The sequence below is a fragment of the Mercenaria mercenaria genome, chromosome 9 (genome assembly GCF_021730395.1).
Source record: "Mercenaria mercenaria strain notata chromosome 9, MADL_Memer_1, whole genome shotgun sequence".
In the NCBI taxonomy this organism is placed as follows: domain Eukaryota; kingdom Metazoa; phylum Mollusca; class Bivalvia; order Venerida; family Veneridae; genus Mercenaria; species Mercenaria mercenaria.
This window is the reverse complement of record NC_069369.1, coordinates 28063742-28204927: the sequence shown is the minus strand read 5'-3', so window position 1 is coordinate 28204927 and position 141186 is coordinate 28063742. Positions and strand designations below refer to the sequence as shown.

Sequence of the window (141186 nt, the reverse complement as noted above, 5' to 3'; positions counted from 1 at the left end):
TATTAAGTGAGACTTTTCGGAAATTAGTTTAATGTCATAAAATGAATACAAATAAGGGGGATGTGCCTTTAGAGCATCAGCAATTTGATTTTTAACATCAATGGCCATGTTTAAAGCATAAAAAATGCAGTTTTGCAATCTTTTGTTAAAACGTTGAAAAAAAATATTCTCTAAGGCCATATAAAATTTAGGATCGGGCCAAACATTTAGTATATGTCGGGATACCGGAAACAAACAATATTTTTTACGCCTTAGCAATGCAGGTTTTTCCCTGTTTAAAACGTTGGTGTTTAACTCAGGGGATGTTTTCAGTATTTCGGCGGGCCCTTAGTATACTCAATGCAATGTTTTGCTTCCAACACAAAATAATCGTCTCAACAATACAAGTAATTATCTGTCTATTTTTCTCAATTATTTCATGATACTGCGACGAAAGAGTATTTTCAATGTCCTTTCTGTCCCCACTCATAACAGCCAAAAAGTTATCATCAGGCTGCAGCACTTGATTACTGAACATGGTAAGGATTTGACAGGTTTTCTAGAGAGCTTCTTATTGCATGGGTTATGCTCACCAAATAAAAAGCAGTTAACGCAGTAGACTCCTTTAGACTTAAAGGCGTACGCTAGAATTCCCTGTATATGAGATGGGCGAAAATTTTCCCAATAACAGAATTTCTTTAAACTTTGGATATTGAAGGACAATCATCTAAGAAACAAAAAAATGCAATAAAAATCATAGGTCACCGGATTCGAAAAAGAGTTAGCTTCCCTTGAAAACGTCATTTTTGGGGGAAATGCCGTTTTCAAGGGCAGATAACTCTTTTTCGATACCGGTGACCTATGATTTTTATTGCATTTTTTTGTTTCTTAGATGATTGTCCTTCAATATCCAAAGTTTGAAGAAATTCTGTTATTGGGAAAATTTTCGCACCAAATTCTAGCATACGTCCTTAACCGAATATCGCAACAACTTGTAATCCACAAACCACAAAGCTTGTGCCTTTCGCATTTTGTCATTATTATAAAAAGAAAAAAAATGAGAACTGATAAAACATGTCTCGCTGGATTCGAACCTAGAACCCATAGATTCGACAGCGAGTGCTCTACCAAAAGACCTTTGGCGACTATACGATTGCGCAATATATATTACTGTAGTATTTAACCAGTTGCTGTATCCACCGTAACAGTTTGCCGCTTCTTGGAAGTTCAATTTCTAATGTTTACATGTTAATTAACACATTATTGACATACATATAATTAAATAAATGCACTTGTAGCAATTCAAAATTATGGCAGATGTTCAATTAATTTACTATGATGATGTGGAATATAATTATATAGATCTAGAACTAACCAGAAGAGATTCTACATCATTCTAAGTCAACTTACTTATATGGGAAATCAAAAACATGGGCTTGCTTCCATTTGTGAGTGAGTAATGCCACGTTTTCATCTTTATTACAAGACCTCGGGTTATCTGTGCTTTCAAAAACGTCAGCGTAAGGCGGCGAAGTGCCACAGTCAGCCATTTCAAACATTCACGGCTTGTTTACATGTTACATTTGGAATATACCGATATACAACGATAAAGCGATACAATCAAGGGTTATAAACAGTGACACAAGATTGGTCTGCGGTCGGCTTTTTGTGAGGGACTTTTCTCATTTTGAGATAAAGAACTCAAGAATCCAGCTGTGATCGATAGGAATTTAATGCCTAACCCCCCTTAGGCATCAATTTTTAATGCAGATTTTGCCTTTTGAGACTTTTTATTTTTTAAAATGCGATTTGAAAATGACGCACGTGCGTATTTGCGTATGCCTAGTTACGCGCCTGACACTGATCTGTCTTTGTGAATACAGATAGTGTTAAACGCGTGGAAGAGTCTACACAGATGTTAAACGCGACGTACGGTGATGGTGTCGCGTGTAAGAAGTAGGTGAACTTGTGCTTTGCTCAATATGACGCAATCTCAAATGTTCTCTAAAAAGCAAAATGCTATTCGATACAAATGTGACAAAATATCATGGAAGTGGCTTTTCTTACGGTCATATGTGTTTAAATTGTTTATATTGTCATTTGATTAGAATATAGTTTGAATAAAATTATTCAAACATATTAATTAAGCTGTTTAAAATAGAGAACTTTCATACTAAAGTGAGAATTAGAAAATTTAAGAAGCAGGCTGTTTCTTTTGAGACTATATATAGCCTATGTAAATTTTACTTATTTATAAAAACATGCTTTGTGACAATTTTCATTTACGCTTATACTTTTAAACATGTATACTTTTCGTCAAAGTACTAGCTTATTTTTGAAAAGATATACCGGATCAAAATTTTAACGCTTTTTCCCCTCAAAACATAATGAAATTTGTAACTTATTCCTAAATAAGTTTTTTTTATTACTTTATTATGTTTGATCAACAAATATTTTCCTTTTCATAAAAATGCCAAAATAGGTATAACTTTTAAAGTTATCACATATTAATTTTATTAACTAAAATACACTGTTCCCCTTCCCACTAACTGATACACTTGTAAGGCAGACTGACTTTCCAATAAACAATGACCCTTGTCTGACCGAATATCGATTTTCACCAGGTAGTGTGGTCTTGTCTAAGGGAAACAATCCAGATATGCACGAATTGCCAGATAATCAAGGGAGGCTACAATGTAAAATTGGCTATGAAAGTTGGCAATGAAAACGTTTGTTAACTGTAGAAATTAGTAGGCCTAAAAACCACTGCACATTCCAGAACAGTGAAATGTGTTGATATCTTGTGTAATACTCGCCCCCCGCCACCCACCCAACGTGGTACCCCACCTCCCTACGCCCAGCACACATACATAAAAACATTTTTCTTACATAACCATCTACCGACACTATTCAAGCTAGTTGTGTAACTCAGGTGAGCGATCCAGGGCTTTAATGGTCCTGTTGTGATTATTTTGCAAGTAAAGTAGCATAGAGACTCTCGTGAAATCAAAGTCCTGAAAGGATCAATAGCCAGTGCTTATTGGGTGATATTTCAACCGATACAACCGAAGGATCAACATTTCATTGTGCATATCAGGGTCTTTCAAAAATGAATCATTTTGAGTGACCCTGTACATATATAGACTGGTCATGATTTGAATAATGTTGGTAGAGGTCCACTAGCCAATGCTACATGCCAAATATTTAAGCTCTGAGCATTGTGGTTCAAGATAAGAAGATTTTTAAAGATTTTTCCTGTACAACTCCATGTAAAACTTAGTTTGCCCCAGGGTGGGACCAATTTCAATCCTAACCCAAACCCTAGAGCAGAGTGATTCCGAATACTTCGAATGTGAATATAAAGTTCATAATTATTCTAGAATCTGTTGCTGCTTGTTTTTGTTGTTTAAAACAGTAGTCCCCAGTTGCTCATACACTCACACAATACCAAGATTATAAAAATAAATATGGGACTAAATTTCTACACGTCCAGAATATGTGTGTGATGCGGTCACATAGAAATAGAAGGAAAACTCAGAAACTTGATAGTTGATTTAGAGCTATAACCAGTTGTCAATGCACTAGCTAATAAATCCATGAGATATTTGGTGAATATAAATTTCCTTTCCATCAAAATGAGTTTCCTAATGATGTAACAGAAACATAAGTCATGGCAAAATAGTTTGTTTATAATTTGCAATAAATATAATGTAGCTACTTGATATGTTGAAATGTCCTGTCGGCAGAGGAGGAAAACGAAATAGGGGTATCACACAAATGCCCTGTTCCTCTGTAGTATGGGAAGAAAAAACGCGGATTATGTTTATTATAGTTTGCCCTTGTGGTTGTTAAGTCAGTCTCAGTCCTTTCAACAAAGTTACAGATTTGAAAACGTTGAAAACTGAAAGACTGTTGAAAATTTACCTTTAGAAATGACCAGGACACAATCCAACAGGAGTAGCCGTATTCAAAGAAGGCAGCCACCGATATAGCCTGGTTACCATGGCTATTGTTTTGTTTTTTTCCCTGAATTTCTACTTTAAAAAATTCTCAAAAATTCTCTCCTGCAGCTCTCTTTCTTATCAGGTAATATGTCGCCGAAATGGCGTTTAAGCTGACTCGGTAAAGTGTGTCATAATGTGAAAACCAGTGGTTAGGTTGGTTTAAACAGTATTTATTAGATATATCATGTACATAAATATATACAGTAACATTTACAATCAAAATGATGTAAAGGATCTGAAAACAAGTTTTCAGCGAAAACTTGTATTAATTCATTTCCTCGACAGTAAAACATGTTGTAAGGATAGAGTGTAAAAGATTATGGGGTTTGTCTATTTATTTGTTAGTTTAAACTCTTTTTATCGTTTTTTAGTTAGTAAAGTATGAACATTGTGAAAATAGTTGAGAAATGCTGCTTAGTATTAAGAATGTGCTGCATGCGGCCAGTCCACGCCAATGGTCAGCCGCACGCACCGGTGCGCCGGTCACGTGGAGAATCGCTTGGAGGCAACGATGTATTGTTGCACTTTAGTAAAGACCGATATATTTTGAGTCGTTGTTAAGTGTTCGCTACCAAACAGTAAGTTATCAATAGTGGGTGCACAAGGTAATTCATTTAGGAGCAATTGTCTTTGTGGTATATAAATCGGGCATGATAAAAGGTAGTGATTTGTTGTTTCTGGTTCACCGCATATACAATAAGGACTATTTGAAATTGATTTACGAAAAAGGTCATAATTTAGGGAACTGTAGCCTAGACGGAGACGAGTATGTAGTACTTGACCAATCCTACTTCCTGAAAGGTAATGCGGCGGGGGTTTGGTTACGTTGCTGTTTCAGCGTCTCTTAAATATTTCTAACGAAGGACTTGCTTTGATTTCTTCGGTCAACGCGTTCCATTCACGAATCACGGATGGAATAAATGAATCTTTGTATAATTGTGTACGACAACTTAATAAGGGAATATTCGTGTTATTTCTTAATTGATATCTATTCTGTGTAGAAGGAGGGATAAGGTCACATAAGTAGCTTGGGGAAATGTCATTTTTCATATGACAAAAGTGGTTAGGTTACAACAGATAGTCAGCATTATACTCAGCATTTCTAGGAAATTCAGATTTATTGGAGCTTATTTCCTGCTAATTTAAACATGAATCGTCAGCGCGATTCAATGCTTTGCCGATCCCATTTTGTCGTTCATTTCGCAAGAACTCCGAAAAACAAAATTCATTTCTTATTAAACATAAATCATTTTTAAGTTAATGAGAAAAGTGATGAAAAAAAACACATGTATTGTACTTTACCATTACGAAAAACAAAATTCATTTCTTATTAAACATAAATCATTTTTAAGTTAATGAGAAAAGTGATGAAAAAAAAAAACACATGTATTGTACTTTACCATTATATAAGGGAAATAATTTCATATTCATGTACCTACAAAAAAGGAAGTTAACTTGGGTGCCTGTGACCTTGACCTTTGCATATGTCGGATTGTCTTGTAATTGTGAGTGTTTGTGCCAAGTTATTTGGATATGCATCCATGTATAAAAATACTAGTTTATACTAATTTATTTTAGGTCGATTGTGAAGCAAGTTCTACAACTTATATTAAATAATCTCGACACCTCATTCCTGATGGAATCCATCACCACGAGGGTATGAGAAAAGAGGCCAGTTTCCCTTTTGATGTTGAGCGCCAAGTAAGGGAGCTACTGGTACCATTTTTTACGTATGACGCAGCCGGAGATCAAACCCACGACCTCCCGCACTCGAAGTGGACGCTCTACCACTAGGCTATCGAGGCGGTTTAAAAAAGTTACTGACCATTCAAAAATTACAAACAATGTTTAATCTCCAAATGTAGACTAGCTCCTAGACTATGAGATATATATTTTTACAATTTTGTTTTAGAAATTGTGAATGTAGCCAGTCTATATCCTATGTCCAGTATTGATTATATTACAATCAATTCTTTGAGAAAATTTCTAAAATAGACGGACATTAAATTTTCTCACTATTACATAGAATAAAAGAAAAAGTTCAAAAGTTTTTGTTTTTTTTGACAAATTCTCTATTATCAGCCTTGTGGCTTGTCTACTCCAAATGTGACATTGACCTTGAGCTAGAGATCTTGTTCTTACATATGACAAATCAACTTTTATGTTGACTGTATGTGCCAAGTTACTGGAATAGCCAGTCAGGCAATATAAAGTTATTGACAAGACAAAAATTACCTATAATCTTTGACCTCTAAGTGTGACCTAGATCTTTGAGACAACGCCCTTGATCTTGCTCACGTCGTCTCATGATAATAATTATGTCAAGTGATTTTGAAACCCCTTTATGAATGGTTGTGTTATGGACTGGACATGAAACTGATGCTCTGGAGTGGCTTGACCTCAAAGCTTGTGCATTGCATGTCGTCTTGTAATGGGGAACATTTGTGCCAAGTAATTTCAATATCCCTTGATGAATGACATAGTTACGGACCGGACACGAAACAGACCCTTTAAACATTTTACCTCTTACTGTGACCTTGGCTTTGGAGCTAGGGGTATGGGTCTTGCCCATGGCGCACCTCATCATTATGGGGAACATTTGTGCCAAGTAATTTCAAAATCCCTTAATAAACGGCAGAGTTAAGGACCGGGCACGAAACAGACTCTGTTAACCTTTGGCCTCTAAGTATGACATTGACATTATAGCTTGAGGTCTTGGTCTTGGTAAGGGAAAATCCGTGCTACATTCATGGATGACAGAGGTATGGACCAGCCACAAAATGTGGCAGACAGATGGACGCAGATAAATTTCCATCTCATGTTAACATTCTGGCTCATTTTTCTGTTTTTGATATGATTTAAAATATATCGCGTGCAGAAATCAACAACCTTCCATTAAAATAATAATAAAATAATGATTAAAATAAATCATGGTCTAACAACAGATAAAGAATGTGAGTGTAGAACACCAACACTACCGAACCCACTGCTTATTTTCATCTCTCTCTCTCTCTCTCTCTCTCTCTCTCTCTCTCTCTCTGTGTGTGTGTTTGCGTACGCGCGCACGCATAAACGTGTCTGTGGCTGTGTGTTAGAAGTTTTTTTTAGTAAACAGCCCCAGCACACTGACTGGCCAATATTTGAAAAAACACTTGCTTATGCATGTTGTAATTTAGCTAAAAGAAAAGTGCCAATCTGCGTGACACGAGCACTTGAAAACACAGAGCAGGATGTACTTAGTCATAATCATTTCATTTGTTCGAAAATACGGTGAATTTCAAGGTCTTCGATTAACCCATGCTTTGAGTTCAGCTAAAATGCAATGGAACGATTAATATAAGAAAATAAACAAGTTAATTTCTATATCAAAATAGAGAAAAGTGGAAGCTTCACAGGTCGCCCAACACGACAAAAACGAAAATGTTGCAGGCTCGGTTTGATTGAGCCTGTTCAAAACAATGTTAATCTGTGTTTATTTATTACTTTTATGGCCTATCGAAGGACCCTTTGTCCTTACCAGGCATAGGTTGTGGGGTATCATCCTGGAGAAAATTTTGCTTGGAAAGAATTCGGCGCAAAGGGTGAGGCGGGGCGAGGCGGTTTTGGTCTTATAATTATACATCGTCAAACCGGCCGAGTCCCAAACTTACAGGGGTGTGATAGAAAAGACTGTGACCAGTTGCTGTAATATTCAGATATTGTGCATGCGACCTTCGACTGCGTGTCGCTACCGGAGACAAGTCACCGCCAGCACAGGTCAAAGATATCGCCATATTACATACAGCAACTGCATCCGGTACGCAACTCCTGGTCAAAGTCTATCAATCATGATATTTGTATTAGCATTTGTATGAACTTTCTCCACAAATGATGTAACAGTAACATGAAAAAAAAAAACAACAAAAACAACAACTTGGTCATTTAGGAAGGTACAAATTGATACACAGAACAGATGTAGGGTGCAATGACCCGCTTACTCTAACCTTTAACCTGCTGGCGGCAAGTGATTCTGCCTTTGCGACCAGTGCAGACCAAGATCAGCCTGCACAGATCATGGTCTGCACTGGTCGCTATTCAGTTAGTACAATTTCAGTGAAAACCCCTTCAAATAATAAATGGTATTGCCCAAATTGAATGATGGACCAGTCCATTTTAGAAGTTTAGCAGGGTAAATGAACTTGAACAAAACATGTTTGACATAATGGTAATCCTTCACAATTCACTCACCCTTTGTGAATTAATCAACACGTTATACCCGGGGCGCTGTTTATGCTCAGTTCACTTAGCTCGTGAATTTCATGACTACATGTTGTTATGTTAGAGTTAGCGTGGGTTTTAGAGGGACACATCAAAAATGGTATGTTTTTTTTCTTACTATGCTTTCTTTTCTATTTTCTTTCTATTTCTGTCGTTCTTTTCTTTTCATTTTACCTGTGATCATCATTCAAATTGTTGTATTTTTAGCAGGCTGGTAACATTGCCCGATCGGGCTTTCCAAATAAAAACTAATATTTCTTGAAAAATAATGAAGATATTTCTTTCAAACTTGGTACATTTATTAAGCATAACATATGATGCTTATTAAGATAGAAATAATTTTGTTGCCTTCAGTTTTGTTAGAATTACTTCCCTTTTTCAGATTTTTATGATGCATAATTTTTGAAGTCCAAAACATTATGTTTTAATGCAATGTTTAAAACAGAAAATGGTTCAGTGGCTTTCTATTGCTCCAAACTTGTGCGCCAATACCTTTGTTCTATATATTTAGGGTCAATACTTTGTTTCTAGTGCAGATTTATGAACATTATTTTTAGAACTAACATTTCTCTATAATGTTGTAAGTGAAAGCACAGTAAAATGTATACATTCATGTACTAGCGCAATAATTTAGAGCATTAGAAAGCCATTGAACCCTTTTTTGTTTTAAACTTAGCATTAGAACATATTTTTTTTGGACTTCAAAGATTATGCGTCATAAAAATCTGGAAAGGGGAAATAATTCTACCAAAACTGAAGGCAACCAAGTTATTTTTATTCTAATTTGTATCATTTGTTATGCTTAATAAATGGACCAAATTCGAAAGAAATATCTTCATTATTTTTCAAGAAATATTACTTTTTATGTCGTAAGCCCGATCGGGCAATGTTACCAGCCTGTTTAGAGAAACAGCTTATGCAACTTTATTCTTTGGATTGATAATAAAGAATAATACCAAAGAATATTCACAGCTATAATATATTTACTGGAAGTGAAAAGCCAGTCTGTTCTGGAGATTTTTATACATACATTCATTTCGTGGGACCTATGCCACGATTATGCTCGAAATGGATAGATATGACATAATTTTGCTATTGTCTGAAATGAACGGTTGCTATGAAAACAATAAAATTATGTAATTATTGTGTAAGGTTTTGTTTTCAATGAGAAAATATAATGTCTCAGTTACTTGACCGTGCCAACAGCCTGACATCCATGAAAAAATGTGCGAAGGGGGACGCATAGTATGGCTTATAGACATCCGGACTACTATCAAAAGACAAGATTAATCTGAAAATGAGCCGCATCATCAGAAAACCAACACAGTGTATTTGCGACCAGAATGGATCCAGCCCAGCCTGCGCGGTCACGATCCATTCTGTTCGCCAACGGTTTCTCTAATTACAAGAGACCTTGAAGCAAACAGCATGGATCCTGACCAGACTGCGTTGATGCTCAGGCTGGTCTGGAGCCATGCTGGTCGTAAATGCACTATGCTGGTTTTCTCATGGCGCGGTTAAAATATTGACTAAAAAATCAAGTTTGATTTTGTTACTCTTATCCCTTTACGCCAGATGTTGTCAAGCAATGATAGGCAAGTGAACCTTACTCGATTTATTTTAGTGTCATCTATTAAGGTTACACTTAGGCTTATCCTGGAAAGGAAAACGGGCAGGCTCGAAAATCTTTGTTGAAAGTATCGTAACCACGAAAATAAATGTTTTATAATTGCCTTGATATCTTTGACTGCAAGTGAGACATTTACGTTTAACAAAACCATGTTTCATTTTTTTGCATTTTTTTTCAGGTTGCCATAGTGATGTAGATGGAAGACCATAAATACAGAATATTGACGGAGGTGTTTTCAGATTTTGAGCACACAGGGCGTGTATGTTTTCTTTTTCTTTTTGTCTGAAATGTCTAAAGGCAACACAACGATATATATTAATTTCTGTTTTATAAATATCTTTCTGTACTTTATACACTTTACACGATGACCAAGAAGTGTAGATCGATAGAAATGGCAGCATCACTTGTATGAGACAAATGTCTCGAAATCAATAAAGGGTCACTATTGATTTTGAGTCATTTGTCTCATACGTAATGCTGCCATGGAAATTGCTTCTGATGCTTTGACGGCTTTAATGACTTACGTTTATCAAAATCATGATTTGTTTTTATTTCTTGCATTTTACATGTAGGTTGTGTGTTAGTGGCAATGATAAAAACCATACAATGATATTTATATATACATTCATTTTGTTGCGTGCCTACTTTGTAATGCATGTCTCTATGGCTGTGTTTGGGGTGTTCTTTGCTCCCGGGAAATCTACCCTTGACTAATATTTCATATAGATCGTGGATAGACTTGTTTTCAACTTTGGAGCATATCGGGTGTAAATGCGCTCTTTTCCTTTTTTTATAGACATACTAGTATTAACATATGTTTGTGCCATTATGCTTGCCTGTATGTATTCAAAGAACAGTGAGAGCTTTTCTACTCATCTTGGCGTCGGCGTCATACCTTGGTCATACCTTTGTGTGCAAGGCCATATCTCAATAACCATTGCATGTATTGGCTTGAAACTTTACACACCACTTTCTAGTCATGAAGTCTACCAAGTTAGATAACTCTTTGTTGAACTTTGTACAAGTAACAAGGCCTTTTTCTCTACTTAGAATTTCGATGCAATTAACTATTAAGCTGTATCTCAGTAACAACTGAATGTATTAGATTGAAGCTTCACACAATGATATTAAATTATGACCCTTTTTTACTTAGAACATTTCGTGTATCAAGTTGTATCTCAGTTACGATTAAAACAGCACACAAGACATCCTTCTCATCAAAATAAATAGACAGTTATTTCCCTTATTTCACTTGGAAATTTTGATTGAAGTTTTTAGCTCGACTATACGAAGTATAAGGAGAGCTATCCTACTCGCCCCGGCGTCGGCGTCGGCGTCGGCGTCTTTCCGCGTCCCCACCTTGGTTAAAGTTTTGGTGTACTTTCTCTTTTTTCAACATATCTCTGTAATTACTTGATGGATTTGATTCAAACTTGAAATACTTATTCCTCATCATCATCCACATCATCTGACATAAGGGTCATAACTCTGGCACCAATATTTCACGAATTATCCCCCCTTTTCACTTAGATGTTCAGGTTAAAGTTTTGATGCACTTTCTCTCTATCTCTGTTATTACTGAATGGATTTGATTCAAACTTAAAATAGTTGTTCAACATCATCACCCACATCATATGACACAAGGTGCATAACTCTGGCACCATTTTTTCATTAATTATTCCCCCTTTTTACTTAGAATTTCAGGTTTAAGTTTTGGTACACTTTCATTCTACCTCTGTTATTACTGAATGGATTTGATTCAAACTTAAAATAGTTGTTCAGCATCATCACCCACATCATATGACACAAGATGCATAACTCTGGCACCATTTTTTCATGAATTATTCCCCTTTTTACTTAGAATTTCAGGTTAAAGTTTTGGTACACTTTCACTCTACCTCTGTTATTACTGAATGGATTTGATTCAAACTTAAAATAGTTGTTCAACATCATCACCCACATCATATGACACAAGATGCATAACTCTGGCACAATTTTTCATGAATTATTCCCCTTTTTACTTAGAATTTCAGGTTAAAGTTTTATGCACTTTCACTCTATCTCTGTTATTACTGAATGGATCTGATTCAAACTTAAACAATTGTTCAACATCATTACCCTTATCATATGATGCAAGGTGCATAACTCTGGGACCAATTTTTCATGAATTATTTCCCCTTTTTACTTAGAATTTTTGGTTAAAGTTTTGATGCACTTTCACTCTGTCTCTGTTATTACTGAATGGATTTGATTCATACTTAAAATAGTTGTTCAACATCATCACCCACACCATATGACGCAAGGTGCATAACTCTGGCACCAATTTTTTTTATTAATTATTCCCCCTTTTTACTTAGAATTTTAGGTTAAAGTTTTGATGCACTTTCAATCTGTCTCTGTTATTACTGAATGGATTTGATTCAAACTTAAAATAGTTGTTCAACATCATCACCCACACTATATGACACAAGCTGCACAACTCTGGCACCAATATTTAATGAATTATGTCCCTTTTTGCTTAGGTTATACTTATATAGTGTTTTGATACATTTTATCTTTACCACTCTTATTACTTTAAGTTGATATTTTTGACACAGACTGAGCATCTATTGTGCAATATCTTCTTCCACAATTGGAGTCATTAAACACTCCAGTGACAGCTCTAGTTTCCTCAGATGTGCCCAGTTTCACTATCCAGCATCGAAATAGTCGAGCACGCTGTCTCCTGTGACAGCTCTTGTTTTTATGCTATTTGCTGCCATGATAACACTTTAGTTTGTTTTACATTATAATGAAATGACTCAGTTATGAAAATCTTGCTAAATTATTGCTCTTGCTCGACTTTAGTTGTCGAATGGTCGAACATGCTGTCACATTGACAGCTCTTGTCTATACTCAATTTGATTACCATGGAAACGTAGATCTTCATCTTCTGGGCGGATAACCGACGTTCAGTAGCTTGGCTGTAATTGTTCATGGATCGCCGTCACTGATTTTGAGTCATTTGTCTCATGCAAGTGATGTTACAATGAATCTTTTTTCATGCATTTCAGGTTGTGCTTTAATAGTGTTATATCAGGTTGTGCTTTAATAGTGTTATATCAGGTTGTGCTTTAATAGTGTTATGTGGCAAAGATAAAGAACATACATACATATCATGGACAAAGGTGATGCCAGATCTGGAGCAAAAATGGTGAGTACGTACATGTTTTCATATTTTCTAAGGTACCACTAGAATTGATACTTGTTTCTGTTCTTACAAATGCCTTCCTATTTCTTAAACGCTCAACAGGGGTACGATGGAAGCATACATCAACATCTAGGCAATGAAATAGGCTGACAGTCAGATGTACATAGTGATACTGCAGAGTTTTGATGCAGGATGGCCAACTTTGACACAAACAGTCGTACGACAGATTTTTGAGCATATGGGGTGTGTATGTTGCCTTTTCCTTTCTTGTGTAAGTTTTACACTATGATATGTTTTCTCTCTGTTTTTACGCATCTTTACACTCAACCTTTACAGGGTTACCATGGAAACAAACCTTACATCTGGGCAATGGTATAAACATATGACCGGCGTTCAGACAGATTTTAGAGCATACCGGTCGGGTATGTATGTTTACTTTTTCTTTCTTGTAATACCACAGATACATTTTGTTTGTTTGTTTCTATACACATGCATCTCTGTATCTATACACAGGTTACCATGGAAATTTACATTTACATGCAGGCAATGGTATAAATGGATGACCGACGTCCACGTCCACATGCAGTTAGATAAATCCTGCAACCGATCACGTGGACAACGCTTAGCTTTAAATAGTCTAAGCCTTGCAAAGACCTGTGAAAGAATTCAGGCAAAACTTGAATTTAAAGAAAAATCTGGATAACAGGTGCACTTATGAAGAACTCAATCTACCGTGTATGTTTTTTTTGTTTCGTGATAATGTGTGTTCGGTGTTTGTTGTTTTGTCAGGGATTTGTTTTCAGTGGGTACTTGGTTGTGTTTGTGGTGGTGTTTGTGTTTTTGTTTTGGTGTTTATGGCTGTGCTTTAGTGTTTGTAGTTGTTTTCGTGGTGCCTTCGATATTTTCTTCTCGATTGTAAGTGATGTGGTTTGTGCTGTTTTGTCAAAATGGGTTTTTGTTGGTGCGAATTGTTTGTCGAATTGGGTTCTGCGTCTTTCGTTTCGTTACAATGTTCGTTTTACTATTTATTGTAATAGCAATATTTAATTACAAGATTTATTCCTCTACACAGTTATAATTAAGAATAAGTTAAACATTGCGGTGTAATTTAATAATTTTACTTGTCCATCAAATTTAGATAGTACAGAGACGGTCCATGAAATATGCAGTCGACAGACACATGGTGCAGACGACATCTGGGTAATTTTTATAAGCGCGCGCAACTGTTCTATTTTATGTCTGCTTTTATTCTTTTTTGTTTTGAATTGATATTTTTTCCTCTAGAATGTTTGGGTACTTGAAAAATAAAGCTGTAGACAGATATGGAGATGCAGATCAAACAAAATCTTTATCATGTCCAGGTGTGTATATTGCTTCTTCGGTTATCGTATGTTGCATGTATTTCTCTGCAGATTTTTCCAAAATGGTGGCTTGAATACAAGCCCATGTGAACATATCATGTAGATATCGCAATGGTTAATTCGACGGTGCAGCTATGGTAACTGATGTTGACTATACAAACGCGTGCAATTAAGGTCCTCATGTTGTAGATTTTACAATGGTTTAGTGGACGGTGCAGTCTGACCTTTTTTTTCTCGGGCGCAATGAGGTATGTAATTTGTCTGTTCAATTAGTTTATTTCTTAGGCTATCTTTGTATTACGAATACAGTTTTCAACCAAGTTATCCATATTCATTTTCATTAAAAGAATTCTACAAGTTTGTTATTTTCTGGTTATTATGAAGGTCCACAGTGTTTCAGTTTTTGTATTCAGTCAGCAGTGCATAAATTTAAACTTTAAAAAATTAGAATAAAATAAAGGAAAATGTGTTTAAGTGAACTATTAACGATATACATGTATTTCGATACCACACTGAAAACAAACAATATCCTCTATATAATTCATAACATACTTTGACTACAAGATGTGCGTGAAATTAGCCAGAGCAGCCAGAGTAGCCAGAGTAGCCAGAGTTCAGCCAGAGTTCGGCCAGAATTCAGCCAGAGTAGCCAGAGTTCAGCCAGAGTTCGGCCAGAGTTCAGCCAGAGTAGCCAGAGTTCAGCCAGAGTTTAGCCAGAGTAGCCAGAGAAGTCAAAACTCTGGTTACTCTGGCTAGCCAGAGTAGCCAGAGTTCAGCCAGAGAAGTCATAACTGTGGTTACTCTGGCTGGCCAGAGTAGCCAGAGTTCAGCCAGAGTAGCCAGAACTCTAGTTACTCTGGCTGGCCAGAGTAGCCAGAGTTCAGCCAGAGTAGCCAGAGCTCTAGTTACCCTGGCTGGCCAGAGTAGCCAGAGTTCAGCAAGAAAAGCCAGAGTTTGTAGGATGTTAAAATGTTCTGGCTACTCTGGTCAGCCATAGTATCCAGAATAGCCCGAGTCACCTGGATTTTATTTGCTTTGGTTAGTCTGGCCAGAGTAGCCAGAGTTTCTATGATTTAAAGAGCAGGCAGAGTAAGCTGGTTCACAAAACATTTTCCGTCTTAGCTGAATTTGATTATGAAACTTGATATGTAATTTCTATCTAAATAGCATGTTTAAACTGAATTTCAAGTTAATTACTATTTTTAAGTGGCTATTTAGAGTAGCCAGAGTAGCTAGAAATCTGTTAATCTAGAGTAGCAGAGTAGCCAGAACCCTTGTTACTCAGGCTGGCCAGAGTAGCCAGAGTTCAGCCAGAGTAGCCAGAGTTCAGCAAAGTTCAGCCATAGTAGGAAGAGTTTCTAGGATTTTAACATGTTCTGACTACTCTGGTCAGCCAGAGTATCCAGAGTAGCCCGAGTCACAGGATTCCTTTGCTCTGGTTACTTTGGCTGGCCAGAGAAGTCAGAGTTTGTAAGATTTTAACATGTTTTTGCAATCTGGTCAGCCAGAGTAGCCAGAGTAACCAGGTCCATGTTCACAAAGTTTTTCAGTCTTAGTTGGATTTGATTATGAAATTTAATAATGAGCCGTGCCATAAGAAACAACATAGTGGCTTTGGGACCAGCATGGATCCAGACCAGGCTGCGCATACGTGCAGTTTTGTCAGCTTCCATGTTGTTTGCTTTTAAAGCGTATTGGACTTGAGAAACTGTTAGCGAACAGTATGGACCCTAACGCTCAGGCGTGGTCTGGATCCATTATGGTCTCAAACCCACTATGTTGGTTTTCTCATGGCACGACTCTATGTCATTTCTATCTAAATAGCATGTCAGAACTGAATTTTAAGTTAATAACTATCTTCATGTAGCTATTTAGAGTGCCAGAGTAGCCAGGACTCTGGTCCTATAGCTGGCCAGAGTTCAGCCAGAGTTTAGCCAGAGTAGCCAGAGTTCAGCCAGAGTAGCCAGAAACCTGGTTGCTTGGCTGGCCAGAGTGGCCGAGTAACCAGGATGTCAATTGCTCTGGCTACTTTGGTTAGGCAGAACAGCCAGAATTTCCGAATGTCCATTGGTTCTAGCTACCTAGGCTAGCCCGAATAGCCAGAGAAAATACTGTAATACCTATTGCGAAATGACCCTTTTGGTTCTCTCAGGTTTGATTTTGAGTGTTTTATATATATCAAGTGATTCATAAAACGGACTTCAAAGAATTGTCTTATCTTTTAGACTGCAGCCAGAGTAGCCAGACGTTCTAGGATTTTAATATGTTCTAGCTAGTCTGGTCAGCCAGAGTAGTCAGAGTGACCATGATTTCATTTGGTCTGGCTACTCTGGCTAGCCAGAACAGCCAGAATTTTCGAGATGGCCATTGGTACAAGCTACCCTGCTATCAGAAATAGCCAAAGAAAATACAGTAAAACATGTTGCAGAGTAGCCAGATTAATCAGAACTCTGGTTACTGTTGCTGACCAGGACAGTCTGTTAATAATTTTCACATAGTCTGGCTACTCTGGCTGGCCAGTTAACCAGGAATAACTGAAATGCGCACGGGTTCTGGTTACTCTGGCTGGCCAGAAAAGCCACGAGAAAATACAGACAAACATGTAAACTAGAGCCATTTTTAAATGTATGACCCTTTTTCATAAAATATCATATTACATGATTAGGCTGCACTAACTGTTGTATATAATTATAATGTAAATAAAACGTTAGACCTGTTGCGTTTTGTGTGTGTGGTATATGAAGGCTGAAATTCACAAAGATTAAAGCGGACAGGTCTATATATTTATGGTAGATTGAAAGTCTTTAAAACACGCCTAAAAATATAAAATAACAACAACAACAACAACAAATAACTGTAAGACGGCATGATTTTCGAACAAAGTTAAGAGTAACACGAAACAGAAAATGACACTTTCCAAAAAAAAAAAAAAAAGTAACAGGGTATATGCAAAGGCTGTTTGTTTATATATATCAGCGTCACTGAAAGTTACCACCATAATGACCCTTATATTTTAAAATCGCACTGGACTGTGTTAAAGGTATAACACGACTACATTTTTGACGCAGCTGAGACGTCACTGGTGTAAAGATTTGTCAAATTCGATTAACTCCATTTGAGGCACGGGCTGCACTTGCAAAATGACTTTTTCCAGCAATGTTGACATGTACGAATTTTCTATCGCAAATCATTCATCGCACTTAAAAGTTAGTCGACAGACTAAAAGGAATACGTCAAAAAACCCAGAAATCCTTGCTAAGAATGCCACGTTTAAGGCACGATCAACGCTATCAGGCCATTGGCATGGTTGACGCCGAACTTTCATGTCGCGAAATTGCACGTCGTATATGCTGTTCTCACCTGACAGTCATGAAATGGGTTAGGAGACATGATCAGACAGGGTCTATGAGTAATAAACCGCGCACAGGCCATGAAAAAGTGACGTCGATATTGGTAGGCGTCCAGGATTTTGGACGTTTTCAATCCACTACTTTTGAAAATATTTTAACAAAATATTAAATAGACTACTAAGATACAAAAACAAAATTTTGATATTCCTTCAATTTCTTCAAAAATGACTTTAGTTTCAACGTACCTCAAATCGGGTTGTACAGTTTTCTATAAGCTTATACAATGCATTTCCAAATTCATTGTTCTCAGGACTCTTAATGTAAAACTAAGAAGTCGTAAAAACATTGCGAGTCCGGATATTCAAGGCTATACTATACTAGTAATATGCCTGTATCATGTCAAAAGGTATTTTTCGATACAAGTTCTTAGAATATCCTTTAACAGTTTATACAGGTCCTGGCAACTTATTTATTACACACGATGTCAACCATCACACGTAGCTACATTTTCGGTTGCCTGGCTAAAACCAGATTACTAATTGATATATTGCAAATACCATTTTGTATGATGTTGCACCTTTTTGAGAAACCTTGTTTAAATAATTCCGCCTCCATAGCTCAGTGACTAGAGCGTCTGTCATCTAATCCGACCGTCGCGAGTTTGAGCCCTGGCGGAAACGGACATATATGTGCCTGCCATGTTGGGGTCAAAATTACATCATGGCGAATAAAGGCTAAGCCCGGCACGGCACGACGATTAATGGAGCACAATTTTTTAAAAAATTTTGTCAATGTCCAGTTTTGAGCATGCCTTGAAAATAGCGTTGTCATACAAACAGTACAGATATTTCCCATAAGTACGATGTTCCGTTTGGACAGTCATGACTTTTTATCTAATACTAAATCGTGATGCACAATGTACAATGACGAAACGCGATGGCACGATGATGAAACAACGGTTGTTATGATGGTGAAAACACTGGCGCGATGGTGAAATGTCGATGTAATATCGCGTTTTCACCGTCGTGTTTTCGTCATCGTACCATCGTGTTTTCATCATCGTACCATCGCATTGTCACCATCCGGAGGTCATGCGCAGTGGTACAATACATGTTTCAGTAAAATACAGGCTTGATACAATTCATTTTCACATTGCAATTTTACCGTTTTATTGAACAGAGCACTGAACATTTTGGAAAACAACAGAATCTAAATGGTAAATTTTTCTCTCAAATACATTTAGATACATTCATCTATTGTTGACAAAAAATAATGTGTACGGGACTACGCATTTCTAACTGGAGGCTATGGTACGATGGTGAAACCACGATGGTACGATGATGATAACGCGATGGCACGATGGTGAAACCACGATGGTACGGTGATGATAACGCGATGGCACGATGGTGAAAACGCGATGATATGATGGTGAAAACGCGATGGTTACGATGTGTGAAAACGCGATGGTACGATGATTGAACGCGTTATTACATCGACATCGCAAAATCGCGATTGCAGCATCGTACCATCGCGTTTTTACAATCGTACCATCGTTGTTTCATCAATCGTGTCATCGCGCCATCGCGTTTTCGTCAATCGTACCATCGTGCATTGCGGTTTAGTTTTAAATAAAAAGTCACGATTGTCCAAACGGAACGCCGTACGTAACAGTGTGAAAATGGTGAAAGTCCATTTACATTACTGAACAAAATTAATAGGTAAGACTAAGTCAAGATTAAATGATATTTAATGTTACCATTATATATGAGTGACCCTCATACACTATACTTAAATTTTTTAGCTCTTGTCACTGTGTGAGGTTTTAAGATCAACTTTTGGTCTTGTCTATCAGATTGAGTCAGGCTCTTTGACTGAACTCGGTACTTATTCCATTTTGTATTGTGAAACCTTAAAAATCTTCTCAAGTATCGCAAGACCCAGAGCTTAGGTATTTTGCAAGAAGCATTGGCAAGTACATCTCTTTCAAAATTGTTCAAATCATGGACTTCGGGGTCATATTGGATCTGCCTTGGGGCTATAAGTTTCATATGAGTAATATATTAAATCCTATAAAAATAGTCTTATTTTCCTTTAGGTCCAGACTATATTATTTTGTATGTAGCATAGCCATAGTGAATGCCTCTTAAATTGAGCAAATCATGTCCCCTGATATCAAAATTGCCCCGCTTGTGCTAATGAGCTTGCAAAGTCTTTCAGGAAAATCTTTTTAAAATCTTCTCATAAGAATTGCAATGACAAGAGTAAAGATATTTTACAATGTTCAAACCAATACCCCAGAGTCAAATGGATCCTACATAAGTTTTACATAGAAAAAAAACAGGATATACTTACATAGCAAAACATCTTTCAGAGCCACAAGGGTACTAGTAAGAGCTGAAATAGTTTGCATGTAAATTAGCAAAATTTATAATGGAGTTCTTTCAAACTTGATTGATCACCACCCCCGGGGCAATTTAAGTCTCTCTCTGTGGATTATCAAGTATACTTTTAATCTTATACAATATAAGTTTAAATTTCCAGAATACCCAGAATTTAGAGTTGACAATTACAAATTGTGAATTTTTACTATGACTGTCATATCCAACAAAGTACAGGTAAGCGATTCAGGACCACAAATGTCCTGTAGTTTATACTGATATCATAAACAATTTCAGTGAATTTCATATAACTTTGAGTGTAAAAATAAAGAATATTTATTTGAAGGCTTCTTGTTTTGTATTTATTTAACTTCAGTATTTGCCTTGAATTTGTACCAAATAAATTAACTTGAAGACATAACGATAATATAAAGAAATTGAAGAATAAATTTTTCATACATGTTGACAACAACCAATTCCTGAAATTTGCATATTAAAGTTGTGGAAGTTGACGAAATGTTGACATGTGAACACATACACTTAAAGCGGCTTAATAACGGTATTTCATCTAAACCCTTGGAAAAAGGTAGGTACCTGTGGCATGAAATCAAAACGCAAAATGCCATTCAAAAATTGATTGTGGTCACCTTATGCCATCAGACAATCAACATTTCATGTTGTATTAACTCGGTATCACTTGTGTATGTGTATGAAACGATACTCACTGTGTTCGGAATTAAACAGTTATAGGACTGCTAAATGATAAGCTATTCTTTGAAGTCCGTTTGATGAAACACTTGATACATGAAACACTGAAAACCCGAGGGTACAAAAAGGGTCATTTCGCAACATGTTAAAGCCTTAGAAACTCTGGCTACTCTGGCAGAAGTCCGTTTTATGAATCACTTGACACATAAAACACAAAAAAAAAACCAACCCTGAGAGAACCAAATAGTCAACAATCTTCTCACACCTTTCCAATATAGCTTCGTTCCAAACATAGCTGTGAGGCTCACCTATTATCCTTTAAAGAAGGACTTTTGACAATATCCAATCTGGAAACAAACAGGTCTCATTGTAATGGATTTCTAGAAAACTTTCGACAAGATTCTCTATAAAATCGTGAAATTTTGTGTCGATAGAATCTCTCTATCCTGGATTCAATTTCCTTAGTAACCGTTCTCAATCTGTTGTAATTGAAGGCTCACACACTTTACCAGTTCTTTCAGGGGATTCCTCAAGGTTCAGTGTTGGGTCCTTGTCTCTTTCTTTATTTTATCAATGACCTTCCTGACTCTGTTAAAGGCAGAATACGCTTATTTGCTGATGACACTTTCATATACCTCAACATAGACTCGTTATAGACTCTTACAAGTTCAAGATGATTTGACAAAATTAGATAATGGGAACGTTATGGTCTATGGAATTCAATCCTGATAAATGCGAAGTATAGGAATCTCAAAAAAAAAATATCATCTTACCATATATATTACTTAATCAAGACCTAAAACTACAGAAAATGCTTCATATCTTAGTGAGTTGTCTTAACTTTGAAACACTTACTGAATATTACATCTTCAAAAGCTAGTAACACTCTCAGATTTATACAAAATGTGTACAATTTTATAACAATATATTAAAGAAACTGCCTAAAACATACGTTCGCCCACAATTAGAATACTGTAACACCATATTGCATCCATTGCAGAAAAAACTTAGTATATGAGATTATTATCATTATATTATTTATTTATTATTTTATTATTATTAATCCAAATTTGTTGAGCGCCCATTATATAAAATATACGTTCAAGGGCGCTTAACAATTAAACATGTGACATATCACAGATACGTAGGTAAATCATAAAACATGGCATATGCAATATTAAAACTGAAAGTGAATGATTTGATTATGGTTATTTGTATAACATTAATCGGGATGCATGTATTCTTCTATGTTCTAGTGTCTGCCTTAAGTTTCAAACATTGATGTTACGCTGCTTTGGTATGAGTAGCCATGACATGTTAAAATCCTAATAAAGTCGTGTTACTCTGGCTGAACTCTGGTTACTCTGGCCAGCCAGAGTAATCAGACTTCGGCTACTTCTGGCTGAACTTGCCTACTCTTGCCGCCAGAGTGTAACCAGAGTTCTGGCTTCTCTGGCTACTATAAATAGCTAAAATGAAAATATTATTAACTTGAAATTCAGTTTTAAACATGCTATTTAGAAAGAATAAATACTAAGTTTCAGATCGAATTCAGCTAAGACTGAAAATGTTTTGCGAACACGGGACCTGATTACTCTGGCTACTCTTGCTGACCAGAGTAGCCAGAACATGTTAATAACCCTAGAACTCTGGCTAGCCTGAGTAACCAGAGCTACTTTAATTAACCACTTGAAAATAGTTATTAACTTGAAATTCAGTTTTAAATACGCTATTTAGATAGAAATGACATATTAAGTTTCATAATTAAACTTAGCTAAGACTGAAAATACATGGTACCTGGTTACTCTGGCTACACTGGCTAGTCTGGCTGATCAGAGTAGCCAGAACATGTTAAATCCTATGAACTCTAGCTTCTCTGGCTGAACTCTGGCTACTCTGTTAGAAACAGCCAGAGTGACCAGAGCAAATGATATCCTGGTGACTCGGGCTTATGTTGCTACTTTGGCTGAACAGAGTAGCCAGAACATGTTTAAAAATCTAGAAACTCTGCCTACTCTGGTTGAATTATGGCTACTCTGGCCAGCCAGAGTAACCAGAGTTCTGGATACTGGATGAACTCTTGCTTAACTCTGGCTACTCTGGCCAGCCAGAGTAACTAACCAGAGTTCTGGCTACTCCAGCTGAACTCTGGCTACTCTGGCTAGCCAGACTAACCAGAATTATGGCTACTCTGACTGAACTCTGACTACTCTGGCCAGCCAGAGTAACCTGAGTTATGACTTCTCTGGCTGAACTCTGGCTGAACTCTGGCTACTCTGGCCAGCCAGAGTAACCAGAGTTATGACTTCTCTGGCTGAACTCTGGCTACTCTGGCCAGCCAGAGTAACCAGAGTTTTGACTTCTCTGGCTGAACTCTGGCTAAACTCTGGCTGAACTCTGGCTACTCTGGCTGAACTCTGGCTGAACTCTGGCTACTCTGGCTACTCTGGCTGCTCTGGCTAATTTCACGCACATGACTACAAGTCGGTAAAACTATGACGTGTCAGAGGTTTTCATTAGATCTAATAGTGTAATTTTACGCCAAGAAAGTTTTATGCCTATTGGGCTCACTGCAGTGCCGTGATCTAAGTAAGGCAAGCGTTTGCTACCATATCAGCCTGAGATGTGGTTCGAATCCGCTAACATCGGAGTGTTAGTTTGAGACCTTTCTTTTCAAACCGTAAGATTTTAGTACGAACTTTCATTTTCTGTCAGTAAAAAGTAAACAGTGTCTTTACATATTTATAGAAGGTTGAAATTCTCAGCTTTGGTATAAGTAAGTATTGTTAGAAACCCAGGAAAAAACAATGACACTTTATTTTATTGCATTAATAGGAAGAAACTTTTAGTTGATGGAACTACATTTGCCACAGGACTGGCTTGCTGGTACCATAAAAATGTGCACTGGTATCCAATCTATGCCGGCCGCCAGACAACATTATCATAGAAGTCTACTGTTTTCAACAAGGTAGGCGACTGAATTACTTAAGAATTCAGCTATGTACACGGCGCGAATTCGAGCAAGAATTTGTATTACACTTATGGTTTATAACTTAGCTGTGTGCTTACTGATGGTTGTTGAAGAGCTAAATAACTGAATTCGGTTATCTTGAACTTATTGATTTATCTGAAGCAAAGTAAACAGGCACACCGGAGACTGCTGTTTATATAGGCTGGCATCTGGTTCTGTGACGTCACTTTCTTTTTGGGAGATTTGTCAAGATACCTAACACTGACTGGTAGTTCTTTAAATTTATAAAATAAATCGGTAACTAAACTTAAGGATAATATATATATATATATATATCTAGCAGACGACATCAGTGACACCAGTGACACCAGTGGAGGAAATCCCTTCCAATATAAAACTTTGATAAAATATTTGAATTAAATTCTTGTCATTATGAACACTGATACAGGCTTGTATATTCGGATTCCAAAAGCGATGCAAATTTATAAGGCGTTTGTTTCGAACATATATGTAATTTAAAACTGAGTATGTAATAAATAAATTTTCAGCACTGTTCGATGGGCAAGACAGAGTGGTTTTAGTGGAATTTAATCCTTGATGGACGTATCGTCTGTATTTGACCAGTACAGTATGGTAGAGAGCTCTTCCATACCTTGTGTCTTTGAAAGCCGGACAGACCAAGATTTCATTCAGGTAAAGAGAAATACTAGTACTACTCTGTTAGTTTGAAAGTTATTTAACCTGCTTTACATGCAGATGTAAAAATAAAATTTCATAATCATTGTAGAAGTTATTGCGGCAAACAATATTTTTGAAAAGTATGTATTATATAAATCATCTTGCCACATAAATTCCTAACACAATTGGCAGTGTGCGACATTAACGGTAGCCCGATCGCCAATGGCTACGAAAAATCGGCTCGGGCGGACCGTAGCCCGTCGGGCTATGAAAAATTTCTGTGGAATAAATTTACCAAAAAGATCATTGCAAACGAGGGAGCAAATTAAAAAGCTGCTTTGAAGCTTCAAACTTCGTTCAAATCCAATCTCAAAGCGAATTCAAGTCGCCCGAATTTTTTTTGGATGCGTACTCGCTAATCTTTTGACAATTTGCACCATGTCATAATGTGCGTCGAATACACATACACACTCACCGATAGCATGATTTAAGCTCCGCCTACTTTCAGGTACTTGTGAGATTTTCGCGAGAAGTGTGAAAGCAAATCAAATTATCGGTTTCACCAGAGGAAATTGTAATAGGCCAATCAGCGCCGCGGTTACGTCTTTGACACTTATCATTTAATTGTCAACACGTGCGAGTCGTTTTCTAAAGAAATTGTCCGATTAATTGGAATAATAGACACAATTATTTGGTATCCATGGTAAAAGAACGGCATGTAAAGTATTAACTTGGTAAAACTAACTTTGATGGATGAATTGATTTGAATACCGGTATGTATTTCAAGGTTTGACACAGTTTACTTTCAGTTTTATTCGAATGAAAAACTGTTCACACAAGAGGTGACTCGGTATAAATGATAAACCCCTTTTCATCCTGCATTCATATATTACACGATATAGCAACAAAAAAATCGGCGTGTTAGATACAGCACTGACTTGAGCAGAAAACATTTTTTTCTTAGAATTTTGTATTGAAACAATAATCACTGTGTATGGTAAAATTGATGTAACCAAGAAAATGAATGGTCATTGAATCAATTCACAGCGTCGAGGTAGAAATATAAAAATTAATGGAGTCTTCCAACTTCTCCCTAAAGTCTCTCGACTTCTCCTTAAATCAGTTGGAGGGAGAATTGACTTCTCCCAAAACAATAACACACCCTATTACCTGATGTCCACCACGCCGAGGGATGCGGTTGCCACAGAGGTCAGAAATCAATAACGGCGAATAGTGGTGTTAGTCTTTTGAGCTGTATTTTTTCATTTCGTCTTTCCATGAAAATATTCTGGTGCAAGCATACGTGTAAATGCCTTAACATATTATAGAATTAATCCTGGTCGCCAACTTTGCGAAATAAAGAAAAATTCAGCTGTTTAAATTGGACGTTTATTAAAATTGATGCGAAAACCATATTCAACGGCCCAATTCGAAGTGTTTACAAAATATTTTGATCAAATTTACCTCACAAGTCAAACGACCAATCATCTGGGGATAATCCTGGCAAGTTTCAAATCTGTCCGTACGTCTACACCGACGTTATGACCCTCCAAAGGGACCCGGGTATAGTCACGTATGATAAACTTTACCGCGGAGGGCATTTTTAAATGATGCCCATCCCACCGAGGAGTCAAAATATAGGATACCGTTAACGTCAGAGGGGAATTTGGTGTAAAAACGTCTATTTTGGCTGTTTGTTTCGCTTTTAAGTCTTGGGAGGTCATGGAATCATTTGCAGTATGCATTGTTTATATACTTACGTTTAATAATGCCATTGGGCGATTAATGGCGAACACCGCTGTAACACAGTGTTAATCAGTCTAGATTGTATTTCTATCTCCGATATTGCATACTTAACTATCTGCTACATGTATAGATTGATTCTGCTGCTGTAAATGTTCATTTTGTAAATCCATTTTTGTTTCAATTTCTTTTATGATGAAATATACAGAAATAATGATATCTTAAGTCCTGATACTTGCGATTTTGCAGGATTCTGTGTTGAAGTTACGGTTAATATTAGGTATTAAATCGTTAAATGCATTTATTATATACTGCTTTCATTTAAATACACATCAGATCATATAGTTTAACACAGTTTGTCGAGTAGTATATTTTAGCATATATATTTGAAATGCATGAGAATTGTTTAAAAAAGCTAAGACACTGATTTGCAGCTTACGCTAGAGTGATTGACCATTTAAGTACATGGAACTGGATTAAGATGAAAACATTTGGAATGCTGGATATAGGACAGAAAACATATACCGACGTGATTCCAAATGAAGGTGAAATATTCATTTCTAGTGACCAACGTGTGGGCATGTATCGAAGTTAAGGGCAAAATATCAAAATTGAATACATCTTTAAAGTTTTCAAGAGAGATCGATCAGAATGAAATCTTCATTTCAGATAGTAACTCGGTAATAACAGATGGTTTAGTTATTTCCATTGCATTTTGATAGATCTCTCTTGACATGACAATTAACTAAATGGTCAATAACTCCAGTGTTAACTTCAAAATCATTGTTACAGTAATAACACGTGTATGCCTTCATCTTTGGTTCTGAAATTGAATACAAAATAAATTGTTTAGAACATTTCTGTAAACGATTAATGAATAACAGCTTTATTTAGAACCGATCACTTGACTTATGCCACTGACCAGAAATATATTTAAATTTTCTAGCCTAACGGATCTTTTATGTAGAACTATGTTACTATTAGTAGCCTCTTAGTATGAAAGCTTGATAATGCAAAATAATTTGATATTTTATATTAACCTATATTCAACACTGAATCCAGCAAGAACGCAAGTACCAGGACTTCAGAATTTCATTGCTGGCAGCAAATGTCTGTAAATTATGATAAAAAGGAAACAAAAATGATTTTACAAAACAAAGACTTTCAGTGGCAAAAGAACACTATACATGTACAGTATCAGATTGTATACAATGTAGGATATATATCTATACTGATTGCAAAACGATTTATCATTTAATATAAACCGTAAATTCAACACTGAATCCAGCAAGAACGCAAGTACCGATACCATCAGGACTTACGATATCGTTATTTCTGTATATTTCATGATAAAAGAAATTGAAACAAAATTGAGTTTACAAAACGAAGACTTATAGTAGCAAAACAACGTCGGAGATAGATAGAAGTTCAATCTAGACTGATTACCACCGTGTTACAGCGGTGTTCGCCGTTGAAAATCGCCCATTATTAAACACAAGTATAAACAATGCATACTGCAAATAATTCCATGACCTCCCAGGTCTCAAAAGCAAAACAAACAGCCAAAATAGATATTTTTACACAAAATTTCCCTCTGTCGTAAACGATATCCTATATTTTGATTCCTCGGCGGGATGGGCATCATTTAAAAATGCCCTCTGCGGTAAAGTTTATCATACGTGACTGTACCCGGGTCCCTTTGGAGGGTCATAACGTCGGTGTAGACGTACGGACAGACTTCAAACTTGCCAGGATTATCCCCAGATGATTGGTCGTTTGACGTGTGAGGTAAACCCGATCAAATCATTTTGTAAACACTTCGAATTGGGCCGTTGAATATGATTTTCGCATTAATTTTAATAAACGTCCAATTTAAACAGCTAAATACTTCTTTATTTCGCAAAGTTGGCGACCAGGATTAATCATATAATATGTTTAGGCATTTACACACATGCTTGCACCAGAATATTTTCATGGAAAGACGAAATGAAAAAATACAGCTCCAAAAACTAACACCACTATTCGCCGTTATTGATTTCTGACCTCTGTGGCAGCCGCATCCCTCGGCGTGGTGGACATCAGGTAATAGGGTGTGAATAATGGGGCTAGCAAGACCCCTGGTCAGTCTACTGCCAAGCTTTGTCTACAAAGCTGTTTAGATCTCTTTTCATGACTCGGTGTCTTTGACTTTCTGCACATCTATGTGAACACAGTTTCGAAATCAATTCTGAAAAAACTCTACAAATTTCTGAAATATATCAATATTCACCAACCTACAGCAGTATATTGAAAGAAATTAAATATTGCTTAAAATGAAAGTCTTGTTCATTCTTGAGCAAAAAATTAGGGGGGCTACAAAAAATTCTGTCGGGCTACAAAAAATTGGAAGTCCGTAGCCCCATTGGCTACGGTGTTAAAAAGTTAATGTCGCACACTGAATTGGTCATCGAGACTGGCAACGTGGCTGTAATGGTAGATCATTAAAAGTAGTTCCTTGTTTGGTGTCGCCTATTCGAATCCCGATGAGAGAAGACTGTGACCTCGGTATCGGATGAGATGCAGGTACTGGTTAGGAACCAGCTCTTAAAACTATGAAAATAAACATCATTTCAATAACATTTCTATGAATGTAGGCCTATGTAAATGACTTCTGTTTTAATTAAGCGTACTTAGAAATTAGCGAACTGGGCACTCTGAAATTCAGACCGTACTGGTACTAGCTCGACTTTTCGAAGAAAAAGTAGAGCTACTGCACTCGCCCCGGCGTCGGCGTCGGCGTCGCCGTTGGTTAAAGTTTTTTTATAAAGTCAAATATCTCTGTTACTATCAAAGCTTTTGATTTGAAACTTAAAATACTTATTTACTATCAAACTCTACACCAGGAGAACCAATCCCCATAACTCTGATTTGAATTTTGACAGAATTATGCACCTTTTTAACTTAGAATTTTGGTTAAAATTTTTGATAAAGTCAAATATATCTGTCACTATTAAAGCTTTTGACTTGAAACTTAAAATACTTATTTACCATCAAAGTCTACACCAGGAGAAACAATTCCCATAACTTTGATTTAAAATTTGACAGAATTATGCCCCTTTTTAACTTAGAATTTTTTGTTAAAATTTTTGGTGAAGTAAAATATCTCTTGTTATTATTAAAGCTTTTGACTTGAAACTCAAAATAGTTATTTACTATCAAAGTCTACACCAGCAGACAAAATTCCCATAATTCTGGTTTGAATTTTTGAGTTATGTCCCTTTTTAACTTGGATTTTTTTACTGGCAAAGCTCTAATTCAGAGTCAAGCACTGAGAAAAGTCGAGCGCGCTGTCTTACGGACAGCTCTTGTTTGTATTTATGTCACCGACAGGCTGTTAGATGTATTTTGTACCCACGGTCTCAGAGACCCATGAGGCATATAGTGTTTGAACTATCCGTCCGTCCGTCAGTCACATTTTATTTTACTCAACTGCTCTTACAGTTAATATATAATTTAAATGAAATTTGGTGTACAACATTAACATTTAATTGATTGTTGAAGTTTCCATGTCATATTCTTTTGGAGTAATATTTCTTTTTAGGACTTTGAAATATTACAACTACATCAAAACATTTTGTACTCAGCTTTTTCATAATAGTTTCTGCCCAATTACAATGAAAGATAAAGTTGATAGATATAATGTCGAAACTCACAAGTCTATTTTTTCTCGATATACAGCCCTTTCGCAGACGTCAAAATATTAAAATGACATTAGAACATTGTGTATTTAAGTCCAACAATTTAAATGAAACTTGGTGAACATTATCAGCTTGAAGCAGACATGTTTTTTTTTTTATAGAGATCGGTGTCCAGTGTTTTTGGAAATTTTCCTCTTTTTAATCTTGAGTATTATTCTGTCGAACATTTACAGTGGTCAAATGTAGTACGATGTTGACATGAACTTTGTCCTTTCGACAATTACTAATGACTGTAATTTTACCTTTGCATATTTACACAGTTCCATTATTTGGTTTGTTTACCTGGTTTTAAAGACATTGATTCAGTTGGTCTTGAGAAATACTTCATTTGTAATTTTATATCTTTTTCTCCATGCTTAGAGATAAAGCGCATTTTTTTTTGCGTAAGGCATGGTTTGACTCTTATTTTTAATATGACCGAAACATTGCGAAATGGTATTTATTTCAGTCGGGTTATTGCTACAGTTTACTCGGACTTTATCACAGCTCCCTGCTAAAAACCGCAACCTTTATTTTGGAACGGTATTGTATTCACTGAAATGAAATATTAAAGCGTATTCTCTGGGACATAGGAATTTAAAAACTGATTTTGATTTCTAAATTAATACTGCGAGTCACTACATGAGCCGCGCCATGAGAAAACCAACATAGCGACCAGCATGAATCCAGACCAGCCTGCGCATCCGCGCAGCCTGGTCAGGATCCATGCTGTTCGCTAACGGTTTCTTTAATTGTAATAGACTATGAAAGCGAACAGCATGGATACTGACCAGACTGCTGGTCTGGATCCATGCTGGTCGCAAAGCCACTATGTTGGTTTTCTCATGGCGCGGCTACCATGGTCATTGTATTAACGCCTCATTTAACTCGTGTGGAAATTGACAGTATTTGAAAATGCACCTCTCTGATTTGTCAGTTTGAAATCCTAGCCTGTGAATACTATTAAACCATTCCAAAGTAAGCAATTCAATTTGTATAAACAATGTTATAACCATTAAATTCCATCAAGTCATTAAGTTTGAATATTGGCCACCAACCTTCAGCAAAACGTCAAAGTAAAAGAGTTCAGCCACGTTCGAACACACAGCAGGGTTATGCGAATGATTCGATGTCAAAGACCTTTACAACATATGTTATAGTTAAGAGTTGTCTAGAGAATTACTGTAAAAGGACATGCCTGAAAATCGATCGCCAATCAGCATATTATCACTGAAGTTCATGGATTTCACAGGTTATAGTAGCATCAGGTCTATAAAGTATGATTTACTTCAGGTTTAGAAAGGCAAGAAGACATCATTGAAAGACATAGAAAAAGAATCGATTGCAGAGAGCAAATATCTTCATGCTGCCTTGCCCTAAAATTGCTGTTTCTGACAGCTGACAGTCCGATGTATGCCAGGTAATACCTTTCAAAATTTTTGTTTGATATTGACTTTATCTGTGTAAACAATTTATGATTAGTTTTGTGTCATTTATTCGTCAAACGTTTGTTTTAAACACCATTAAAAGAATTATATAGAGAGCTATCCTACTCACCATTGCGCTGGCGTTCGTATCTGGTGCTATTCTAAATTCTTGGCTAAAGTGTTTATACACTTTCATTTTATTTATGTTGTTACTCGAACCTAAAATACTTATTCATCATCACGATCCACGTCATATGGCATAAGGTCCGTCATGGATACCGTCCAATTTTACTTCAATTCTTATACCCCAGGTCTCGAAGAAAAAGGAGGTACGTATATCTGTAATTCTATCCGTTGGTCACACTTTCTTGTGTTTTCAAGAGTTCTCTTCAAATTCAAATGAAACTAATTGGACTTAACAATATGACAACTTCGTCTGTACCTTGTGTACCAACTAATGAAGCCCTTTATAAATCACCAACTTGAAGAAGTATCAAACTGTCCGTCCGTGTGTGTGTGTGTGCGTCCGTCCGTCCATGCGAACATGTAAATTCCTGTCCGGGCTGTAACTCTGCCATCCATAAAGGGATTTTAAAATAACTTGGCATAAATGTTCACAATACTGATACGACATGTCATGTGCAAGACACAGAGCTCTAGCTTCAAGGTCAATGTCACACTTAGAGGTCAAAGGTTAACAGGGTCTATTTCGTGTCCGGTCCATAAATCTGCCATCCATAAAGGAATTTTGAAATAACTTGACATAACTATTCACCATAATGCGACATGTTATGCACACAAGACACAGACCACTAGCTTCAAGGTCAAGGTCACACTTAGAAGTCAATGGTTTTAACTGGGTCTGTTTCGTATCCAGTTCATAACTATGCCATCTATCAAGGGATTCTGAAATAACTTAGTATAAATGTTCCCTGTAATGAGGCGACGTGTGGTGCGAAAGATCCAGACCCCTATCTTTAAGGTCAAGCTCACACTTAGAGGTTAAATGTTAACAGGGTATGTTTCTTGTTCGGTCCATAACTCTGCCATCGATATTACTTGGCATAAATGTGTTCCCTATAATGAGATGACGTGTCATGCGCAAGACCCAGACCAAGACTCCTAGATCCAAGGTCAAGGTCACACTTAGAAGTCAAAGGTTAACATGGTGTATTTCTTGTCTGGTCCATAACTCTACCTTTTATCAAGGGATTTGATAATAATTTGACACAAATGTTAACCATATTGAGAAGGTGTCTCGCGCTTATGACCCGGGTCTCTCAAGGCAAGGTCAAGGTCACAAAAGTATTCATACCTAAATCATTCTGGCATATTTTGCGCAGACAACTGTATCATTCTTGGGCATGTTAAATTTTTTCGAAAGCTTCGTTTATAGACATATCTTTGGTACTTTAAAAGAAAATGACTTGAAATTAAAAAATGTTTCGTTATAATCATCATCTGCATGTGTGGCTACAATTTGCATAACTCTAATTGTATTTTTGACATAATTATGCCCTTTTATATCTAAAGTATTTTGACAGTCTTCGCTCTCTGGATATAACTTTTGTACAATATAAGATATTGACTTGAAACTTAAAATGTATCTTTATCATCATCTTCTGCTATAATGATAAATAAAATAAATAAATAAATAAAATAAAATAAAGATAAATAAAAAATGAATAGAAATATAATTTGAGTTTAGCAAAGTCTTTGTACTTTATGTGCATGTAGTTTCTTGGACTGTTTTTTCTGATATAATTTAATTCCATCAAAATAAAGAATGTCAGTACCTTTTCCATACTTGACCTTTAACCCCTCTGAGTAGTAGGGTCTTCCTTTTAAAGTAGAGGTCTCTTATTGAAACATAAAATCATTTTACTGTCAGATCGCCGAATAGAGGAGCGTGCTGTCTTACGGACAGCTCTTGTTCTATCAAGCATTTTCAAGCGCTTACGGACAGCTCTTGTTCTATCAAGCATTTTCAAGCGCTTACGGACAGCTCTTGTTCTATCAAACATTTTCAAGGGGCATGTACATCATTCCTGTTACTCACTGGATTTGATTCAGCCCGCCTGCTTAGCTCTGTAGGTAGAGCGTTGGTCTACGGTTCGCGGGATCGTGAGTTCGACCTCTGGGCGGGGCGTGTGTTCTCCGTGACTATTTGATAAACGACATTGTGTCTGAAATCATTAGTCCTCCACCTCTGATTCATGTGGGGAAGTTGGCAATTATTTGCGGAGAACAGGTTTGTACTGGTACAGAATCCAGGAACACTGATTAGGTTAACTGCCCCGCCGTTACATGACTGAAATACTGTTAAACCCAAAACAAACAAACAATCATCATTGTTATCAACAGCATAAAATATAACTCTGACACCGATCGTTCATTTATCATTTATTTTCCATTCGTAAACCTATATTGTAGACACATTATTCATGATTCTTAACAAGCTGATACCTCTGTTCTTACTCATCTATCGAAATTAAAATGAAACTTTATACATCCCTTCCCTATGATAGTAACAAGTTAATGAACTAGGTTTCATAAGTCTTACTGTCATGTTGATAAAATTATATCTAATGTTTACTTACTCATTTTTTTTCAAGAACATTTTAATATCGATTGTAGGCTAGTTTGTTTTCTGAATATCTACAACTGAATAAAATAGCTTCCATAACTCTTACTATCATTTTGATCATTTGGCCTTTTGTTTAGCTCCAGGTAGGGCTATTGCACCCAAGTTGGTTTTTGTTTTGTAAGTTTTTGCATGTAAGCTGGTATCTCAGTACCCACGAAGAGGCATGGATTGGAACTTCACTCAATTGTTCATTGTAATGATCTGACATGCCATGTAGAGGTTCCACTTTCCATTTTTACAAAATTATGCCCCTTTTTCGACACCATATTACGCCTTCCCTCATATTAATACTTTTTGAGTTGTCCGTCTATTCGCATCTTTGGCGTTTCGTTTATAGCTTCTACAGTTCTAATCGATTCGATTTTGTTCAAATATGGTTTGAATCATTGAAATCTAGTCTAGTCTTTCACATTCTTTGGATGTTTTGGTCAATTGATTTTCAGCGGATTATTATACTTGAAATGTTTTTTGTCCCTACCGGTGTTTCACTGGAGGAGAATTACGATTTACACCCTCGTCCTCAGTCCGGCCGTCAGAACAAATGTGAATCATGCAGTTACTTCAATAGTTCTTGATATTTTCCCATGAAAGATCTTACATATTGATAGATTGACATGTAGAGAACATATATATCCTTTTATTTTTTGCTATAACAAAAAAAAAAAAAAATAAAAAAAATAAAAAAAAAAAAATAAAAAAATGTTGCTTTGGTACCAGTTGGTTAAAAAGTTGAGAAATAATTATATCCTGTGATGAACTTTAAATGGTTTTTTAAAAATGTACACAATTGTTGCCATCATAAGGTGTAACGTAGACCAAGAACCATAACTCTCGCATGCATTTTGTCATAATTATGCCGCATTATGTACTTAGAATTTGGAATTTCGTAGTTAAATTTTGTGTTTAGGTAAACTATAACAGCTAAAGCTTTGAACCTTGTTAATTATTATGTCTCCCACCACACAGTGGTGTGGGAGACATATTGATTTACTCCAGTCTGTCTGTCTGTCTGTCTGTGTGTTTGTCTGTCTGTCACAAAGCTTGTCAGCACTCCAAGTCGAACATTTCTCATCCGATCTACACCAAACTTTCAACAAAATGTGTCTGCCTATAAGTGCTCGGCCAGGTTTGATAACTAGCCAAATTGGCCTAGGCACTTCGGAATTATGGCCCTTGAATTACCAAAACCACTCAGATTTCTTGTGCAGTTTTGCCCCCAAACCGGCGCCTATACTTCTTTTTTCTCAAAAGCATCTCTAGTTTATTATTCAATTAGAGAGTTTGTCTAGAATCATATTTTTTTTCTTGCATTTTGTGGGATTTATGGCCCGTTTTAACTTAGAAATTGATATTTCTTGGTTATTTTTGTTAAAGTCCACTTTTTTTGAAAACTATAGATTTGAAACTTCATACATTTTTATAAGCTCGTTTTGAAAAAAATGGACATTTTATGTGATGGCGCGTGTGTCTGTCTGTCCGTCCGTCTGTCTATTATATTGCGTGTCCGGAGCATAACTTAATATCCATTCACACTTTGCATAAAGGTTGATGGCGATAAGACGATGTGCAGAGCGCATTAACCAGGTCTGTAGGTTAAACGTCACGGTCACAAATAGAGCTCAGAGTTCAAATTTGTCCTTCGTAATTTGTGTCCTAAGCATAACATAATAACAATACAAGTTTTTACTTCAGTCTTGGCATATAGGTAGATGGAGAAGAGACAATGTGCAAAGCGCACGGAACAGGCCTGTAGGTCAAAGGTTAAGGTCACAGCAAGGTTAAATCTCTAGTTTCTTGTTGTTTATAATTATGCTGCCTTTTGTGAAATATTTCCGTTCCTTCTGTTTCGCCTGCGAACGAAAGGGAGAGATCTATTATTACTGATAATTCTGAAAGCAAAACAAGCATGGAAGATTCACACTTTAATCTGATTTGACCTTACATCTTGAAGAATGTTGTGTCTTAATGATTTATTATCATTTTCAGATTGGTTTAGAGTATTGAAGTGAGAAATATCTGCAGAAGGAAGAACCAAGTATGATGAATACACGACAGACCTAGAACAATCTTATAAGCATGACACCACAACAGTCGCCCTGACATAAGCATAGCTAAACAAATTAGACATATGCTTACATGTATATAATTATAACCCCAAGTACAAAGTATATGGGGCTATAAAGGAGTCACACATGTCCGTCCGTCCGTTCGTCCATCCGTCCATCGTGTCCGCTAGGAAGATCATCAATAATTAACCTCATCATGACGATGTGCAGAGCGCACAATCCGAGTCACTAAGCCTAAAGTGAAAATAACTCTTGGAGGTCAAAGGTCAAATAGCTTAACCACATGTCCGCTACATATGTCTAAACAGCATGGAATATATTTAGCTCGACTAATCGAAAAATAAGGGGATGGGGTGGTATCATACTTGCACTGGCGTCGACGTCAGTTTCACCTTTATATTCAAAAATACATTTCTTACACAATCTGGTATCTCCTATTCACCTCATCTCCGCTGCCCACCTGTCTTCATCTACCTCCACCAGGCTCATTTTACCACCTCTCGCCCAAAACAAAAAAGATTTAGTTAACTTTTTCTTTACAGTTAAATAGATTGTATTTCTCGTATCTCATATGTTTATGTTATGTTTAAATATTTCTTATTCCCACACTTCTACGCCCACCCCAACCAACTTCCACTTGTTCACCATCAGAAGCTAACTGTACAACAAGAAACATAACTCCATCCTACTTTTTGCAAGAATTATGGCCCCTTTTGCACTTGGAAAATCAGATTTCTTGGTTACGTTTTATGTTTAGGTCAGCTTTTTTCCTAAACTATCAAAGCTATTGCTTTAAAACTCGCAACACTTGTTCACCATCAATAGCTGACTCTGTACAGCAAGAAACATAACTACATCCTGCTTTTTGCAAGAATTATGGGCCCTTTTGGACTTAGAAAATATCAGATTTCTTGTTTAAATGTTGCGTTTAGGTCAACTTTTCTCCTTAACGGTCAAAGCTATTGCTTTAAAACTTGGAGCAGTTATTTGCCATTAAAAGTTGACTCTGCACAGCAAGTGTCGTAACTCTATATTGCTTTTTGCTAGAATTATGGCCCTTTTTGGACTTAGAAAATCAGATTTCTTGCTTAAGTTTTGTGTTTAGGTCAGCTTTTCTCCTTAATTATCAAAGCTATTGCTTTAAAACTTGCAACACTTGTTACCATCAAAATCTGACTCTGTACAGGACGAAACATAACTCCATCCTGCTTTTTGCAAGAATTATGGCCCCTTTTGAACTTAAAAGATATCATAAAAACACACGGGTAGGACAATATTTCTATTATACAGAGACAGAATAATCAGATGAGCGTCTGCACCCGCAAGGCGATGCTCTTGTTTTATATACAAATGTAGTTTTACATCTCTGACATATCACAACTCATCACCCATTCCTTTACTGCAGATACACCCTTGCTTTCTTTTATATTTCTTTTACAACTTTCTCACATACTTGTATTGTATATGGAATCTTAGTTTCCCTCATAACCCACCTCCCACACACTGCTTTTTCTTACATTTCTCACATCTTATTTCTTAGATTCCCTCATCCCCCGCACCTACACCCCTACCTTCCCTCCTCCCTCAAAAAAAACAACACAAGAACAAAAATCGTTTTTCATTTCTCAAGCTTACTAATACCTAATAATAATAATGATGACAATATCTTTATAAACTTTTAGAATAGTAGAGCGGGCACAACTCAGATCACTAGGTCTAAGGTCAAGGTCACACTTGAAGGTCAAAAGGTCATGATGACAACATTTTACTTTCCCTTTATTATGCCCCCCTTCGAAGAAGGAGGGGTATATTGTTTTGCAGATGTCGGTCGGTCGGATGTCGGTCGGTCGGTTGGTCGGAATTTAGACCAATCCGTTTCCGGATGATAACTCAAGAACGCTTGGGCCTAGGATCATGAAAGTTGATAGGGAGGTTGGTCATCACCAGCAGATGACCTCTATTGATTTTGAGGTCTGTATGTCAAAGGTCAAGGTCAAAGTGACCCTGAATAGTAAAACGGTTTCCAGATGATAACTCAAGAACACTTGGGCCAAGGATCATGAAAGTTGATAGGTAGGTTGGTAATGACCAGCAGATGACCCCTATTGATTTTGAGGTCAGTATGTTTAAGGTCAAGGTCACAGTGACCCTGAATAGTAAAACGGTTTCCGCATGATAACTCAAGAACGCTTGGGCCTAGGATCATGAAAGTTGATAGGGAGGTTGGTAATGACCAGCATATGACCCCTATTGATTTTGAGGTCAGTATGTTTAAGGTCAAGGTCACAGTGACCCTGAATAGTAAAACGGTGTCCGCATGATAACTCAAGAACGCTTGGGCCTAGGATCATGAAAGTTGATAGGAAGGTTGTCATACCGACAGATGACCCTATCGATTTTGAGGTCATATGTTTAAAGGTCAAGGTCACAGCGACCCTGAACAGTAAACAGTTCCGGATGATAACTCAAGAACGCATAGGCCTAGGGTCACAAAGTTGATAGGGAGGTTGGTCATGACGAGCAGATGACCCCTATGATTTTGAGGTCAGTATGTTAAAGGTCAAGGTCACAGTGACCCGGAACAGTTAAACGTTTCCGGTGCAGTAACTCAAAACGCTTGGCTAGGTTCAGAAAATTGATAGTAGGTTGGTCATGACAGCAGATGACCCCTATTGATTTTGAAGTCATTAGGTTAAAGGTCAAGGTCACATTGGCCAGGAACAGTTAAAGCAGTTCGATTTCGTCTTAAAACCACAGAGCCTAGGGCTTTGAAATTAGTTTGAATTATCATCTAGTGGTCCTCTACCAAGATGATTCAAAATATTGCCCTGGGATCTAATATGGCCCCGCCCCGGGGGTCACATGGTTTATATAGACTTATATAGGGAAAAGCTTTTAAAATCTTCTTGTCAATAACCTACAACATTTAAATTTTGACCATATGTATGGTTTTGAGTGGCAAGATGAACCTTGACATGAGTTGCCCTTGACCTAGTGACCTACTTTCACATTTCTGTAGCTACAGCCTTCAAATTTGGACCACATGAATAGTATTGTGCACCGAAAATTGTTTTTTGACATTGACCTAGTGACCTACTTTCACATTTTTGAAGGTACAGGCTTCAAATTTGGACCACATGCATAGTTTTGTGTTCCGAAATGAAATTTGACCTTGATTTTGGCCTAGTGACCTACTTTTACATTTCTGATTGTACAGACTTCAGATTTGGACTGCATGCATATTATTGTGTTCTGAATTGAAATTTGACATTGATTTTTACCTACTTTCACATTTCTCAAGCTACAGCCTCCAAGTTTTGAAGCACTTGCATATTTCTGTCAACCGAAATGAACTTTGACTTTGATATTGATCTAGTGACCTACTTTAACATTTCTCAAGCCACAGTTTTCAAATTTGGACCACATACACATTATATTGTACCGAAATGAAATTTGACCTTGATTTTGACCTTGAGCTAGTCTTGAAATTTGGAACCTTCAAAAATGGCTCAGTGGATGGCACCAATATCACTTTGTAATCTCTTGTTAGGTTAAAGGTCAAAGTCAGATTAAAACAGAATGGTAGAACTTTAATTTACAGTGAGCATATAATTTCTGTTCCTTGTGCAATTACTAAATGCATCAAGGGGGGCATTTCGTGTTCGACGAGCTCTTGTTAAGGTGGCGTCTGGGGGTATTAATCATCTTCAGTGACTTAGAGCTCTAGCTGGTCATGTTTAAGCGGCTTTATGTGTAACATCAGCTAAATTGTACCAATTATTTGACAAGTGTTTGCTAAATTTTGAGATAATTATTTTCAGTAAAATTGAGCAAATTATTTATTTGAATCACTGATACAGTGGAACTATTTTTAGACGAAACAAATATTTCTAGCTTGGTTTGTTATTGGTCATGAAATTATACATCGTTACTTTTATCGGGTTATTAGGAAAAATAATTATGAACACAAAATGCACATTTGACTTTGATAAATAAAATATCAGGGGCTGCCAATATTTGCTAGAAGTCACTTAGAATACTGAGTTGACTAATTATTTCAAGAGGATCTCAAAATTTTACTCCTTTATATTAATTATTTTTCAACTGGGCAGGGATAGTTTTCAAAAATAAATATGCTTTGGTACAAAAAAAAAATCAAAAAAAAAAAAAAAATCAAAAATGATAAATTTTAGGACGGGAGATTAACTCTGACATTTGTTTGTTTCAGTGTAAGATCGAAATATCGAATCATTCTACACGCAGCTCGTGAAAATATAAACTCTAGTGCTCACGCATGAAAATAATTCAATTTTACATATATATCAAAGAAATTTTATTTTTTTGCACATCATTTTGTGTCATCACATGCAATGCTTACTCTTCTGGCAATGTATATGTTGGAAAAAGTAATTTGTAAGTAATTAGGATTTCCAACTTCTAAAACAGTGAGTTTATCAGGGTATAATATATCGTTATGTTTCAGTAATATTCTGAAAGCTTAACATGAAATTCCATACTCTGGTAACTGCAAAATGTTCAGATAAAATCATAGCTCTTATATTCAAACACCCATACAATCATTTTTAAATGTAGCTTTTTAAAGTCATTTTTGCCTCATTTCTTGTACACTGAATTTTACACTGTTTGAAATAACTGTTAACCGACACCTAACTCTGAGCACTAACATTAACCCTTGGGGACTGAATTGACTTTAAAAGCTACTGTATCCTTTATAGGAATAATGTGTTTAAACTTTAGACTGGTATATTTTTAAATGATGGGTTAAAAGATGCACTGATCTAATGTTTAGCAGAATTTGTGTGTGTTCACTTTAAGGTTTTAAGTCCACGCTTTTAAAAGATTACTGGAATATTACGTTAGATTGTAACATGATAAACTCATTGTTTCAAACTGAGAGAAATAGAAATATGATTTTCACTAGTCCGGAACTACACTTGAATTCGAAAGGATATGAATTGTAAGGACTGGAAATGTGCTCCAAAAAGACAAAGAAGTATAGTAATGCTTATAAAAACACTAAAATACACACCAAACGATTAAAATGTGAAAGAAGCATATACATCTCGTAGACCTTTTTTACTTTTTTCAGCAAAAGCATTGTGACGTCATGAAATAAAGCGTGACGTTAAGCATGACGCATGTCTCTGCGCGGTTGAGTTAGATAAGGTAATATTAGATAAATCTGTTTTAACCAGAAAGATATAAAGCTGTGGACCGATAAAAGTAAGAATTAAAAAGGAAGTGTAATAAGGAGTTTATCTTTCACCCGGTTACTCAGTGAAAGATATTCAATCTTATACTGAAACAAACAAATGTCCCTTTCCTATTTCGTTTCACAGCAGAAGTAGATCTAGGTAACAGGCATCAATATTTTGAGGAAAAACGGCTAAAAATAAGGTGAATCAACACAGGACAGAAATCAGTATAATTTTTGTTAGATATTTTTGTTTTATTATCCCAAGAAGAACGCCTTTTCACATTTAAAAATTTACTATTTTTAAATGACAGTCAAAATATCAGTATCTGTATAACTGTTGTTAGATTTCTTTTGGTTTTTAATCCTAAGAAGAGTGAAAATTAACTGTTTCCCTCTCTTATCAGTCGACCAAGTCTGTCATAATGTACATTTTATCTTTTGTATTAAAGTAATGCATACTTTTTCTTCTATATGTCAGAAAGCATAGTTCAATTTAATGAATTTTGTTCATGTATTAAATTTCAGAATTTTTACACCATCATTGTATTTTACAATGTCATTTGCGTCTAATTATGCTATTTATTGTAGCTCGTAAAATGAATAAAACGCCTTACACTTGTGTTGTTTACTTTTTTGAAAATATAAGTTTAAGAAATCTTGCCGACATTAAATGTGACTTTCCTATCCAAAGTTACTTCCCCTACCTCCCTCGACGCCATTTACAAAATTAAGGGGATTATACTCTAACCAACCTCTTTTTTCTCCCCATCTCCCTTAATGCCATTTGCAAAATAAAGGGCACTGGCTCTAATCAATATTTTTCGATCCAAAGTTACTTCCCCTACTTCGCTTGACTCCACTCGCAAAATATAGGGGAGGTTACTCATACCGACTAATTTTTTCCATACAAAGTTACTCCTCCTTTCTCGACACCATTTGCAAAACAAACGAGAGGTCACTAACCGACCTTTTTTTTCCATTCAAAGTTACTTCCCCTACATCCCTCGACGCCATTTGCAAAATAAAGGGTCACTAACCGACTTTTTTTTCTTCCATCCAATGTTACTTCCCCTTCCTCCCTCGACGCCATTTGCAAAATAAAGGGAGGTCACTACAACCGACTATTTTTCTCCCATTCAAAGTTACTTCCCCTTCCTTCCTCGACGCCATTTGCAAAATAAGGGGAGGTCACTCTAACCGTTTCTTCCATCCAAAGTTACTTCCCCTTTATCCCTCGACACCATTTACAGAAGAAATGGATGTCACTCTAACCGACCTTTTTTTCATCCAAAGTAACTTCCCCTTCCTTTTTGAACGCCATTTGCAAGATAAAGGGGAGGTTACTCTAACCGACTTCTTTTTATCAAAAGCTACTTCCCCTTTCTCCCTCGACGCCATTTGCAAAATAAAGGGGAGGTCATTCTAAACGACTCTTTTCTTCAATGCAAAGTTTACCCTACCCCCACCTTCCTCCCTCGACGCCATTTGCAAAATAAAGGGGAGGTCACTCTTACCGACTTCTTTTTATCAAGTTACTTCCCCTTGCTCCATCGACGCCATTTGCAAAATAAAGGGGAGGTCACTCTAACCGACTTTTTTTGCCATCCAAAGTTGCTTCCCCTTCCTCCGTCGACTCCATTTGCAAAATAAAGGGGAGGTCACTCTAACAGAATCATTTCTTCCATCGAAAGTTACTTCCCTTCCTACCTCAAAGCCATTTGCAAAATAAAGGGAAGGTCACTCTTACCGACTTCTTTTTTATTCAAAATTACTCTCCCTTCCTCCCTCGACGCCATTTGCAAGAAAAAGGGGAGGTCATTCAAACCGACATTTTCTACAATACAAAGTTACCTCCCCTCCTCTCTCTCGAGGCCATTTGCAAAATAACGGGGAGGTCACTCTAACCGACTTCTTTCTTTTTTATCAAAAATTACCTCCCCTTCCTCCATCGACGCCATTTGCAAAATAAAGGGGAGGTCACTATAGCAGAATCTTTTCTTCCATCCAAAGTTACTTCCCCTTCCTCAACTCCATTTGCAAAATAAAGGGGAGGTAACACCGACTTATTTTCTTCCATCTAAAGTTACTTCCCCTTCCTCCCTCAACGCCAATTGCAAAATAAAGGGGAGGTCACTCTAACAGAATCTTTTCTTCCGTCCGAAGTTACCTCCCCTTCCTCCCTCTACGCCATTTGCAAAATAAAGGGGAGGTTAATTTCTAACCGACATTTTAATTTCTACCAAAGTTACTTCCCCTACCTCCCTCGATGCCATTTGCAAAATAAAGTGGAGGTCACTCTTACCGAGTTTTTTTTATCAAAAGTTACTTCCCCTTCCTCCATCCACGCCATTTGCAAAATAAAGGGGAGGTCACTCTAACAGACTTTTCTTCCATCCAAAGTTACTTCCCCTTCCTACCTCAACGCCATCTGCAAAGTAAAGGGGAGGTCACTCTTACCGACTTATTTTCTTTCATCCTAAGTTACTTCCCCTTCCTACCTCGACGCCATTTGCAAAATAAAGGGGAGGTCACTCTCACACTTACCGACTTCTTTTCTAACAAAAGTTACTTCCCCTTCCAACCCTGACGCCATTTGCAAAATAAAGGGGAGGTCACTCTAACCGACATCTTTCTCTCATCCAAAGTTAGTTCCCCTCCCCCCTCCCTCCCTCGACGCCATTTGCAAAATAAAGGGGAGGTCACTCTAACCGACTTCTTTTTTTTCATCCAAAGTTACTTCCCCTTCCTCCCTCGACGCCATTTGCAAAATAAAGGGGAGGTCACTCTTACCGGCTTTTTTATCAAATGTTACTTCCCCTTCCTCCGTCGACGCCATTTGCAAAATAAAGGGGAGGTCACTCTAACAGACTCTTTTCTTCCATCCAAAGTTATTTCCCCTTCCTCCCTCAACGCCATTTGCAAAATAAAGGGTAGGTCACTTTTACGGAATTATTTTCTTCCATCCAAAATTACTTCCCCTTCCTCCCTCGACGCCATTTGCAAAAAAAAGGCGAGATTACTCCAACCGACTTTTGTTTCCATTCATAGTTGCTTCCCCTACCTCCCTAGACGCCATTTGCAAAATAAAGGGAGGTCACTCTAAACGTCTTCTTTTCTTCCATCCAATGTTACTTCCCCTTTCTCCCTCGACGCCATTTGCAAAATATAGGGAGGCCTCTCTAGCCGATTTATTTTCTTCCATCAAAAGTTACTTCCCCTACATCCCTCGACGCCATTTGCAAAATAAAGAGAGGCCACTCTAACCGATTTATTTTCCTCCATTAAAAGTTACTTCCCCTTCTTCCCTCGACGCCATTTACAAAATAAAGGGAGGCCACTCTAACCGACATATTTTCTTCAATCAAAGTTACTTCCCCTTCCTCCCTCGACGCCATTTGCAAAATAATGGGAGGCCACTCTGACCGACTTATTTTCTTCAATTAAAAGTTACTTTCCCTTCCTCCCTCGACGCCATTTGCAAAATAAAGGGGAGGTCACTCTAACCGACATTTCTGTTTCCATTCATACTTGCTTCCCCTACCTCCCTCGACGCCATTTGCAAAATAAAGGGAGGTCACTCTAACTGACTTCTTTTCTTCCATCCAAAGTTACTTCCCCTTCCTCCCTCGACGCCATTTGCAAAATAAAGGGAGGTCACTCTAACCGACTTCTTTTCTACCAACAAAAGTTACTTCCCCTTCCTCCCTGGACGCTATTTGCAAAAATAAAGGGAGGCCACTCTAACCGTCTTATTTTCTTCCAAAGTTAATTCCACTTTATCCTTCGACGCCATTTGCAAAATAAAGTGAGGTTACTCTAACCGACTACTTTTCTTCCATCCAAAGTTACTTCCCCTTCCTCCCTCGACGCCATTTGCAAAGTAAAGGGGGGCCACTCTAACCGTCTTATTTTCTTCCAAAGTTACTTCCACTTTGTCCTTCGACGCCATTTGCAATGTAAAGGGGAGGCCACTGTAACCGACATTTCTGTTTCCATTCATAGTTGCTTCTCCTACCTCCCTCGACGCCATTTGCCAAATGAAGGGAGGTCACTCTAACCGACTACTTTTCTTCCATCCAAAGTTACTTCCCCTCCCTCCGTCCCTCCACGCCATTTGCAAAGTAAAGGGGAGGTCACTCTAACCGACTACTTTTGTTCCATCCAAAGTTCCTTCCCCTTCCTCCCTCGACGCCTTTTGCAAAATAAATGGAGGCCACTCTAATTGACTTATTTTCTTCCAAAGTTACTTCCCCTTCCTCCTTCGACGCCATTTGCAAAATAAAGGGAGGTCACTCTAACCGACTTTCTCCGTTTCCTTTCTTCCCATTCCATAACCGACTTTTTTTCATTCAAAGTTACTTCCCCTTCCTCCGTCGACGCTATTTGCAAAATAAAGGGGAGGTCACTCTTACCGACTTATTTTCTTCAATTCAAAGTTACTTCCCCTTGCTCCATCGACGCCATTTGCAAAATAAAGGGGAGGTCACTCTAACCGACTTTTTTTTCATCCAAAGTTACTTCCCCTTCCTCCCGCGACGCCATTTGCAAAATAAAGGGGAGGTCACTCTAACCGACTTCTTTTTTTCATCCAAAGTTACTTCCCCTTCCTCCCGCGACGCCATTTGCAAAATAAAAGGGAGGTCACGCTTACTGTCTTCTTTTTTTTTCATCCGAACGTGATAATACACTAGTGTAATAAAGCTTTCATGTCGTTAACAGTATATGAGACGTTGGTCAAACTGACTTGTTTATGATAGTAAAATAAAGTACGGTTGTTTATGTTTCGACAGGAAAAGCTAACATGTGATAAAAAGAATGTTACATTTGTGATTTTCCGCATTGAATTTATTAACTTGTTGAATTAAATTGATAAAATGCTAGGCAAAGCCTCGCATTTTATTATTATATTCAACTTGTTTAATAAATTTAATATAAAAAGACACTCATGTAATATTCTCTGTTTATATCACTAGAGCGAAACTTCGCCCTTGGAACATCGGTTTCCGTTGATTTTATTGAGAATAGTTTTTCAGAAGCTTCCATCGTGTTTTTTATACAACTGAAATTGTGTGTATCACGTGGTACACATAATATGTATTGAAGACATTACTAGCGATTGCAATAAGTTATTTGGTTTCTAAAACTTGCTGTAAATATGCCATGTTCATGCGCTTTGTTATGGCTGCACTTATTTATCAGAGGATGAAGAATCTGGAGGATGAAATTTGCCATTTTGCACTAACAAGTGCAGTGAGTTTCATTTTCCCGTCTCTAATTCCATTGGAGGCGGAGCAAAGCACCGACCCAAAAATCTTGTTAACGCATTTATGACATGAACGCAGTAATCAAAAGGAATTACGCACAAACTGGACGAATCATCCACAAAAGTTCAACAGTACTGGCAATACGTATATGGTGCAAGTTTATGTTTCGAATAGGAACACTTGTTTGAGAAAAAATAAAGGTCGCTACTGGTACAATTAAGGACATGTATTGCATCCTTTACTTGTAGAGAAAGGTTGGTATATGTTGGAAAACAGACTGTATACACTTTGCATACTCATTTGATTGGGTACTATTAAGATTTAAAAACTTTTTTCAGTGTTCATGCGAAATTAACGGCAGAATAGGATCGGCAGAGCCATGAATCGCGCTAACGATTTGTGTTTAATTTGCCGATTATATCCTGTCATTCATTTCAGATGAACACCGAAAAATATATTTCATTTCTTATATTTACATTATATTTCCTTTCCATTTGTAAACAAGATTATATTATAATCTGCATACATTTTGTTGCATTTAATATCAAAATCAGCTTCCCGGCCATCCTGTTCACCAAACGCAGCAACTGCGACGTCATCTAAGGAACGTTTTCACTGACTATACGCGGACGTCGTCAAAACAGCGGCCCGTTATCACTAAGCAGCGTTGACGTAACGTTCGCGTCTTTCCTTTTGCTGTTCATACGAAATGAACGTCATAATTTTCAATGGAAAGGAACTAAGGGCGAATGTAAATATTATATGTTGCATATCAATATTATGTTTGTTACTGATTATGCACAAGTCACACTTACTCATTAACTAGTATTCGTATATACTTGTAATTGTATATAGCTTTGTTTTCCTGTGCTGCTAGTCGGTAAACAATGGCATTTCTGTTGATAGATCTACATGTACATTGTTATAAATGAATATGTAGAGTTGTGAAACAGTGTTAAGGTAGGATGTCATTTTAGTGAATTTCCCTGTAGTTGAGTGTTAGTAAATGATTTCATCAAGAACAATGCTATAAACATTATATACTGCATAAATCTCTTGAGCATATCCGTCTACTTCGACGGTGAGTTAGTGTTTACGTCTGCCTAGCGACCTAGCGTCCTAGCGGCATAGCGTCCTAGCGACCTAGCGACCTAGCGTCCTAGCGACCTAGCGTTCAAGCGACCTAGCGACTATTATATACTTTACTAAGGCTTACTATAGGTAGTATCAAAATTACACAGGGCAAATTCATGTAACCCGACCAGGACCAAGAACCGGTAGCGGGAAAATGATCAGGTTTTTTTTTTACATCGCCAGGGATGTGTGACATTGTTCGTTAATGTCAAAACTTTATATGATTAACTAATGCAGAAAATCGAATACTCGTTGTTGTAATTGGGTACATATATACAACACATAACCTATTAAACGGCAATGACGTTCCTAAAAAGGGTAAATAGAAAACATAAGCCCAGATTGGTACTCGATCTACGCTATCGTACAATAATAGTCTATAAAGTGCTAATACCCACTTCAAGCCCGCCAGTGCCGTAGGGTAAGTGTATAATAGTTACCACATCAGTGTGACATCAAATTCAAACCATCATTCATAACGCCTTGTATAGACAACATAATTTACTGTAATATCAGAATATTAGAATATCTAAATACAAAATGTATTATATGTTTTTCTCTGTTCATTCTCAGGGTTCTACACACAACCAGAACATACGGTATCATGTCTCCTTTGATATTCAAATGTAGATAACTTCGCAGTACTTCTGAACACATTTGTTTGCATTTTTTTTATTACAAAACTCTATGAAGACAAGGTAGTCTGTGTACATGCCATTGGCAGTTTTGCTAAAAGCAGGCATAAAGCTTACACTAACAAGGCATAAAAGCTATTTCTAAAAGATTTCTTACCATTATGACATGACAAAAATACGTAATCTTCAATTTTAGTTTCATAACATATAGTCTGATATATATTTACAATTATTACATGCTCGTTTCTTTTCTCCGTTGATTTACAATTTTACCGGAAACGTTAATATTTTTCCATTCACTGACGCCTGAATTTCATATCGGGTGCGTGACGTAATTCAACGTGTCGTTGTATTAATTCTTTATTTAGTCTTATTCCACTTGTTGAACAAAATTATAAAATTTACATTACATTTATACGTGTAGATGCGTATGTAATAAAAATGTTATTATCTTAGCATCATGAAATTTGCACTCGTTCTTTAGCGGTAGAATATTGCGCTCCTGAAGTCGCGCAATATTACCGCTGCAGAACTCCTGCATATTTCACGATACAAAGCTAATAACCTATAAATATGGTCTGAAACGCTTCTGTGACATACTGGATAGTCGGCATAAGCAAATTCATTTACACTCAAAGCCAGCAAGATAACGAAGACAATTACCAACAACAAAACATGTTTTCATCCGCACTGGAGCATTTTGACCATTACACAGAGGCAGAAGTAGAAAGTAAATGTATCCAAACACAAGAAAAACAGTGCAACTATGTAATGATGTAAATATATGGATGACATAAATTAGATGTTGAATATTGTCATTTGTCATGATTGATTAAACACGTTATTTCCAAACTTTAATACGATGAAATCACACGTGAATGATAGCAAAACAATAATGAAATTATACAGGAACCGATCCAGAGTAACGTGTCTATTCTTTTAATAATTTCATTCAGCGACCTACCACATTGAATATTGTACAGAATATATCTTCCGCTCCGCGCAAGAAAATTTTACATTTGCCGTTTAGCTACCTTAAATGCAAATATATGAAACGTCAGCTAGGGCATATCAGTGCAAGCTGGTGCACTGATATGGCATATGCCAAAAGATAATACATACAGAACGTCGACATCTAATCTGCCCTTAGCCTGTCTAATAAAAGTACAAAACAGTACAAATAAACATTGATTATCAGAGATTGAAAAATTAAGATGCCATAATATTTATAAAATATGGCGCTTATTAACTTTTTTGTTGCACACACGTTATGAACGTTTATACAGCTCAAGGGAGACACAAAGGAAGCGAATATTAAATCCCAGACACAACAAAATGCTTCTCAATGTTAGGCAATCATTAAAAATATGGTACAATTATAAAAGGTGTGTTAAACATGGCGTCTCGTCTTTATTCTGATTAATATGTGAATACACGTCGACTTTATTATACAAATTTACTGACATAAGATTTCTACAAGGTTAGCAGACCGAGTACGTAACCAAATATTTTCTGAGGTCATCATTATCTTAGGACCAGTTAGCCTTTCCTTAAGCATTATTTATCATATGATACGTTCGACTTTATCAAATGTCTATAAGAAAATGTGATGTATTCAAAAATACCTACTACTGTATCATACGTTTCAGATGATCATGTACTGTAAAATCATTTAATTTCGTGGGCACGAAATTTCGTGGTTTTGGTCAAAACGGCAGTTTCATGGGGATATAAATTCGTGGATTTCAACTTTTGAACATAACACGAATGGGAAGTTTACTTGTTCGTTGGGATTAAATTTCGTGGATTGACTCAACCACGAAATCCACGAAAATTAGTCCCCCACGAATATTAATGATTTCACAGTATTTTAGCACCACGCATGCAAAACATATCTATTTATCAACTTCGGTATTAACTTTCTAGAATATAAGGTATTATAGAACTAATGTCTACAACGCAGATTTCTTAAATATACACAGTTCTGGATAAAATAATGCATCAAAGTTTTTACAAAACAACAACTACTTGATGTAGCAATCTTTGTTTATACATGCCAATGCATTAAACATCGATATCTGTAATTTTGCTGGAGCCTTCTTTGTGCAATGCCAGGACAAGCTTATCAAACGACGAAGGAGGGGCTGTCATTCTGTTTGGTTCTGCCGTTATTTCAGAGTCTACTGGTTTGTCGTGGACGGCAGTTTGTGCATTCGTTTTCGCAGAGATGCTATTCATAGACTTGAAGCTTCGGTGATGTGGCGGAAGCAGTTGCGATGCATTTCTAGTTAGCGTAGAGAGAGAAGAATCAAGTCTAACGCTTTCTGGTCTAAACCAATTTGGATTGCTCCACATGTTTGTTGTTTCCGCTAAAGTAGAGGGAGGTGGGGCACTTCCTGATGCAGGTTCAAGTAGTATAGATCCACTGGATAATGGCCGTTCATGAGGGTCGCTATCTGCCATGTACGTCTTTTTTATTTTCTCTTCCATAAGTGATACACTGTAAAAAGAAAACAAAGTGGTTACGATCAATGCATTACCGTGCATAACCTGATTTTTAGTGGAGAAGCAAGGCCTGTTTGTAAAACTCATATGAACCAACTGAAACAATAAATCGGAAGTCGTTACAAAATTCTAATATAATTTTGAGGATCGCAGCCCTATTTACTATACGGTTATTTATCCACAAATATTATTCGAATAAAAGTATTCATGGCGGTGGCACCAAAATCAAATGTGTAACACACAGACATGAGAAAATCAAATAAATCAAATACATTTAAATTTATCCAAGTTAGGGGCCTCCGTGGTCGAATGGTCAATACATCTACCCGCCTTAATAAATCAGGAATTGTATTTTATTATTCATAGGTTATTGAAGAATTTTAAAGCTAACGGTCATTTTTACATTGATATTTGAACTGCTCAATAACAAAACATACATACAATCAACCGTAACAGTTTCCTATGTATAGACCTAAGCCTATCTAAGACCGTTTCCAAACTAATGATCAATATGGCATTGAATTACTGTTCCAAAACGGAGGTTCTTCTGCCTACCAAATACATTCCTTAAGACGTTTCATGTTTGTAGATCCAAGCATTCCCAAGTTATTGAACGGAAACCATTCTTAAGGTGTCAGTATGACATTGACTTAAAGACCAAATATCAACAGAACACATTTTTTGGACAGTGGCCAACAACCCATGATGTTTGGTGATCGTAGACTCGAGCTTGGATTTCCAGCCACTGGTCAGATAAACGTCACTTTAACCCAATATCTATAGGTTTTACTAACTGGTCACATGAAAATGTCCTATGAAGTTTAATTTTCTTACGACCGAACTGTTTCAAGTTACTGTTCGGAAACCATACATGTAAATCACGCGAGCTAATTAAAGGGGGAATGGCGTTTGATATGAAGTCAATAATTCTCTCTTTTACAATAAAAAGTGATATAATTAGAGATAAATAAGAACTTGTACCACGAGCACATTTAAATTTCTATGGAAAAGCGTAGGGTATATTATGCTTATACGGACCACTTAATATTACATCAGATGGCTATAGGAAATAATAGCTTCATGGTCTGAAGATAAATACTTTTGCCAAGACACTATAAAACACTGTCATATGAAAGCTGTGATAGAAAATTAAACAAGTAAGGCTGCTTTAATTAAGTATTATTGACTAGTTTGATGTTCGTTTATAAAATCATAACGGAAATGACCACACAGTTGCCATTCTGAAACCATCCAATGTTTACACTTAACCTTAGTATGAGTAAGTCTTAAATGCAGTTTATTTGTTAGAGTGACTACTTGACTGCCTACTAGCTTCAACAAAAAGGTTCTTACTTGCTTTGGCCTACTTTGTTTACTCTGTATCTGTTGACGAGTTTTACCCCAAGAAATACTGCACCGCCTACAGCAATTATAGAGCATATCAGAATGGCCATTAGTTTTGGAATATTTATATTACATTTGTAATTGTTAATCATGTCCTCACAGTCGAACATCAATGCGCACGGTTCCCCTGCACATTCATTTATTTCAGTTTGGCACCATTGTCCTTTGTAGCCTAGATCACATGCACAGACAAAGCCGGAAAACGATTTTGCACGAGCAATGTCGTCACATCCAGTTTCTCCAAGGATAACATGACTGCAGTGACCATAGACACACGGGTTTGCTAAAACAAACACGTCGATTGTCAATGCTGGTGTGTACGATTTATCATCATTTTGGGCTATAAAATCAAAAGTCATGTTGCCATGGACTTTTGGTGTAAACTCAAACTCTATGTCATACGCCTTTAATGTTCTGTATGTCACCGTGGTGTAATTTTCAATTGGTATTTCTGCAGCATCCACGTGCTTTAGTTTGTAGGTTGAATTTGCGAGACTTCTCATTCTAGGAAATTCTGTGAATATTTCTCCGCCATCAACATCTGCTAATAAAATCTTCCCACCAGATACTGTTGATGATCTGTTTGCTTCAACTTTTATTATGTGTTTCATGGAAGGACGTTTGTCCGCATGGAAGCTGCCATTATCATCAATGTAGAATCTGTCGGTTTTGTCTGGCATACCAAGGACAGTTATTCTGATAGTTTTCTCATTGAACAAACGTTCTTCATAAGTAGGAAAATTCGGATCACTTTCAGTGACTCTTATTTTCATACTGCTTGTACCATAGTAATTTTCATCAAATGAGCAATTTAGAGTTCCGGACTCGCTTACGCTGCAATTTAAATTTTCAGGCTGCTGTAGAATTTCATATAGTAACGTATCATTTTCCTGGTCTGTTGCATCGAGGTTGACTTTGACAAAAGCGTCTTCTATCAAAGTTACAGAGCTGGTAACGATACTTGGCCTTGAATTATGGAAAGATCGACTGATTCTAACAACTTCAAATGCCCTTGGTCTATCCAGTGAGGATGAAACATCTCGTTTTGTCACATTACTATCACTGGCATCTCCGCAAACCTTTTTAAAGAATAAGAAACATCTATTATAACCCTTACCCTGCTAAATTTCTAAAATGAACTTGTCCATCTTTCAATTTGGACAGAACCATTAACTGTTAACAGGGGTGCTTACCAAAAAGATACGGACCGAATGGCGAACAGTGCAGATCTTGATCAGACTGCATGATCATGATCTACACTGGCCGTAAAGGCATAATCAGTCGTGTTCAGCATGATAAGGGCTATGCTAGTTATATTTGTTAAATCAGGGATTAAGTTTTAACGAAGTGAAGTTATTCGTGATGTCAAAGCAATTATATCTTTTAAAAAGATAATTCAGAGAGGTTATATTACATTTATATTGCATTGCTGAGAGGCTTGTATGAAAAAATGTTCCCTTCTAGAAATATGAATATGATATTTATATTTTCAATCATGAATATTTTATATCACCCTCTCAGAAATGCGATACGTTTCAAATAGAATGTTAAAACAAATACAATTTAGACATATGGGTCCTCTGTGTCCGGTAAAGACTGGGATGGTGTGTATGGGGGGAGGGGGGTCATCTTCGATTCGAAATTGTGGCAAATTTGTTGCAAGACCCATTTCTATTTATTTTGTCTGTCAACAGAAAAATGCTTTACAAGTAAATATTAATAAGCGCCTAGTCAACTTTGATCATTGCAGTCTCAGTGTGAAAGCAGAATGACCACATGCGCAGAAAACCAAATTAGCGTATGAGATAGGATAAAGAATTAAAGTTGAACAAATGGGGAATTTACATTGAGCATTATACTGATATGATAATACAAAATGTCAACAAAAAAAAAACAAAAACAAAAAACACTTGCTGTAAAATTTCAACACAAGTTCTATCAAGGTAAGTGACATTTTACTTAAAACTTACTAAGTATTTCTAAAGAAAAATGTTTACCTGCGAAACATATGTGCCATTCATCATTACTGCAGTAAGGTATTCACGACAACCTTCGTCAATATGTTTCCAGTTCTCGTGGTCTGAAATATACACATAGTGTCTCCTTAGAAATAAAATTCGAAATAACGTAACAATGAAAATTCTGCTTTTTGCTATCCTTGCTCTTTCGTAACCATTCTCCGTAAAAAGATAACAATTATTTGAAAAACAAATAATGCTGTTATTATTTATTTGGGACAAATTTTATAAGCAAGCAATTTATCACAGCTGAGGAACCAAATTAGGTTTCTGCTCAATTAATTGCAGATTTAAATTACAGACCCGTTCCCAATCAGTATTGTAAACTGCAAAATGAATTTCATTTCACCGCTCATATGCAACTAACGAAAAATGTTTTAATATGTTAAATGCTTATGATATTTTTTCTTGAAGACAAATGCTTTCACGTTTTGTTGAAGTATAACATTTTGCTAGTCTTTAAATAAACTGTTCAGATTAGATTTTAATGAGAAAAATATCTCTCAATCAATTTCATACGAACAATGAAATAAAAATAACCAACGTGTGCAATTCTTTTGCAATATTTCTGGGCAATAATATTGATTGAACGGAGATGTATATATACCATTATCCCAATAAACCAGTGCCGGCTGAAACTCGTCATCTTTGTTGCATGGAGTAGTCGGCTTTACTGTAATATTTATTTGCGTGTATGTAACTTTCGGCGATGGCGCAAGATAAAATGACAAGTTGCAAGATCTCTGAATTCTGCAAAAGATACAAACTTCATGCTTGCTAACACAATTCAAGAAAACGAGGGCTGTTTTAATGTCTCTGATAAACGTTATCACCCACAAATAATACTCATTTTTGATCGTGTAACTCTTGTTATTACTAATCATACCTTCCTCACAGAAAGCTGAACTTTACAGATCTGAGAAAGAGTTGACTGGTTCCCTACTAATAGTCTAACAGAACAGTTTAACTCATTGCAAAGACTCTAATTGGTCTGTTACTTTATAGGTTGGAGTAATTACATGTGTATCAGGGTGACAGTCTTCTCCAGCAAAGAGCGTTCAGCTGAACTCAGACGTCAGAATATTTACATTATTAATTGTGGTAAACGTCTCTAAAAAGATAAAAGTTTTAAAAATCCCCCATCTATTCCTAGCGTATTGTGTCATTTTTATGAAAAGGTTCTCCGATATCGGCATTAGTCGTTTGTCATACATTGGGAGTACGGTACAGCATTTAATAGAATCTTTTTAGGCTGTCGTAAATTCGAGTCAAGATTAATTCATAACTATGGTTTAGTTTATTACACACTATTTCATAATTATAAAGTTATAAAAGTGCACCAAATGGTATTCTTAGCTTATTTGGCAATTTATGTTTTAAACTTTTTCCAAACAAAATTATAAAGAAAATAATAAGGTACTGATGATATCAACTGCTGATACTGTCGTTAAGAGAAAAAAATTCTAATATTATACCTTACTTTTACAGAAAAATAATGATTTCTTAAATTAAAAGATATCTACTTCCTAACTTTGTAGTGTAAATATCCAAACACACAATAAGGACGATAAAACCTACCTATTTCGCAACGCTCTGGAAGTCCTATCAAGTGTAGTGTCAGGATTGGATATGAACGGTCTATAATCTGCAGAAGCAGCACTTCCATATATGCTACTTTTGTCATCGTCAGTTAAAGTACCCAAAGATATACCACCAGCTTCCACTGCAAAAATACCGGGCTTTAAGGCGTATATCGACAGTTCTAAAGCTTGATGTTCATAAATTAAAACATGAATATGACCATTATTTTCCAGTCATCAGTTACAGTAACTGACGCTCACGAATGATTATCAATTGTATTGAGTATGTCATTTTCTTGCGTTACAATTTCTGTATACGATTTAGATAAATAAAATTTACGTCCGGTTCTATTTAACAAAAAAGATAATGATGTGTAGACAACTGAGCAGATTCATTTGCAATTTACCCTTCCACCTTCGTTATATTTCAAATAGTTATGCCCTCAATGATATTTCACTTGATATCATACATTATTGCATACTTACGCAATGCGTCGACGACTATGTCTGATGATTTCAACATTTTTTTCGACCAGCTATTGGTGTATTTACTTTTCGAAGCAATTACTCTTCGGGTAGTTTCATTTAAGAAAATATCGTGCTTTCCTGTAATTTTTGTAAGAAGAGTACACTAAATTGTGATAGCAATTTGTCCATCTGTAATAAAACTGCATGCCTACTTTAAGATAACACATGAGTGGCGTTTTTACATATTCTGTGAGTCTGTGGACAAAACCAGCCTTCTCACAATCATTTTAAGGAAAACCAGGAAGATACATATTGACAGAATTAATAAAGTCGCATATAACATAATAGCCCGACTATAAGATGTCATTTATTTGATTCTTTGTAAAATGTTAAACTTCATATATTTCAAAAGAATACAATCAAATGATAGTTATTCGATATGTTGAAACTGATATGGAAAATACAACTGGTTTGAACAAACTTGATCGATTTTCCAGAAGCTAGGCATTAGAATTTTAGCACAAAATAAATGCTATATAATATACAGAAAGATACGGATTATTTGATATTTGTTTAGAACAAGATGTTTCTTAAAAGGTTTTACTTTTAATACAAACTGTCCTTTGCTGCATCTTGCTCTTCAAATGAGAGTAACCAATAGCATAGAGTGATTGGTGAAAGCATCTGCCAGGCTCCAATTGGAAAAACGTCTTCTCTTTCTCGTTAAGATTTGTCAGATTCTGAATTTCTTCAATACTCATATTTGTTTTATCTTTATACTCTATTACAGTTCTGTTGACAAGCTTGCTGTTGAACACAAGTTTTCCATTAACTATAGCTGATGATCCGGTTGAATTGACACCGCTCATTGACGGCGGAAGAACATCTGTCTTTCCGATCGAAGTTCCAACTGACCATTCTGTATCAATACAAAAAGCATATATTTACTGAAGTCCATTATGTTATCCGTTACACTAAATCATTACACTACAGTTCTGTGCAAAGATATACTAACACAGAAAGCTAAATGATGTGATGATTATTTTTACTGACCATACCATTTTTTTTAAAAACAAAACAAAGTTATCGAGTTTCAATCAATATTTTGGTAATGGTTTCGGTATGCAGCCGGGGTCGTTTGTTTTCCGAGACTATTTGATAACAAAATGCTTTGTAAATAAAAAACAATCCACGATTACAACCATCAAATTAGGCCAGTATAATGACTTTGACTGTGTGGAATATATACTGTTTGCATTTGTCTCCTGGCAAATTGAAACTACACTTAAATCAACAAAACGTAAGATTTTAGTATGCATTAGTTTTGCTGTTGACGCTTCTGTGTTATTAGTATTGATTCAATGTTTTATAAAACCTATTTTACAGTATTCATCGTAAGTAACAAGATTAATAGTTACTAATTTCATTAGCATAACAAAACACGCAACCAAACTAATAGAAGACTCGACTGAATCGAGTCTGTTTATGAGGAGAGGTATTTCAGCACCAGCTTGAGTAAAACAACACTGAATGGACTCAATGATCCAAAAAGACAAGAAATAATAACGAAACTGAGCCAAAGTAAGGGGCGACAGCATACTTAGCACTACACAATACTTTAATACTGCTTTATTTGTGGAGGATAATCTATAAGCAGATTCTGTGGAAGCAAAAAATTCAACCAATACAATTAATAGAAGTTTGGTCGAGTCTGTCTGTAAAAGGTTATGAAATGTGCATCACATTTTTTGCCTGCCTTGCACCAGCTTAAGCAGAACTCTATTTTAAAACAATTAGAATTAAGTTGAATGAAACACATGATACCAAGAGGCTAAAAATACTTACAACATTTAGTCCAAAACCAAGACGACCTACCACGACCGCCAATCAGCATTTAAAGACTACTGTTTTGAAGCTTAATAAAATCTCTGAGTCAAAATTTATCAAAACTTTAACATTCATGAAATATTCAATACATTCGTATTAATACAACAGCAGCGTTAGTAATGGTGTTAAGTATTGCAATATACAAAACAACATTTACTACAGTATTATTCACAGAACTTATTATTTCACTATGACAGAAATCATTCGATAATGTTTACCGTAAAACTCTGTATCAGCAGATCCGCCATGCCACTGTATTCCCATACTAGTTTGAGAGGAAGTCCAGTATATATTACCTTCATCGCTTTCATCTGACACTGCTTCGGTATAAAGTGGTTTTGTGGATGATCCGGATACATCCGGAGGATGCAAGTTAACATGAACCGAACATGTTTCATTTACAGTTAGACCAGCACTATTAATTGCAGTTACTTCAACCGTATAGTCCTTGTTGTCTTCAAATGTTCCATTTGCTAAGTTGAACCATTGTTTCGACTTTCTACCTGCATCTTTACTTTTCATAACAATTTCACCAGTTTTAGTTAAAAAGACGCGAACTTTGTAACTCTCAATTCGGCTTACATCTTCAGAGCAATTCCAGTATGCACCGATAGAAGAACTTGAACCCAAATGTTCTGTCGGTTCATCTTTGCTATAATCAGGATCCAAACATTTTACATAATCACACTCTGGGGCAGTGCTATCAACTTGAACTGCATTAGAATATGCTACAGTTTCCTGACCGGCGAAGTCAACAATTTTCACATTTAGGTAATATGCAGAGCTGTTACACGTTGTCTCACTAGCCTCATTCAGACAAATGTTGTTTATACGGGCTGCCTTCAAATTTAGTGCAGATTTTGTGAGTGGAATCAAATCAAAACCACCCGAAAGTCGTGTTTTATTACACGGCTGATTACATAGATGTTCACAGGGTTTTCTGCATGGATAACAAAATGATTTGTACATTGAAACTGGGACTATATTTCCTTGTATATTTTTGCTGTCGGAAACACCGAGCCAAATATCTTTTATACCACTTTCTTCATCATAAAATCCCCGTCCATGGCGACAAGGTTTGTCACGTGTATCTGGTATATCAATATATTTGACAACGGCTTCTGCGTAAAATGGATGATATATATCGTTTACAGGTGGTTTGTATCCATCTTCGTTCCAGTTCAAAGCGGCTATTCTCATATTGTCATTAAACTGGAAACCAGCAATATTGGCAATTTCTTCATCATCAATTATAAGTGCAAGATCCAGTATACTGTCGTCAAATTCAGCTCTTTTGTCAACTAGTATACTGTATTTATGAATTTGTACTGTAGGGTCAAATGGGAGTTGAAACCACCTTTGAATACTGGTAAATTTATTTCTTGCCCAGAACACATGATACCAATGGCGATTATTGGTTATTTTATATCCTAATAGATTTATTCCAAAGCCATATTCGTTTTCTTCAATATACTGCCACTGATCTCCAGTGCTCACAACTGATCCATTTGCAAGAACAGAAATGTCATAATCGGACTGCAATGTTGAGTTTTTTAGCGCATCAGGTTCACTATTATTTGATTCTTTAAAACCAGTAATATTTTCAAATATGCTATCATCAAATTCATTTTCTACTGGTTTATTTTTTATTTTAAATGGCATCGCTACGTAATTAGTCATGAACGCAAATGTCGTAATAATATTGTCTCCTTTAGCAGCTCTAGATGCGAAGGTGTAATTTCCTCTCTGCACCTGCATAGGAGTGGATACGATACTTGATTTTATAACTTCCGACAAATCCGCATTATATCCTATACCCAAGAATGCTCCTGTGCGATTTATAGTAAGAAAGTCGGTACTGAAATTTTTTGAAAAAGACGTCCAATCGATGAAAGAATTTGAAGGAAAGAACCTGGTTTGTGTTGGGCACGTATATTCATCAGAGCTGCTGGCAATGGCTAACAGTCCCTTTAATGTGGTCTTTGAAGACTGGAATGATTTCATAGAATACCAGTCCTTTGTAATCTTTACAAGTCCGGACAACGGACTACTTGTATCGACAAGAATATTTACACTTTTCACATTAGTAACTAACTGTGCCCCATTCATAATTTCAAGAGCGACAACATATATATTTTGTGTGTCAAGTTGTAAATCATAAAATGAAGTTATGTTGTCATTTTGAACAACATGGTCAGCTACAACGAAACAGCCAGCGTTATTAATATCTGTTGTGTTACAGGAGAGACATTCGTATAACACGACCTTTATTTGGAGTATTCCGGACTCTAAGTCTTCAACATCGAACCATTTAATATGCATTTCGGAATCAGAATTTGCATAAAGGACAGTGTCACTCTGAATTCCATTTATGACAATGGTTCCTTTAGTTGCTGGTGTCGTATCTACAAGAATTCCGCTACTGGTAACCGCCGTACACATCCCCGCTTCATTCTTTGCAAGTACATGCACATACACCGTTTGACCGTGAACGAGATTAAGATTGCCTACCTTAACATACTCATTTAAACCAATACCTTGCAAATTTTTCACGTCAAAAGTAGATGAATTTATGTAAAATAATTCACACCTTAAAGTATCATTAGATAAGAAGTCACCATGGTTACTGATGCCAATTTCATACTTGATGATGTCAATATCCGAATCAAAACCTGTCCACGAGGCCTCTACGAAATTGACTGACGATTGGAAACTTTTCACAGCCACTGTACCAGGAATTATCTCATCATTAAAACCGACACGTATGCCGTTTGAATAGCCCTCTGTGTATCCCCCGGCAATGCTGTAGGAACGGACAGTTATATAATACTTCACTAATTTTGCGGTCAAATTTAAATTATAGAAAGTGTATGATTTATTTAGACCAACATTTACGAAGAAATGTATATTGGATCTTGTTTTGGAATATCGCCTGTCATTCCCTATAGCTACTTCGTAATGATCTATAGACTGCGTTGGATCATTTGAATCGTCGCCAAAACTGTCCCAATTTGCTGATAATTCTGTAAAACTAAACTGGTAGTTCAAATTTCCATGGAGCCCATCTCTGACATTCCCGCTTAAAGGCGGTTGGATTCGTACTGTGACCCCATCTGACCTTGCTATCCTAACACGATCAAGAAAATCTAATGTCTTTACTATTATGACATATTTCATTCCGTTTTCTAAAGAAACTTCGTCGTTGTAAAGTTTTTGACCTGCGGATGGTATTGGTTGGAAATCAAAGATAACTTTTCCTGAGAAATCATGGACGGACCAAGCTGCTTCCTTTATAGGACATAAATCTGAATACTTCCAGTAACCTTGTATAATGTTTGGGACTGATTGATAATCTATATCGCTTTCCAGGCCGCCGTCAGTAACTTCTAATATTGGAGATTGGCTTACTACAACGATATCTGATGTCACTTCCGTCTTCAGACCTGCTTTGTTGTAGACCCTTAAAGTGGCATAGAAAACTTCTCCTTCGTATAAACTGAATCCATCCAGAAAAAGAATTCCTTGGTTGTCTGGTCTCACTGCAGTATAGTGCAGAATATCAGTACCGTATGGTCGATGCCCTACACTGGCTTCCAACCTGTGAATGAAAGAGCAACGTATTCAGGAAGTTTTAAAGTTACACAATGATTTTAACTTTACAGCATAATAATTGTGTCTTTTATTCCTGTCTATACTAAAAAGTACAATAATTTTAAAAGAAACTTTTTAAATGTAAACGTGAAAAAAAGAAAGCTATGGTATAATCTGAAGTTCTTTTTAAACGCTTCTCGTATATCTCACGTTTTAAAAAACAAGGTAAAGGTGTGTTACGTTACACAACATAGGACAAAGTATTTCAATGAATCCACTTGGATTTTGTCGTTTTTATACCTTTAAAAGATGGAAACAAATTAACACTAGTATCTATCTAATCGCAGGCGAAATTTGGTTTGTACATGCCTACCCGTTAGTGGAATAAGTAGCTGAAACTTTCGTAAAAGGACAAATTTATATACAATCATATATTTTGTTTAGATATCAGGTAGATGTAGACACAAATACAACCTACAAAGAGATTTACCTTTCAAAATCAATATCTGATTCCAGATCGCTTACTCCATGCATCCTGAGTTCGAGATAAGCCCTTGGTATTTGACATTTTTGATGATCTGTGATGTTTCTTGTCCCTATTCTTGTCACAACATCAAGTCCTTCTGTAGCTGGAACGGTTCTATCGACAATTATTTGCCTGCCATACGTCTTTTGATACCCAACAACGTTAGTAACAACTATACTTACAAGAACGGATGACTTTGTCGGTACTGTGTTATTTAAATAGTTAAACAAGTCACGATTAAATTGACTGAACCCTTTCGGTATAACATAATTTTCAAGAATATCATATGATGTACCATTTGAACTGAGGGAAACGTGTATTTTATCTATTCGACTTTCTATCTCATTAACAGATTTCCATGTACAGCGCAACATACTCTGGCGAACAGAAAGATATTCGGAACATACTAAATCAATTAACGATGGTGCGGTCTTATCCGGTATTACTGGAAATGAGGAAGATATATTGACATTGCCAGCCTTGTCAGATGCGTTTGTTGTAATGTATGTTGTGTGTCCAGGAAGCAGAGCAATAGCGCTAGTTAAAGACGTAAAATCATCTGTAAATGCATGTTGATCATAGAACAACGGTAATGACCCAAGTGCCCATTTCACCGACGAAAGCTGATTGCTGTCAGATGCATTTGATATTATTGGTAGCGTGTCAACAGTATCCTGATAAAGCACTTCTTGCTCTAGTACCACTAAGGTATCATTATTCAATTGATCTTTCGTGTATAATATTTCAGGGGGATTTCTGTCTAAAGTAATACCATCGGATGATGAAAGAATAAACTGGTCCCTGCATCCAGTCACAGCTTTCACGGTAATATAGTAGGTTGTGTCTTCAAACAATTCAATATGAATTTGACATTGGCCATAAGTATTATTGTTCATCACAAGACCGTAATTAGTATATGAGAGAATATCTGTCCCATAAGCTGAGGTACCAATCGCCCACTCATAGCTCGTAATGTCACAACTTTCACTTTCAAAGCCATAGAAGGATGCTGCGATTGATGTGTAGTCAGTTGTGTACATTTCATCTTCGTACAAATTTCTACCATCGAAAACAATTCCAGGAACGCTTGCCTTCTGTACGTATATACGTTTGGATTTGTTTTGGGAAAGTCCAGCCATGTTTACTGCTTTCACTGTGACAACATACAACGTTTTATTTTCGAGATAGCTATTCAAGTGTATATGTTGTATAAAACCAGTGTTTTCTTGTCTAAAGTCAATATATGATTGTACAGATTCCAGATCGTCTTCTGTGCCGACGGCTACGAAAACCTTGTTTATCCCGCTTTCCGAATCTCTGGCTAACCAGCTAACACGAATGGCATTTTGGTCGTCGTGATATACTGTATTGCTATCATAGTACTCTTCCTGATCGTTCGGTAATCCTATCTTAACCTAATTCAACAATTAAAAGGTATGAGATTAAAGCTGGCGAAAAGATTATAATTTAAAATGTTTTTAGAATATCACTCTACAATTGTTTAATATTTAGGATTGTCTTATTTTCGCTAATATTCGCAAACAGCTCGTCTCGCGAATTTAAAACTGAAATGTAAAGTAACCAGCATTATGTCTTACAGCATAACCAGTCGTGAAGTATTATCAACTGACTCGTAATCTGCTTATGTCAGTGCAAATATTACTAGTAAATTGTTAAATATTAACACGAATGTGACAGGTAAGGTGTAAAATTTTAGCGACTGTACAAATACCCGTCTAAACTATCAACGTTTCTTTAAAGGTGGATAATCAAACTGATTGAGCTATGCACTATTATACCAGTAAATACAATTAATTAAAACATACAAACACTTTCAATAAAACCCATTTTCTGAAAATATATATAATATCACATACATGTGACAAACCTTTCTCTCAAAACCTTTAGCATTAAAAGACTTTAAAATAACATTTCTATATTTATTCTACATAAGTTACTTTAATATGATTTTTTTATCTGTTTGTCTTTTAAGCCTGTACTTGCCTTTAAAATATTTGGTGGTGTTGTATCAACAAGAACTCCGCGTGATTCATGTGACGACGCGAGAAGTGCATGGTTTAGGGTTACAACATGTAATGAATATTTTGCACCATTAACTAATGTTAGCTGCCCGAGTGTCATAGACATTCTAGTAGACGATATGGATAATGGAACTGATTTATTGTACTCTCTATCAGAAGGCCATATTTTCCTCTTCACGCCATACCTCGTCTCAAATATTACTGTCTGATATTCTTTTATACCAGATTCTTCATCTTTATAGTCCCAAGCTAGATGCATCTGCTGGTTGTTACTTTGAAATGAGTTTCCGTCTTGAGAGTCAGATAGTTCTTTTAAAATTGGCGGTGTTAAATCAACTGTGAATCCATCACTTTCAGATGTACTTTCCAAGCTCGCTCCATTGACCCCATGGACTTGAAAATAAACTCTGTCATTATGCTCCATTGATATAGTTTCGTCTTCGAATTCTGTCTCTTTTCCGACATCAAAAGTAGCTTTATATTCGTTATTTATTCTAACATCTACCCTATACTTATCAATGCTGCTTTCCGGATCGAGAAACCCATTCCAATTAGCAGATTTTGATACTGTCTCCGAACTGTACTTCAAATCATTTTTATCATCACGCCCATCCTGAACATGACCCGCGATCGGAAACGTGGTGTCAATAAGCACTAGAAAATGTTAAAAGTAATTATAAGGATAAATACCCACAAAAGTTGTTTCATAAATCAAACACATCATTACTAAATAGAGAACACAATAATAAAAGACCAATAACAATTAAACTACTGTATGTGGAAGTTCATCGAAGAGTAAAATAGTTGCACCCAAATACCAACAAAACTTTAAAAATTAATCTTACAATCTTAAATGAGCGGACACCGAGTAGAACCGCCCTTTCGCAAGCCAGTCTGATGCTTTCTTCAAATAACTGCACAAACAAGGTTCGAACCGAAAAGGTTAAGTGCAAAATATTCGAATACACCCACCGCAACCAACTGGCAACGGAGGCCCCTGAAAAATAGGTTTCTTACCTCCGTCTGATGTTGCATTCGCTGCCTTTGAATTCAAAGCGTTGTTGTAAGCAAACACTGTGGAGAAATAGCTATGGTTGTGTTGCAATTTGACTGATGAACATCCGGACTTGTCATATCTTGTAAGATTATGAAAGTTGACGACATCATCCTTTCCAGGCGCTGTACCAGCTCCCCAAAGAAATCTAGTAATCCGGATATGAATGAATAAATTTCACGAAGAAAAACAACCGTTTAAAACAGACCATTTCGTGTAAAGGCTAAGCAAAAAAGAAATATAATCATATCCTTAGAGTCGTATGTGACAGTTTTATTCGAATTAGCTATAATAAACTGAAATTCATTCAGTTATGCTGCAAATATCAGTATTACTCCAGTGTTATCACATCTAACATTTTCTACAGTTTTTGCACAGTTTTGTAATGAGTGTTTGGCGTTCTGAGACTGTTGCCAGTATTACCAGATGTAGTATGTAAGGGTATGTATATATATTTCCTATATAATATAAGAGAATTATAAACCTATCTATTCCCGACTCCTGATCGTAAAAATCAACCCACTGTGCACACAATTCATTGTCTTTAGCCTGGTATGCCCTGTCCACCCTCATGAATTTTCCATCTAAAACTCGACCCGGCACTGGTGGCGATTTGTCAATTAATATTGGTTCATCTCCATGTCCGGCAGTAAAGAGACCAACTAAATAATACAAAGTAGATAGTATTTTACTCATATCGCATACACTATGCAAGTGATTATACATGTATAAGATTATGTGACATCATTGTTGTCGGGTTTGGATAAAGCAATGAATTCCCGTAGATACATACTGACCCGTGCAACTGTTACCCGTGTGGAATGTCATCTACGAAAACAATTATCTATTTTTCTAAGTAGTCTTATAATGTAAACGATTAAATACATTTTTAGATTTCATTTTTAGGACAGGAATATATTCAGAAAAAGTCTTGAATAGCATTGAATGTCTAGACTACAACCCGATAACAAAACAGAGACATTATTTTAACCTTACAGATAATAAACTCAATTTATCTGACAATGACGTAATTTGCCATAAAACTTTTACTTTAAAAAATTGAACAAAGAACGCAAAGATATCTCAATACTACTTTTCAACGCAAGAACTCTTGACTGGTATGCATTGTGTTTTCATCCTGCACATATACAAAATCCGTATGCATGGACATTATACATTTAATTTGGCATATATTGATATATTGCATTATATGTTGAAGAAAGAATTGTTACCAGGACTGTATTGCCGCTGCAAAATTTAAAGCTCGGTTCAATCTTTGTTAACAAAACATTTATCATATTCCATATGAAGGCATACCGTTATTGGTAACCCGTACACGTAGCCAGGCAGGAATTCCTTCCTTTAAACCAAGCTCTTCCACAGAAACAAACGGATCATCTCTTTCCATAGCAGCATGTTGACTATATGATTTAAGTTGTACATCATACTTTGTTTTCCCTAAACCAAACTCCGCACCGGCAATTTTTGAAAGTGAATCAGTCGCATTGTAGTAGACAGCTATCAGATCAAAGTCTTCGTCATATATGATATCTGCGACGCCATTAAATACGGGCGGGGTGGTGTCAACAATGAATGGTGAAGAATGACAAACCGTCGTCACCAGAGATCCCCCGAGTTCAGCACCATTAAGAGCTTGTACTGTTACGTAATACGCGCCATCAGGTAAATGAATGCCCTTATGGAAAGCAGAATCTGTCCAAAACTTCTTATCGGTGAGATGTGCATATGGGTTTTCGAACGGAACTACATCTGTACCACAGACATGTCTACCGACCGACCAGGTATAGCCCCATATTCCACTTTCGTCATCATGAAACCCGTCCCAATTCGCTGCAATATTAAAACATTTAGAGTATTTGAATGGTCAATGGTCATTGAACAAAAACTTTACTAAACTCGAAATTAATCTAAATATTAAGAACTTTGTGTAAACAGCTGTAAATGTAGATATATCAGCGGATAAAGATTATAGGGTTTCAAGTGCACGACCACATAACTAATCATTTTTTACATTACATATATGTCATACGTTGCTTAAAACCAAAAAGGTTGAAAAGGTGGCTGGTATCCAAAAACGATCTGCCAAGTCCGTCACATTCGAACTAATTCGACGAGAAAAGAATCATCGCAGGAAAAACACTTTTCAATTTAAGGTGTTTTTCAACCAGGATCATTGCCCAGTCCCAGTACCAGTGATAAAAAAGGAAAAGTGGAACTTACAAGAACTATGACATAAGGCACTTTGCCCACTTGTTTTCAAAACGACCTTGAAAATTTAAATATAATTATGTTATGGATATGTTCCTTAGCATGTACAGGGCAATTACAGCCACTCAATCTTTTTGGAAAAGACAAGTTAAAGATGACCTTAAAGTAGGAATTTCAAAAAAGGTATTCCGACGAACTATTGAAACAGTTAGCAAGCGGTTGTTCTGTTGATGTTATTAAAGTTAATTTAAGACTGAGTATGTTAAAGCCACTCCGTACTAAATGCTTAACTTTTCATTTACCTGAAATGTAATGGTTTGTCAAGGTATACAACTCATCATATAAAGGTTCATGACCATTAAAAACTGTTCTAGACCCTGGTCCATCTGTTATCAGCCTAGAGAAAAAGTGCTTTTATTGTTACATGTTCAAAATAGAAATAAATAAGATGTGTGTAGTCAATTAACAAACACGGTATCTTAAGCCTGATTATAATAAAAAGGTGAAAAGTGAATCAGAAGGTCATAAAAAATCAGCTGTTTTAGCTGTTAGACTTAATAATGTGGTAATTAAGTTATTTTGTACAAATTATTATTTGATGATTTTGATCTAACATTGCAAAATGATCGCTGTTTAATAGTCTCTAATAAAAGAGGACAAAATTATCAAGCTCAAGTTTAAAATCCTAAGGCCTCTCGTTCGAAGCTTCTACAATGCACTTGTCTCCTGTCAATAATTGTTAAAATTTTAATATAGAAAATGATAAATATACACAATGCATACCTATGATTTTCTTTCCAGGTAACATCTACGCACCGTTGAGTTATTGCTGCCGTACAGTTATCTGCTTGTAATAGGTCATTAAGTGGCATATTTATATGACCCGGTTCGGGTGGTGTGAAATCAATCATTGTGCCTTCGCCAGTCAAATATGCCGTATAACCAAGAATGTTCGTTACTTTTGTATTGACGAAATATACTGTCCCATGCTTCAGTGGCAGTCCCTGATATTCAATTGATGTGTGAAATCCGCTGCCAAGGCGTTCGAAATGACTATATGTGCCACTTATACGGAGATATGCATTTGCTCCTTCGACGACGTCATGTAGGTCGCATGTTTCTGAGTGGTGCTCATAATCAAATGAAACACAGTTAGTGCCATAATCTATGCATTTTTGTGCACATATATCAGATGAACTAGTTTTCTCAGAATACAAAATCCAGGCGACTAGTTTACCATCACACGGTACTGTAAAATGCTTAAGAGGTCCAGAAACGTCAGGTCTAACGGAAGAATGATCCAGGTAAAGTTCCTGCCAGTCAACAAACTGAGATCCAAACTGCCCGGGGCTATAGCCTACAGCCTTGTAGTGTGTTTCAACAAGTAGACTATCTTCGAATGCAATAACCGAAGCAACAAGTTTATTTGGGTGACTAGAAAATGTGTATGCATGTTCAACACGTCCGTCTGGTAAAGTGTTGTCAAAAGTATCAAGAAAGCACTGTGAAACAGCTTCAAGACCTTGGCTGTTTCTTGCTTTGACTGTCCAATAGAGTGGCACTCCGCCTGGTAACTTCGTAGGTACCAGCAGTGAAGATCCGCCCATTCCTGTCCAGTCAACAACGTTTGTTCCACCAGCATGTGTGCCCACAGTATAAAAAAGCTTTACCATACTCTTTTCATCTTGCGCATACAGTTCAAGGCGAAAGGCTGTGTCATAATAAGGCCTTCCAGGAATTTGTTCCACGATGCAACCTCGTACCCCTTCTCGTCGTTCACGCTTATTTATGGTGCTTGGCATCAGCTCAGGTTTAGACTTATCTTCTTCTTGCTTACGTTTGTCGAAAATGTTAAACGAAATGCTTGGAGTTTTATAACGCCATATGTTGGCCTCGAAAACAGTTGCCCATTTTAATATGAGAAAAACCTCCGCCTTTGCTTTTAGTTTTAATTCCAATGGAGTTAACTCAAGATCCATTTTTGCTCTAGATAAGAAATAATCATTTAATGAATGCATTTAAAACAAAGAGGATTTTATATATTTTGGCCTCAAGACATAAGTGCACGCGAATGAATGAATGTGTTGCAATTATTGCTGCAGCATTAGTATTTATAAATAATACTTTTGCCCATTAATAACAAATTAACAGAAAGAAGGAAATATTATATGGAATATAAATGAATATAACGATTATATCTTTTCATCAAATTTTACTATGTTTTATACTACTACTATAGACCCTCAATGTTTGAATACTGTAAAATCATTAATATTGGAAGGTGATAATTTTCCCAGGTTTCGTGGATTCGACAAGCCGTGAAATAAATCCCAGCGAACAATTTAAATTCCATCTTTTTATTTTCAATTTGTCTCTAGAAAATAAATGTTTGGGCCGAAACCTTGAAACGCTATGCCCATGAATTTAAATGATTTCACAGTATACGGTCCGTATACGGTCCATCTTAGATAATATAACTCAGTAAAATATGCAACTTAATATGTTACTATGAAACGGTTCTTACTTAACCAGAGCTGCAATCCTATTCAAAATTATAGTTCTTAGAAACTCTACAATCACATACCCTATTTCCAGCGGGAATTTCGAAAATCCCAGTTCGGATTGTAACGGAAACTTTGTCTTCATTAGATATCCAACAAGCTCAAGACCACCTTTAGCGAATCCGATATTAACCATAATTTTACCCCATACCTTAGCGGCGACCCAAGGTGTTAGTTGCAGCTATTGGGAAAAATCGGCTAATATTTATATACCTAATATATTGCAAATAAAATCTAAAAGTAGATCATTTACAATCATGAAATGCAACTAAGCAACATAATAGCAGACTCAGTTTGATTTAGTTGTTCATCAGAGATAATAGAATGTGCAACACCTCTCATTCTCCCTAGCACCGGTTTAAACGGAATTATGATACATAAATGTTGAATGGACTCCAGAGAGGATATCGCATCTATATAATAATGTTTGCTATCATATAATGAAAAGCTGGTCCCATATAAAGACAGAACGGTTCCATTTATTACATTTTGAATGCATATAAATGGAAATCGAATCTATATAATCATATTTTGCTATCATATAATGAAAACTTAGTTTCATATAAAGATGAAACGGTTCCATATATTGCACTTTCTAAATTATATGAGCAATGTGTTTTCTTTGGTCAGAAATGAGAGAACTAAGCCCATATCAAATCTTAAGATCGATTTTTCTTCAAATATTAAAAATGGTAGATACAGCTTATTCCATTCAGTTGGCGATGTATATGTTATATAGCTCTAATGAACAAACTCCTATAAACCGAGTGTGCTATCAATATGCTTAGGTGCATTCTATGCTTCCAAAGAAATTTGTTTTCAGATTTAATTACTATGGTAAGTAGTTGCATGATAACAACCAAGCTACTGGCATTACATATTATCATAATTACTGTAATAAACTATTCCATATTTATAGTTCAAATTCATCGTGACTTCAACATAGTTCGAATGCGCTTAGTATAATATCATATTCCAATGTTTCAAATGGGAAAGCTACAAAACGTATTTTCTTTTTGAAGCAATTACCTGAGTCTTCATACTCATTATGCAAAGACCAACTTTCACTTTAAGGCCAATGGCCCCGGATGCACCAAACTCTAAAACAAATATAATCAGTATATGATAAAATCTAGTAATCCGGTCAGTTGAAAATAAAAATTGATAAAATTAAGGGCTTAAGACAAATTTCACGTTTTAAAATTAAGATATTTAATATTTAGTCTAACATTTCATTTTCAATTAATGCACCACACGCAGAAACATATATAATTGATATATCGTCACCTTGGAGCAAAAAGTCACGTAACTAACATTTTTTGGGAAAATCACTTTTTGGCATTTTTAGGTTATAAATATTAATTTTCATTATCCATAAAAGTTTGGAAGCTGTATTTTGATGAAAACTGTCTTTATTGGCAAAAAAAATTAAACACGTAACTGCACTTCAAAATTTGTTGGCGCAATAACTATGATAAGTGCACTTAGTAGAGTTTTTGCACCACAGATCTTCAAATTAACGGTAAATGATTTGATGAAAAAAGTATTGTAACTGCACTTACCATACTTTTTGCATCAATTTTTTTTTGAAAAATGATATTATTTAATAACAAAAGCTTTATGTCAGAAGCTTACACTGTCAGAATCTGATTATTTAAATGTATGTTCTTTTTTTTTAATCCTTCATTTCATTTAAATACTCATTGATGATGCACTGATGACATCAAAACCACAATTTACACATTTCTATCATAACATTTTTCTACAGAATTTTTTTCTTTCTTCATTATATAAATGGCTTACATCATACACAACGGAACTAAAACCTAAAAATCATAGGTATCAATACCTTTCTGTGCGTTATTTAGATAAAGTACTCAGATTTAGACTGACCTTTACAAAAAATACCACATTCTACATAAGATATTTTAATATTTTTTCTTTTGCTTCTTTCTGTTAAATATGACTTCCTACAAATATCTACAAAATAAATATAAACTGTCAGTATACACAGGCGCAGCCGTGAGTGAAAATATAATTATGGCATTCACAAGTGAAATATATTTCTACCTTACAAGTAAAACAACAAATTTTCTTTTTATTTTATGATTTAATGCCATGTGAATTGCACCATAATGTCCGTTGCTGTGATTTGTCATGACATCATTCTATGTTGAAAAACTGTCAAATATTGACAGAATTCTTTTGCATTTTATTATAATGGTGGAGTGTATCTTGATGTTCGTGCTTCAATATCTTTTACTGAAATATATTTGCAAAGAATTTCCAATTATTTATAATTAACGCTTAGCCTGCTGCAGGCGAATTTAACAGCCTTTGCAAACAGCTTGGAACCAGATCAGACGCCGATTAAATCAGGTTCCAAGCTGTTTGCTACTCTGACAATATTTCTTCCATTTTTGGAGCAAATTGAATGAACTTTACAATTTTAGCAGACGACATTTCCAGCAGAGGACAATTTATCTAGCATGCTAAAAGTTAATATCATTTTGTATTCAAGTATAGTTCCATCCTTGTGAAAAATGAAAATGATATGTTCACTGTTTGAAACAGTGAATATCAATTTTATTTCACTGCTATATTCCAGTATTTGACAAAGAAGCATAAAATAAAACATGAATATACACCTTGAAAATGTAGACGGTAACAACACATACTGCATTTTCATTACTCTTCAGTCTTCTTACTACTGTAAACAGACGTTTTTCATTGCAGTTGCCTTTCCGTTACATATAAACCAACATTTTAAATTTTTACATGCTGAAACATTTTTATAAAATTAACTATAATTGTCCAAAACTATTCAACTTCATTTCAACTAAAAAAAGAGTAAATAACAGATCGCCAACTGCGCTAAAGGTTGTGCAGTAACAACTTAAGGAAATGATTGTCATTAGAGGTCAGTGTGATATATGTTTTGCAAACAAGAACATACCTGAAAACAAAGAAAATGACCAGAACAGCGAAAATTTTGATAGCCTAGTGGCAGAGGGTCCGCTTCGAGTGCGGGAGGTCGTGGGTTCGATCCCTGGCCGTGTCATACCAAAGGCGTTAAAAATGGTACCAGTGGCTCCCTAAAAATGCTTGATGCTCAGCATTAAAAAGGAAAATAAAAAGGAAACGGGCTGCTCTTCTCTCATACCCTCGTGGTGATGGATTCCATCTGGAATGAGGTGTCAGGAGCGATTAATATAAGTTGTAAAACTTGCTTCACAATTGACCTAAAATAAATTATGTATAACCTAAATTTTGAGCAACAGATTACAACTAAAAATTTTGCCAGAGAACAAAAAGTGGCTGGAGTGAAAAAACTGCAACCAGGGAGTCCAATGAAATTTCATCATGTGTTTTTCACATCCGCATAAATTTTTTTAGAACGGGTTCTTACCCAAAATGAAAATGATTTGTTTTATTCTTGTATCGATCGCGCATGTAAAAACATCTCAATTTACACAACCTCACAGTTTGCATTTGCAACAATTGTAAAAATAGCATGTTGTACAAAACAATATCATGTCACAGAAATGACTTTGGATATTTTTTTTTACTTTAAGCTAATGGAATCAAACATCAAAAACCTTGATATTCATACTAATGGGCTTATAGATAGGTGGAGAATAATAATAAAAAAATTCAATTCATTATTGAGGACCCTGATTAAGTATGACTTTGATGGAGCAGTACACCTGGTAAGGTTAAAACCAAACTTGAGAGAAAGATCACAACTGCCCAAACTTTACCCCCTTTTTGGAGAATGATGCAAATCAGTCAAAATTATCTAGAGACAAATGTAATTTGGTTGGTCTTTGCAGAAAGAATATAATTCCATCTGCCTACCATAACTGATTATGAGAACTTGTCTCTTGTGTAAAAGACCTTTCACTGCCATTGTTGTTACTGCCATTCTGATTTCAATAATTATTTTGTGGTTTAAAAATATAGTATGCGTTTGCTTAAAATTGAGACAGAGTTGAAAAGTGCAATAAGTTTACTTTATGAATATGTTTTGCAAACAGTGCCGATGTTGCAAAATATGGTCATTTAACTGTATTTAAATCGTCACTCTAGTTTAGTACAAACTGCTTGCTATTCAAAATAAACTGTAAAAACAAAGCAGATTATTTTTTCTTCAACTTATATTTTTTTTATGTATCAAATTAACCATGAACACAATGTTTTTGGCCTTATTTATGATATCACAGCATTTTCAAAATGTATGTGAAATGCTGTAACTTGGCTTCTTCACATCAAAAATTAGTGCAAAAAGTCTGGTAACTGCACTTACATGACTTTTTGCGTGTAAGAAATTTAGCGCAAAGAATCATGTAAGTGGAAAAGAATATCTAATTACTTTTTATGGTCTAATGAATGATTATAATGTTTAAAAGAAGTTAAATTGGCCTGATAATTACTAACTTCACACTATGGTATGGTATTAAAAAGGTTTACTGGAAATAAGCAAAACAGTTTTTTGTGTCTCCTGTAAAATTTTTAAAAAGCCAGTTACAGTACTTTTTGCGCCAAGGTGACGATATGATAAAAATCTAACAATCAGGTCAGTTAAAATAAAGGTATTGAGATAAAATCAAAAGTTTAAGATCAATTTCACATTTCAGTACAGTTATACTTCAAATATTTAGTCTAACGGTAATATACCAAACGCTGAAACAAATATTTTAATATACGATAAAAATCAGTTTAAATCAAAGTATTGATAAAATGAAAAATTTAAAATCCTTACACATTTCAAAATAGTGATACGTTTTAAATTATTTTCAATATTATAAGCAGCATAGCGTTACAATTAAATGTTCTTTGTTTGACATAAAAAATGGAAACATCTTACCCAGTGTAAGAGGAACAGGTCCAACCATAAACGGATACGAAACCTCAGGAATTATTTTAATATTCTTATGTGGAACAGGTATGTTTGCACTCACACAGAAGTCAACCTTATCTTTAAATTCCTGGATGACTTCACCTATTCCTTCTACAGTATCTTTGAGGAGCTGAAATATTTATTGCTTTTACAGACATTCTTACTTGGTTTGCTCAGTAGGTAGAACATAAAACTACGAATTATGATACCGTGAGTTCAATCCCAAGGCGCGATGTATGTTCTATGTGATGATTTGTTTTTGTTTGTTTTAAACGCCATTTTTCAGAGTATTTCTATTAAGCTACATCAGACAGTTAATCTAACCAGTGTTCTTTGATTTTGTACCAGTACTAACCTGTTCCCCACAAGTAACTGCCAACTTCTCCACAATATTTAGCGGTGGAGGACGAACTGACTTTAGACGAAATGTCGAGATCGAACTCACGACTAAACACCCACATCGGCATGACTCTATCGCCTAGCAACAACACATCTGTCCACCTATTATATTACCGCAACACCCACAAAAAGTCTGGTGCAAATAACAATGCTTAACAACGAATCAATTATGAGTGTTAATTCTTCGTCAAAAGTTATTGCAAAATTGTTATAAACAGGCATAAAAAAGTAATAAAGTGAAATAAATTTGAGTAACAGGGTTTGCACTAGAACTGGTTCAATACTCGCTGATTTTTTTCACATGAAGATGTCATGATCGACATTTATACGCAGTATTAGCTGCAATGAAACTTGTTATGATGTTGACAAAACAGTATGTTTTATCGACGGCAGTGAATAGCTGGCTGTAAATGTTAATGACAAAAATGTTTCAAGCGTTATTGTCTTGCAAAGAATGTCCAGAATTACACTCATATTTAATGCATACTGAAATTACCTCCTTCACGACTGATCCTCTTACGTGGTTAATGATGCCTGTCACATTTTTATTCAAAAGGCCGTACTCTCCTAGATACTGGATAAGCTTCGGTAATTTTAGTTGGTGAATGACAGATATGACGTTTGTTTCATTTGCTAAAGAAAGAAAATTGCAAATATATACTGCGAATTTATCGACAATAGTGTCATTGTGACAAATACATAATGGCAGTGAGGTCCTTCAGCTTAGCACAATATGGAGAGCGCAGTTCTACAGATCACAGGATCATAAGTTCGATCCCCGAGCAATGCATATGTTTTCCGTCACGATTTGATAAAAGACATTGTTTCTAATATCATTTGTCTTCCATCGCAGTTCATATGGGGAAATTGACAGTTACTTGCGGAGAACAGGTCTGCACTGACACAGAATCCAGGTAAAAATACTGAAACACAATTAAAAAACGGCGCTTACTCCAAAACATAATGGCATTAATTGCCATTAGACAACAAAATGTGAAAGAAAACGATTGTAATGGATGAAAAAGATATCATCTTCTAAAGTTACAGCACAGATTTGTATCTATTTTATTAAATGTAAACTGATAATGGTATTTACAGCTATCTGTCAATTCCGCTGTCATATTGCCAGTGTTTGGTAACTTGAACCGTATTCCATTAAATATTTCTATCGGTGGTAGGCACGTGGAAAATGCAGGTATGCACAGTTTCGCCTCAACAGTCAAATGGAAAGAGCCGTGTTTTATTTCACTGTGTGTACCCAGATAAAGTTTCATGCCAAAAAGTTTAATTTTCAGATCCACTTCAGCTTCTAACCCTACAAAGGAACAATTGCTAAATGTTCTCACAAAATGATAAAAAAAACAGCATTCTTGCATAAAAACTACTTTTTTCACTGGATCCGCCCATGTATTAACGGGAGAAAAATCGTGTGCAAACATGGCAATTCACGTGCTGTTAATACCCGATTTTTATTTTTGAAATGCTTTGCCAGGGATATATGTATGTATTTTTACGCACACTGATATTTGACATCTGCGTCTTGTTTCTTCCTTAACAACCTCATCTTGTAGCATTATAAATACAATGTAATCCGTAGTATGTTTAGCTGTATCTGTTTCCAACCCCAAACGTACTGCCCCCATCAATGTACGCCCTAGATTCTCTTAGAGTTCACTCCCTTTACAAAGCGTCTGTTCAGTTATTGTAAATAACTGTGAATAAATAAGTATCGCGTGTAACTTGTGCTATTGTTCGTTTTTAGGTATTATATTTATGATTTTGGTAAGTATCAGTCGGTATGTTTTTATCTAATTTCTCGAAGAATTTATATAAACAGCTTGGAAACTTGACACTACGTTCGTACTTATCCGTACTCCAACTGCGTGTCCGTACTCAATATAACTCGAATGCAAAGTTATTATTCTTGAAATTGTGATCGAGTCCACCAAATTGTGAAATGATATGAACAATAATTGGTAATTTTATGTTTGTAATAATGAGAGATAAAAAATCGCTTAAAAACCTTCAGGAGGTGCTTTTGATAGCGCTGTTTATTTCCGGGCCCTGGATACGGATATTTAAAACATGTTTACCGTTTCTAAGAACAACTGGAATGGTAAATAAAAAATGTACCCGAATCGTCAAGTCATCACGTATGAAAACAATACATAAATCGTCGTGAAATATTTTTATGCAAGAATAGCGACTACACGGTTTTCGATTACACCAAAATCCCGCGGGTTTGACAGAGACGTTAATACACAAAAAAACGTATATTATCCCTACATTATTACATACTCGTTTAAAAACTCAGTTAAGTTTCAATGGAACCTAAAACGTCTATATTTTTCCATATTGACGTTCAAATTTCATATCGGGTGTATGACGTCATTTGTGACGTCAGTTTCATGTACGTCGTCGCGTTTAAAAGTTCTTTAACGACATAATTTCCATTTTCACTCAGGCTAAGTAACAAATTTGCATCATTTATATGATAATTTTAAGTGTAGATGCGTATGTAATAAAAAGATTATTAGATTTGCATCAAGAAATATGCACTCGTTCTTTCGCGGAATAATATTGCGCTCCTAAAGTCGCGCAATATTTCCGCTGCAGAACTCATGCATCTTTCTCGATACAAATCTAATAACCTATAATTATTTGTGAACAGTCATTATACTAAAACATACTAAGTAATGTCACAATTTAATATTAAAACCAATTCAAATCAATTTCTTTTAACTCGAAAATTGGATTATTTTATGAAATCCTTGTCCCGCAAACTATCTTGGATTATGCAATAATGTATATGCGTTACTTTCACAAAATGTAGTTGAATGTGTTATGTACGCATCTTGTAAATAACAAATCAAGTTATCAAAAGAATATTACCGTCTGGTTTAATCGTCAAGTTTTGATTGTTCACCATTAAGTCTATTCTTTTCTCCGACGGTTTAACCCACACCCCGAGTTTTATATGTCGCTTCTTTGAACCAGATCGTAGTGCAACGCTGCACGATATTCCCAAACAGTTATCTTCTACATTACACACATGACCAAAACCTATTGCTATCGCGCCTTTAAAAATAGGACAAACTGAAAAATATAAACAAGTTATATTCATATACATGTAATACTATGTGGCTTAAACCCAATATGAATGACACAAATAATTTATGCCAATATTGTAGAAGTTACAGATTTCTTAATATACTAAAATGCTGTTTAGTTTGAAGTATAAGTGTACGTAGAAAATGAATATGTTACTAGGTAGGTTTTATTTCCAATATATACAACAATTACATATCACAATTACATATCACAGGAATTCCCTGCTCACTCATCTATTTGGTTCGAATTTCAATTATTCACCTAAACTATTAACATACGGATATACGTATTCCGATTAATGGTGCCTGTGAAAACGTAACAAAGAAAATTCTTAATGTTATAATTTGATAAAAATTGCTTATTAAAGAAAAGTTTAATGTACAACGAACTTGACAACTGAAATATAACGTTATCAGATAGATCTAACATTGCAAACCCCAATATAGTAATTTAATAAAAGCACAGTGGCGTGCGACTAACTAAAACATAATTATGTAATACAAAAACTAAGTGCTGGAAATAAATAGTTTTACGTTGCTCAGCTATTGTCAAAAGTTTGTCCTTGGTCTGACTGACACTGCTACTTCCTACAGATATTCCGTGGTTTCCTAGAGTTCCAGAAATATGGTGTAATGACATTGTTTCGGGGTCTCCATCGGGCGCTTCTTTCATTTTAGCGCCTAAAAGTGTGATCACATCGTTGAATTCAGTATACACCCTCGATTGGTTGTCTAAATGATCCACTAACCAGTCAACGGGCTTCGAATTCAAATTAATAATGGCCATGATATTTGGTACAACAGGTCTGAAAAGAAATGTCTGCATGTTTCAAAAACTGTATTTTATCAATATATGTTGACATAAAACTCATGCGCCTGAAGTCAATTTTCAGATTAGCTTGTTTTTTTTATCTGATTTCATCTATATAAAGTATCCGATAATTCGTTGATAGAGTAGAGGACTTGAGGATTTAATCAGGACTAAACAAAATCTATGTCACTCGTGTATGGACAATGTCTTTACTCCTTCAGACTATTATCGCATGATAAGAATGCTGAGTAATGATCTTGAGGACAGTTGTCACCTTTAATAGTCATTTTCCGATTAAACTGAATATTGAGTAGTACTTAAATGTTATTTTAAACTGATTTAGTAAAACTTCTGATTATACTTACAGATCTTAGTTACCACTCGCTATCTTTTATTATTAAATCTAACTACTTCTCAATGTTTGATGTATATAAAAAGACAAGAGCATTCATTTTACGAAGTGACTATAAATGACTGACAAGATTGTTCAAGATTTAGTTCACATTATCTGCACCATAGGATAAAAATACACGACCCGAGCGAACAACCTGTATCAAAATAAATTTCAAACATCTTAAGGAATATGCGACATGTCTACTTTTTACTACAGGCAAGATTTTATATTGAAAAGAAATCCGATTTAGGAATGCATACAAAATGTTCAGAGAACCTTTCAACATGCTGTAATAACTTAACACGGTAAACAAAAAGGATGTTTTGTGTGCAGAACAGATTTGTTCCGACGAATAATTTTATTTCCCTGCAGTCTTCCACAGGCAGAAATGCAAGATATCTAATATCTTACCCGTCTTTTCCAAATAAAGCCGTTTTAAAAAATGCTGTAAATTTTTTTGTTTGCTCCTTCAAACTTTCCTTTAAACTGTCTTTAAATGAAGTTTTGTCTTCTAAATCTTCACCCGGTTCAAAAGGACCTATGGGATCAAAAATGCCATCAGTGCCGTTTGAAAGCCCGTCTTTCAAATAACGTTTAACGGCTTCTTTAACCTCGTCTGGATCCAGCTTTTGTGTAGACTCTCCCGAGTCGAATGTTTGTTCCAAATACCTGATTAAATGCCAAATAATCTCAAATAGAAATATGTTTGAAGTACTGGTTCGTAGTTCAAAGTTTAAATATTTAAGATTAGAATCAACGGAAATCTGAAAAGATGATGGCACAAAACATATGATAGCCCATTTAATATTATACGGATTTCAGGTCTTACAGGTTACTATGTGCATAAGGTGATATTAGTATTAATTAAGCATAAATGTCACTCACATATCTCTTTCATCTTTACATGTTGATATAATTACCCCAACAGCTTTATTTTCAATTGAAAAAAAAAAAAAACGTATTTAAATCTACAAAAGCAGTTAAGATTTCAAAAATATTTTGCAGCTTTTAATGACACACAAAAATGCTTCAAAATGGAAAGAAAAAAAGTTGGGGTCACCGCCCATCTAAGAGATTTATTTAGAAGGAAACGTATAAAATCTAATGAACTTTGATTTTTTTTAGTTCCTTTTGTTTTAATATATATTTCCCAGGTAATAAAAGTGTTGAAAAAATTCATTTTACCTGTAGCTTATCTTTATAAATATCAGACAGAAAAATATCAGAACCAAGCCTAATCTACTTCAATAGATATTTGAAATTACCGACCTCTACCCTATTGTACATCTTATATCAATTTTAGGAAACTGCCATTAAGGGTGAAGAATTTTTTTCGCAACAAGTAGAATCTGTTTGGTTAAAAGGTACATTATTAGCCATATTTTAATTATTTAGCATTAATGTTTGGAGAAAAAAGAAAGAAATAGTCGCAGAATCATTTTGCAAAATGTCCGATATCCTAAAGAAACGCCCTACATCCATAAATATAAAGAATGAATGTTTATATCATTAAAAACAGAACAACCTCTAACTTAAAGGTAAATACAATAAAAACTTACCGAAATTCATGGTCATTGCATTCTTTAAACCATTTTGGATAGGGAATGAGTCTATCCAGGAATGGTGATGGATCCACATACTCATAGTCTGCGTCGTCAACTACATCTGTATCATTTCTTTTCTTACGAACAGATACATGGATAAAGTTAGGTTTACACTTCGGAGCTTTTGATGCTCTCCCGATCTTCTTTCCCGATTTGATATATTGGTCAAACACGTACACAAATGGATTAATATTTTCGATGATTATTTCAAACTGTTGAAATTCGGGATCAACTGGTTGTATGAGTACTTTCTGCGGTCCAAAATCCTTGACAATGCCATTTACAGGGTTGACAATCTGCACATACATTTGAAAACGACCATTTACATTTATATCAAACTTACGGTCCCATAATAATGAACACCCAATGCAAACACTGGTTCGTAAATAAATGATCTCCCTTTCATTAAATGAATTAAACCAAAGTCCCACCGAGTCTAAATCATTAACATGATTTTAAACCAAATTCTATATGGATATATAGACAAAAGCTTTACGTTTCAAGGAAATAAAGGCATAATGAATTCCAAAGAACGATAAAAAGCTATCAACTTTAACTAAAAGAAAACTAAATTCAAAATTACTGATTGGCCAACTCCATGTATGATGTCTACACCAGTTGTGTCATAAAAGTTATCCGTAGTTGTTGGGTAAACTCCTGCACTGCAGTTGTTTTTTGTGTCGTTGTATCTTCTGTCCACCGGGAATTTCTTATCAAACTTTGGTCCAAACACACGTTGAATTCTTGCTTTGCCGTCTACAATTCTGGAAGTCATAAACGTGTAAAATGCATGTTGACAGATTTTGATAGCGCACTATGGTTTGACTTATACAAAAACATCAATCCAAATACTAAAGTTACGGAATTATAATTGTTTTAAAATGTATTAATTAATATACTTTTATTTATTGATACATAATATTATTTACTTTTATTTATCTTTTACATTATCACACTTATAATCTGTTTCACTGTAAGATCTCTATTTCTTCAAACCTGAACCTAGGTCATTTTAAGAAAATACACTGTACCAAATAGCAAATGATCAAGATTTAAATCCAGAGTTCTACATTCTTCCACGAGATTAAATATTAATTAACACTTCATTATTTCTTACACTGTTTTCACTTCAGTATACGCCGTTTTAACTCCTTTAATCAAGTCCATTATTGACTTAAATACGTCATAGAATGGCTGCACGATATCTAACAATGGCTGTAATCGTTTGTATATTGCATCCCATTTGGCTTTCAAATCGTTTATAAGGTCCTTGGCTGAAGATTTCTGTGAAACAGAATATCAGAAACAAACACAAATTGTTGCGAAGAAAAAATCGCTGATATTTTCAGAAATCGCAATGTGCTTACTAAGCAAAAGTTAATGATGAATACCAGAGGACAAGAAGAAAAGAAAAACATCTAAAGTATACTTGTTTAACTTCGCAATAATCTCTAGTATATCTTATACTTGAGTAGAGTAATGTTTTACCCAAAGAGATAACAAGTGCAAAAGTGTTGTCAGTTTAATTTACAAATTTTATAAAAAAAAATCTCTTAGCAATATCGCAGTATTCACGAGGTCTACTTTTGAATCTGGTATGTCTGACAGACGCAGTTATAATTCGAATACACATTATGTTTTTCAATTCAACATTATTCCTGCGTTTTTACGGTTACATATATGTTTAGAATTTAACCTAACCAGGTAAAGTCTTCCCTCAAATAAAGTTTTTTTTTAAAGGAACTGTTAAACACGAATTACTTTGTATGCATGGTCCATATGCACTTCGAAGAAAAATATTAGTGAAAGTACATTTGTATATTTTACAAACCATTTTGTCAACTCCATTACTAAATGCTGAGTCCATATCATCAACAAGATCTCTTCGATTTCTTACGGAATCAAGTAATTTAGTAAAGGAATCCTTTAAACGTCGGAAAAAATCAGGTAACTTCTTTGCTGTATCAACCCAGTACATGACTCGACCTGGTAAGAAAAATTCACTGAATTCATATGAAACTATGTTTGCTATAAGATAATGAGTGTCAAAACAGCAGCTCGTCTAAATCTCGAACGAATTTAATCGAGATATAAATTAGCATATGATTTGCATGACTAAAATCAGAGGAATGAATGTGAATCATCTTATGTTCTTCATATTTATATATCGAATATTCATTAACATTTTGTAATATCAATACTGAAAAACATATCACAGAGATAATTCTAAGAAATGTTAAACATGATGGTAATGATGATTACGGATCTCCTGCTGTTTGATACCACATTCAATAAACGTTTCACACAGGAACGTAATTATTGTGTTAATATATCTAACTTGTTCTTTCAATTAAATGGAAACTATTTTAAATAGATTTTGGTAACCAACTTTTCTTTACATTACCTTTGAGAAACATACATGCTTCCACAACTCGTGTCTTCACATCAACAAACATTGTCACAGCCATTTTAACACTGAAAGAATCGCAAGATGATGTATCAAAACCTATGTAAAAAAGCTATACATCATTGTTTTAATACTGCACACAGGAGTTTTAATTCAAAATTCGTTTAATCAATATTTAACATTGAACATTGTATATATATAATATATATAATGAAAGAAGTGGATGAAAATGTTAATTAATAAAATATATTAAAGGATAAGATGTATCATTTCAAATCTGTTACTTTGTAATCGCTCTGGCAACAGTGGTTATTGCTTGCATTGGGTTATTAAACAATTGCTTCATCGCCTCCACTATAAGTTCGAACGATTGTTTGATCTTATTTGCTATAAAAGGGAATCCCATGGTTACTGCATCTACGATCTCCTGCAAATATTAGATAAAACGTAAATAACCAAACTGGGTGTTTTCAAATGAGCTCAATACATATCAAATTGAAGTAATTTATTAAAACGACACGTATTAAGTTCGCATTATACAATAGTTAGATGATTCAAATATATAACGAATTACATGTACTTAACTATAAACTTTCGATTAAAATTTACAAATGATATTTTTTTTTGTAATTATCAACATGTAAACGACAACATTAGGATTATTCCAACTCTTTAGAATGTAAACAAGATACTTACGTTATAGAAATGTAGTAAAGATGTTTTTATGTCATCAAAGAAGTGTCGTACTTCATTTATTATGAGCTTCACCTCTTCCATAACAGTATTGATAGCAATGTTATATACGTCTTTGACAAACTCTTCAATTCGTTTGGTGATATCGCCTAGTATATTCGGAAGGTCTTTGATAACGTTAATAAATTTTCCAACAAGTTCCATCATCGTTCCATCTTTGAACAGTGTTATTAAATGTATAAAACGCTGAACAGCAGTTTTTATGGGTTCGACTATGTTTTCAATCACTCGATCGTAAATTTTTACAACATCCTGTACGCTGTCTATACCAAACTCCTTAAAAGTAAAACATTAAAAAGGGATAGTGCCATATGTTTTATAAGTTAAGCCATGGGAAATTCGTTTGCACAAATGAAATTAAGTAGAAATGACAAGTCTCAAAACTCAAGCATCTCTCTGTTCTTTTTTAAACACAATTTTGAAATAGACCAATGGCAATGCAGCATTCTCATGCTCTTGCAAACATAATTTGATTTATGATCTTAAGCCTGGTTTTATTTGATTCCATTATTATTTTAAATAAAACATAATAAAGACACATTATTTCTTTACTTAAAACATGTTTGATATGGAATTCAGTAAAATATTTTGAGCATTAACTGACGTACTTTCAGAACATTAAGATTATATCGAACATGCCCTTTGAAGCAGACACGAGCCCTGACAATATTAACATGCAGGTTCAACAGTCCAACATGTGCTGTAGCATATGCTTCATCATGAAGATCTAATGCAAAATGACCCTCCAAAATACCTGAAAATATCACAAGTTCCTGTTATTTCACAAACGTCACACGTTTCTGTTTCATTCTTACGTTTAGTATTGCAGTTGACATAACATGTACTGTTTATATTTACACAAAACAAATTATAAATAAAAATAAAGCGCCTTCTTAAAAAAGTGACTAATACACATAGCAAAATACACGGACAGACACAGACAATGCAACACACGAAGACAACACGAACAAATACAGAAACACAGCAGGAAACCCCCTTAGAACGGTCAGAGGCAATTTTTCTTCAACAATGTCACAAGGAATAAAGTTAAGACTGAATATTTTACAATTGAGACAAAAGATATTTCGGCAACCTATAACAATTAAAAAAGAAACAATTTCGAGTAACATTATTATCTCAACGATACAAAACATGTCAAGCAATATAACACGACCTTATCATCCGTACAGATTAACTTATTACCAATGGGCCACAGCTGACCGCGGCTAATTGGCCGCATGACCTCAGTATAGAGGTGTCCTCATAAAACGCCTGGATGCAAGCGAATCGTTCATTGGATCCATATAGTCATCGTTGACCAATTAATGGAGTCCTAACAGCTTCCGTCTTGTTTGCATTTGGTTTCCCAGCTTTTCCTATTACACTTGACTTAATTCGGGGATGTTAAATAATGGCTTGGAGCCATAGCTCCAATCCAAATATAAGAACTCAGTTTAGACTTAACAGTAAAATATTTTAGATATACCAAAACATTAAAAAGTCATTGTTCGCGTAACAGATCAGTAAGTAACTTACCAAGTCGAAGATCGAGAACGTTTCTGATATGAAGACCGAAACTTGCTCCAATATCCTTAGTACCTATTGTTTTATCCCAGTCTATACCTGGGGGTTCTACATGGAAATAAATCCCCTGTTCAAGTTCCTGTAATGTCTGAAGAGCCCCTCGTTTCACTCGTACAACCACTGGATAAGTGTAGCTTTTACTGGAATTATATTGAGCAGAAAATATTGACATACGCTTGCAAGTCGGCTACTATTGTTATTGACAATTTATCAAAATGTGTATGTGTACATTCAATGTACCAGTCATCTAATTGTGTCTGACGAAAAATCGCCGGTGGTTACCTTGAATTTGGTCAACTTCAAGACTGATCCATGCAATCAGATGCAGGATCTTTTTACACTTAAAACAAATCTCCGTTTTATGACCTCGTAGTCGGGTAGTTAATTGTTATGTGTTTTTATGAGTTGTTTACTGCAAACAAAAATCAGACTAACATCTACCTCAATACTGTTTGTTCTTGCTCAGCCGTGAATTTTGTCCCTTGTGGATGCTTCTCTAGCACTTGCCTTGCTGTTTTCCGTACCATAAAGTCATTATCATAAGTAGCACTAGTGACCAGTAAATCTGCACTCTAAACGAAAAGAAGAAAATTCTTGTTGAAATGATCAGATGTTTTTGTTAGCTTATGTTCATATCAACACCCTGAAAATTTGTTTATCGTCCACATGTTAGAGGATCATAAATCCTGTTTTATAATGTGCCTGCCACACGTTTTCATATGAATACGAAATATGTCAATTACTAGATAAAAACCATTCTTGCTTTTTTCTCATACATGTATGTTTGAATATTGATGCAAACAGTAGAAAAGTTTGTTGAATCAAATATGTTTTATAATTTCCCTTTACATATTATACAAGATTATTTAGCATCCTTTTCATGATGGACACGATCAAAGGCGCTTTATGTATCATAAAGTTAGCCACTCAGTGCTCCAAATCCATCCTCTACTAGTACAGACACAGAACGATCTGACCAGGAGGACAGAGTGAGGCAAAGCCCCAGAACAGAGAGCGAGAAATTATTTTAGATACAGACCTGTCCGGCTCTGGGCGAATAGACAGTTTGGATGTTTAACGTGTCCGGTGTATAGTACAGACACAGAGAAGAACCAGTCAGGCCTCTTAGTTAGGCTGGAAACGCTCAAGATCATTTTATGTATGGCTCTAACTTGAGAGGATCATGTGCAATAATGAAAATGGTGCTTTTTCTAAAAATGTAATTATGCATAATATCTATCTGGACAGCTGCTTGATCTATTTTTAACAAAAACATTTTTTAATATAAAGGTTTATGAAGCTTTAATATCGAACAGTTTACACGTTTCACTTAAAGTTCTATAAGGCTTTCATTTTTATGTTAAAAATCAGATGATACAACTGTCCAAATAGATGTTATGCATGATTATATAGTTCAAATAACACATTACAGCACATGAACGTGTTCCATTAGAACCATAAAGGGAGGTAATACAAAACAATGAGTTCAATAAAACTTCCTACTGTGTAAATTAATATTAAAACCTTTAACATATCGGACAGACCAATCATCAAAAACAGGATGTAACAAGAAATCAATTTACATTGTATTTTATATTCATAACAAAACATGTGACAGCCACATTAATAAACAAAGGCATTTTGAGCCTTTAAATAATGATTTTTCATCGTAGTTTCTAAATTATGGATTACCTTTTGGCATTTAAAATGTCTAAGGCTGTTAATAGCCGCTCTCCTCCACGCCGTTACTCCAACGTTTGGTTCCATATATGACATGATGTGACGCAATGATCGCTGTTTACCGGCATTACCGAGACTCTGTATTAGCACTGTTTTTGTTTCAATGTGATAATGTGCTGGTTCGTCAGTTTCGACTACATATCTTTTCATTCTTGGTTTGATAATTTTGCTTGCCTTTTCTGAAAATTATGCAACGACGACTGAAAATTATGCAACGCCGAATGAAAATTATTCAACGACGAAATGAAAATTATGCAACGACCACTGAAAATTATTCAACGACGAATGGAAAAGTAGTACACCTGATATACTAGTAAACATGTTGTGTAACAATTAAAAAGTATGAATACTTTTGTATTCTCTCTGTGTCTATTACTTTTGAATGATAAAACTGGATATTTGTTATCACCTATCTGGCATGACGCTTATCATAACATGTAGTCAACATGCAAATTATAAATTTCTGTTTCAGTTTCAAATAAATGACTTATTCCTTACTTTCATTGTGTATATTCAACCATGTTTCGATCCTGCCGACTATTCTGTCAGATTCTGTAACATTTTTGTTATGCAGAGATTTTGCTATGGCTCCGAGCGAAAGACATGCTCTTTTCCTTGTAGCTGATAGTGTTGGCGTTTCTGTTAAGTGAAAGTTCGGTATTCAGTAAATTCTCAAATAAAACCGTTATTACTGTGTTGGATATAAAAACACAACTGACTCACAAGATAGACATTAGCTCCGATGATAAAATTCTAATTTGCTACTAAAGAGGGCAGTTCATGTAAACGGTCATTTTGCCTGTATAGCAGGCGACAAATTGTTTTGAAAAGCATTGAATAGTGAAAGTATTATACAGTTTAACCACTTGATTTTTTATTTGATTAAACCATTAATATGTCATAATTTATAATTGTTTCATTAAAAAATGAAAACATAAGTACTCTTAAGTCTTGCGATTATATTAAATCTATTGTATTTTTTGATCCTCAGCTCACTGTAAACGTCATCATTATATATCATATCATTGTGCAAGATATAGCTTTATCCCGAACAATCACTTTAAAGATATCGAGCATCTTTCACTAAAAACTCTCAGTAAACGAATTTAACTTTTCTAAATGAATAAAGTAACTGTATTTATAGATATTTTGTTCAAAATTAAAATTGCATGTATAACAAGTATTTGTTTCAAAAAAGCGCCCGGTTCATATTTTGCACAGCTATACATTTAGAAGTGTACTATTTCAAACTTAACTTATAAAACTGTTTATTTACACAAATATGTTAACTTTATGTTTTCACAGATGTTAGGAAGTAATTGTTTATATTTTCAGAAGTGAATATGTTTATTGAAAGATAAATATAAGTACATTCTTACTGAAATGTATTCACCATTCGTACCGATTTAATATTGTGACAGGTAGCTAATTTCTTGAGGCGTTTTATATCAAACTAAGATATAAACGGGTAAAATATCTGACAAAAATCTTTTTTTAATTTTCAATTAAACAGTGTTCAAGTTTTATTGATATACATATATTTTGTTTGATATAAATAACGTGTGTTGTTAATTACACTGACATACGTAGGTGTGTATATTACGTAAACAGATTGCCTTAAGAAAATCACTCTACACCTATTACATCCCCTGTGAGCCTAGGCCTTTAAACATACCTCCTGGACGACTGTCATCAGAAATGCAAAGATCTTCAACGAACGCAACAAGTTCCTGTTAATATACACAAATTAGTAAATATTGACAACCTTCAAAATTGGTTTCGGTGAGAAATATAATACGGTACAATCAGTGCTGAAAACAAACGTTTATATATACATTATTATGCCTCTTATGTCTAGCGTTAAATTGGCGAGTTTCAAATTACTTGCCCCTCACGTAAGTGAATCCGAGTGTCAGCTTCGAGGTCGGGAGGCCGTGAGTTCGACCCCCGGCCGCGTCATACCAAAGACGTGAAAACTGGTATCAGTAGCTCTCTTGTTTGCGCTCAACATTAAAAGGGAAACTGGCTTCTCTTCTCTCATACCCTCGTGGCGATGGTTTTAATTAGGAATGAGATCTCGAGAGTGAAGTTAGTCGTAAAACTTGCTTCACAATCGACCTAAAATGTATTAGTATAAACTAACTAGACAGAGCCACGCTCGGGTGGCAAATGTGAAGAACCCATCCAGCTAGCTTATGAAAGGTCTGTGGTTGTACATAGTCTCCATCAATGTCTGAATATTTCCTAGAAAGGTACCATATGTAAGGTCTTTCTTCATCATTTAAGCTGAAAAACGCTATTTTCCCTGAACTGTGTTGATGTGACTAACCACGCAACAAACAAACAAGGAGTTTAGATATTAATTCTTACGATTCTTTATTTGAATACAAAACATAGTGGACTGTGTGATGCCAGGACGTAAGTGATCTGATTTTGCAAACTATTGTAAGCATGATTAATATCGGCGAACATCATTTAGCATCAGAAGCATTTTCGAAATAACTTAAGATTAAGCCGGACCAAACGAATCATTCTTTGTCTGACCACATCTTAGTTGTCCTACATTTCCGTCGGTCAGATACCTTTTCTGCATAACCCCTATCGGCGTTTTGTTCTCTGAGACACCTGACATATACCAGTTTTCATAACACTTGATTATATCATGACAGTTTGGAGGAAAGGATGTAATACTTTCATACACAATTTACCGGTATTGGATCAGTAATTGGTATAGTGTGAAAGAGACAGCGCCTCATTTCCTCTTCTGTTACGTTCGGCCTCTTCATTATAAGGTCTAGAACAATTTTCTGTGCGCCTTTACTGCCTTCTTGTGCAATGATGTCAAGCAACAAATAACGTTCCTCGACGCAGAGAATGTCTTCCGTATCACAAGTATGAGTGAATACGTTCTTGCCAAGCTCGAGGAAATCTTCCGATCTCAAAGATTCTACTAAGTTTCGCAATTCATGTACCTTCTCTGTTCTCTTTGTGTCAACTGCAAAATAAATCACACATTTTAACACGGCACATCTGTTTTTACATTTTAAAAAGGGTGGAAGTATGATGTTTTATGCATCCAAATCACTGTTTGTACGTGATAGTAAATGACCTTAATGTGCTAACTCAATAGCGGCATGTCAAAAATGAATACGATACTAAGCTGGCATAATTGTGGTCGATGATGTCAATGGTGTAAATAGTTAGTCTTGACATCGTGTTAAAATCAAAATAATGTACTACAAGCAGTTATGTTATCATAAATAAAACCAATATGTGGTCGATGATGTCACTGGTATAAAGAGTAAGCATTGACATCGTGATAAAATCAAAATAATGTACCACAAACAGTGATTTTTTCATAAATAAAACCATTGTTTGTCGTTCGGATGCATTTGGATACTCCAAACAATAATTGTATTGACGACAAAATCACAGTTTTGGATATCATTATTTCTTAAATAAGTTTAATTTGTAGGTGTATGCAGTCAAACAATAACATATAATTAATCATAGTTTATATCTATTCTGCACTTAACTGACTACAGAGTCATCACTTAAACATTTCGATACCACTAGCGAAATGCTGTAACACTAACTCTTTACACATAAATTCGAAACTTAAAAACAAGTAGAATGTTGATTTACGGTCCAAAACAAACCATGTCTTTCGCTAATGCGATTGTAAGAGCTTAATAATTTACGTATACATACACTTATCACTTATGTTATGAACTGCTGATATAAGAGACTGTATCTGCCCTTCCACTTGGTTTAGCTTCAGTTTTTTTGTGACTGGTTTCTGTAAAATATAGACTATCTTAAATACATAGTGTTATGAGAGGATGCACGTATTCAAATTATGGAATTTCACATTATAGAAATCAAGTTATCGAATGTATCCATATCTCAGTTGTATCTGTTTGTAATTCATTGTTTTCGTGACATATAAGTCCATTATGTTCGGTGTCCTTTATATTGTCTTTTACGCATATATATTACACACTACAGTAATACACAATTTTGTTCTTATTTCTAACTTACTTTACACTTTATTATTTGATTTGAAAGTTTAGAATTCCCTTTTTATGTTCTCCATGAGTACATACACTTGTGCTTTTAGTAACTTAGAAAATATGTATGTAAACATTACACATGCTGTCATGTACATTTATTTGTTATATGATAAAACGAGCAAAATCACCTTCTTTACGCTGATAGTGTCAGTTTCAAAGCTTGGTAAACGTCCATGTCCGTTCTCAGAGTGCTTTCTGTAATACAATATAAATATCCATTTTCAACTCCATTCAGTCATATTTAAAAAAGATCTGATAAATGATTATTAGGAACACTCACATTAATATACCATTTATTAATATTTTTTTGTTTACCACATTACATTAACGATATATATGTCATAATGAGTAAAAGTGTTTATATATAGTACAGACTGAAAATTATTTATAGGAAGTATGTGCTGCATATTTTTGGCATATAAATAATATTGTCACTTTTGTGTCTTATTACTTGTCATTGGTATCACAATACATAGCCTCTCAAGTAGATCTAACTTTAAAGTCATTCAAAACTTGAAAACATGATTGTTTTTAGATGGAAAACTATGAAATGTATTCATTTGTGTAACTGAAACATACTATAACATAATTAATGTGAGGGTTTTATGGACAATCTAGAAAATTTCGTTAATTTCATCATACCTTTTCAATGTGAGTTTCATCTTATTTCGTGAGACAGAAGATATCGTCGGAAATTCTAAATACAAAACAAAGAGGGCTAAGATTTGCTGATCTGACTGTGACCATAAACAGGGCACACGCATTTGAAAACGAATTTTAGTGTAAGTAATGCAGATAACAATAAATAGATCAACGAAATATGACAACAAGTGAGATTATTTGAATTCTATTTTCGGACAATTATCTATTCTACAAATAATAATAACGTTTGAACATCGTTCCTTTAAATATTTCGCTCCGGATATCAGACATACTTCTAATTTATAATATCAAAAATAAGTATCACACCTCCGTCCTGACTGTCTTTAATGTCATTGATTGTAGCATCAATATTTCTGAGAAAAAAGAGAATAATGCATATCAATATCGTGTAAAAAGTGATTGCCGTGTATTGCAAATAATGAAAATATACTTTTGCACAGACAATTGCTTGTAAACGTCTGTAAAGCCCCAACATGAATCCCATATGGGCAACTCCTTCTGAAGACTTCTAATAATTCTAGATGGCAGACAGTTACAGAAGACGCTTCAATACCAGCGTCTAGTCTGGTTCTTTAGCGTGCTAGATGTAATGCACCCAAATAGGACCTCTGATAATTCATGTGGGGAAGTTGGCAGTTACTTGCGGAGAACAAGTTTGTACTAGTACAGAATCCAGGAACACTGGTTAGGTTAACTGCCCGCCCTTACATGACTGAAATAGTGTTGAAAAACGGCGATAAACCCAAAACAAACAAACAGAAACAAACATGGGGCTCTTATCCCAATGTAATTTTTGTTGGTGGAGCGGAGGCTCGAACTCATGACCCCTGGTTTCGTAGTCAGTGTTACCACTGGACCTCTGCATCCGCTTGATGCAGTTTTAGTGTCTACTTATAGTTTTCGCTTTTTTAAAGGCAGTTAAACAGTTAGACTATCGGATAATGAAACTATTCTGAATAAAGATAACAATACGTTTTTATGGTTGATGGTGTGTGCCTAAGCGTTACATTGTCCAAACTTTCGATATGTAAAGGCGTTCCTTTCAAGTCGTAATGCAGCGTCTGAAAAAGTGATGAACATTTAATTTCCAAATTGAAAACAGAGAGCGAAACTGTCTCGACAATAACAAATACTGAAAGTTTGCTCTTATATTCATGATGGCATGTTTTTGTCATGTTTTAGACATGGCAAACCATACTATTCCTATAATACTAGTACATTTATTAAGAGTTAAGCCATGTTACTTTGATAACTGAAAGCAAAAGTTAATATCATAACGCCAAAAATTCTCTTTTTAAAAAAAGTCTAGAAGTATGCATACTTTATTGTGATGTCTGTGAACATCTGTCAGACTAGTATGGCTTCTGATGAGTCTGATACCATCACTGTGCCTCTCTCCGCGATACTCACGGTGAAATGTGCCTTAAACAATTAGATTGTTAGAATGATTACTTCTGGGAAAACGTTATGTATATGAACACTTTTTATATCATTATAACCATGGTCCGCTTTTTAGATGAAGGAACTTCATTAACTTACCTTTTCGTGGGAAGCAATATTAATTACACACAAAATGGCAAAGCAGAAATTGCAATTTGTCTCAAGATTTTCTCTGTTCAGCTCATGTGAAAAATGCAAAAGTTTTAAGTTTGTTGGCAAGTTCGCGCATTAAATTGTTTTTCACCAACAGCTGTTCGGAATATGATTAAGCGTTTCTGGTTGAAAAGAGATTCGTCATTTTTCAAAGATATTCTTATTGAATTCTCGCGTTTAATAATATGGATATTCAGGAATGGACAAACATGGATGGAGACCATTGATCTGGCAACAACAAAATAAACAAAACATGTTAAACAGGCTATTGTGGTCGGATATATATGTATATAGTTTCATTATAATAAAAAATATGTAAAGTGTAAAGAGTTTGCTTATTACAGTTTCGTCCCTACTGAAAGGGCAGCCAAGTTGGCTTATGGGACACCTGGCTATATTGGACTGCATAACTTCTCGCTCATATTTTTTTTTTAATTTCAGGCACTAGGCAGCAAGGAAATTGGTATCCATTATCCGTTATCTTGCTGGCGGCTCACAAACCAGTCTCTCTTTAGTACAAAAAACCGCCAGGCGCCTTAGACATTAGGCCGATGTGACAGACAGAAACCAAGTGAGGTAGTTATCTACAATGTTTTATTTTTAAAAAATCAAAACAACTATACAGAGACATGTAGTAACCTGCATGATCCTCTTCCAAAGAACTCAAAGACCACGTATTTCCATTCCCTATCTGAAATAAATCACAAAATAGATAGAAAAGAATAATATATCAAAATGATTTGTCTACATGTACATATATTTATAACAGATACGACAAGAAGAGTGAGAAAAAACAATTCAGAGGAGTCAAGTTGAGATAAGTTAGAATAATGATGGAATAATAAACAAAATAAAGACGTACCGCCACTCTTGCAGACAATGTACTTGCTAAAACTTTCTTCAAAGTTACGAGTTCTTCGATTTCATCAGGATGAAAATGAACAAACGTCACCAATCCAGCATGCAAGGACGTAAATAGAAACCTATTTAAATACACACACAACGTATGAAACTGTGTTTGAGGTACGCTCCGTTACATTAAATACTAATATATCATTTCGTTGTAGGAAGGACTGTTCGATGTATTTGTTTAGAGATTCGCGTATATCCAAAAAAAAATTGTAGGAACCAGTGTTTGCTTTCTTCTGTACACGTATACACTCCCTTTAAATATTACAAATTCATGTTGGAATGTTTTACTTTGAACATTAAGTTCTGCTGATATTACGATATCGAAGGAATTATAAGAAATATAGCTATTAGCTGTATATGCATCATTGAATATCATTCTTATACATGTAAACCTTACTGTAAAGTAACAAAAACAAAAACGCTCTTTAAAACGGTAATTATACCAACCAATGGCACAGTGTGTCTTATAGTGTTATTGCGCACCATAATCATAATGGCTCAGGGTAACAAGAACGTCTGTGCGTTCTGACGCCTACGTCACATGGCAACGTCAATATGGCCAACGAGAGGGTGCTGAAGTCTTTGTCTTATAGATTATTTTTATCTGGATAGCATCATGAATGAAAGATACATTGTAATTGAAATATATCAGTTAACAGAAAATGTAAATAGGTAACTAAATGGCTGAGGTTTGTCTTGTGGCAATAATGGCACACAACTGTAGTCTATAAAACCTTCAGGTTAATATCATACTAGGTGTTAAATTATGACCACAAAGCACACCTCAGCCGTATATTAACCTCATAGTATATCAAGACAGAAAATGTAGTTTAAACTTACGTGCGTGAAAGGTCCCATTTCAAAGGATTATCGGCAACTGAAAAATATATTTACTTTGTTTTTAAAATGCCTTATTCCCATCGATTCTCGGTTCCTACTGATTTCATGGTTGTAAGAAACTTCGCACGTGTCATATTGCTGCGTATCCAAAGTCTGTGCAAGTTTGTAAGTTTGCACAAAGTAATTACAAGTGTAAACATGCGAAAAAATATTACTTATTACTTAATGCATGTAAATCTGCCGTCTATTTTCTCTTAAATACAATGAAAGACAAGACAAAACAGCTTGTACTTAAAATTAGGTCATGTGAATCCTACACAATATCCATGCTGTGATGTCATGGAAAGTTAAAAAAAATACAATGAGCTTGCAGTTGGTTCACCCTGACTTTGTGCATAGTTGTGCATGTTGTTAGTGGGCACATCACTTTTCTATGGCCTCACTGTGTATAATAAAATGTCAAGAACTAACAGTTCTATAATGTAAATATGTCGGTTTATTGTAAATATACTAATATATGTTATAATGCCATTGCTCATATAATTTATTATTTGATCTGATACTGTTTATGTATTAGTTTCAATACTCTTACAAATCTGTATTTGTTAGACAAACGCGATAGAAAATTCTTTGGATGATCTATATAGTTCCATATTGCTTTTATTTCACGTCAAAAACAACAGACGAAGCAACCGTCCATGTAGAGAACATGTGTGATAACACGGTCCAATATTGCGCTCAATTTGATTCAATCAGAGCCATAAAGGGAGGTAATCAAGAATAATGGGTCTATTTTGTAATTTAAATATTCAAACTTATGAGATAACATTTACAGAAAATGAGGGGGAAAACAAGAAGTATCTTTGAAAAAAGATACACGGCCGCATAAGTCAATTCACACTTTAAAGGTGGAAATCAGATTTTAGTCAATAAATGGATTTGTTCAAAACTTAACCAATTGATTATTTATACTTATTTAACTGTATTTAACGAGGTCTTAATACACATAAGATTTTTAGAAGTATCTTTTAAAATTTGATTTTCTTGTCCTGATTGCCTGGTAGCATAAATATAAAATGAATGTACATATTTTGCCTAAGGACTGATATGAGTATAAGCACTACTGTATTAAAATTGTCAAAGTTTTAATACATTGACAAGTACATATTTTGCAAAATTAAATAAAAATGCAAGTTTATAAAATCATTTTACCTCCCTTTGCATATCTCGGTTGCGCAACCAAGATATCAAAATAGGTGAATTCTGAAGCTACAGGCTGTTATAAAACTTCTTTTATTTCAGATAGTTCAACTATCCATATATTTATCAAATTGTAGAACTATAAATTATATTGATATCACCTTTTATATATTTTTGTATTAAAAGGAGGTAATAATAAATTGCAAAAAAATGTGTTAAAATATGACCTTCCAAAAGGGATCTAACTCTTTGTAATGTGCCCTTTTGTTCCTTAAATAAATCTATAACAGAATATTAAATGAAAACTGAAAAATGTCATAAAATGTTGCTCAAATATGATTGACTACCTTTAAGCTACGAAACGTGCATGCACTGTGCACCTTTACATACGATCGTGTTTTTATAAAGCAAAACAAAATATAGTTCTTAAAGTGAAATGTTCATATTTTTATGTAGAACATATTTTACAGAACACACATTTTACATCATGATTATATTAATCATAATCTAGAAAACTTTGACAAAAAAGACTAAAACGGAGGGGCCGAAGTGTAAGGGGGTGGGGGAACGACAATTTTTGAAGTCGTCAAGGGATACGAAATGACCAAAAAGGGTACGAGTTGACTAGGGGACGAGTGAACTGTGCATCGTTTACGGGAGATCACTCCGTATCAGAGTGGCAGAGTCGAACTATTTCCACAGCAGCCTTGCAACGATTTCTACTGTCTAATAATACACCTCAGAGCACCTGCACACCCCTTAAAGAAATATTATCTATTCCATTCCGAAACCTATGGAATTTTTCATCCACCAATCAAAATGTACAGTTTTAATCAGCTGTTAAATGACCTTCATCCCAGATATAAACTGGAAGTAAAGATGAAATCTATACCTACCTACCTGCCTGCGGCCGGAAAAACAAGTAATTAATCTATTTATGCTCATAAACAAAGGTCATTGTGACCCAACTTCAAATACAATTTTATCACCTTCATACTTCTGTTATGTCAATGCGTTATCTACGTATTTATATTATTATTATAAGGTAAGTTTTCAATCAAAACAGATAGGATTAGCTGTTCAAATAATGACTTGATAAATAAATGAACATTAATCTTAAGACATGTTTTAAGACTGTTAAAACTTATCTGAATAGATAAGTCATGTTTAATCTGTTTCACAAATACCTACATTTAGACACATTTTCGAACGCACTTCAAAGGTATTCTGTGTGGTAGATTACTGCAACACTAAACGGTCTCCGTGAAGAAAGTTTTTTTTTACTCATAGCATTATATTTTATTTTGACAACCAGTAAGTCAAGCTTGATAAACGAAATAAATTGTACTTCCTGATTTGGTGCATACCTTACCATAGTAGGCTCATTCACATATAAATTGATAACTTTCAATATACTAATTATAACATGTCTTAAGTAGCGAAAGAGAAAAGGAAATGCATAAATATGTTTAAATATTACACGTCGTGCAAAATGTTGATTTTCCTCATAATTCTAAAGTATTACAGAATTAGTAGCTTTTCGTTACCTGATTTTGGAATTTCAGGAAAATTTGAACAAAAATATCTTAAGACTTCTTTAATGAAAAACATTAGGCAAAAAAAAATATTGAACCCCCCTCCCCCCCCCCCCGCCCCCCCCCCAAAAAAAAATGAGCATACATTAGACTGCCTTTGAATCAAATTACCTGAAATTTAGTTGCAGAATCTACAAAATTGGCAATGCTAAAATATATTCTAAACTTTGTGTAACAAAAATAATAAATCACGAATTCAGCAAGCTAGCTATTTTTTATTCGGATGAGTGATCACTTTTTATCTTAAATAAAAATACCAGTCTTATCACAATTAAAACAAACACACATATTAAGTTTAAGCAGCTTCTTACAATTTCGTAGCAAAATGTTAACAGAAACTCATAGATGAGATTCCATCACTTATTTTAAAGTTAACTTACCATATCCCTTTTCAGAATGCTGTACAAAACTATCTATGAATAGCTGGTATAGTGAACCTTCTTCGGAAGTGTTGACCGCTCGAACACGAACCTAAAAATGAAGCAGAATGATACTGAATTCTTTAAGAAAATGCATCAACATCGCGGAAGTTTCATAAAGTCAAGTACGGTATTAAAAGACAAGGAAAGCCTGACGATATGTGAATTTCATATGAAATCAATCCTCAAGTCTTTCATAACGCAGAAAGAATTTTTAAAATCGGACCACTATTGAAAAAAGATATGGCTTTTAAGAAAATTGCAGATAATGAAGGCAGTCATTTTGTGTGTTTATGACGTCATTTACACACTGCTGAATTATTTATTTGGTAAATCACTTTTTAAATAGATTAATTTCACATAGTGTAAGAACTTCTGAGTTAAACATGGTAAATTCTATCATTATAGCTGCAAAAACAGAGTCATTATTTTACAGAAATTCAAATATGTGTCTAGAAATTTGATAAACCCGCCATTTTGTTTTTGTTGCCATGGAAACAAAATGGCCGCCATTTTTATCAAATATTTAAAAGCTCATAACTTTCTCATTTTTAAGTCGATTTTGAAAACTCTTTCACTTCTGTAAATGATTAAAGAAATCCCAGCAGATGGAATTAAAATCAAAACAACATTTTCTTTCCCTTTAAGTTACTGAATAAGAGCCAGCACCTGCTCCTGCGATGATATGATGGAGATAACATGAAGCAATCACGATGAAGCACGGACTTGACAGGATGACAGTGACAATGTCCATTTAATGTTCCATTTTGCGATCGTAACTTCGCCCTTTCCTATATACCAGATACTATAAAAACGTTGAGCATTTACTCAAAATACTATGAACATGGTTGCTACCTAAATGAATTATTCTTGATTGCTTAAATCCTGCATTTCAGTAACTCTGTTTTATTAGTCTTGAGCTAAAAAAATATTTTAGTGAAACAATATTTTTGATTTGTTTAGATTTGAACTAGAGGAAATTAACATTTACTTGATGTGCGCACAGGAGCATATTATTTTAAACTTTAGTCGTATTACATATACGTTTTGCATTTTCAAACTATTAAAATTATTTTTGGAAGCCTCACAAAAGAAATAAGAACATCGTACACATATATCGGATATTACAAAAGTTCCTTCTTATTACGCTCCAATCTAATTCTAGAAAAGCTATACCATTCCAATTTTGATAGTTATCTTAATGAGGGCTAATCATAGTCTGCAACTTTATAAAAACATATTTTGAGAGTTGTTACATTCACAACGTATTATATTTCAATTTTGTAACTAACGTACCCAACTGCAAAGACAAAATGACATTTATCAGCATATATATGGTGGCACATAAATATGCCAATGCTTCTGCTTTTACCAATAAAGAATACTCCATTAAATGCAATTTTATATTAGCATGTTAGCATTACTAGGGACATAAAGGAAGAAAAGGCAATTATAAGTAAAATCAAAGCACATTAAGGTTACTATATGTGACACCTCTTACTTAAGGCCTCCATTTCATTTCAGATCATGAGAAGTTGAAACACTACCAAACTTACAAACTATATTCAGTTATTTTACATGAATTCTATCTCTATCCGCTAAAGATATGCTTCTTTTAATAATTAGGGGCGGTAGTAATATTTTAGTCTGCAACAGAAGTAGAATTTTTAAGTCTTATTTCAGTGTAGACACTACAATAAATGACACAGTTAGGAATCAGCTGATTATTTCTAACCCATTTACGAAAACGTGCATTCAAACTGTTACTACTGTTTAACTCGTGTTTTCGTAAATGGCATATAAGCCGTGCCATGAGAAAACCAACACAGTGACTTTGCGACCAGCATGGATCCAGACCAGCCTGCGCATCCGCGCAGTCTGGTCAGGATCCATGCTGTTCGCTTTCAAAGCCTATTGCTATTAGAGAAACTGTTAGCGAACAGCATGGATCCTGACCAGACTACGCGGATGCGCAGGCTGGTCTTGATCCATGCTGGTCGCAATGCCACTATGTTGGTTTTCTCATGGCACGGCTCAATATATTATATCTATGCATGCATTCTCATATATGGAACTTTGATGTACCAACGTAATAAATTTCCTCTTTCTCCATAAAGGTATTTACGTGATATTTGGAAAGTCCCGCTGAAACTGAGCTGTTTATTTATGTTAAAACTTTGTGTACAAATTTTTGTAAACCCTGTATATTAAACCTAAAATTAATCGGCAGAATTAAAAAAGTGATGACATTTAACGTACCTTAATTATTGTTGTAATGTTATGCATTCCAAGAATGTCCGACCTTGACGAATAAGTATAATGGTGATCGTAGCCATCCTCCAAATAAAATGTGTGCACTCCACGTACAAGAGCAATAAGGAGTAAAAACCCTAAATGCATAATTATAATGCTGAACTAACTACTCTACATACTTGAAACGAAATATTTTAGCAGCAGTTCTAGTCGGCGCACAAAGACAAATGATGTGATAGGCAAAATCCTGTCAAATATATTTTTACATTTCAGAGAGTTTTGATAACAAGAACAAACAAATCGACAAACTGATAAACTTTAAACGACCCGAAATCGATTATAAAGTTTGCTATAAAATACTTCCTAGATGAGTGTGGCAGAGTAACAGTTTCCAAGTTTATACTTCTCATGAGACTTTGATAGCAAGATACGTGGATATTCTACGACAACAACTTTTTTTTCAAACCATTTTAAGGTATTAAGGTTGCGTTTAATTGGGTGTTTTATGATTAAGTAACAAAACGAATAATTTCTAATCAGAAAGTGTCCTTGATATCGATTGTGCTCTGTGCAAACCTAACCTTGGTCTCAGTATATGCTACATATAGCTTATATCTATTTTGATTCGTTTTATCCTAACAAGAAAACTGAGCTTAAACAGTATTTTTTTCTATTTTTACTAACAGTGACATACAATTCACCCCACTTACCTCATGGCTAATACCAATCTTTTTATTGATAAGTTTTATGTAATAACTGTGTGCAGTCCCAGTCTTGTTATTGATCTTCACTTCTTATGTTTTTCTGTGAAATGTTTGTTAGGAGAATACTGACGACTTACTTGTTAAGAAACGACAACGACCCTGCTCATGACCACATCCGTCCCATGCATACAATCCCATTACAAACTCTCTATTAGCTACCCATAGGCCATGTTTCACTCCAATACTATACGTCAATCCAAGCATCAGTTATTCAATGAAAACTGTTTTTAAGTAACAGTTGCATTGTCCCCACTGTCCTCATTTGCAATTCCAGCCTTTGTCTGACTGTAAGCTACCCATGTACCAAGATTCAGTTTAATATACAAACCCTTACTAAAGCTGTTTAGTCTGAAACGTTTATCTCTATTTAACATTGACACTACTTGCTCCCTATATAATCAAAACCTTTGTATTGATATAAGCATTTCATTCGATTCATTTCACCCTTATTATGACTAATGGAAACTTTTTTGCTAAGTTTAATATTAGTGGCATTGAACCCATATGGAATACCACTGGCACCAGAACAGAAAGAAAATGCCTCTGTACATGTTATACCTTACCCCTAGGTATTCTATAAGAACCATGGTCATGAAGGGGAAAATATACTGACCCGTTTCAATCGTACATTTCTCAACTTAAAGGTGCAGTTCGGTGAATGGGTACCTAGTATAATGAACAAGCGATAATCTATCTTCCATCGTGCACCAGTCACATTGTTTCAATATTCCATATTGCTGAGATTATCAACATATTTTATGCTTTTGACAACGTTACAGAAAAATCTTGCTTGACCTTCCCTAATGAACATCCGATCTAGAGGTCACGGCAGTGTGCACATGTTTGGCGATATGTAAATAAACAAAATCAGAATTTAAAAAAAATCACAATTTTACACTTAAACTCGAAATGATGAATGAAATTCATCGTGTATATGATCTTTAATTTGAAAACGTACATTGGTCTGCACCTGTTCTGTTTATTTTATTCATTTTACACATTTATGCTGCATTTTCACATTTTAGCAAACACGTGTAGCAAAATGACGATTGACATACATTTTCACAACAGCCAATCAGAATGGTTTTGTAATCCAGACCGGAACTTCACCAGGGAAGTTCAAGCAAGTTTTTTGTGTAACGTTGAAATAACTATAAACTACGCGTTGTTTTTCTAAGATAAGGTGTATTGAAGAAATGTGACCGGTACACAATGGAAGATAAATTACAACTTGTTTGATACCCAAAGTACACATTTACCGAACTGCGTGTTTTAGGTATGAAATGCGCGATTGAAACGGGTTAGTATATTTTCCCCTTCATGACCATGGTTCTTATAGAATACCTAGGGGTAAGGTATAACATGTACAAAGGCATTTCCTTTCTGTTCTGGTGCCAGTGTGGAATACAAACATTGGGCCCGCCAAAAGCTGCATACAAACAAAGTTTCAGTGCAATATATCAATCAAAACTCAAGGGTATCGAGCGGACATGTTAAAGCCTCTTGTTATTGACCGTTTATAATATCGAGTTCACTTTGACCTTGACATTTGACATTCCGATAAAATGAACATAGTAGAGATCATCAACTAACCACAGGCTATCAAAAGATTAAAAGTCGTATAACCAATGATTCTCCGGGCTTTGACCGAAAACCAATTTCATTCACTACTGGATACATATACCATTAAACATGCTTTAAAACCCTGTCAAATATCCATTAAAATAGGAAAAACCGTTAATTAACCCCATTAATTCTTGCATCACTTTATTTAACAGGTTTCACAATATTAATGGGTTACATGTTAAAATACCATTAAAACACCCATTTTTGACCATGAATCATGCCATTAAAAACTTAGTTTGGTAGCTAAAAAGTTAATGGCTTTGAAAAAATAGTGAAGTTCTGTATAGTTTGAATTTAACAGGATTATTCATGGCCCTTAAATTTGATTTAATGCCCATTAAATATTCAGGTTCTGTACGAAACTTAATGGCCCTTAACAGCAATGTGATGCCCATTAAATCCTACATTCTGTAAAATGTGATTCGTATATTTTCTTTTTTTTTTGGTTTTTGGCTTGCACTCCCATTGAATGCTTATAATTCCAGTCCCATATTGTTCTAAAATGGACTTTAAACACAATAAATAAATACTATGCACACATCGTCTATAATATATCATGATGTTATATTTAGTGGCATTAAAGTTATTTCCCCTTGATGCAGTTACGCCATTTTTTTTAAATGTTTGCCAAATTGTGTTCCTACAAATAATCGGATTTATTTCAATGAAGGTTTAATTTATATGATAACATCAATCTACATTATTTTGGTAAGGGTAAATACGTATTGATGCATGCCACTTTTTCTGGTTTTTGTGTTTCCTGTCCAAATAATCAACATTTGTATAAGAAAATGGGTGGGGTAAGGAATTTACATTATAAAATGTGTTCAGACCAGTTTAGATTTTCAAATTTTCCAGTCCTTGAGTAGAAACTAAGGTTTATAGAGAAGTGAACAGTACACATGATTATGAAGATTTACAGTCTGATTTAAATTCATTTGGGGCATGGGCAGATCAAGCGCTTCTACGTTTTAATTAATCAAAGAGTGTGGTACGCTTGACAGGAGAGCGGGGAAGCTACTTGTGATGCAATCCCTCAAACATTTGCTTTTAGCTGTTTAAGTGCATGCACCTGAGCTTAAAGTACTAAAGTAGAGCTAAATTGTGATTGCCTATTGTGCGCTGACATTGTCATCAACAGTTGCTTTTTGAATACACCTGATGCCAAATGTCTGTACCAATAAAACCTCGGTCAGAATGTTTGTCAATATTATAATGTTGAATAGTTAAAACTACCCACATGGTCACTTGATATATTAAACCGGTACCTGTAAACCCTTCTCAGTACAACACAGTACAATATAATATCCAGTTATTTTCTCATTTCATATGAACTTATGACAGAATAAGGATACAATATGACAAATGTTTGTAAGAGGCTGTTACATGTGTTCACATTACAAAATAATGAGAGAAAAAAGAAGAAACAAATGTTCTTCTAGCATTTTACAAAACAGAACATATGAATAGATACTATTACATGTGTAGTAATACGTAGTTTAAATCAATACGGCAAATATCAATATGAAGTTGATTATCTTAAGATGTCTAATTCTGATGGCAAATTTTCATGGCCCTTAATTTGATATACCATTAAAATATTACGAGCCCATTAAAATTGAATCTGACATATTTAATCAGACCATTAATCAGTTTTTAATAATTAACGGCCATTAACAGAGTATTAAAAAATTAATGGCCCCATTAGTTCTTACTAATTAATGTGGAATTAAGGGGTAATTTTTAATGGCACATTAATTTCATGCCAGTTTAAAATTTTTATGGAGTTTTAAGGAGCCTGTTAACTTATTTTAATGGTTTATTTTAAGCAGCTTTTCATGGCCATCAAGGTCATTTTAACAAGGTACAAATGTATTTTACCAGAGTTTTAATATACTTATTTCATGGCTTTTTAATGTATGGCATTAAAACTATGGTCATGAAAATCCCATTAAATAGTAAGAAGTAATAGGTGAATTTTAATGGTGACCTGCTAAAACTCTGTTAAAAATGTTTGAAAAAATTAAGGCCAATTTCATGTCCCTTTTAATGGCATGTGCGTCCAGTAGTGATTCTCAGTGTTACATTGATCTTGACGCCTTAAAGGGGTCGACTTATGATCACAATCAATCATCAAATAAGTTTGGCGGTCGTACACACAAATGTTCTCAAGCATTTTATTCTGAAACCGGTATCAACCTCGAGGTAACTGTGTCACTTCCCTTTACCTACTGACTCTCAAAACAATAGATTCATCAGCTAACTACAGGCTGTCATCATACAGTCAGAAAGTTGTCAAGTTCGTTTCCTGTTACTGAACGGGTGGCACATTTTCACAATAAAGACGTTCATTTCATACAATAAAATATAAGAATAGCTTAGAAAATGCTCAGCATTTCGTGCAATGATATGTATAAAACTCAGCTCGATTAACAGCACTGTTTTATAACAGATGCTACTGACATCTATTGAAAAGACGTAGCATAGTGGATACAGTTTTCAGCAACTGAATCCTTACAAAAGTTCGTACTTATTACCGTTTAAATTTTTCTTAATTGTTTGGAGCTGCAGAATGCATATTAATGCAAAGTGTAATTACAATATGTGCTTATATGTGACGCACCATGATATTTTGGGTCCAAATTCGGCGTTACGTCATTTGAGAAAACATCGATTAAAGTTACGTCACTAAAAATGGTGGACGTTACCACGTGTTCGTGGCAGTTAATGCATTATTGTTTTCAATAATACTCTACCTAGCCACAAGAAATAAATGAAATGACATAAACATTTCCGTGTTTTGCAATTCCGTTTCTTTAAAACTTTAAAATGATTGATAATTTATTGCCCTTTGAATCGACACGCCATTTGTAAACATCGAAGGTCGCGGAGAAAATGAAACTACCAAAAAAACAGTTATTTGATGCTTTATTTCGATTGTAAAAAGAATGACAGTTAACGAATGTCAAGGTAAGTAAGTATTTAAACGATATATAGGGTTTAGAAATATTATTTGAATTCATATCGACTGTTTTGTCCGATATCTTTTCGAAAAATAGCCCGGATTTGACACTAATGACAGTTTGGAGGTAGCGCAAGTCACGTTTTATTTACAAATGTCACTGTATTGTAGACTATACATTATTTACTAAATCTGTTATGAATTAAACTTTTTTAATCGGTTTTGACTCGTATTCAGAATAATCAGTATGCAAGACAATTAGATTCTATGGAAGAAGACTTTGTGACTCTGGTGCCAGACAAAAACACAACAGTCAGTCATAGTCTTTAGTTACATAATTAAAGCCCTGATCATTTTATATAGCCATGCCATGAAAGTGACTGATCAGGAACAGTTGAAACACATCTATTGTCAGCTTCAATTACTTTTTTCTTGCAATGTCAAATCAGTCCATACATAAAACTTCTACAAGGCATAAATATTGTTTTTATTTGGAATGAGACAGTTTTTTGCAAAGTTTTTCAAATTTTTGTTAAATTTGCATACTGTTCACCTGGCCATTATTTCTGGATTCCTCGCCATTTTGTAATGTTCTTGGCAAGTCACTGACAACCACTTTGTAAAATGAATTAACTTTAGATACATTTTGTTTTGAAAGTCTTGCTTGGGATTCAAACCTATTACTCTTCTTATAGAAATCTTTGTGCTCTATGTACTGAGCTAACTGCCCAGGGCATTTTTATCTTACATTTCAGCCTTTTTCAGTATTGTTTTTCATTTTACAGATCAACCACTGAGGATTGTTTGGCTTGATGCAATGACCTATTATTAAGAGTTAAGTGATATCCCATTTTGTGATGCTCAGAACGAGATATTAGATTTATAATTTTACCTTTCAGACTGTTACGCATGAACGTTGAGTCAGTGGTACATAACGAGTTATGTTTGATATTGAAATGTTGTGGATACGTTTGCAATTATTTGTACATACATGTGTGTAGATCATCTGGAGAAATATTTTAGATGAACAATAATTGTAAACATAATGCAAACCATCCTAGTTAAATAGGCGTTTCATGTTTTCTATGAGATAGACCATAGCCAGTACCAGTACATGTTATATAGGGCAAAATTTAAAGTGAACGTCAATAATATTGTACGTAGAGGCATTTGTTTGTTTGTTTTGGGTTTAACGCCGTTTTTCAACAGTATTTCAGTCATGTAACGTAGAGGCATTTATTGCAAAAGTTATTGCCACGGTCTAAGAGACATAATCAATTTACAAAACCATTATTAAAGCAAGACATTCAACATGATTCATTTTTCTCAGATTTAGTTAATTTCATAAATGCATGAAGTGCATAAATTGCAGATACACGTTGGAATGATAATATACAACCTAAATCAACTTATTTCTACAAAGCTTGCATTCCAGACGATGTAACCCCTACATGTTCCATTGAAAGGCAAGCATGCATAGTTCCTCAGTTCAATTTTAATTGCATGGCAAATAGTAACTGTAGTGCTATAACTTCAACATTTTATTGCATTTTCATAACTGCTTCATCATACAGTCAGTAACATATCAGTCTTAAATGTTTTCCAGGAGGTTCAAGTTGCTTTTTCATAGAAATAACTTACTAATTCATCATAAATATGTATTTTTTTTTAAACTGATTCCCAATCACTGACAAAACTGCGTGATTTTCAACTCATGAAAAAGCTCATTTATGCTTCAATGATTTTCATATAGTTTTTATCAACTGTCATAAGAACCGTCTTTAAAAAAGACATTTGGCAAGCGTAAAACGTCCCAACATACTTGGACTCTGTATTGTTTTTTTACCAGTCCTTTTCAATCAGTGAGTCCATTCAATATTCCACTTAAGTCTCTGCTAGGGGTGGTGACTGGAGAGGGTGTGGTGACTGGGGAGGGTGTGATGTCGAGGCTTCCTTCACATTTCATAACCTCTCAAATAAACCGAAATGAGTTTCCTTGGTGACGTTCTATTCCCCTAAATGATTTTTAAGGTATTAGTAGGAAACAATTGTAACTATGTGGATAACTTTCAAGATTACTTTTCCATGAAATGTCATGTAAGTTTAAGTATCAAAGAGATATGGTGAACTTCATGACTGAATACTAATTTCATTATTTTCGTAGAGAGTTTTTATTCTTTTCTTGTAAAATAAGGTTAAATACATTGTGTTCTAACATTTGTACTGTGCGTTTTCTGATTTTCCTATAAATTTATTTTAATTGAAAGAACTGTTTTACCAACAGCTGACATAAACATTGCGATAAATATGAAAAAGAAAAAACCAATTGAAAACGACCTGTCATTTGTGCGCAACTGGTAAGAAGCTTATGATGTATATTGTATGTATCCTTGCGCATCGGATATTTCTATCAGTGCTATTTTCCATGATTTAATGAAACAAACAAGATACATACACATACGATTATAATATGTAAACAGTTGTTGTTTGTGCAAATATTACAATATAAGACAATATAAATGGCATGCAGCCGCAGAACACTAGACAACCGTACATGTCCTGTTGAAATATAACTATGTCTGTATCTTTAGTATCTATAGTCCTGAAGATATCAAAAGCATAACAAAATGTTTTTGAGAAATGTTTTCCCGTTACTGATTGTTACTGACATGTATAAATAATGTATATAAAGAAACTGACATTAGGGACTGCAAGAATGTTGCATTTGGACTTGGTTTATTCTCTCAGTTAGTAAATCAAAAGATGTGTGTAATCTAAACTTTCACTTTTGCGAATAAGTCTGATAATTTAAATGTCCACTAAATGTATCAAATTATTAAATCTTCATTTTTTTTTTCAATTTGATTAATAAGTGCTTTTGGCTCAATTCAAAATATCTATATGAGCCGTGCCATGAGAAAACCAACATAGTGGGTATGCGACCAGCATGGATCCAGACCAGCCTGCGCATCCGCGCAGTCTGGTCAGGCTCCACGCTGTTCGCTTTTAAAGCCTATTGGAATTGGAGAAACTGTTAGCGAACAGCATGGAGCCTGACCAGACTGCGCGGATGCGCAGGCTGGTCTGGATCCATGCTGGTCGCATACCCACTATGTTGGTTTTCCCATGGCACGGCTCATATAACGGTTAATTCGACAGAGATCCTCTAGCAGCCGAGGGTTATGCAATGCAATTTATATGTATCTATAGAATGGCAAGATGCACTCTTACTCTGTCACCAGGTTCATTCATTTGCTGTGTTAACCGATTTATTAAGTAGTGCTCAACATATCGCTACCAACGGTCAGAATATTCCTACCTAAACTGTTATGTCAAAGCCAGTCATATTGTTAACCCTTACCCTGCTAACACATTTCTATAATGAATGTGTCCATCTTTCAATTTGAACAGTAATATTAACTGTGAAAATGGGTACTTACCAAAAGATACTGACTAAATGGTGAACAGTGCAGATCATGATCAGACTGTATGGATGTGCAGGCTGATCATTATCTACACTGGTCGCAAAGGCAGACCCATTCGTGTCCAGCATGATAAGGGTTAAGTAAAGATCAGTCACAGAAGTATGAGATTTGCAGAAAAGCTTTCAACTGAAAGATACCTTAAATAAACGTTCTCATTAAATGAACTTAATAAGGCGCTTACCCAGGGAAGTGTTGTTACAAGACACAAACATATTCACACTGGTAAACTTTTTAAGAGTGTTAAACATGAAATAAGTGTAAAGGTGGGAGGGGTCCCAGTTAGGTGTCATTTCTGTTTGTTCTCTCTTGAAACTTACGGTGTCTGTTCCTTCCTGGAACTTATATAATGTAACTATAAAATGCAACATGTTGTGTTAATGTCCATTGCATAGTGACTTTATCATGAAAAATTAAGGTAAAAAGTTAGAACATTTAAAAAAAATAAATGAAATTGTGTTCCTGGCTGGTCACATGTCATATTACCCTACCCACTTTAAATGTGAATATCTATAAAAGTAAGTCAAAACTGGTAACAGTAACGCTTGTTAATGAAACTTAGTACATGTAGGTATATTGCCATAAAATTTAAATAAAAAAACCAAATCATTTTGCGCAGACACCTAACTGGGACACCCCCCCCCCCTTTTAAACCGACATATGCACATTCATTTAGAAGAACATCTAAATATCAGTGCGAGATTTCAACCTACAAGAAAACTTATTGTCTTGATAATGCTTACTTAGAATAATGATAAGAGCCGCTATAGATGTCAAATATGAACCTTTATCCACCCTGATAAGCATGTATATATGTATAAAGTAAGCAATTTATCTTTGGCAGTGGTTGACTAAATTTATTAGCGGTCATACTAGTATCAAATTTTGCGAAATTCAATGTTCAAAATGCAGACAAATTATAAAAGACCCAAGTGCAAAGAGAAACATGTCTATTCTTGCAAGAGAACGTTTTCCTTCCGGAAAAGTCAATAGGAGCGTGAAAGTTTCAAGCCAAACAAACGTTTTCCTTCCGGAAAAGTCAATAACAGTTTGAACATTTCAAGCCATGAAAACGTTTTCATTCCGGAAACGTCAATAACAGTTTGAACATTTCAAGCCATGAAAACGTTTTCATTCCGGAAACGTCAATAACAGTTTGAACATTTCAAGCCATGAAAACGTTTTCATTCCGGAAACGTCAATAACAGTTTGAACATTTCAAGCCATGAAAACGTTTTCATTCCGGAAATGTCAATACGACTGTAAAGGTTTAAAGACACGCAAGCGTTTTTTTCGGAAATGTCAATAAGAGTGTGAAAGTTTCAAGCCACACAAACGTTTCTATTCAAGAAATCTCATGTAAATACATAGTTATAGACAACCTTTAGATATTCTTTAGAAATGTAGTAAATGAAAACATTAAAATTACTTATACAGCGGTTCATTATCGAGAGTGTTAAGTGTGCATAAAGTGTGTTTCAGAACAGCAGGAAGTATACAGAAATACCATAATTTATGGTTTAGACTCGAATGCTTGTAAAGAAATGACTGAGAATCAAACTATTCTCATATGAGGAATTCAAAGGTTCTTTAAAGTAACATTCTGTAAAGGAGGTCTTCATGTATAAAAGAAGTTGCACGCAGAGTTTTGCAAAGCATTTCGGATAATGCTTAACATGTTTTAAAGGCGTACAACGTCAGCGATGTCTTCAATATGATGGTCAAAAGTAACAGCAACATAATTCTCTGGAAGCATAGAACGCAACCAAGCAAACGCATAGGAGTCTCGATTTGATTGTCTTTTCAAGAAAAGCAATGAAGTAAAAGATCATTCGTGTTCCCTAGCATCGGCGTAAGCGGAACGTTTTTACATGATAATATTAAGAAGATTCCATGACCATAATAACACTGAATGAACTTCTTAATCCTTAAAACAATTAGAAGACCACTTCATCCTAATCCCATTGAATAAACTCCGTGTTCATTGTAACATTGGAACAACAGCGTGATCCTAATAATACTGAGTGGCCTCCATGATCCTATCCTTGTTCGTAATAACACTGAGTGGACTTCTTGAGCCTAATAACATTGCACGAACTCCTTGATCCTTATAATATTTTGAACTCCTTGATCCTAAAATAATTGAATGAACTCTTGATCCTAAAATCACTGAATGAACTCTTAATCCTAAAATCACTGAATAAACTCTATAATCCTATTAACATTGAGTGGGCTCCTTGATCCTAATAACATTGAACGAATACTATAATCCTTATAATATTGAGTGGGCTGCGTGATCCTTGAGTGAGCTCCAATGATCTTAATAACACTGAGTGAATTCCTCGTTCCTAATAACATTGAGTAGACTCCTTGAGCCTAATAACATTGCACGAACTCCTTGATCCTTATAGTATTTTGAACTCCTTGATCCTAAAAAATATGTATGAACTCTTGATCCCAAAATCACTGAATGAACTCTATAATCCTATTAACAATGTGCGGATCCTAAAAAAATTGAATGAACACTATAATTCTTATAATATTGAGTGGGCGGCGTGATCCTAAAATATTGAGCAGGCTCCAATGATCTTAATAACATTGAGTGAACTCCTCGTTCCTAATAACATTGAATGAACTCCATGATCATAATAGCATTCAGTGGACTCCTTGATCCTAATAACATTGAATGAACTCTTTGATCCTTATAATAATGAGTTGACTCTTTGACCCTAATAATATTAAGTGGGCTTCATTATAAACTTAACATTGAGTAGAATCCTCGATCTTAAACCATGTATCATAACTAATAACAACACTTAGTCAAAGCTTCGTTTTACATATCTCTAATTATTGCTCTTTATATCAGTGTTACATATAAATTCTCCGTATATAAACATTTTCATTTCACATTTCAACTGCTGTTTGCCATATCGTGTGTATAAAGGTACTGGACTTGTACATTTTTATTTTAAAAGTTGGTATCTGAGTTTTATTCTCAGAATCATACTTTAGGCCAATTCATTTCACTTTTACGGCGTACGCCGTTTCGCCGGGGTCACCAGCTAGGCGTTAGTTTGTTTTCCCGGCACTGCCCGGGTCTATCTGAGGTACGCCGATGTGCGCCGGTCCTGCGAGATAGGCAAAACGGCAAATCATATATTTTCGCGATATAAAATCGGTTAAACATTTTAAAGCAGCATGCCTCCAGATCGTTCGACAACAAAAAATATTTCTTTTAGATATCTTGAAATAAATGCTATATTTCTTAAGAAGGCTTTAAAACTTACTGACAAACTTTATGTTATGGAAACACATGAGAATTTGCTGTTTTAAGGGGACGCATACTTTGAAATTAGAAAAAAGTGGGTGGGGTATTATAAAATTTACCTGCAAAAAAGTACAAGGTTTTGGTAAATGAAATGAATACTGTTTCAACTGTTATAAGTACACAAAGGATTGCTCACTAAAATAAAAATGAGAAAAACTGAAACAAGAAAGTTATTGTTGAATTACATAAGACTTCTTGTGTACATTCAAAGTCAACAATTAAGACTTTTTGGTGCGAAAATAATAGTGCTTCACTTTGTCCAAACATTTATCAATGTCCTACAGATTCTAATTTAAAGAAAGAATGTAAAATAAGTTCACTGTCTTGCTTTTCATTTCGCATATGTGAGCTAAAACACATTATTTTGTTTGTTTACAAAGTAGTGCATAAGAAAAGATACGGTGGTCAAGGAATGCCACATTTCAAAACTAAAAGAGTATATTCCCCTTAATACATTAAACATTTATCGTTACAGAAGTCTAGTGGCTTACAATAAAGGCCTAGAAATGTTGCCATTATTATTTTTTAACTTGGTATTCATGAACTACAATGCACTTAAATATCAAAACTCATTCAACAAACATTTGAAAATGTACTGTCTTAAAAATCCCTAAAATAAGGTATGAAATTTGGTTGAGAAGTCCAATCAATGTGTATATGTGCAAAAGCAACATTCTAATCTTGTTCACAAAAGTTACTAATACACAGCAGGAATGTCAATGATCAAAACTGGACGAATATACACTTATCCTCACTTTAATGTCATTTATAATTTGTCCTTGAATTCTCCAACATACTTTTCACAACTCTGTTTGCACGAGTTGCACGAGAATGCTGTCATTCACTTAAAAAAACGGGGTCAAATAAGTTGTAAATGCAATATCATCTAAACGTAATTAATGGATTATGCAGTTCAAGATAAACTTTATCTCATAACGTAACGAACATGTATAATGTTGTAACAACAACTTTACTTACACTGATTTAAGTAGCAGTCGGTTTATAAGTGACTTTATTGATTCATTTTGTGTTTTGTTATTGTTGTCAAAAAGTATAACGGAAGTGCCTCACAACTGAAGCGGAAACCAGTTTGATGCGCAAAGTAGTCCACTGTAAGTAATATTTTTTGACAAATGTCCACAGAAATAAATAATTTTCTAATATTAAAGACGAATATCTGAATAGGATTCATTATTTGATAAGAAATTATAATAATCGACATGTTTTTTTTTTTAAATCGTACACGTGCTGACACCTAAGTTGTCTCCCGTTGTTTATTAGAGTTACCTTTCGTCCGGCGCAGTAATACATTTGCAGTGAATCGCCGAGAAGTCGTGGGAAAATTAAAAACCATGTAAACAAACTAAAATTAACCACCCTTTCAAGATGAATTTCAAGTGATCGACATTATGTATTTAACCCGCCTGACCTGTGTAGCATCTTAGATATCTGTTCTAAGGTATTCATTGTGTAGAATGTCATGTTATGCCCTTGCAATGCTAATTCCACACTGATTTTTTTGTTTACATTTTTTATCAATGAGAAATATGGCGTCCATCCCAAGATGAACTGACGTGGCGTTAAATTTTTACATGTTTAAGTAAACCTGGTGTGTTAGAAAGAAAATCTCATCCCTTCAACATTATTTGGAACACTGTTATTGTAAAAAAACCTGTTTTTTCCTTATACAAAAGCTTAATATTTTGTGCTGAATGTACTTTCACAAAGACCTCTGTTTTCCTATTACATTCATAGTACCACATCCTTATCCACAAAATACTGAATACTACAGGTGTCCATCAGTATTATTTCAGTTTAGGAATATGTTTTTTATTTTCCCACCATCGATTTCTTGAATATGCACCCCTTCCGCATTGCTGTATGAACTGTGAATGTAGCAATATGCGTCCCCTTAAAACTTACTGACAAACTTTATGTTACGAAACACATGAGAATTTGTTGTTTTTACTACTTTTTACGATGAAAATCGAAAAGCGTTTGTCACGCTTTTACTCCAGGTAAACTGTCTCGATTATAAATATCTATATTTTGAAGTCATTATTCACTACTTCAGCTATAACGCTATTGGTTACGACGACGGGAAAATTTATTGCCGCGGCGGTCCGGGGTTCGATTCCCCGCGCGGTCATATATTTTTCTTGATTTGGAACTTTTAAAATGTTTTAGAAACAAAAATTCATATTCTAATGTTCATAATATGACCAAACTTCAATTTGAAAGAAAGATTATTTTAGCCAAATCTGGAGGCATGCTGCTTTAAAATTTGGGTTAATACCAGCAAAGGTAGAAACATACGGCAAGAAGTATTTTTCTAACTTTTTTGGTACTGGTCACAATAGAAAATCATAATAAGCTGGAAATTTATGTTTTATATTTGCAGCTCACTTGGCCGGCGTACACCGAAGCGTTCGTTTATTAATAAACCGGCAATTTTTTTTGTCGCTCCCGTGACCGGCACCATCGGCATGTCCCGGGTTATGAGAAACAAATTGGCCAATAGGTTACTCATAGCGCGACCTCTGGTTTCATAATCTGGTGTCTAATCCGATTTCAATTTCAATGAATAAAGTATGTTAGAAAATCATTTAGCCCACCCGTTAAGCTCAATAGGGAGAGCGCAGATCTACGTATCGCAGGGTCGTGAGCTCAATATCCGGGCGAGGCGTTTGTTCTCCTTAACGACTTGATAAAAGCCTCTAATTCAAGCGGGGAAGTTGGTAGTTACTAGCGTTATACAGAATCCAGGAAACACTGGTTAGATTTCTGACCGCCGTTACATAACTGAAATACTTTTAAAACGGCATTAAGCACAGAACAAAAGAAAATCACTTGGATGGATAGAATGCAACCAGGAATTTACTGAGTCTGCTTATAGAGATAATGAAATGTACAACATTATTCACTCCTCCTGGCACTGGCTTCAGCATAATTCTTTGAAACAGTAACTGTTATTGAATGTACTTCATGGTCCCAATGTAACAAAAAATACAACAAGATTAACACGGTGTTTAAACACAATTTTATTTTCACATTGACAACAATATAGTTAAGCAAAAATAACGTAAAATTTTTCTGTTTTAAATTGTAGTATTCGTTGTTTGCACATATTTGCGGTAGTGGACATATAATGATAATCGGCATTTTTCGTTCGATAACGTATTTTCTGTAAGCGATTTCAGCATTCTCCGCTTCTTAAAGAAAACAATCTGTTGCGACCGAATATTGTCGTATCTGATACGGGTAAAATGTAATTATACGGAAATTACCGATTGCCATTACAGGTCTACTACCTTAATCCTTACCCTGCTAAATTTCTATAATGAACTTTCAATTTGGACAGTACCATTTACTGTTCAAAGGGGTGTTTTCCAAAAAGATCTGACTGAATGACGAACAGTGCAGATCTTGATTAGACTGCACGGATGTACAGGCTGATCATTATCTACACTGTTTACAAAGGCAGAATCGTTGGTGTGTCCAGCATGATAAGGGTTAATGTATTTAATACTCAAATTTGATGTTCTGTACTAATACACTGAAACGCTTTAAAAACGCAAATCTAAAATAACTTTGAATATCTTCAGGGTAAAAGGCACGATTTGGTTAAATGTGTTTGTGTTTGATGCCTTAGCGCCAAAAGTTAATAAATACAGAATCCATAATAAGTATTTAAAAAAACAAACTCTAAGGTCTGTTAAAAACCGATTACAAATTTGTGAACCAGAATTTCTTCAAAATTACCCAACTTTGGAAAAATTGAGCGCATTGCCATTAGAATTTTAATCGATTTTTGTGCGTGTCCGATTTTGTTTCTCAAATATCGTTTGTTGAAACGTTGTTAAGCCACTTGACCAATAAAAAAACAGTTATACTGACTCGGTGGAGCCACTGGAAGTATACCGAGCTTCTCCATATATAAGTTTCCCATCGGTAGTTGCAAGAAGAAGAACATAAGCTCCATATGTAACACGTGACAAAGGTCATGCATCAAATTTCACAAAAATGTTACCTTTCTTGAATGTATAATGAATCCCTCATTAATCGGCAATGACTGGTTTTATGAGGTTACTAGAAAACGTAAGCCTTTATTGGTCTAATCGAGTCAATCACAATTAAAGACACCCCATTACCGTTTAACAAGTGTCTAATACTGACCGTCGATTTCTATAGATTGTCCAGAGTCTGGCTTAAACAGGAATTTTACGACACTCCCCTGATATCCTTTAATTCAAAAGCATCGTAGTGTTTTAAGTAAATTAACAAAGTCTAGAAGATTATAAAGTGAAAAACAACATCAATATATATCTATTTTGTCAAGGAATTAAACCTATGCACAGGACGCATCCGTATCAATAGTAAGATTGGTTTGATTGAGTCTGCCCTAGAGAGGTAATTTAAAGAAGTGTGCAAAGTTTTATCGTAAGTTCTCACCTAAATATGGACTATTAAAACACATCTATTTCGTTGGATATAGCTTGCATCATTTTAAAAACTAATTTTAAATTAGTCCATTTTTATATCAGATATATCTTATTTTTGTTCCGCTCATATTCTAAAAAAGCCGAGTAGTTTAAATGAATGTGCTTAAAATGATGTTCGTGAAACATCCTAAGTTCTAACTTTGCCCTAAGTAGGCTTCGTGAAACCGGTCCCAGGACCTGAATTATTTGCAATACTGAGCACAAAATGGGGCGACTTTTACGGCCACCAAAAGGCACTAAAATCTATCGATGACTAGTTTAAAGTCCTTGAGTGAGTTTTTCTTACATTTTTATTACAATATGTAGCATTCATATTTCGCAAACATACCCAGTAAGAATATCATAGGTCAGATACACTATGTAGTCCGCCAGGTGGCGTGGCAGAATAATTTAAAATAATACAATAACATGCCTTATGTGAAAAATATTGACAATCCCAAAATTAAATATAATCACATAATGTGTTATTTATTTTCTAGTGACATTTTCAATTCATGTAATAATATTCCATTCTCACACATAATTGATGCGAATATACCAATAAAAACTAACATTGAATACTACATACAACATAGTGATTACATTCTAGAGGGGCATTCTTCAAAGTTTATGTTATTTATTTATTCATTGGCGAATCTGACCGCGTGCTTTCATTTATTAGCAAATGTAAATAAAGGTACAGTTAAAATGATACCTATTTTGCCTTGATTTCTCTTTAATTATAAGACAAAACGTTTGATATTATACATGATTCTATGGAACTCCAAGGGTGGAAGTAGGAACGTTTTCACTTTTTCATAATAACTTATTAGGTCAAGAAACGATATTGCTTGTAAAATTCAACCATTATTTAACACCAAAGTCTTTTAAAAAAAAATCAGGATATCTTAGTTGGCATCAAAGCAAAATTTCCATGCGAAAATGTTAAAAAATTTCTGAAACAACATTTTTTTTTAAATTTTGCCCGATTAGTTCATGGGAGAATATATTTTCGTCATAAAATAATCTTACTTCCAACGTGGAAGCTTGCAAAATAGAGCCGCAGTTTTCGAAAAACCCTGTGATAGATAAGGTGGATCCATCAGTCCCTGTTCTGAATACCATTCTTTTTATACATCAACCTCAGGCGGCATGTATGGTATTTCGGCAGTCTTCGGTTTTTACTGAAAGCAGTTAGCGTGCTGAGATACTTTTACGTCCGAAGAATGTCGCATTGCCTTTTAGAACGTAATCGCACGCAAATTACAGAGATCTTAAGCGTACGCATAATACATCAATCTCAATAATATTTCGTTTTATGTTGTTTTTTTTTTTTTTGTTTTTTTTTTTTTTTTTGTATTCTGTTAAAAAAAGAATAAGGTATGCCCCTTTAGTTTATGAAAAAGTGCCTAAAAGTTTATTGAAATTACAAAGTTTATTATCATTTTACGTTCAAGATAATGTTTCCTTGTAGATCTGCAAAAAAGATCAATAATCTTAATGTTTTGAAATCATTTTATTTTATGGGCATAAGTTTTCACAGTTTCGGCTAAAAAGTTTTTTTTTTCGTCGGGACAGGAGTTCGTTGATTTTAAATTTTAATGATGCAGTAATTGGAAATTGTGTTTATTCGTTGAGATCAAATATCAAGAATTGACGCGAACACGAAATCGCTGGAAATTAATCCACTTAAATATTAATGAATTCCCAATATTCGTAAAATATGTTTAGCCTGAAACGGTTTATTAATAAAATCAAATGAATAAAAAATATATCCAATATATCTAAATTTCCGTAAGTAAAAGTGCCTAGTCTCTGTACAAGACATTTCATTGGTCGAAAGAGTTGGTGTGATCCTAATTGATATTTCGGACCATTCCGTGACTGGAGCTTAATTGTGATAAAGTTAAAACCACCATTTGTTGTTGAAATTTGAGAGAATTTAACATATCAATTGCAATGTTATTTCATTGGGAATGGAATAAATGGAGTAATAAAACAACGGTAAAATATCTGACGTCACGACATCTAGGAAAAAAAAAACATTAATACAACTGAAAACATTGACGGTTACGTATGTGTTCCTGAACCAAAAAAAAACCTGATTTATGTGACCGCTTATTTTCTTAGTCAGATCATTTTTCTATGTAGGGATCATGTAGTGAACAGAAATTCTAAACAAAATGCTTTTTTGTTTTAATTTTGAAGTATACATTTAAATAATTGAAATTGAAAACTCGCATGTGATACTTTGTTTCAACTGGAATTTTATGTTTCCAGGTTTATGCCTGATACAATATTTGCCAAATAACGTGCACATTGAATACAAAAAAAGATCAATTTTAACCTGATGTTGCAAATGTTATAAATAAAAACAGAAAACGATCCTAAAATTGAAAGTGTAAATATCAGAAAATTATACTACTTTTTAAAGAAAGATACATGATAGAAGTGATTATCATAAAATTTTGTCTTGTCCAGTGTATATATATATATATACAAACTAATGGATTACTGTTCGCTAACATCACAACCTTTTTTACAATATAGGGTCATATTATGTCTTAGCTACAAGACACAACATCCAATAGTTCTAAAATGCATATCGTATAATTTAAATGTACTGACGAGGACGAGCATGCATTACGGGCCTAAAACGTAGAAGTGACATCTACATATGTACAATAAATCGTTCAATCCTAACAATAGTTTTCAATAAATATGAATCAGAAATGATAAATATACATGCAAGTAGAATTATTACATCTATAATATATTTTATCCATTACGTATCAAACGTATCTTCGTAATTTACTATCATTCGAGCGTCTAACATGTTAACATATACATTTTTAAACTGAAAAATAGCTTTCTTACAAATGATTTTGAAAATCTTACACAATCTATCCAGAACCTGAATTTTGAAAAATCATTCACAGCAGTTTGATGCATAACTATATGCCTAGCTATTTACCCCAATTTTTGTCAGGTAACTCTTAACACAGGTATTTTTCTTTCCGTCTTAAACGTTCACTAAACGTCAAACGTATTCTAGCCTTATGGGACGATTAAATACACAACAACAACTAATGATTATGTACGGATGCGTTTCAAGAATTATGTACATTTATTAATTTAATATTGCAAAAGTCTTTAGCGCCCTTAGGGCAACTTTTAGTTACTTTCCGAATAACAAAATAAAAATCTTATACTAAAGCATAACACTATTATTCTGCTAGAAGGGTACAGTTACTATTTAGCTATTAAAAGTATATTGTATAATTCAAATATACAGTACACCTCCATAATATTACAATAAAAACGTTATCTTCGATCACTGAATAATAGATATTTTTAGAAAATATCCAAAATGAAGTTGAAAATAAATTTGTCTCATATGACAATAGATTCAATAACAAATCCTTTTTACATTTATTCATATTTCGATGGAAAAAAACAAACACTTTTTTTTTCATTTTTTACGAAAACACAAAGTTTATCTAGGTTGATTTCAGAATATAACGATGAGTGTCTTTAATATTTACATTTAATAAAAAGGTGAAATTAACAGCGGTTGAAAGAAATATCTTCTAATATTATATCAATAGGACACATATTTCATTGTTTCCAACTATTTAATTGGATCGGAGCAAGATGTTTTGATACGGCTTTGTCTAAATCCATTCTGAGGCAAGTAAAGGCTTTTGTACTATTCATTGATGGTATGACGGTCATTAATCACTCACCTGAAGTTCACAACCAAAACATAAATAAAAACAAATACGGAAACTAGCCACACCCAATAGTGGCTATATTATGGAGGAATAAAGATTACTTGAACAATATAAGCAGGATTCACTCATCTACCTTTGAAATTCTTAAATTAAGCCAGCGGACGTTTACTAGACAGGAATGCCTTCTGGGTCCGGTTGTTCGAAACTTTAACAGGCTGTTAAACTAACTGCCTGTTAAATTTTGATTCAAAATACTTGTTTTGTGGGAAACACTAGTATGATGTTTTGATTTTACTGTGAAGACATTTAAGCGCTCGTAATCCTTAACTTATAACTTTGTTTTTCTAAGTCTTATAAAATGTTGAAATATAACCCTAAAAGTTAATCGACTGTTAGCTCAATCGCCTGTTAAAGTTTCGAACAACTGGGTCCAGGTGTCTATTTCTTTGAAAAATCTAAATCATTTGAAAAATCTTTGTAAAAAGATCCCAAATAATTGAAAATAAAAAATGACTGAAATCATTTCAAAATTTGCCCAGCTAGCAGTCAAACGATAATTTCTTAAACAGGTTTTGAAAACAAAAATATTCAAGAAATATCCATGACATTTGTTAATCACCTTCCAATCGATGGTTTCACTGGACGTGAGACGGTCAAGGGACGGACTGTGAATTATCACAACAGCTCATCTCGAGAACTAACTGCTCAGATAAGCAAAAAAGGGTGTAAATTAGGTATTTACTGAAATATCATACAAGTTAATTTCTTTTCGTTAAAGTATTGGCACACGCCAAATGATCACACTTTGTGATATATACTGAACATATATCTTTGATTCAATCGTGTTTTGTTGTATGATGAAACGAACGGAACAGGCTGCAAATATGTACTTATTACGACACTTTCAGGTAAAACGAGGGCGCTTCGAAAGTTTTGTATACATAAGCACATGATATTCATGTTTGATTTCTACATGCATGTAAAGATGTATTTGATGCTTAACAAACTCGAAAGGCTCGTGGAAATCTGGGAAGGAAGGAAAAAGTGATATGCATTAGAAATAGTAACAGTCATATACAAACCAAATACGAACCCATATTAAAGGGTGTACATTCCAGCAAAAACTAAATAATACACATTGTAACACCAAGGTGTCATTTGTGCAGGTGGGTAAAGGTGGGTAAAGAAATTTCAAGCCTGGTTTTCTTGACCTTGAAGATGTTTGTCGGAAAGGTCATCGTTGACCTCTAAGAATAGTGATGCCGTCAAATATCTTCTCGAAGAAGATAGGAGGTATTCTGAAGAAGAGATAGCTAGTAGGATGGGGATTTCAGAAGGGATATGGGCAGTTCACACTATTCTGAAAAAACATTTAGGCCTTAGAAAGGTCTTTGTAAGGCGGGTCTCTTATTTATTGACTCTTGATCAGATGTCTAGATTACAATGTTCCGGAAACAATCTAAAAATTGCAATGGTAGAAAATGTACTAACACGAGATGAAAGATAGGAGTATTTGTTTGAAAATCAAAGATGATCCAACGACAAGCATTAGAGGGGAAAAAAAAGAAAAACGACCGGTAATAGCAAAACGACAGAAAAGCACCAGAAAGGTTCTTTATACAATTCTTTTTAATCATTGTGACCCAGTTGTGCAGATCCCTTGTCAGCAGCGTATACAAGAAATAAGTTCTTTATTCCATAGATAAATTGTACAAGAAATAAGTACTTAATTCCATAGATAAATTGTACAGGAAATTAGTACTCAATTCCATAGATAAATTGTACAAGAAATAAGTATTTAATTCCATAGATAAATTGTACAAGAAAAAGCGCCCGTGTTCTGGTTTAAAGGGCATTTTCTTCTTTCAAGAGATGCTCCAGCCTATACATGTATTTTCATCATCAACTTTCTACACAACGAAAATGTTAAACTACTCCAAGACTACTGCTCAGTGCTTACCAGAGGCATGCTATTTTTAGATCATGGATATCACGTCTACAAAAACGCATTTTAAGAGGAGATACTTTGTGGAGATATAAGTAGCTTTTCTGTTTTTACTTTTTTTGGTGTGTGTGTCGGGGGGGGGGGGGGGGGGGTGGCAGTTACAATTTTTTTCGAAGCACCCCCGTATACCAGTAAGAGTTTAAAGATTTATTTTTCCGATTGCACTTATCCTGTGAACTGCAAGCTGTGAAGACGTTTGTTGCCGTCATAACTCCACATACTAACTTGATTCAAAACCGTTACGGGAAATGGAGCTTGAAATTTATGCAATTCTTCGCCGTTAAGTTCAACCTGAAATGCATAGTCAAAATATTAATATTTCTAACATTGCAGTCATTGTACAATTTAATTTTACAAGATCATGCCGTGAGACTCCTTCCTTTTAAAATATAAAAAGAAATGAAAGTGAAAACATTTGATACAACTAGTCGGTGTTATGGAAGATTCAGCTGTTTCGCTGCTTAACCCTAGCTCCGCCACCAATTGAATTGAATTCATACATCAATACTTCCGTATAATTATACAATTCAATTTCAATGCACATATGCTGCTGATCAGTGCCACTTGAAACTTTAGGACTCATCCAGCTACAACAAGTGCTACATTAAAGATACATCATTGACTACAATTAAGTCAATTGATCTTCTATCACTATATTTATTTTCCTGAAAGTAAACAAATCATTCACAAAGTATCCCTACATTAACATATCAAGAAGATACCGGTAATCCAATGTATTTGTTTACATTTATGTCAGATATCTGTAAAATTTGCAATTACTAACAGCTGTTCTTATGTTAAATGGCCTCAGCAAAAGAGGTGACATTGGTAATTGGCTTATCATAACAAGAGGGCCATGATGGCCCTATATCGCTCACCAGAGCTGATCTGGCCTACTGGTCTAGTTTTTGACCCCACATGAGCCAGTTTCGACTTTAACCTAGAGATCATCAAGTCAAACATTCTGACCAAGTTTCATAAAGATTGAGTCACAACTGTAGCTTTTAGAGTGTTCACAAACTTTTCTTTTGACTTGACCATGATTGTGACCTAGTTTTTGATCCCAAATGACCCAGATTAAAACTCGATCTAGAGATCATCAAGACAAACATTCTGACCAACTTTCATAAAGATTGAGTTACAACTGCGGCCTATAGTGTCCACAAGCTTTTCCTCTGATCTGGCCTACTGACCTAGTTTTTGATCCCACATGACCCAGTTTCAAAATTGACCTAGAGATTATCAAGGCAAACATTCTGACAAAGTTTCATAAATGGTGGGTCAAAACTGTGACTTCTAGAGAGTTCACAAGCTTTTCCTTTGATCTAGCCTACTGACCTAGTTTTTGATTCCACATAACGCAGATTCAAACTTATCCTAGAAATTATCAAGACAAACATTCTGACTAAATTTCATAAAGATTGGATCACAATTGTGACCTCTAGAGTGTTCACAAGCTTTTTCTTTGATCTGACCCTGTGACTTAGTTTTTAACCCCACATGACCCAGATAAAAATTTGACCTATAGATTATCAAGACAAACATTCTGACTAATTCTCATGAGTTTCAAACTTAAATTGTGGTCTCAAGAGTGTTGACAAGATTTTCCTTTGATCTAGCCTAGTTACATAGCTTTTGATCCCACATAACCCAGTTTCAAAATTAACCAAGAAATAATTAAGACAAACATTCTGATCAATTTTCATGAATATTGGACCACAACTATAGCCTCTAGAGTATTCACAAGCTTTTCCTTTAATCTGACCTACTGACCTAGTTTTTGACTCAACATGACCAAGTTTCAAACTTGAACTTGAGATCATCAAGGCAAACATTCTGACTAAGTTTCATAAAGATTGGGTCACATATGTGGCCTCTAGAGTGTTCACAAGCTTTTCCTTTGATCTAGCCTACAGATCTAGTTTTTAACCCCACATGATCCAGTTCCAAAATTAACCAAGAGATCATCAAGACTAACATTCTGACCAAATTTCATGAAGATTGGGTCACAATTGTGGCCTTTAGAAAGTTAACAAGGCAACTGTTGACGCACGACACACGACGCATGACAGACGACGGACGACGGACGCCGACGGATGCCGAACAATGACAGGTCACAATAGTTCACCTTGAGCACTTCGTGCTCTGGTGAACTAAAAATTGCGGAAAGTAGATTCTCTACTCGAACCAGCTTCCTTAATAATGTCTAGTGGCAGCCTGAATTTACTATCCTGAGAAATGGAAGCAAAGCGAATGCTATGAGGTTTTAAAATTGACATATCTATGCCTGCTTCCTGCATTATACCCTTTACACTGTCGCCGTATGAGGCAGACGTGTTTTCTTTGCTCTCGAATCTTACTATAATAACTCTGTTATTTGTGTGGAGATAGTGTTTAATGGATATGAATGCACTTTGCACCTTTCTGTGCTCTTGTGTTGCTGTATCTTCAGCGATTGGGTGCCTTGCATCAAGAGAATTTTTTGATAATTTTCTTCATGAATTTACATCGTTCACCTGTAGAGTATAACTACACAAGAGATCCATTATTGGATATTGGATATACGGTATCGAACACTAAGGGATTAGGGAAAGTAGACCCTGTGACATATAAGATTATAAAATTACACAATATAGCTTGTAAAAAGAAAACACACAGAAATATACGAGATGGCAAAAGTAAAGTAATTCCTAAGCAAAATGGTGTGAACTTTAAAAATGTGATATACCCTAGGAAATGCAAGTATCCTGCATTACTCTGAACTGTAGATCTGTCGTGAAAAAAGATGAGAAAAAGGTCTGAATTCGCTCTTTTGACCGAAACTTTGTACTCGGACGAGAAACAACATCAGTTTGAAGCTTTTGACTTAAACCAGAATGGATATGAATTAAGTGTTACTAATAGAAATAATAAAAAGGTGGTGGTGGTACGATCACTTGTAGAAACACGATCACTAGGCGAAGGGTAACTCATGGTACTGTTCGAAGCTTTGAATATGGTAGTTGACCATACACGTAGTGGGCGTGTATAACCCCGGCTCTATCGACTGGTAACCAGTTCGTTGTTGAATTCTTTGATTTCACCGAAACCATTTTACCACAATTATGAAAATCTACGTACAATGGGCGATTTCAACATTTATAAACAGCATATTAACAGTGACACGAGTGATACTACTAACTTCAAGGACCCTTAGTAGCAATGGGCCTCCAACAACATTTTGATTTCAGTACTCACACAGGATGACATAGCTTGGATCTAGTTATAACTGAGTCACATAACGGTGTTCATGTAGAGAAATGTTAGCCTGGACCATTTTTATTTGATCACTGTGTTGTTATTATTATTTTTATTATTTTTATTATTATACCACATTTATATAGCACTCTTTTCATGCACTTGTACACGTTCAAAAGTGCTTTACAGAATAAATTGCAAAAATACAAACAAATACGTATACAAAGATAATGCATTCCACATTAACAAAAATCATGAATGAAAACAAGTATAATTTAAAAAAAAAAAACATAAAAACATAAATGTATCGGTCAGTTAACAAAATATTGTACAAAGAAGTGGGTTTTAAGCAGGCTTTTGAAAGCAGCTAGCGTGTCAGCTTCCCTGATCTTGACAGGAAGGGAGTTCCAAAGCTTTGGAGCAGTGCACGAAAAGCTGCGATTGCCATTATATCATGGTTTTAGATTTTGGCATAACCAGTGACAGCGTGTCTTGTGATCTTAGGGTCCTGACCGGTTTATACACTTCTAGCATATCCCTAATATAGGCAGGGGACTGATTGTGTAAAGCCTTAAAGGTGTGGGTCAGAACCTTGTACTGCACCCTGTATTTCACTGGCAACCAGTGAAGCTCCTTCAGAACCGGTGTTATATGACTGCGACGGCGCGTCTTAGTGATTACGCGAGCTGCAGTGTTCTGGACATGTTGCAACTTGTTAAGTGTGCTGTTTGGTATATCACTTAACAAGGCATTACAGTAGTCTTACCGTGAAGTAACCAGGCTGTTTATAAGGGTTTTTGTTGCATCACTGGTAAGATACCGTCTGATGTGACCTATTCTGCGAAGTTGTGCATATCCAGCCCGGCACACCGAGTTGACTTGTTGTTCCATATCCATACCGCTGTCAAATACTGCTTCAAGATTCCTAACACATTTCGTGGATTTTATCACAGAATCACCGACCTTCACAAAAACGTCATCAATGTACTTGGAGTTACGCTTTGATGTCAATAGATTACCTCAGTTTTATCAGCATTGAGCTTCAGCATGTTGGAATTCATCCACGAGACAATTTCAGCCAGACAGCTCTCAATGCGGCGCAAAGCTTCACTTCTGGCCACAGCCTCTATCGGCTTAAAAGATAGGTATAATTGAGAGTCATCAGCGTAGAAATGATGAAGAAGTCCATGACGTCTGCATATGGCACCCACGGGTTTATTGTACATGATATAGTTCTTTGGACCAAGCACTGATCCCTGGGACACACTGTATTTCATCAACGTAGGCGCCGACAACTCACCATCAACGCATACAGTTTGATAGCGGTCACTAAGATATGATGACATCCATGCAAGTGCTTTGTCTGTGACTCCAAAATGATGTTCGAGCCGGTGTAACAGTGTCTGGTGATCAGTCGTCTCGAAAGCCGCAGAAAGATCGAGTAGCACGAGGAGTGTTACAGAATTTTGATCGAGAGATGTGAGGATGTCATTCTGTACCTTTATCAAAGCCGACTCAGTTGAATGAAACTTTCTGTAAGCAGACTGCAGTCCCTCATGTAGCTCATTTTCACTCAAGTGCCGCTCAAGACGCGCATCTACTACCTTTTCTAAGATTTTTGAAATGAAAGGGAGGTTAGATACAGGCCTGTAGTTTTTGAGAATGTTTGGTTCAAGACCTGGTTTCTTAAGCAGGGGTCTTATCCTAGCACTTTTAAACTCTTTTGGTACATAACCTAATTCCATTGATGTATTTATGATGTTTGTTATCAGCGGCAAGAGCTCATCGAGACATTTCTTCAGAAGCCATGTTGGTAAAGGGTCAAGTTTGCAGGATTTGTTTGGAGATTTTTGTATAATTTGTTTTACCTCTTCTATCGTTGTAGGAGCCAAATCAATAAGACACTTTGCTACTTCTTGGTGTTCTGAACAATGCAAGTCTACTGAATCACGATCAGTTTGGCTATGCGAAATAATATCATTCCTAATGTTCTCAATTTTCTCGATGAAAAAGTCACTAAACTTCTGCGCAAGTTCCTTTGATGATGTGTAAGAGGGACGGGAAGCATCTTGGCTGTCTCCTAGTAGATTTTTGGTTATCTTGGCCAAACTTTTGTGGTCAGTGCCACACGACTTCACCTTATCAGAGAAGTAGTCGGTTCGCGCCTGAATTAGGAGTTTATTCATGGTAGCACATTGGTCCCTATAAAGTTGATGGTCGATTGTTAGTTTGGATTTACGCCACTTCCGCTCAAGCTTGCGTTTTAAGTGTTTAGCCTCATGAAGTTCGTCTGTAAACCACGGACAGCTAGGTCGAAGAACGATAGTTTTTGTGCGTAAACGTATTTAGTGCAAGGGACGCTGAGATGTCTTGTTTGAAAGAACTTACGTCAATAGAGCGTAATTTCCGAAAAGAAACTTGCTTCCGTATCGGAGCTGGTTTTGCGGCACAGGCGTTGAAGTGAATTGCATGGTGATCCTGTGACATATTACCGGTATTGTTACAAAGACCTGGATCGATGACCTCGACACATGATATAATTTTGCTGTCGTTCCTGGTTATTACAACATCTAATGTATGACCGCGGGCATGGGTTGGTCAGTTCACATGTTGATGCATACCACATGACTGAAGTACACTTTTAAATCTGACAGCATCTCGGTCTGATGGAGTATCAAGTTGGAAATTCATGTGTCCCACAATGATGATGTCTTTACCAACTGTAGCATACATGCCTAGGAAAGTAGGCCATTCTTCCTCTAGAAACACACTAGTCTTTAAACCGTTTTGTTTTGTTAATGTTCTCTTAGATGTTAAAAAGAGACTATTACTAGTAGAAACGTATCATTTAGAAACTTCGACGATTTGAATAAATCAGAATATTCCAGTGCCCTAAGTGCAATAAACGTTGATTTACAGAATATCAACAAGTTTGAGAATGAGTTTGAATCGAAAATAGAGGATGTCCTGAATACGCACGCTCCCCTAAAAGAGAGAACAATCATTCAGAGAGCACCCAAAAAATAATAGGTAAGGGTAGATTTCTCGGAAGCACAGAGCACCACAAACACAGCCTCAGAGCCACGAAATAGCGACTTCGTTTGCTTTAACAGATCCTGGTGTCTGGCTTTGTAAAACTGTCAAGATTGCTGCTTGCTGATTCATCATTATTTCAAATGATTTAAAAGGGTATACTTTAACTGGCCCGTTGTGAACATACTTTGGTCCGTTTCTGCTGGCATACTTTAGCCAGACTTGGCGTTAATACTTTCTGAGTTAAAAAGATGATCCATGACTAAAGTACAATAAAAGGTAATCCAACACAAGTATAGTATTAAATTAAATCAAAATTCCAATTATTATCAAAAGTCTCAATTTAAATCTAAAGCCCAATTTATGCCACTATCACTTTATATTTTTAATGTTTACATACCCATATATTCAATGATTCCTAACTTTCCCCACTGTTAATAAACACCTATCCCTAATGCACTTGATTTACGTCCTAATCAGTAGCATATGTGAATTGAAATGGAATTTTCATTTTTGTATATCTTTGTTGATTGAACTTATTTCGAAAATCGGAGAATGCAGTGCCGTGTAAGAACATTTTTTCTACAGGTTGACTATAAATTTAAACTGTGGTGGCAAGAGCTTTTCCACTGACCCAGACGTTTGATATCTGTTTGTGTTCCAACTACATTTTCGATAGATATATTTTATAAACATAAATGCATATGCAATTGACCTAAATGTGTATCATATTTACACAGGCAAACATTAGAATTAATGAAATATCCCTTGAAAGAAATATAGCGGTATTTTTAAAAGTGGTGGCTCTTTCGCAGTCTTACTAGAAATATGAACTTTTACGTCTGAGAAATCTTTAGTACTTCCAAGGAGTGTCATTTACCTTTCTATTCTCATGTGTTAAGCGTTATTGTAGAATTAAGAGAAGCATGTGTGTGTACAATTCGTGAACGATTAATTCTATAACCAGACTTATGTGTACTCTAGTTTCACAACCGTAAGTTCTGCATACACTGTTTATCCATTGCAAATAGGGGTTTTCAAGCAAAACATTAAAATTAAAATTGGACCTCTTCTAACAACTATTCAACATAGAACAATATCTTGGTAAAACCTTTTTCTCCGAAAGGATTAGTTCCAGTAAACACATGTACACCATGGAAGACAAGTTCTACAACAGACTCCATTAAATGTCGTCATACAGAGGTGCTAAATTTGTTCACCGACCGAAAGATATGTCAAAAATATGAAATCACCTTCCAAACAAAATTAGACGATTGTCAAGTCTTTAACTATCAAATCAAGAAACACTTTTACGTATGAAATTATTCTAATATAATAATTACAATGAAAAATTATTTGATAATTTTAGCAAAATGGAGGACTGAGACACTCTTCTGTGTTTATTTGGTACACATGGAAACTCTACTGATTCTTTTGTTTTCAACAAAGTGAAAAGTGAAAAGGAAACCATTTCAGAAATAGTAATTGATGTTCAAGAAATATTTGAAAAAGAAAATGCAAAAATTGAATTTCTGTGTCTTTTTTTTAAGTCGCGGCCTGGAAAATTATATATGATAATGTTGCAAGTAGGCTGTTTCTAGACTTGAATAACGATTGCAGAGGCATGTTTTTTTATACATAATGAAAAATTCCTCGACAAAAAAAAGGCTATATGAAATGTTATTTGATAGACACTATCATTTTTGGAGATGATTAGTGCTGGATCGTTATAGTCTTTTCAGTTCTTTTTCTTTGATAGGAAATTTGTAAGTTATGATAGAAGTAAAACTGTTCATTTTGTTCGAATCTATAACAATATGGAAGTGTAAATTGGTAACCGTAATAAAACAGAAATAAAACAGAAATAAAACTCTACAGCGCTACGACTACTGTATAGCGCCATCACTGATGCGATAGCGTTAACACTGTAAAGATACTGGTTTATTTCTTTTTTTCAGAGAGATTCGAATAATTCTAATGTTTGCTTACAAATTAGTACATTAAAGACTGTCTACAGTGACCAACTTTCGGAGAATTTCAAAAAGGTCATTGTAGACGGGGGGTCTCTATACACTATCTGACTAAGAGAGGTATTGGTTTAAGGCAAATAAGATAAGTTCTAGTTCTTATCTAGGGAGTTGCTAGAAACAAGCCAATTTTAATGTGAAATGCATCGGGAAGAAATAAAAAGGTCATTGTAGACAGAAAGTCGCTGAAAGCAAGGGGTCACTCTGGCAGTCTTTATTGTACCTCAATACTCCAGGATTAAATTGTAGCAGGTCACTAAACATATAGTCATTTCACTACAAAGTACAACAGAAAAATATTGATCAATTTGATGTTTAAGTTCTTCGTTAACACAGATAATACCCGTAGAATAAATACTGTATTACAAATAAGCAAACAAAAATATCAGCCTACCTCCCTGCTATATAACTGCATAACTGATCAGGGCCTATTCAGCAACCGGTTTTGAATAGTTAACATAAAAAACACAATATTTTAACGTACAAATGTAATTACATACAAGCTATAGTAAAAGCGTTCTTACACGTCAAAAATTCTCCGATATGTTTAAAGAAATTCTTTCTGTAAATATTTACAATTTGAAACTAGTTATAGCTGCATTCACGGAAATGTCGAGAACTTCTTTCCTAATCATCACTTCTTAATGGTGGAGCTTGGGTTAGGAAGCCGTGATCTAGACCAGTGAGTATTGTAATGTTCAACAAGACTCACTTCACCTCCCCTTCCCCTACATCAATACTATCCCCCACATACACTCTCTCTCACACACATTAAAAAAATCGAGTTTGCTATTAATTTTGGTGGTTTGTTTGCGTTATAAGCTTCAAAATGACACAACGACAAGAGTTGTTAAACATATTTTTGAACAAAGTACAACATACATATATGTGCACTGACCTGCACTAAATTTTAACAACTTTTTGTTTTGAAATATATGGAAAAGTTGTATAATGAGTTTATTGCTCAAGTTTGTTTCATTTGTAATTAGGAAAGTCTTAGGAAATTAGCACGTTTAATGTCTACAGATAAACCAATAATGTGGCAGACATGTGACTGTATATTTATAATTTTAATGTTGATAGGTTGACTTTGGAATTCATACAAGAGACTCTATACAGCAGAACTTCGTTCACTCGACCTTAGATAATTCGAACACCAACCTTCGCTCAACTCATCGTCAATTCGATGTCTCGTCGAGTTCGAGAGAACAAAGTTCGACTGTATTTCAAATGTGTATCAGTAGATTTTGTACTGAATGTGCCATTGCTTTAGGCAAAATAGCCGCACAAAGCTCGCATATTATCCCGTAGAAAATTTGACATCAACCTCCAGAGTTTACCATAATTATGAAAAAGATAACACTCTTTATCCAGAATGTGAGGCTTTCGACAATTCTTACCGTCTAATTCTTTTATCATCGAATTATGTTATTAGTATAAAAATGTCTAATATTCACAAAAAATTTAGACATAGTTCAAAGGAAGAAAGTCTACTGCTGAAAATGTTTTCAATCAGGATCTTTTCAAAGCGGGGGTATTGGCTATATATTGTGATATGCCAATTCAAAAGGAATATTATCTGGGTACGATTGGTACCTTAGAAAATAACAAAATATTTAGTATCCAAAAACTTACCTTAATCGATTTCTCCTGGACAGAAAAGGAAACCGTAAACGGTTTCTTCGAAGAGAATGCTGCAGGGTGAACTGTCTCGACACTCTTCAAGTCTTCGCCGTCACGCACTGCGAATACGATTATTTCATCTAGGACACTAGAGGGGAAATATTCAAAACACATCATAAACGATTATATTTATTGGTGTCTCCTTGTCCAATAATGTTTTTCTTTACACGTATAAACATACAGGCATGTACAACGATTTATTTACGATCCCTAATATCAAAGTATCAAGGTTAATTTCTTCGTAATGTACGCATATTCGACCAATGAATAATACTTTTAGATTGCAACGACTTATTTGAAATTATTCTATTGTGTAAATTTGATTTTAAAAACAAATGTTACATATTTTCCACTTGATCTCAATGATTATAAAGCAAAAATAAAACATAGTGATACTGTGTACAATACATCTGTAAAGGCTATCACTGTTCATCTAAGACTTTATTTTAATGAAACATATTTAAGACTTAACGGACCTAGTCATGTGGTAATCGGAGGATTTATTCATTTTCCTACAATTTGCATTCGTAGCAATACAAAGACTAGTTTTGCTTTCCAAGTTAGCATATTAAAACTTCTATTATTTTTTATTAAGATATGTAAACTTGGTTTTACATCTAGTTCCTATATATTTAAAGACAGGGTTCAGTCAGCGGATATAAGCACCAACGACCTATATTCTAAAGATTCTCACTCTATTATTTTTTTTATTACAAACAATGCACAAAATTATATATTGCGGATATTCCCAAAATAAGTAATCATCAATTATATATATATGTATTAGTGGCATGATATAACTATTTTATAATTAGTAGTATAAAATACTGGAAAATCGCTGTTTTTCTTATGTTGCTCCAGAAACTAGAAACTTATATATTGTAATTCTGTCATCTAAGACACATCAAATCCTACCATATTTTTCATATAAATGTTCTGTTGTCATGGCAACGGAAATTCCAAAAGCACAGTGATGTCATAGTTCTTAATAGGCATTACCAAATATGGTATTGATGGCAAAATTATGTTAAATACAATTAAATGTCGAAATTAAATTCAAGTTATACACTTTTACATACAAACTAATATTCATTTTATTTCATGACCTACAAAATGTCACTTTACATACAAACTAATAATCATTTTATTTTATGACCCACAAAATATGATTCTCTTTGTTGTTATCCACTGATTTCTCATATATGGAATGCCCATATAAGGAAAGAATGATGACATCACTGTGCCCAAAAGACAGCCGTTTCTGTACATCAATAGTATTCAAATGTCTGTATCTTTTTTTTTATGTGTGGTCCGATTTTCATATTTTTTCACCAGTATTAATGTTTTACCAAGCTCTTTCTGATAAGAAATGTTGCCAAATGTTGCATATTTCCCTTTAACTTTATATGTATCAACACCGCCTAAAACGTTATTGCTAAAATACAAAATGAGTCTTTTTAACAGTTTACATATTGCTTAAAAATCTAAATATGTAAAAAGGGATGTTCAAAACAACATTTTTACTTACACCATGATTAATTTGCGTATGGGTTGGTCCATATTTTCGGTACGCTTAACTTCTAGTGTAAGTACATCTCTGAAAAACAACATATTTCAGTACACTGTCAATTGGTTTGTATTCATTAAAAGCAGTACATACATTTGACGCTATTTTTCCTTCTTCTTCACAATTTTCGGTTGGCTAAACTCGTATGAGATGACCACGTGATCTTATCAGGTGTCCAGGCATTAAAATAAAATGCTGTTACTGGTTGATAACAAGACTGGTAAAATATGAAAGGGCATTAAACTCTGTGGTCCAGTAGCAGTAAAATAATAACTGAACTTCAACTTCTAGATAAGTCTCGTTTGATTTATTGATCCTACTGCACTGAACCACATAGGGTTTAATGAGAGTTCAGAGACCATGGCAGCATTTTAATAAATGCAACATATTTTCCAAATATATTGAAAGTAACAGAATAAATTCTTGATACTGATCTACAGATATAACTGACTTTGTACTGATTATTCAAGATCATGCATACTTAGTTTTTATCCCCCGCCGATGAAATCGGGAGTGGGCATTGAAATGGCGTTGTCCGTCCGTGCGTCATTTCTCAGTAACTAGCAAGTAGAATTTCATGAAACTTGAAATAAACATGAATCAACATACTGCGATGATGCCCGTCAAGTTTGTTTGTTTTTTTGAATTGGTCAATTTCCCTTAGAGTTATTGACCTTGATTTAATAAAAAATGCCCAAAAATGTCCGTCCGCAGCCATTTCTCAGTAACTACCAGGTAGAATGCCATAAATCTTGAAACAACCATGCACCAACATACTGCGATGATGCCCGTCAAGTTTTTTTTTATTGGTCAATTTCCTTTAGAGTTATTGCCCTTGATTAAATGAAACATCCACATCTGCAGCCTTTTCTCAGTAACAAGCTGGTCGAATTTCATGAAACTTGAAATAGATATTAACCAACATACTTCGAGGATGCCTGTCTTTTTTGATTGTTCAATTTTCCTTAGAGTTATTGCCGTTTAATTGTTTGAAAATCTACAGATTTGTACATAACAAACCAACCATTTGGTAAAATTTCATTGAACTTATTTCATTCTTTTCCATGAACATGTATTATAAACGTTTGAAGTTGTGTACCCACACCTGGTCACCACCTTGCCTGGTCACCTTGCCTTGTATTTGCAATTATAACATGAAAAGTCTCAGAATTTGGAATCGAGATAAACAAATGGTGCCTTGCAATAGCTTATGCCTGGATTTGGATTTAGAAGCTTGCAGCATTCCCGGAATTTTCAACTGATATATGCATAACACTGCTTCCAAATATATTCTTAGCATTTGCAATCGAGATAAATATTTTTAAGTTAATACTCACTGTCTCCCGGGATTTTTAATCCAGATATAAACATAACACTTACTTTCTTTCAAGATTTTTTAATTTGGAATTGAGTGAAACATAACACTTTCTGCCTTTAAATATTCCCAGGATTAGGAATCGAGATAAAAAGAAAACAGTTTGCCGCTATGCAACAGTCCCTGGAGTTGGAATCGAGATAGACTTAACAATTAGAGTCTTCCAACATTTACGGATTTTTGATTCAGCATGTTTGGAATCGTGATAAACATTACATATTCTGTCGTTACCTTCATTTGGAATCATCGAAGGAAACATAACACGTACTGCCTTCCAATACTCACAGGAATTCGAATTGTGATACACATAACTTTTCCGGAGTTATGAATCGAGACAGACATAACACTTAATGTTTACCAACATTTCCTGGTTTCGGAGTCGAAAGAAACATAATGAATTAAATTATTACCTTCGACTACACAAAATCGATATAAACATAGCAGTTTCTGCATTTCAATATTCCTTAGATACGGAACCGAGATAAGGCAAACACTCACTGTCTTCTAAGATCCCCTGGTTTCGGAATTAAAATCAACGTAATACTTATTGTAAGCATTGCCAGAGTAAGGAATCGATATTAATATAGCACTTACTGCCTTCGAATTTTCGCTGGATAAGCAAAAGCACTTACCGTCCTAACTTAGGTTGGTCTGGATTCGGAATCGTCATCAACACATCCAATCTGGCCCCGGTATGCAGCACTCCAGGAATGTTCCAAAAAAATGTGTCGTCTTTCGAAAGCTTTAACTGAACCAGTTTTATTGTATAAAATGTAAAGTATTTAATGTATTTGTAAAGAATAACATGTTAAAGTTGGGAAAAAATAGTAATAGAGCATTAAATGTAGATGGTCATTCTAAACAACAGGTCAGGTACATGGTGTCCGAGATAGTGTTTTTACTTTGCATAGAAATAGGGAAAACTCATAAGATTCTCACCAAGCAATGGGGTTTAATTTCGGTTTGTGGCCGATGAGTGGCTTACATGTTAACCGAAGAGCAATTGGCCAATTAGGTCAAATGTGCTAAGGAAACGCTAAAAAGATCTCAAATTTAGATAATCTCACAATGTCACAGCTCCTAACAGGAAATGAGACCTGGATATAACTGTTATGAGCCACAGCATAATATTAACAGCAGACAATGGCTGTGAAAATGTGACCGTAGACCTGTCTACAATGAATTGCCAAAAGAACTAAAAGGGTCAAAAAGGTTTGGTATTCCATCTTCTTTAACTCAAGGGTTACCGTTTAACAAATTGTACACTGTCAGGAAAGTCAATCACTGGAAAGTTTTGCAGAGACAATGCACTGAGAGGTGTTAACGAAAATACAGAGAAATGCGTTGAAGGACTTGTCTTCGCGGTATCAAGTTGATCCATGACAACGTTGCGGCTGGTTCAAAAGTTTCTGAGAGATGAAAATGTGGTACAAATCAATCATCCCGTCAGTCACCAGATCTAAGTACTTGTGACCTTTTCGACTTTAAGTTAACACGGCTGAAAATGATGCTGGCTATGCGTTAAAGTGCGTGAAAGACTACGGCGAATATTTTGAAGGGATAACTAAATTTGAAGTCTGTTCAAAGACTATGCTATGTACGATTGTCATTATTTTTAGAATGACCCATGTGTTAGTTGAGTATATAATGTTTATGTATAAAACGTAATAATAAAGTATTAAAATACATAAGAAAAATATAAAATCTGTGAAAAGATCCTTTGGAAGCACAGAACGCAACAATGCAGTATAATAGCAGACTCGGTTCTGTTCACGAGAGGTTATGGTATGTGCAATACCCCTCACGTCCCCTAGCACCAGCTTACAGAAATGTTAGTAGAGTGAAAAAATAGTAGACTATAAAAATCCTTACTCAGTCTGTAACATTGTGCACTATCTATTACGGGCAGTGATTATCCAATGTTTACCAAACCTTTTCACAGTAAGTATTATAATATCTTGACTAAGTTTGATAATCAGCTGGGTTGTCCTGGTGTGTGGGGTGATGGCCCTTGACTCTCTAAAAATTGTTAAAACCGATAGTACCCGCTCTCTATCTTCATTAGTTCTTGATCAATATTCACCAAACTGGGTCATAATATTTATAGTTATGACCCTCGTATTACTCAAAATTGAGAAAAAATTGCCAGTGTGCGCTCTTACTTGAGCAGTTAATTTTCAGTGTTCATCAATCTGGGTAAAAATGTTTATGGACATAAGGTCGATATCCAGCCAGATTGTTCCTAAGGCTGTTAAAATATTAAAATTGCGAAACTTGACAGTATCAACTCTTTAACTAGAGTAGTTCTTATCAAATTTCATCATTCTTGGTCTAACATTTACGTGCATAATATCTCGGATAAGTTTGATAACCAGCCGCATACTCCCAATCACACATGAGCAATGGCCATTGATTTCTTAAAATTGCAAAAATTGACAATGACCTCGTAATAATTTCAGCAGTTGTTACCAAAGAACACCAAACTTAGTCAAAATGTTTATGGGCATTTTTTTATTTCGCAAACTGTGATGAACAGTTGAAACTGAAACTGAATAATTTGATTAAACGCCTATTTTTATACAATGATATATTCAATGGCGCTGTACGTAATAATAATAATTATTATTATTATAACAACATTAATAATGACAATAGTAACAGTAACAGCCTTATTGTAACAAACAGTCATGACCGCACCCCTCTCCTAGAGGTCATTTTTCCCTATTGCGAATACCAGTGCATCACATGGTACGCCCAGACGAGCTGCATATAGAGGTTCAAACCCCCCGGTTAATGGTGCCATCACATACTCTTGTAAAACATTTTACAAGAATTTATGAACTACCTGTTTTCGCAAAATAAACAGTTATCAAAAAATTTAAAACAATACCGCGAAATCTCTGAAATACAGTGTCATACGATTTTTTTTAATGTATCAAGTGATTTACTTTTGCGTAGTTCTAACGGCAGTTCAAAGTTTTAGACTAAAAGAGATTGAGATCGTCTGAGATCGTTTGAGGTGAATAATCTTTATTTCTCTTGAGTTGTACCCCTTGAATTAGTCGAAATTAAGAGACTGACACTTGGTCTGCACACTTGGTCTGCTCAATAAGTAGAGTATTTAAAACGTTAAAGTAGTTTGCAGTGACGGTTGTATATCTTACAGTTTACCACTCTTGTTTTGCATTAGAATGATAGGCTTAATGATACAGTATAATCGCGATCCTACGAAAAGCCAAGGGACCGGCCGTTTTTTTCGTAATATCGCATTTTCGTTCGAGCGTAGCATGGGAAATTTCGCTATACAGCACATTAATATCTACACGTCGTAGTCCATGATATTTAAACCTGCATGTTGTTTTAAAAATTCTAAAACTTCTTATAATAATTAATTTCCATGTAGCTGCTCCTGCAGATAGTTCTATCCATCAAGCCATTGGTAAATATTTTATCCCCAATTATAACCTAATGTTTACGGAAGAACTTATCTCAGTGCAAGAAAATTGTACATACGAGTACATGCATATTGTTTGACGTCAGTTTTTAAGTCTAATAAAATTAATTCTGATCCGCTATTTAATCTGAAATCTAAACATAATATTATTTGTACCATATTACATATCATATATAAAAACAAGAAAACAACTCCAGTATTTACCATGTACATTACATTGAAATGTCTTATCACTACGTTTCTAGCCAGCCAGTTACTTCGTTTTCCCTTTTAACTCGTGACATACAGGTGTAAGGATGAATGCAACGTAGGGCTATTTTTTTCTATTGTACTGTATTATATGTACACGGTGAAAATAAGAGAAAAAAAACTTATATCAGTGTATTAGTTATATTTTCTTGTCCTTCTGAGATTATAAAGTCCGTTAAATAACTATATAATAAAATTTCGCTTAAACCGGTACTAGGGGACATGAGGGGTGCTGCACTTCCAGTTGCCTCTCATTAACAGACTTAATCAAACTGAGTCTGCTAGAAGTAACAACAGTATTATTTCAGTTAGGAGAAGACACAGACTGGTAAAAATTCTATTCACATCGATAAATATAAATACAGAATAAAATTTAGTTATATCCAATATCATTCTATAACATTTATTGTTAGCAATTAGTCCATCTAATTCGTAAGAAAGCTTTTCTTGAATTGCGACTTTACTTGTAAGATCAGGATTACACAGAGAATAAATTATCTAAAGGTCTTTGAGGGTGAAGTAAGACCATCTTTTGAGATATCTTGATAATGATAATTTCATGTGAATCCTCAAAGTTTTTGTATCAAGAATGGCGGAAATTTACAATAGGAAATACGCCATCAAGATCGTTTTATTTGATGATAAATTAAAAACAAATCAAGAGATTTTGCAGATTTAAAAAGTTCCTATAACCACTCTGAAAATCTG

At 35.1% G+C, this 141186-nt stretch overlaps 1 protein-coding gene across 1 annotated transcript; it reads right to left on the bottom strand.

The window, feature by feature from the left end:
• Positions 1 to 48703: 48703 nt before the first annotated feature.
• LOC123546793 (uncharacterized) lies at positions 48704 to 101718 on the bottom strand. The gene is made up of 48 exons (XM_045333353.2): positions 101478 to 101718; positions 99180 to 99270; positions 96005 to 96041; positions 95115 to 95235; positions 94892 to 94943; positions 93981 to 94081; positions 93632 to 93720; positions 92966 to 93012; positions 92639 to 92693; positions 92125 to 92191; positions 91635 to 91722; positions 90632 to 90918; positions 89599 to 89653; positions 88422 to 88562; positions 87876 to 88102; positions 86625 to 86755; positions 86136 to 86323; positions 85208 to 85353; positions 84543 to 84875; positions 84131 to 84273; positions 83844 to 83914; positions 83271 to 83425; positions 82557 to 82723; positions 82023 to 82203; positions 81395 to 81735; positions 80247 to 80504; positions 79165 to 79436; positions 78413 to 78616; positions 76617 to 76835; positions 76017 to 76153; positions 75089 to 75251; positions 71251 to 71321; positions 70245 to 70402; positions 68444 to 69646; positions 67963 to 68057; positions 66749 to 67282; positions 65916 to 66093; positions 65395 to 65579; positions 64340 to 65031; positions 62300 to 63750; positions 58437 to 61816; positions 56936 to 57250; positions 56350 to 56469; positions 55862 to 56006; positions 54891 to 55033; positions 54263 to 54345; positions 52215 to 53344; positions 48704 to 50856 (listed from the first exon to the last, which is right to left on the bottom strand). Exons 1-48 carry the CDS (start codon positions 101616 to 101618, stop codon positions 50421 to 50423), a joined length of 15027 nt encoding a protein of 5008 aa, XP_045189288.2. The 5' UTR covers positions 101619 to 101718; the 3' UTR covers positions 48704 to 50420.
• Positions 101719 to 141186: the final 39468 nt, after the last annotated feature.

Coding starts and splice junctions, on each gene's coding strand:
- LOC123546793 (XM_045333353.2), bottom strand. CDS start 101,618: ATGCATTTAGGGTTTTTACTCCTTATTGCTCTTGTACGTGGAGTGCAC. Junction 94,082..94,891: donor TTTGGAAGAGGATCATGCAG/GTTACTACATGT, acceptor TAATTGTTTAAG/GCACATTTCACCGTGAGTAT. Junction 83,915..84,130: donor GTTGCCAGAGCGATTACAAA/GTAACAGATTTG, acceptor CGATTCTTTCAG/TGTTAAAATGGCTGTGACAA.